Source organism: Asparagus officinalis, chromosome 2 (assembly GCF_001876935.1).
Source record: "Asparagus officinalis chromosome 2, Aspof.V1, whole genome shotgun sequence".
Taxonomy (NCBI): domain Eukaryota; kingdom Viridiplantae; phylum Streptophyta; class Magnoliopsida; order Asparagales; family Asparagaceae; genus Asparagus; species Asparagus officinalis.
In genome coordinates this window covers 38285178-38429356 of record NC_033795.1, presented here as the reverse complement: position 1 = coordinate 38429356, position 144179 = coordinate 38285178, and the positions used below count along the sequence as shown (strand labels likewise).

At 36.5% G+C, this 144179-nt stretch overlaps 3 protein-coding genes across 4 annotated transcripts; 1 reads left to right on the top strand and 2 right to left on the bottom strand.

Moving 5' to 3' along the window:
- LOC109830677 (putative inactive cysteine synthase 2) lies at positions 47550 to 82320 on the bottom strand. Of its 2 annotated transcripts, XM_020398021.1 has the most exons (10): positions 82032 to 82319; positions 78664 to 78773; positions 78522 to 78579; positions 78171 to 78434; positions 77908 to 78045; positions 72737 to 72788; positions 72570 to 72619; positions 69901 to 69960; positions 69678 to 69758; positions 47550 to 48141 (listed from the first exon to the last, which is right to left on the bottom strand). In XM_020398021.1, the coding sequence occupies exons 1-10, from the start codon at positions 82242 to 82244 to the stop codon at positions 48052 to 48054; spliced, it is 1116 nt and encodes a 371-aa protein (XP_020253610.1). In that variant the 5' UTR covers positions 82245 to 82319; the 3' UTR covers positions 47550 to 48051. The 2 variants fall into 2 exon arrangements, with proteins under 2 accessions (XP_020253610.1, XP_020253612.1); XM_020398023.1 differs by lacking the exons at positions 47550 to 48141; positions 69678 to 69758 and having other exon boundaries at positions 72552 to 72619; positions 82032 to 82320.
- LOC109831078 lies at positions 90665 to 91652 on the top strand. The gene is made up of 5 exons (XM_020398417.1): positions 90665 to 90733; positions 90818 to 90905; positions 90999 to 91091; positions 91237 to 91541; positions 91631 to 91652. The coding sequence occupies exons 1-5, from the start codon at positions 90726 to 90728 to the stop codon at positions 91650 to 91652; spliced, it is 516 nt and encodes a 171-aa protein (XP_020254006.1). The 5' UTR covers positions 90665 to 90725.
- LOC109831077 lies at positions 95398 to 101385 on the bottom strand. The gene is made up of 7 exons (XM_020398416.1): positions 100543 to 101385; positions 98760 to 100446; positions 98233 to 98457; positions 97524 to 97651; positions 95877 to 97418; positions 95557 to 95778; positions 95398 to 95433 (listed from the first exon to the last, which is right to left on the bottom strand). Exons 1-7 carry the CDS (start codon positions 100600 to 100602, stop codon positions 95398 to 95400), a joined length of 3900 nt encoding a protein of 1299 aa, XP_020254005.1. The 5' UTR covers positions 100603 to 101385.

Genomic DNA, 144179 nt, shown 5'->3' with positions numbered 1-144179 from the left:
CTTCATTCGATGGAGTCATTCTCCGTGGGGAGCACCGGTCCTCTTTTTGAAGAATAAGGACGGAAGTATGCGATTATGTATAGATTATCGCGAGTTGAACAAGGTCACTATCCGTAACAGGTACCCATTACGGTGGATCGATAACTTGTTCGACCAGTTGCAGGGAGCGTAGTGTTTCTCGAAGATAGATCTTTGTTCTGGTTATCATCAGTTGTGAGTTCGGGAGATGGATATTCCCAAGGCCGCTTTCTTGACTCGATATGGGTCTTTCGAGTTTCTTATCATGCCATTTGGGCAGACCAATGCACCCGCAGTATTCATGGATTTGATGAATCGGGTTTTTCATCCGTACTTGGACCAGTTTGTGATAGTCTTCATCGACGATATTCTTATCTACTCGAGGTCGGAGGCAGAGCACGAGCAGCATTTGAGGTTAGCATTACAGATATTAAGAGAGCACCAATTGTATGCTAAGTTTAGCAAGTGTAAATTCTGATTATCAGAGGTCAGATTTTTAGGCCATGTTATTAGCCGGAAGGGCATTATAGTGGATCCGGCTAAGGTAGAAGCTGTACTTGATTGAGAGCAACCAAAGACAGTTACCAAGATTCGTAGCTTCTTAGGCCTGGCAGACTATTACAAAAAATTCATTCAGGACTTCTCGAGAATTGCCACACCACTTACACGCCTTACTAAGAAGGGTGTACAGTTCATTTGGAGCACAGAGTGCCAGAAGGCATTTGAGACTTTGAAGACTATGTTGACTTCAGCACCAGTATTGGTTATTCCTAGTAGTGATAAGACTTTTAATGTCTACACTGATGCATCCTTATCGGGTCTTAGCGGTGTATTGATGCAGACCCAGAGAGTCGTAGCCTATATTTCGAGGCAGCTGAGGACTCATGAGCAGAATTATCCCACGCACAATTTGGAGCTAGCAACAATGGTCTTTGCACTGAAGGCGTGGAGATATTACTTGTACGGAGTACAATTTGAGCTATTCACAGATCACCAGAGTTTGAAGTACCTCTTCTCACAGAAAGAACTCAACCAGAGGCAACAACGATAGGTAGAGTTTATTAAGGATTATGAGTTTGCCATACAGTATCATCAGGGAAAGGCGAACGTGGTAGCAGACGCGTCGAGCAGGAAGCGTCGACGTGGACTAGCATCTTTGAGGTGTTCACTATATCGGGATCTTTATACCCTCAGCCATTTTGATTTTAGGCTAGAGATTGGCGGGAGCCGTGTGTTCTTAGGAGTGTTATCTGTACAACCATCTTGGAGAGATAGAGTAGTCGGAGCTCAGTTAGAGGATTTTTGGATTCAAACCCGAAGGGGGGAGATTTCCAAAGAACCCAAGGATGATTAGACTATTAGAGTAGATGGAGGCCTTAGGATGAAGGACAGGATCGTTATGCCGAACAATCTACAGCTGAAGAGGGAACTATTTGACGAAGCTTATCGCAGCAAATATACAATGCACCTAGGCACGATGAAAATGTACAAGGATCTGAAGAGGCATTTTTGGTGGAGTGGTATGCGCAGAGAGATTTCAGATTATGTGGCTAAGTGTTATACCTGCCAACAGGTTAAGGCAGAACATCAGAGACCTGTAGGAACCCTACAGCCTTTATCCATTCCCGAGTGGAAGTGGGCAGATATTTCCATGGATTTTAGAGTGGGGTTGCCCAAGTCAAAGAAAGGAAATGATTCTATCTGGGTTATAGTGGACAGATTGACCAAGTCTGCACATTTCTTACCTGTGAGGATGACTTATACGGAAGATATGTATGCGAGGATCTTTATTCGGGAGATTATTAGATTACATGGAGTTCCGGAGACGATTGTATCAGATCGGGGCTCAGTCTTCACATCTCATTTTTGGAGGAGTTTTCAGGATGCTTTTGGCAGTTAGTTATCATTTAGTAGTGTTTTCCACTCCCAGACAGATGGATAGACCGAGAGGGTGAATCAGATTTTAGAGGACATGCTGAGAGCGTGCATTATAGATTTTCAGGGTAGTTGGGATGATCACATCCCACTGATTGAATTTGCATATAATAATAGTTATCAAGCTACCATTGGAATGGCAACGTATGAAGATTTGTATGTGAGACCTTGCAAATCGCCTATATGTTGGGTTGAGCCAGAGGATAGTCTATTGATTGGTCCAGAGTTAGTTAGACAGACCACAGAGAAGGTGGCATTGATTCGAGAGCGCATTCTTACGGTGCAACATCGGCAGAAGAGCTATACAGATCAGCGAAGACGACCTTTAGAGTTTCAGGTCAGAGACTCAGTCATGTTGAAAGTATCACCGATGAAGGGCGTTCAGTGATTCGGTAGACGGGGGAAGCTTGCCCCGAGATATGTTGGTCCTTTCAGGATCATCGAGCGCATTGGAGCTGTTTCTTATAGATTAGATCTTCCAGCATCGATGTCGAGTGTACACGATGTCTTTCATGTCTCGATGCTTAAGAAGCATATGCGGGATGATGAGCAGCAGAGAGTGATGGACTCCCCAGAGATTGAGATTCAGGATGATTTGACTACTGTAGAAGTACCGGTATGCATACTTGCTAGAGAGAATAAAAAACTTAGAAATAAAGTCATTCCATTAGTGAAAGTTCAGTGGAACCGGCAAGGAACCGAAGAGATTTCTTGGGAACGCGAGGAGGATGTCCGTCACGACTACCCGCATCTGTTTGGACAGGTATGATGTTAATATGCTTATATGACTTGATAGTTGTCATTATCTATGACTATTTAGTCATATTTATATTTATCTTTAACACTAGAATGGGGATATTTTTACCTAATCCTTAATAAATTGAAGTATATGGTATATACATGAGGGTTTTCTTGTTTAGATTACTTCGCTCAACGTACCAATTTCATTTAGTTAAGGATTTAGGTAAGAATGTTTGCATTCTAGGTTGTTAGCTTTAAATATCATTGTGCTAATGCTATGTGATGTGTGCAGAAGGAATTCTTAATATGAATTACACCTTCTTAATATGTTTTTCCTAGCTTTTAAGCTTTGTGATGTGACTGCGGAATTTCGAGGACGAAATCCTCTTAAGTGGGGGTGAATGTAAAATCCCGATAATTTATGAATAATATAATTAATGTGTGATAAATTATGATATGTGGATATTTAGTATGATAAATATCATTTAATGGTATATGAGTATAATACCATGTGTTTTGAGTATGAACGAGTTCATGCATGAGAGAGAAAAGAGTTGAAACATGCACAAATGGCCAAACATATGGAAGCTGGAAATGTCCGGTCGCAGCCCAGTCGACCGTCGCGGTCGATCGCAGCCCGGTCAACCGCGATACCTACAGTTTGTTTTTCTCCTATTTTGAGTTGGTTTCGGATTTCTAAACCCATATCCGTTTTCCCCTAATATATATATGAGTTTTTCACGTTTTTCTTAGTTTTCCTAAGAACCCTAACAGCCATCAAAACCCCCCAAACCCTAGTTTGATTTCTTGGAGAAGATTGAAGGCTTTCAAGTGGATTTTCGGGTGATTTTTGGCTTTTGGAGTGAAGATCTCCTTCGACGTTACTTCTAACACGTTTTCCTACAACCCCAGGAGAGTATCATCTCTGCTAATCCCCCTCCTAGTTTTCAAAACTTTTTTTAAAGAGTTTAAAACATGTTTTGTAGAGCGTAAATGACTAGTTTATGAATAAAGTCAACTTCTTTTGTATTATATGTAAAGAGACTAGGTCTTTCTATGCTAAAAAGGTTGAGAACAATTTTAAAGAAGTATTTAAGACCTGAAGATGATTTTAAAACATGGTTAATCTAAAGAAAGGAGTTTGATTCGTTGTTTTGAGCTTTTATGCATGTTTTTAGGGTTTTGAATACAAATCTAATGCATAAAATCATGTTTATAGTTGTTGAGTTGTTTCTAGATGTTCATATCTGTTATGACATGTTTACATACAAGTTTTATGAAGATTTAATCATGTTTGAATCATAAAAACATGACGTGAACAAGACATACACAATAAATTAAGAATCTGGAATCAGGGTTCACGGTCGACCGCGTGCAGGACAGAGACTTGGGTAGTCTCTGGAGCCCGTCGCGGTCAACCGCCACGGTCAACCGCCAGTTTGTTTTTGGTTGTGCATGTTTATAAGGGTTGGAATTGGATATCGAATGTATTTCTCGACCTTATGATGATAGACTATGATATTAGTGATTGTTAAACACCTGGGATGATGGTGAACTTCAGATGTGGTCACGTACACCGAGATTTTGTGCATGTATGCTAGATTGTGTTAGATTGACACACTTTCGACATGAGTTAATTTGATAAACACATATGAATAATATTGTTCTATACGTATCCGGAAATAGGGAGATGAAACCTATTTATCGCAGAACGATTGAGTAAGAGTATTACAAAAGTATCGTTATTACACGTATCCGGAATAGGGAGATAATAAAACCTATTGCCGCAGAGCGATTAAGTAAGAGCATTACGAGACTATCGTTATACCACAAAATGATGCACACATAGATAATTGATTAGTTGTAAGCTTTCTTTCATGATAAATGGCCCGCGAGTAGGGTATTTCCTTTGAGATATTGATACACCCGTTATGAACGGCAGATATTTTTGTTTTAGCAATTTTTGATATCCTCTTATGTTAGAGCAGATCACTCGGATGTAGTTTGAGATGAGATGAATATTCTTTATGTTGGAGATTAGGGTAGTTATCATTGATTATTTATTTTTCATTCATAGATAGTTATATGAATGATTTGATATATGTATGTACTGACTCTATTTTCTATATACTCCTACCCTTTCTCCCGGGGAGAGGTAGTGATGATCTTGCTAGCGCTTTGACACTCGTTGTTTTCCCCCCTTTTTAGGCAACGAGTCCGGCGCACGGAGCGTCGCAGGTTGATGGGACATCTTAGTTGTCCGTTTAGCTATTTATTAAATTTTGTAGTTATTGTAGAACTCCACATATAGTTGATTATTTTCAGACTCTAGATTGGTATTTTATTTCATAGAGTTGAGACCTATTGTAAGACTTTGAGATTGGTATTTTATTTCATAGAGTTGAGACCTATTGTAAGACTTTGTTTATTTGACTCATTGTATTTGAAATTTAGTTCAAACTCAGAGATATATCTATCTTTGTTTATTTGACTCATTGTATTTGAAATTTAGTTCAAACTCAGAGATATATCTATTTCATTCCAGTTTAGCTCATTATTAATATTTTTTGTGCTTCTTCTGTGTATATTCGGTGTTGTTCTATTTCTAGTTTTGCTTGTCTGTACCTTCATCTATTTATTGTTTCTACTAGAGAGATAACGATTGTGATGGTGAAACATGTCGTAGCATGGTGTTTAGGTCTTGGCAGGTTTGACAATCCGGGTTTCACCTGGGACTACAGCCTTGTGTGAAGACTTTATTTATTTGACTCATTGTATTTGAAATTTAGTTCAGACTCAGAGATATATCTATTTCATTTTAGTTGGGCTCATTATTAATATTTCTTGTGCTTCTTCTGTGTATATTCGGTGTTGTTCTATTTCTAGTTTTGCTTGTTTGTACATTCATCTATTTATTGTTTCCACTAGAGAGATAACGATTGTGATGGTGAAACATGTCGTAGCATGGTGTTTGGTGCTTGGCATGTTTGACAATCCGGGTTTTACCTGAGACTGCAGCCTTGTGTGAACCCTGGGGCGTCACAATCCACCCCGGGGTACTTTAAAATCCTACTACTTTCTCTTACTCAAAGATTTCTAGAGTTTAGTAAGAGGTAGGTCTCTCTTCTTTTCTTTTATGGAAAGCAACTATGAATAAACCATTTATTTTATTTTTCCATTAACCATGAAACAAGAAAGAGAGCTCATATTTATAGAGGAAGAATATGTCATGACATGAATGACTCATCCTATGAGTCACACCATGAGTCATCAAAACAATGATTCTCTCATGAGTCATGCAATGACTCATCTCATGAGTCATGCAATGAATCATGAAGAATCAAAACTATATGCTAAAACCATGTTCCCAAACCATACCACCTTAATGACTCATCTCATGACTTATTAATCAAGGTATAATGAAGTACGTATTTCATAAATAAAAATACCACATCAATACAGTATTTCGTAATTTTCCAATCATTGATTAATAAGTCATCATATGACCAAAAAGTCAATGAGTTGACCAAAAGTCAACTGTTGACCAAAAAGTCAACTAGTTGACTAAAAGTTAACTTTATGGGAAAAATACTGGAATTTATTTCTTAAGCACATAGCATTCTAATTTTACCGATACATATAACTGTTTATGTATATTCGGTGAAAATCATATATGCGTATCAATCATACGCATTACTCTATAAATTTGTATTTCATATGATTTAAGTACGCGCTTGGTGTGACTCTAGGGCCCAACTTAAGAACTAGGCAGTGGATGATATCCACTAGTACAAAAGAGGTGCTATCTACACATAAAGACTACCTAAGTATAAGTTGTGATAAATATCTGCAAGATGCTTACATAATTTTATCAGGACCACTCAGTGATAATACCGTACAACCCGTTCTCTTTGTCAAACCATGTCAAACTATTAAGACTAGGGTATGAAAAACTGTCAAACCCTAATTGCTCAATTAGTGTTTGTTGATATTAAACTCATAACCTATAAGATTAAACTGACACTCAATTTATGTTTTTTACCTCGGCTAAGGATTTCCAGGTTATAGTTATATCAAACAATCTTATGACATCAACCCCCTATACTAGGAGAGAAGAATCCCATCTTGGTATCTTAATATCTTCTTATGCCTCGAGATGCACCCAACAAGAACCGTTATCCACAACTCGATGAGAAATATGGTTAGGTAAAAGTCTAAGTACACCTATACTGACATGTAAGATATTACACTCATGCCTCAGGTCATGAGACTACTTTGTACTATATCACTTGAAAACTTCTATTTGACAGTTAAGTATAATTACCAACTAGATGTTCTCGGTGAGTTATTCAGTCAACTCATTCACTAATGAGTCACCTGTATATTGTATCTTGATGTCTTACATCAATGATCTAAGAGATGGATCATCATCCTTCCAAAGGAGAAATAGAGTATACACTAGTCTTCCCAAAGTGATGATCTCTCATTTCAACACTTCATCGACTAGGAATATTTTAGAATATACGTTAGCGATAAATCAAATCACTTCATTACGATCAAATCTGAAATGTCTGATAGTCTAGTATCATTCTAAGGACTTAATCTATATTTAAAAATACCAAATAAATCTGACCAAAATAGCATACTATTATTTTGAACAATGATTTTATATTCATATAGGTCCTATTATAATATACAATTATTGCCTGTAGGGTACCTATATCTAACAAACTCCTACTTGCACTAAGGTCAATCATTGTAGTATCTAATACCTAATAGCTCAAAAAGTATTTCAAATTGTGTACAACCAATTGCCTTTGTGAATAGATCTGCTATATTATCTTTTGTGTCTACTCTTTCAATCTTTATCTCTAAGAGATCCACTATCTCCATGATCAAGTGATACTTCCTCAGAATGTGTCTGGACTAATTGTAAGACCGGGGTTCCTTTAGAGCTGTCGCAGCATTACAATCATAGTATACAAGTACCAGATCTATAATGGTGGGAAACAATTTCCAGCTCAAAAAGGAACTTACACTCCTAGACAGCTTCTTTGGCTATAGCATTTGTCGTAATGTATTTAGCTCACTATATCCTGCTTGGAACTTTTCCAGCTGACATTCCTCTTATGAGGATAAAAAAATATCCTGATATAGATTTACTATCAATACCGTTCTGAAAGCTTGAGTCGGAAAAAGCCTCCACTTTGGAGGTCACTTTTACCATATATCAAAAATAACTCTTTAGTCATACTAAAGCATATTCTTGACCGCTTTCCAGTGCTATTCTCCATAATTAGATTGATATATACTTACCAAACTGAGTGAATAAGCGATATCCGGTCTAGTACATAACATGGCATACATGATCGATCCTACTGCGGAGGCATAAGGAATCTGACTCATGAGTTTCCTCTCTTCATCAGTATAGGGAGACATCTTTTTAGAGAGGGATATTCAAGGAGATTCAGGTACCAAACCTTTCTTGGAATTTTCCATGCTAAACCGCTTTAGCACTTTGCCAATGTATCTAGATTGGGATAATCCTAATATCCTTCTAGATATATCTCTATAGATCTGAACACCCAGTATACAAGATGCTTCACCCAAAACTTTTATGGAAAATCTTTTTGATAGCCAAATATTAACCGCTTGTAATGACAATATGTCATTACTGATTAAGATTATATCATCTACATACAAAATGAGAAATGATATTATACTCTCAATTTTCCTTTTATATGCACATGGTTCATCTGGATTTTTGATAAAACCAAACTCTTTGATATCATCATTAAAACAGATGTTCCATCTCTGTGACGCTAGCTTCAGTCCATAAATGGTTTTAAGCAACCTACACGCTTTTCCACTGCTCCCACTGACTAAAAAATCCCTCTCATGGAGTCATATATGTGCACTCTTCTAAATCACCATTTAGAAATGCAGTTTTGACGTCCATATGCCAGATCTCATAGTCATAGTGAGCAACTATAGCAAGTATGATCTAAATAGACTTTAGCATAGTCACTGGAGAAAAGGTTTCATCGTAGTCCAAACCAGGTCTTTGACAAAAACCTTTAGCTACTAGTTTAGCCTATTTTAAAAAGTCTCTACTTTTCCATATATACCTAAGTTTATCTTTAAACAATCATTTGCAACCTCTGGGTATCACCCCTTTAGGAGTATCGTTTAAGATCCAAACTTTGTTGGTGTACATGGAGTCTATTTTGGATTTTTATTGCATTATGCCAAATAACAGAGTCCCTACTCTTAGAAGCTTGCAGATAACCCAAAGGTTTGTCATCATCTATGACGCGGTCTTATATACAACCTTCAATGAGAAAATCATATTGACTCTTAGGTGATTGAGATCACTTTGGATATCTTCATAGTGGTCAAGGTTCTTCTGGTATAACTGAATTTGGTAGTTCTACTAAAATACCGGTATTAATTTGTATTTTTGAAATTTCTTCTAGTTCTACCACACTCACACTAATTTCTTTTTTATGAAATTCCTTCTCTAAGAAATTGGCATGCCGATAAAAAATAATTTATTGTTCATCGATGTGGTAGAATAGATATCCTAGGATATCATACAAATTTACACAATACTGGATGTGGTAGAATAGATATCCTAGGATATCATACAAATTTACACAATACTGAGCGTGCCTTTAACCTTTTTGGGATCTTGCTTAGATATCCTAGGATATCATACAAATTTACACAATACTGAGCGTGCCTTTAACCTTTTTGGGATCTTGCTTTTTTTATTACATAAGCATGACATCCCAAATCTTAATATAATTAAGATGCAGTTTTATCCCACTCCATATCTCATATGGAGTTTTAGGCACTTAATAAGTAGTAACCATGTTCAGTAAGTATGTCGATGTTTCCAACGCATATGCCCAGAAGAGAAAAAATTGTATCTCTGTGTTACTCATCATGGAATAGACATATCTAATATGGTATAATTCCCAGAGTTACCTGAGAGAGAATCACATTCTCATTTAAAGAACCCTAAGAATTCCGAACTTAAGTTTTCATATCCTCGATCAAATCGAAGAATTTTAACTTTCTTGCTCTAGTCGCCTCTTGCCTTCGTAGACATAGGACCACATACATCACTATGTATCAATTCTACGAGTTTTGCAACCCTTGCTCCATTTCCCATAAATGAAGTCTTTGGTCATATTTCTTTTAAGGCAAGACTTGCAAGTAACATAAGTCTTAAAGTAAAAATGGATCTAAAACATCCATGTTTATGTAATTCGCCAAGTCTTTCTTAATTAATATGACCAAATCTACAATGTCATAAGGAAGCATTGTACATAACAGAGTGCTTTCTTTTATTAGTGTGATGAGTATTTAGAATTGTGTTTTGATTAAGAATATAAATGCCATTATACAATATTCCATAAGCAATCAACTTTTGATTAAATATGATATTCATAGCATTATTCTTCAACTTGAATATATATCCATCTTTATCTAATAAAGATATGGATATTATATTGCACATCATAGTTGGTACAAAGTAGCAGCAATTCACAATCAAAATATTTCTATAACTTCTCAACCTTTGCAACAAATTACAGATGTGAGATCCTAATCCGGTATCTAATACCTAAGATATAGGATTTATAGAAAAATATTTCTTAGTAACAAGCACACTTGAAGATGAAGCAACAACTTGCTTATTCTTGATGACTGATGCTTAGAATTCTGGGTAGTTCCCTTTTTTAGTGGCCTGACTTGTGACAATGAAAATATCCTTCTGTCATCATTTTCACCTTCCCTTTGTCCTTCTTGATAGCCTTCTTAACACCTTTCCTTGGTATAGAAGTTTTCGTCATTTCCTTTCTCTGGCAACCACTTTGCTAGATGAGGAAGAAGATTGTCCTATAGCCAAGGCTGGTGTTTGTCCCTTTAAGAACTTTCCTCACGACTTAACAAATTAAGCAGGGCAGGAAGAGTGGGCTCCAGATTCATCATCAAGAACTCTGTGATGAATTGGGAGTAGGCTGGTGTCAAGGACTATAGAATGATATATGTATATCTATCTGCATCTAGGCCTATGTTCGAAAGTTCAAGCTCAATAACATAAGCGATCATTTTTTAGGACATGGTCCCCAACAAAAGATCCCATAGTCATTTATGTCTAGAATAACTTCCAATACTTCGCATACAACATTTGTCGCGATTTGCTCACCATACAGTCCTACTGTATTACGAAATATGGATCTAACATCCATATTCTCACATTGTCTCTAATGGACTAGATCCATAGAGGTAATAATGAGGCAATATGAGCAAGTGAACAATCTCAATCTCATTATATGCGGATTTCAGTGTCCGTAACATAGGGTTCTGGGCCTAGAGTATTCCAGTGTTTGTGAGGACATATGCTACTTTGTCATAAGTTAGGTCAATGATTACATTCCTCAACCAGTCTATGTAATTAGGATTAGTTAACTTGTTCTGTTCTGATATGATTTTCAAGCCAGACATAATGGTCTGAAAGAGAGAGAAAAAATTATTTTAGCAGATGTTCAATACATAAAATAGATTTGATTTATTTTTATCTAAGTTATGTCTCCCACTATTTTTCGAGTCCCTCAAAACCTTATATGAGATGATCGGAAAACAACCACTTGTTTTCAAGTGGGATCAAGATCCAATTATCATTGAATGTATCAACCTTAACGAAAGCCAACAAATTAATACACTTAATAATTGGTAGACAACTATTGTCCTTTACACTCTTGTAATTCTTGATATGATTTTACCCCTCGTCTTTTATGAACTTGAAGATAGCCAACAATGTTGGACCCTAGGGGGTGATTAGGATCTTAAGGCAATAATTGTGCAATAAAAAATGAGACAAGCAATAGACCACAAAATGAACAACCAAAGTAAATGAGATAGAGTTAGAAATCATTATCCAAGTGACGCGCGATGTGTTAACGAGGTTTGGCCCAGTGTCCTACATCCCCGCTCCCTACTCTCGAGAAGAATTTACTACACAACCCGGTTTGGAAGCCGGAACTTCTTCTACACAACGATCTCCACAAGATCTCACAACTACACAGTTGATCACCACAAGATCTCACTCCCACACAGTTAATCTCCACAAGATCTCACAACTACACAGTTGATCACCACAAGATCTCACTCCCACACAGTTAATCTCCACAAGATCAAGCTCATAATAGTAGTAAATAGTGTAAAATCTCTCTCTTTACAGTGTCCCTATGGCAAGGAGAAAGATTACACTGAATCTTGGGATGTGAACTTGAAAACAGAGAAAACAGGATTAAAAGTTTGGCTCTAAGTAAAACAAAACTCTGGCTTTTCAAAATGCTTGGGACAAGCTGAAGAAGAAGGGTATGAGGGGCTTAAATAGAAAAAACACAGTTGTCAAAACCCATACCCAAATCTCCCCAAATCTCGTAAAAAAGATTTCTAAAACTGTACTAGAAAAACCCGTTGGGGTGAACAACGGTCGACCATGAGATTCTCGCGGTCAATCGCGAGGCATTTTCCAATCTGAGAAAATTTCCAGAAACTTTTACGGTCGACCGTGGCGGTCGACCGTGGGAATTTTCAGACTGACGGTCGACCGTCACGGTCGACCGCGAAAGTTTTTACTGGCTCCTGAGGAAAAACATAGGCACGGTCGACCGTGGCGATCAACCGCGAACTGACACAGACAGATACTATTTTAAAACAGTTTTTGACTCTTTTAAGAAATCTGTAAAAATACTCAATTGATTTCTAAAAATAGTATAATCTTTGTAAAATGTTTTCAACACTAAAAACAAACTGTTTAGAAAAGGAATTTTACGAATAGGTCCTCATACTTATGAAAAACAATATTTTGACAAAAACACTCAAAATTATAAGTATGAAAACGTGTGTGTGATATCCTAATAGCTTCAAATGAAATCTACAACTACTTGCCTACATTCTAGCACTAGAGAGAAAATAAAAACAGCAAATATCTCTCACATAGAAATATATTTCTTGAGTCTTGATTTTGCTTTAAGTTGATGAAGCTTTCTCTTGTATATGTTATTCTTGATTAACATTTGCTTCATCACATAGCCTCCTCCTACTTTAGATATCTTCGTTGTAGCTCATATTACATCCAATCCTCCATTAGTGGTACTAACAAGCTTGATATATATATAAACTATAATATCACTTAACAAGCAATTAGTACCGATAATGGTGGTTGTAAATCATCATCAAAACATAAGGGCTAACAATCTTCTCCTTTTTGATGATGACAACCAACCATATATATTGAAGCAAAATAAATATAAATTATAGATAGTAGCTCCCCTTATCTATGAGCTCCCCCTAACTATGTGCAACAAATGAGGAGATTTCTCTCCCCCTTTGTCACCATCAAAATAGGGTAAATGGAATGGTAAACAAAAAATGCATATGATGTGCAACAAACAAACAAAACAAAAGCTTTTACATAGTGCATAAACTTAAACCATTTCTTATACGATCAAAATCATCTTCACTAAGAGGCTTGGTAAAGATGTTCGCTAATTGAGATTTAGTGTCAATATAAACAAGGGATACATCTTGCTTCTCTACATAATCACGTAAGAAATGATGGTGCACATCAATATGCTTGGTTCTAGAGTGCAAAACAAAATTTTTAGAAATATTTATAGCACTAGTGTTATCACAAAATATTTTTATATTTTGAAAATTAAAATCATAGTCAACTAAACTTTATTTCATCCACAAAACTTGGGCACAACATAAGCGGTGGTAATATATTCCGCTTTCGTAGTGGACAAGGCAACATAATTTTTTTTCTTGGAAGCCCAAGAGATAAGAGAGTTACCCAAAAATTTACATGTACCACTCGTACTCTTACGATCTACCTTACATCCGGCAAAGTCGGCATCACAAAAACCATAAAGATCAAAAGAGGTGCTTTTAGGATAAAATAAACCAAGATCAATTGTTCCATTGACATATTTAATAATTCTTTTAACCGCAATTGAATGAGATGTTTTAGCAGAAGCTTGAAAACGTGCACATGCACACACACTAAACATAATATCGGGTCTACTAACGGTGAGATAAAGAAGACTACCTATCATACCTCGGTACAATTTTTGGTCTACATCCTCACCACTATCATCCGCATCAAGCTTGACACTTGTACTCATGGGACAATTTGAATTTCTCCAATTTGAATTTCTTCACCAATTCTCTAGCATACTTGCTTTGAGAAATGAATATCTCATCCTTAGTTTGCTTGACTTGGAGCCCGAGAAAAAATGTGAGCTCTCCCATCATGCTCATCTCAAAATGATCTTGCATAACCTTAGAAAAATCCTTGCATAGAGATTCATTAGTAGCACCAAAAATGATATCATCAACACATACTTGAATTAGAATGAAATCATTTTTCCTTTTTCTCACAATAAGAGTATTATCAATTTTTCCTTTTGAAAAACCATTTTCAAGAAGAAAACTAGAGAGGCGAGCATACCAAGCTCTAAGAGCTTTTTTCAACTCATATAAAGCTTTTTGAACCCGGTAAACATGATTAGGAAATGAATGATTCATAAAACTGGGGGGTTTCTCAACATATACTTCCTCTTCTATAAAACTATTTAAAAAGGTACTTTTAACATCCATTTAAAATAATTTGAAATTCTTAAAATTAACAAATGTCAAAAACATCCTAATAGATTCTAACATTGCAACCGGTGCAAAGGTTTCATCATAATCTATGTCCTCCTCTTGATTGTATCCTTGGGCAACCAAACGAGCTTCATTTCTTGTTATAATGCCATGTTCATCAAGTTTGTTTCTAAAAACCCATTTTGTTCCAATTACACTAGCATTGTTAGGTCTAGGAACTAGTTTCCAAACATTATTTCTTTTAAAATTGTTTAATTCATCATGCATAGTTAAAACCCAAAACTCATATCCTTTAAAGTATCGTTAATCTTTTTAGGTTCTATTTGAGATAAGAAGGCAACATTACCACACTCACTCAAAGACTTTGAGCGAGTTAGAACCCCTTGTGAAGGATTCCTTATTATTTGCTCCTTTGGATGATTTGGTACAAATTTCCATGCTTTGGAGAGTTCTTCTTGCTCTTGTTCTTGAATGTTATTGCTTTCCCCATCCTTCTAAGTATCTATTGAGAGTGTTTCATTTAGTTGCAAAAATTCCAATCCTCCCTCAACATCATCATCATCTTTCCTAGGCAAACCAACTTGTAAACTAATATTAGTCTCATCAAAAGTAACGTTTATAGATTCTTCAACAATAAGAGTTCATTTGTTGAAGACCCTATAAACCTTACTTCGAGGTGCATATCCTAGGAAAATGCCAACATCAATTTTAGAATCAAATTTATCATGGTGATCTTTTGTATTTAAAATAAAGCCTTTACAACCAAAGATACAAAAATATCCAATAAAAGGAGTTTTACCATAAAATAGTTCATAAGGGGTTTTCTTAAGCTTTGGTCTAATCAAAACACGATTCAAAACATGGCAAACCGTATTGACGGCTTCCGCACAAAAATACTTAGGCAAATCAAAAGAATTTAACATAGTTCATGCCATCTCTTGTATGGTATAATTTTTTTGTTCAACAACACCATTTTGTTATGGTGTTCTTGAAGCGGAAAACATATGAGTTATACCACGATGTGCACAAAAATTATAAAAAAATTATTTTCAAATTCACCACCATGATCACTTATAATTTTAATAACTTTCAACTTTTTTTCATTTTTAATTCTTTTGACATAATTTGAAAATTCTTCAAAATATTCATCTTTACTACCAAAAAAAATTGTCCATGTAACACGAGAGAAATCATCAATGATAATAAAAACATAATATTTGCCTCCTAGAGAGGTAACACGCATAGGACCAAATAAATCAAGATGAAGTAATTATAATGGTTTAGAAGTTGATAACTCATTGATGGATTTGAAGGTAGACTTAGTTTGTTTACCTTTAGCACAATCTTCACAAATGGTATCTTTGATGAAATGCAAGTTTGGTAACCCTTTTACAAGATTCCTCTTGGATAATTTAGATATCAACTCCATGTTGACGTGTCCAAGCCTCTTATGCCAAATCCAAGGGTTTTTATCAATCGTCGCAAGGCATTCAACATCTTGATCTACTAGCTCATTCATCTCAAAAATGTATACATTAGATTTTCTATTAGCAACAAAACTAGTTTTTCCATTTGAGCTAACAATGCACTTATCCGGTTTAAAAGAAATATCAAAACCTTTGTCACTCAATTAGCTAATGCTAAGAAGATTATGATTCAAACCACTAACCAAATAAACATCTTCTATTACGGAAGAAGGTGTCTTACCAATGCATCCAATACCTATGATTTTACCTTTCTCACCACCACCGAAGGAGACGCTACCTCCTTCAATCATTGATAGGGTTGTAAATAGCTCTTTACTGCTCGTAATATGATGTGAGCAACCACTATTAAGGTACCACATCTCTCTACGTCGTGTTCATGATGTTCCATACAAGAGAGGAAGGTATAGTAACTTTAGGTACCCAAGTCTTAGGTCCTTGGTGGTTAGTAAGCTTGGTACCTTTGGGTACACATGTCATTCCATAAAAATCATGATTATCTTTAATCCTACAATGAGTGGAGATATGACCATGTTTCATGCAATATGTGCACACAAAATTTCTCTTATGTGTAGAAGCATGAGATCTATGAAATCTATTTCTCTCATGGTGATGATGACTAGCATATGCATGAGTAGGTCTAATTCTACCACTTTTAATTTCAAGTCTTTTAATCTTAGATCTTAATTGTTTGTTTTCAAGATCCCCTAGCAATTTATCTTTTAAAGCAAGAGATGATTGTAGTTGTTCAAGTTTGGAATCACAAGAAGTATGTAATTTTTTAAAGGAATAATATTCTTTTGACATCCTTTTAAACTCAATGTTTAACTCTTCTAATGCGGTTGCTAGATCACATTGCATGTAAAAGGATTCACTTTCGGTATCGGAAACTACCTCCTTTTCATAAGCCATAAAACAAATGTTAGGATCATGAAGAGCAATCTTTGCTCCTTCTTCATTGCTATCCGAATAGCTTGGCTCGGATTCCTCCCCTCCGGCATACATTGCTTTCTTCTTCTTGTATTTTAAATATTTTTCCTTGAACTTAGAGCAATCTTTGGTAATATGACCCGGTTCGTTACATTCAAAGCAGTTGATCACCACAAGATCTTACTCCCACACAGTTGATCTCCACAAGATCAAGCTCACAACAGTAGTAAATGGTGTAAAATCTCTCTTTTTACAGTGTCCCTATGGCAAGGATAAAGATTACACTGAAGCTTGGGATGTGAACTTAAAAACAGAGAAAATAGGATTGAAAGTTTGGCTCTCAATAAAACAAAACTCTAGTTTTTCAAAATGCTTGGGATAAGCTGAAGAAGAAGGGTATGATGGGTTTAAATAGGAGAAAACACAGCTGCCAAAACCCATACCCAAATCTTCCCAAATCCCATAAAAACGATTTCTGAAATTGTACTGGAAAAACCCGTTGGGGTGATAGGCGGTCGACTGTGAGATTCTCACGGTCGACCACGATGCACTTTCCAATCTGAGAAAATTTTCATAAACTTTTACGGTCGACCATGGTGGTCAACTGTGGGAATTTTCAGACTGACGGTTGATCGTCACGATCAACCGCGAAAGTTTTTGCTGTCTCCTGAGGGAAAAAGATAGGCGCGGTCGACCGTGGCGGTCGACCGCGAACTGACACAGACAGATACTATTTTAAAACAGTTTTTGACTCTTTTAAGAAATCTATAAAAATACTCAATTGATTTCTAAAAATAGTATAATCTTTGTAAAATGTTTTCAACACTAAAAACAAACTGTTTAGAAAAGGAATTTTGCGAATAGGTCCTCATACTTGCGAAAAATAATATTTTAACAAAAACACTCAAAATTATAAGTATGAAAACGTGTGTGTGTGTGTGTGTGTGTGTGTGTGTAGGTGTAAATTTTGATCTTCTGAAATAGGGATGTTGTTTGTATTTATAAGAATAGCTTATTACAAACTAATGAATCGAAATTACAACAGAAGCGGAGGGAAGGCCCTCCTTATTTAATGTGGGGTCATTGGTAGCAATAGGATGCCTCCCTCCGTTCTCGTGTTGAGTTTGCTTCCCTTGGACGATCCGATCGAAGTTGCGGGCAAGCTTTAGTATGTAGTAGAAGCTTGTGCTGATCGAGTTCGACTATACCTGAGGCCAAACGGAGGCTTGTGCTTGACGGTTAACTGCTTGGAGAGATCTACCATGCAAGAACTTGCAAAGAGCCTAAGAGCCTCAAGTCTGAGAGTTCAGACGAGTCTCTAAAGAGCTATTATGCAAGAGTCTGCAAAGAGCTTGAGAGCCTCAAGTCCAAGAGTTCAGACGAGTCTCTCCAAATGAGGGAGCCTTTAGCAAATGAGCCAAGGTTCAACCTTTGGAAGATTAGCTAGCTTAAGCAAGCAACAGCCAATCAACCTCTTTCACGTTGGCTAAAAGTGGATTTAAATAGGCAATGGATGGCAAGGGTCACCCCTTAATTTGTGGGATTTGACCACTAGTAGGGGTGAGGGAGCCAGCCGCCCTAGCTGTGGGAAGTGACCACTTAGGGGGTCCTTTCAGCCGCCCTATTCTTGCTGGGTGAGGAGCACCATGCTTTCTCTCTTGATTCCTGGGATTTGACCACTGACGTGACTGTTACCATACTCCAAGTGGGCAGCTGACAATGCTGACGGGTTTCCAGTTGTTAGGCAAGCTTAGTCCGTTCAGACGAGGTGCAGGTTGTTAGGCGAGCTTCGCCTTCAGGCGAGCTCGAACCTTTGTGCTGGTAAGTCGGTCAAACATGCGAGCTTCGAGCTATCAGGTGAGCTAGGCCTTCAGGCAAGCCTGGGTCAAGCAGGCGAGTTTCAGTCTTCATGCGAGCTTTAGGCCTTCAGGAGAACTTGGTTCAATGTGTAGGCAAGGCTGTGCAGGCGAGCTGTGCAGGCGAATCTCATTCAGGTGAGCTTCAATGCTGTTAGGCGAGCTCTATCCTTGCAGACGGACTTCCTTGCAGGCGAGCTTTAGCCTTTAGGTGAGCTACTGAACATGCTTCGAAGAATAGGCCATAACTTTCAAACAGTAAGTCGGAATTTGACGAATTATATATGAAAATTGACTATCTCGACGAGACGGGGCCAACCAAACCTCCGAAAGGGGTTTGCCGCCTTCGTTTTTCCAAATTCCTTACGGTTTGAGAGATATCAGCGTTTTCCCCCTTTTTGCTCTTTCGGATGAGGTTTTAGAAGTCTTATTCTGAACTTCTCTGATAGGGATAAAGGCAATTTTTATTACCTACAAAACCCCCTCTAAAGTTTTCAGACCTGAATCAGGTCGCATGGGGTCTGGAACACTTTGGATATGAAGACCTGTAAAGTGATCACTGCTCAGATGGAGCGAAGCACCTTCCAATTGAACTCGGCGTGATTGAATTAGGATTTTTAGCAAACCCTCAGCTATCAACGGACTTAATTTGTCTTTACCAACTGCCATTTACGTTGAACTAGCCATGCTCTTGCCCTTAGCTTGGTAAGTTGTCGAGAAGCTTCTCTTAGGCTCAATGCTAATATTACTCCTCTATCCTTAGCCATTTAAGGCGTTTGGACGTAGGGAGCAGTTTAACCTCATGTACCAGTCGGAGAAAAGGAGCAGTTTAGTCTCGTGCACCGGTTGGAGGATAGGGGTAGTTTCACCTCGTGCACCGGTTGGAGGATAGGGAGCAGTTTAGCCTCATGCACCGGTTGGAGGATAGGGAGCAATTTAGCCTCACGCACCGATTAGAGGAAAGGAACAGTTTAGCCTCGTGCACCAGTTGGAGGATAAGGAGCAGTTTCACCTCGTGCACCGGTTGGAGGATAAGGACAGTTTCACCTCGTGCACCGGTTGGAGGATAGGAAGCAGTTTAGCCTCATGCACCAGTTGGAGAAAACGGAGCAGTTTAGCCTCATGCACCAGTTAGAGGAAAGAGAATAGTTTAGCCTCGTGCACCGGTTAGAGGTTTGGGAGCAGTTTCACCTCGTGCACCAGTTAGAGGATAGGGGCAGTTTCACCTCGTGCACCGGTTGGAGGATAGGGAGCAGTTTAGCCTCGTGCACCGGTTGGAGGTTAGGGAGCAGCTTCACCTCGTGCACCGGTTGGAGGATAGAGGCAGTTTCACCTCGTGTACCTGTTGGAGGATAGGGAGCAGTTTAGCCTCATGCACCGGTTGGAGGAAAGAAGTAGTTTAGCCTCGTGCACCGATTGGAGGATAGGGAGCAGTTTAGCCTCATGCACCGGTTGGAGGTTAGGGAGAAGTTTAGCCTCGTGCACCGGTTGGAGGTTTGTGAAACAGTTTATACTCGTATACCCATTGGAGTCAAGGGGAGAAGCTTGTCTTTTCTTAGGGTAAAGATGAACCCTGCTTTGTCTTCTCTTGGGGCAAAGACGAACCCTGATTTGTCTTCTCTTGGGGGCAAAGACGAACCCTGATTTGTCTTCTCTTGGGGCAAAGATGAACCCTGAAATAGCGGCACATCGTATTGTAGGCCACTATCAAATAACAACGCCTTTTACGGGAAAGACGGTGCTGGGGGAATCAAATCGTTCAGGGACGTATGAGTGTAAGGATTGATTGCTATAGGAGCCATCGCATGGTAGGCTACTACCCATCGATTGTTCTAAGGATATTAGAACGCTCGGAATGGATCAGGTCATTCAGGGATGTATGAGTGTGATGACTGATCGGACAATATCATTTGTAGGAATGACGACATCGGCTATCAGAGGTGATCGTTAACCTGATAGGAATTTCCGCAATTGGAGCGACTTTTTGGACCTACCGCTCCATTTAAGAGAGTCAGTAAGTAGATTCTGGTCAGAGGTGTGATGTTAACATGATAGAGATTGTCGTGATCAGAACGACTTTGAGGACCTACCATCCTATTGAAGAGGATTGGTGAGTTAATTTTATCAGAGGTGTAGTGTTAACATGATAGAGATTGTCGTGATCGGAACGACTTTGAGGACCTACCATCCTATTGAAGAGGATTGGTAAGTTAATTTTGTCAGAGGTGTAGTGTTAACATGATAGAGATTGTCATGATCAGAACGACTTTGAGGACCTACCATCCTATTGAAGAGGATTGGTAAGTTAATTTTGTCAGAGGTGTAGTGTTAACATGACAGTGGGAGTTTGTTGTGATTTGAGTAACTCTGTGGACTTACCATCCTATTAAAGAGGACTGGTAAGTTGATTTGTCAGAGGTGACTGTTAACATGACAGTGGGAGTGGTACCATCATCCTATTGGAGAAGATCGACGGGGAAATTTGGAGGAGACTATCAAAGGTAATGGTTAACTTGATAGTCTTAGCAGATCCATCGTCCAGTTGAACAAAACTAATGGAGAAATGGCTATCAGAGATGGTAGTTAACTTGATAGTTCTGAGGACCCGCCATCTTATTAGAAAGGATCGGCTAGGGAATTTAGCTTTGGTCCTAACTGTAGGAAGGTTTGACCAAGTGGAAGATTTAGGATGCACCGGACTGTGAGAAGGATTGATCGCCCAGAAAGCGGACCTCTTATTCTTGGAAGGCATCGAGAGGGGAAGTGGTTTCCAATACCAAAGTGAAATTGCTTTGGTCATCATCTCCTTCAAATCCACGTGGCTCTTCAGCATCTATACGCTTGAGCATGCTCTCGACTTGTTCTCCTTGGAGGATTAAGTCTTTCCATGAGCGAGCTATGACTGCGCCCATATTAGATAGGGTGTCGATGGAGAGATTGTTCCGGCACATCTCAATAAGGGTGGCCTTAGAAACCTGTTCACATGTATGCAGCGATTGGTTCCTGAACCTCTTGACAAAGTTGCTTACAGACTCTGACTTTTTGTGCTTTGCAGTTAGCAGGGTGGTCACAGATACTTCTTTATCATCGTCAAAGAATGTGGCCATGAAGAGCCTTTCCATGTCCTTCCAGCAGGTAATGGATTCAGGTTCCAATCTGTGGAACCATTCAAAAGCGATCCCCTTGAGGGTGGCGATGAACAGTCGAGTCATAATGCGATCATTCCCCACTATGTGTTCGGTTTGTGCCTGGAAGTAGTAGATGTGCTGGGTAGGAGAACCATTGCCATCGAACTGCAGGAGGTCCAGTGGCTAAAACTTCACCGGGTAGGAGACTGCATCCCATTCGATCGGATACAGTCTGATAACCCCCAGCTTGTTCATGTACTTCTAGAGCTTCAAGGTGTCAAGTTGACTTTGGAATTCATTGAGCCTTTTGTCCCTTGGGTTATGATCCGTAGATGACGCTCCTCTAGATGACTCAGATGAGGAGTAAGAAGGAGTAGGCATCCGCTCTTTGTGCTTCGAGGATTTATACGAAGCCTGTGAAGTCCTCTCTCTCTCTTCTTCTTCTTCTCGCTCAGAAGCTCCTCCAACATCTCCTTCAGGGAGTTGATGGTTGCTTGTTTCTCGTCGAGTCTCCTGGATATCTCATCAGGGATGTCGGTCATGTGCACATTTGCATGCTCACCCTAAACTGAGCTTGAGGTTTGCGATGTCGCCACTGCCGAGTAATCATCGTCATCGTCATCAGAGACGAGTGTTAGACGTGTGTAGTCAAATGGAATGGCTACCCTTATTTGGGCGCGAGTGCGTTGGCGGATACTTTCACGCTCAATGGCCTTGGATTTCCCCATCACATTGATAGTTGCGGCGGGGAGCTCCAGATCATCGGAAGCTCGTCTCCTCTGACGATTGCGTCTCTGGCGGAGAGGTCTCGACTTAGGAGACTGTTGAGAAAGCCTCCCGAACACTAATGACTTTAGCTCCTTGGAACATCGGCAATCCGCAAGTACTGCCTGGATGAGTCTCTCGCAATGGCACTAAGGGTTTGTCTCGTGAAGAGTGCGTGTACGAATCAGATGATCCCTGAGATCCCCTGTGGATTGGTGGTGGCAACCCTCAGCATCGAAAGGACCAAGTGCGCAATCGCATGGAGGAGACTCAAAGGAGTCAGAATGAGGGCACCTGAGAAATTCCCTAAGTGTCGGATCAAGCCGACCTTGCCGGGACAGGCAAGGTATGGAATATGGGCGAGCTCCAGCTGACTGTAGGTGAGCTCGAGCATTTGAGCGACCTTCAGTTGACTGCTGGTGAGATCTGGCCGACTGGTCGTTCAGGCGAGGTTCAAGGTAAGCCTAAGCCTCAGCCGACTTCGGGCGCTCAAATGAAGGAGACTCAAGGGAGACCAAATGGGAACACTTGGGAAATTTTCCAAGCGTCGAATTCAGGCGACCTTGCCTAGACAGGCGAGCTTGGGCTCATTGGTGAAGTTTGCCTATCTGTTCATTCAGGTGAGGTTCGTGTGGTCGGCGACCTTGAGCCTGTTGGTGAGGTTCAACCTCTAGTTCTTTCAGGCAAGGTTCGCCTATTTGGCGAGCTACCGCCACTTGCAAGTGGGGTCGAGCTGTTAGGTGAGCTTGGTGTGGTCCACCTGTTTGGCATACTTGAGCTCGTCGACAAGGATCAGTCTGGCAAGGTTCGCCTGTTAGGCGAGCAGCAGCTTTGCCTTTCTGGCGGAGGTCGGCTTTCAGGCGAAGTTGGGCCGTTAGGCAAGCTCGGGTCTGTTGGCAAAGTTCAGCCATCTGGCGAACTTGGGCCATCAAGCGAGCTTGGTGAAGTCCGCCTGTTTGAACTTGCGGGCGAGTTCGGGCTTTCAGGCGAGCTTGATGAAGTCCGCCTGTTTGAGCTTGCAGGCGAGTTTGGGCTGTCAAGTGAGCTTGATGAAGCCCGTCTGAACTGCAGAGTTCGCCAGATTTGCGAAGTTCACCACAATTGGGAACTAATTGACGTAGTTCACCAGAATTGGGAACTTGGCATTCATCCTTGGCATCAATCACATTGGGGGGAATGGAACCCCCAGTGATTACTTGGGTAAGGCTCTCGATTTGCTCGGGCTGACTTACATGCACAACCTTTCGGTGTTTGCGTGACATTTTGCCGCAAGAGGAAGTCGAAGACAAGTATTCTTCGTACTTCGTCTGATCGAACTCGATGAAGAGGGACTCGACGATAGTCCCTTCTGCAACTTCGTCGAACTGCGCCACCACCAATTCATCTGAATGAACGGTTTCTCCCACTATGGTCGCCATCTTCTGTAGGTGTAAATTTTAATCTTCTGAAACATGGATGTCATTTGTATTTATAAGAATAGATTATTACAAACTAATGAATCGAAATTACAACAGAAGCGGAGGGAAGGCCCTCCTTGTTTAACGTGGGGTCTTTGGTAGCGATAGGACGCCTCCCTCGGTTCTCGCGCCGAGTTTGCTTCCCTTGGACGATCCGATCGAAGTTGCGGGAAAGCTTCAGTACGTAGTAGAAGCTTGTGCTGATCGAGTTTGACTATATCTGAGGCCAAACGGATGCTTGTGCTTGACGGCTAACTGCTTGGAGAGATCTACCATACAAGAGCTTGCAAAGAGCCTAAGAGCCTCAAGTCTGAGAGTTCAGACGAGTCTCTAAAGAGCTATTATGCAAGAGTCTGCAAAGAGCTTGAGAGCCTCAAGTTCGAGAGTTCAGACGAGTCTCTTCAAATGAGGGAGCCTTTAGCAAATGAGCCAAGGTTCAGTATTTGGAAGATTAGCTAGCTTAAGCAAGCAACAGCCAATCAACCTCTTTCATGTTGGCTAAAAGTGGCTTTAAATAAACAAGGGATGGCATGGATCACCCCTTGATTTGTAGGATTTGACCACTAGTAGGGGTGAGGGAGCCAACCGCCCTAGCTGTGGGATGTGACCACTTAGAGGGTCCTATCAGCCGCTCTATTCTTGCTAGGTGAGGAGAGCCATGCTTTCTCCCTTGATTCGTGGGATTTGACCACTGATGTGACTGTTACCATACTCCAAGTGGACAGCTAACAATGCTGGCGGGTTTCTAGTTGTTAGGCGAGCTTAGTCCGCGCAGGCGAGGTGCAGGCTGTCAGGCGAGCTTGGCCTTCAGGCGAACTCGAACCTTAGTGCTGGCGAGTCGGCCAAACAGGCGAGCTTTGAGCTATCGGGCGAGCTAGGCCTTCAGGCAAGCCTGGGTCAAGCAGGCGAGTTTCAGTCTTCAAGCGAGCTTTAAGCCTTCAGGCGAGCTTGGTTCAATGTGTAGGGGAGGCTATGCAGGCGAAGCTGTGCAGGCGAGCTGTGCAGGCGAATCTCATTTAGGTGAGCTTCAATGCTGTTAAGCGAGCTTTATCCTTGCAGATGGACTTCCTTGCAGGCGAGCTACTGAACATGCTTCGAAGAATAGGGCATAACTTTCAAACCGTAAGTCAGAATTTGACGAATTATATATGAAAATCGACTATCTCGACGAGACGGGACCAACAAAACCTCCGAAAGGGGTTTGCTACCTCTGTTTTTCCAAATTCCTTGTGGTTTGAGAGATGTCAGCGTTTTCCCCCTTTTTGCTCTTTCGGATGAGGTTTTACCAGTCTTGTTCTAAACTTCTCTGATAGGGATAAAGGCAAATTTTATTGCCTACAGTGTGATATCCCAATAGCTTCAAATGAAATCTACAACTACTTGCCTACATTCTAGCACTAGAAAAAAAAAATAAAAACAGCAAATATCTCTCATATAGAAATACATTTCATGAGTCTTGATATTGCTTTAAGTTAATGAAGCTTTCACTTGTATATGTTGTTCTTGATTAACATTTGCTTCATCACATAGCCTCATCCTCCTTTAGATATCTTTGTTGTAGCTCATATTCCATCCAATCCTCCATTAGTGGTACTAACAAGCTTGATATATATATAAACTACAATATCACTCAACAAGCAATTAGTACCGATAATGGTGGTTGTAAATCATCATCAAAACATAAGGGCTAACAAACAAATCATAAAATGCTAGTCAAGTTTGAACCCATCATTTCTTAACTGGCTTAAATTTAACTTATGCAAACTCTTGACGAAAGCCAACAAAGTCGCATAACCAATTTAAGCTATCCTTATATCTTATATACAGATGAATACTACTTAGCCATAGAATAGTATTGCCTTGACGATAGCCAACAAACAAAGTATTTATATGCTTAGTAGTATTTAACTGAAATGATGGAGGGCTACGGACGATTTCATAAATCTTTTACCATAATCAAACTTGATATAGTTTAAAGATGCTCTATATTTATACTTATAACATTTAAACTAGCCAGGTAAGTACAAGATTGGTAGGAGGATTAGATCTTAATTAAGTAACCACCGCTCTTTAAGACTATAGCGCGAAAGATATCTAAAGGAGGATGAATATTCATCGGATGAGGCTATGTGAATATTCACCGTGAATATTCATCGGATCTTAATTTAGTAACCACCGCTCTTTAAGACTATAGCGCGAAAGATTGGGCATCACCCCCAATCTTAAGTTAGGCATCACCCCATGAGCTATATTTCATAATTACTTTCCTTGACACTAGTTAAAAGTTCGTTCTAAATATATTTCTTTTAACTGTTTTAGGTTTATTTATCTTTCACACTAACGCTATGTTAATGTCGGTCTCACCACTCTATGGTCAATAAACTCTTATTGCCATGTCTCGCAAAGATTAAAATGAGTTTTTATAATAAAAAACTATTTCTCTAGTGAGATAGAGATATTAACTTTGCAGAATATAGCACCCAATTGTATTGATATCTATATTTGGGGAACAACCAACATATCAACATATGTAATAGCAATATAGAATGGTAGTGGATAACTTAAAGGAATAAAATGCAACTATACTAATTACATTTTGGTAAGCAATTGCAACTCCTTGCAGTGCTAGCTCCCTTGCAAATCCTGTATTATTACAATCACATATACATAGGACATACAAGCCCCATTTATAATGGAAAAACCATCTCGTAGGATGGGAAATATTATTGCATTGAATGTAAAATAAAAGCCATAAATGAAATAACTAACTAAACAACCATACCCCCCCCCATACCCGAACAAGGGCCTATACCCATAGGCGTAGCCCATGATCGGTGAACAAGTGCCTTAACCCGTAGGCGTAGCCCATGCTCGAGGAGGGAAGAGGTCATAAATAATATTACATTTCTGGCTATATTACATCAATATAATAAATGCAAGAGAATCGTTGTCCACTATCATCCATAAACATAACATCCACGCAAGATATAATATAAAACATATAACTTAATCAACATTAAGAAATATGCATCTATCTAGTTATGCAACAAATTAGAAAACTAGATAACATAGAGATTATCCTAACTCAAATAGGACTATCATGCTTCTAACATACAACTACACTAGTGGTAAATAAGTGTTTTGCAATTTATACAAGTGTTTTTACTCTTAAAAACTTATGAACCAAAAATAACATTTTTGAATCAACAACTAGTATAACTAATTACAAAACAACTTGTATTTATTAACTAGTTTTATTAAAATATTTTTTAATTAAACTAGTAATTAGAAACAAGTACAAAGTCCTCTATGAGTTAGATATGCATGTAAAGATTCATTAGATGGAACCATGGCTCTGATACCATGAAGAAAATTCGTGCTAAATACATGTAAAATACGTAACGGAAGACTGTATATATAATAATACTAAGCATGTAGAGAGCATGAAAAATAAAATAGGACCATCCTAATTGAATCTAACATGATCCCTATATTAAAGAGAGCATACAAGAGTTAGAAAGTCGTACTTTCAAAGCGTGATTCGATGGAATATCGAACAACTCCTAGCTCTTGATCCTTGTAGTAGTAAATCTCTTCGTAGTGGATCTCCAAGTCTTCAAGTGAGCTTGATAAAATCAGAGTCTTCTTGAGACACAAAGCAAGATATCCACCTAGGGGTACTTTAAAATCCTACTACTTCCTCTTACTCAAAGATTACTAGAGTTTAGTAAGAGGTAGATCTCTCTTCTTTTCTTTTATGGAAAGAAAATATGAATAAACCATTTATTTCATTTTTTCCATTAACCATGAAAGAAGAAAGAGAGCTCATATTTATAGAGGAAGAATATGTCATGACATGAATGACTCATCCTATGAGTCACACCATGAGTCATCAAAACAATGATTCTCTCATGAGTCATGCAATGACTCATCTTATGAGTCATGCAATGAATCATGAAGAATCAAAACTATGTGCTAAAACCATGTTCCCAAACCATACGACCTTAATGACTCATCTCATGACTCATTAGTTAAGGTATAATGAAGTGCGTATTTCATAAATGAAAATACCACATCAATATGGTATTTTTTTAATTTTCCAATCATTAACTAATAAGTCATCATATGACCAAAATGTCAATGAGTTGACCAAAAGTCAACTATTGACCAAAAAGTTAATCAGTTGACTAAAAGTTAACTTTATGGGGAAAATACTGGAATTCATGTCTTAAGCACATAGCATTCTGATTTTACCGATACATATAACCGTTTATGTATATCCGGTGAAAATCATATATGCGTATCAATCATACGCATTACTCTATAAATTTGTATTTCATATGATTTAAGTACACGCTTGGTGTGTCTCTAGGGCCCAACTTAAGAACTCGGCAGTGGATGATATCCACAAGTATAAAAAAGGTGCTAGCTACACATAAAGACTACCCAAGTATAAGTTGTGATAAATGTCTGTAAGATGCTTACATAATTTTATCAGGACCACTCAGTGATAATACCGTACAGTCCAGTCTCTTCGTCAAACCATGTTAAACTATTGAGACTAGGGTATGGAAAACTGTCAAACCCTAATTTCTCAATTAGTGTTTGTTGATATTAAACTCATAACCTATAAGATCAAACTGACACATAGTTTGTCTTATTTACCTCGGCCAAGGATTTTCAGGTTATAGTTATATCAAACAATCTTATGACATTAACCCCCTATACTGGGAGAGAAGAATCTCATCTTGGTATCTCAATATCTACTTATGCCTCGGGATACACCCAACAAGAACCATTATGCACAACTCGATGAGAAATGTGGTTAGGTAAAAGTCTAAGTACACCTATACTGACATGTAAGATATTACACTCATGCCTCAGGTCATGAGACTACATTGTACTATATCACTTGAGAACTTCTGTTTGACAGTTAAGTATAATTACTAACTACATGTTCTCGGTGAGTCGTTCAGTCAACTCATTCACTAATTAGTCACCTGTATACTGTATCTTGATGTCTTACATCAATGATCTAAGAGATGGATCATCGTCCTTCCAAAGGATAAATAGAGTATACACTAGTCTTCCCAAAGTGATGATGTCCCATTTCAACACTTCATCGACTAGGAACATTTTACAATATACGTTAGCGACAAATCAGATCTCTTCATTACGATCAAATCTGAAATATCAGATAGTCTAGTATCATTCTAAGGACTTAATCTATATTTAAAAGTACCAGATAAATCTGACCAAAATAGCATACTATTATTTTGAACAATGATGTTATATTTATATAGGTCTTGTTACAATATATAATTATTGCCTGCAGGGAACCTATATCTAACAATACCAACTAGCGGAAAAGGTAACTCTTCACCGCTGAGTAGCCTTAAATCATTCTACCTATGAATTCTTCGGGTCTAACCATCTTTTTTGCATTCTCAAGGTGTTGCGAAGAAGGTGAACTCTCGTGGGATCCTCTCTTTCCCAGGTTTGCTCAGTTCGAAGGTTCGACTTCGTGCAGCAGATGTGTGACTTATGGGAATGTAGATGTTATTTTTTAAGATGAGGACAAGGTGTTGCTATTGTTGAGTTCCTTGCCTGACGAGGAATATGAGACGTTGGTCCTTACTCTTATTAATGGGAAGGTATCTCTTTCATATAGTGAGGTCACCGCTGCATTAGTGAATTACCAACTCAGGAAGAAGGACAAGGAGACTTCTATTAAGCCAGTAGCAGGGGCATTGGTTGCAAGAGCAAAGGGTCCAAACCGATGTAGAAGGTTATAGTCTAGAGGGGCACATCTTGGAATTCGTAGGAATCAGTGTGCTTTTTGTAAAGAAAATGGACATTGGAAAGCTGAATACCTAAAGTTGAATGATCAAGCCGGGAAGAATAAGGGGAAAGTTATTCATGCTTCAGAGGTGAATGTTGTCAAGGCTAGTGGCAACGATTCAGATTCGGATTCTTTGGGCTACTCATTATCTGCACTGCCGTCAGTTTGTGTTACCTACTCTACAGAGTGGATGTTGGACTCGGGTGCTACATACCATATTTGTCCTAGGAGGGATTGGTTTTCCAGCTTTTAGGAGTTGGGAAGAGGGGATTTCGTGCTCATGGGTAATGATCATAAGTACCCTATTGGTGGTATTAGTACCGTTCGGATCAGGATGAGTGACGGAGTGATTCGGGAGTTAGTTAGAGTGAGGTTCGTTCCTCAGTTAAAGAAGAACATTATTTTACTTGGAGCTGTAGAAGTAGCAGGGTATAGGGTGAACTTGGCGGATGCACGTTTGAAGGTTACATTTGAGTCCATGATTGTGATGAAGGGCGTCAGAAGGAGTAACTTATACTATTTGCTTGGGAGCACGATGATTGATAGAGCTCTGACGACTTCATTGGATTTGGCTAGATTGTGGCGTAGTTTGGTGCTGGGGTATTTGATTGGTGATGCCATGCATAGGTTGTTGATGAGTGCTTTGACCTGCAGATGGAAGTCCTTTGAGCACATTGGGATGAGTAAGACCGTGGTGGAGTTTGGCACTTCTATCCATCGAGCAAGGGGTCTTTTAGGAGGTGTTCAGTCAGGCATTTGGGGGCCTTCCAAGGAGGCATCATTGGGAGGTAATCATTTTGTAGTTTTCGCAGTTGGTGATTGTTCTAAGCATTATTGGGTCACGACCAGTTCCCGTTGGTGTAAAATCCTAGAAGTCAATAATAATTGGAAGAAGTGTATTGGCAGAAAGGTAACTCGTTATTCTAGCTTTGGTAGGGGTCCTTTCTTGCGTTTGTGCCGAGCTCATGGCAACTTGAAACACTTCATTGATGTGGAGACTTTGGGGCGACGAGATGAGATGATAGTTTCGATGGGTCGTTTCTTTCTGGAGGAGGATCGGCGTTAGTTGTCGAGCATTGGTTCTGGTTCTGGAGTTTCGACATTTTTTGGGTCATCTTAGTTATAGGTCGCCGACTGCTGTATTAGGAGTTATTGAATCTGGTGGAGCTGCTTCAGATTTTGGTTGGCATCGGATATTTGGTTACCCAGTATTTGGTCACATCGAGGATGTGAGATTTGATTCGATTGCGCGTTTGGGATTCAGAGGCTCATTTGATTATCGTTTGGGAGCTTCTGATTTTGTTCTGAGCAGGAATGTCACTTTTGACTCTCAGCAGGTGGAGAGTATTGATCAGGTCATTTGGATATCGCAGCAGGTAGAGGGTGATGCTACTTCACGTTGGGTAGAACTTATTCCACATACTCCAGATCATACTGCATCATTTGGGATTCCAGCTGAGGTGGCACAGGGTGGGGATCATTTGATTTAGGATGCTGATAATCATATTTTATTACAGTTTTATACCCTCATTATCTATTTTATATGAATAAATATACCACTAATAATTATTTTTATCTTTAATTACAGGTTAATGAAGAATAAATCTTAAAACTCTCATCTCTCAACAAAAAAACCCTTGATTTATTGAAGAAATGAAGCCCATGGAAGCAAACAATTTCTTTTAATATTCAATGAAGTGTTGAAGCCCAAATGAAAAAAATGCCAAAGCCCAAAAGAAGCCCATTGGAAAATTAATTTCCAAATTATCCAAAAGCTCAGAATCAAGCTGAGTAGCCTGTAGAAGCCGGAGAAAATCAAAAATCCAATATGAAAAGAAATCATATTCAAAATGGTTGGCCATAAAGAAACGACGATATCTCCTAATCCGGAAGGCAAAATTTAACATATAATATACGGAAATCGCCTATCTCGACGAGATGAAGCTATCCGTAAAATCAGAATTTGGATATAGTGGGTATTGATATCGGCATCGATGTGGGCATCGATGCTGGCATCGATACCAGCATCGATGCCTGCATCGATGCCAGTTTACTGTAGCGCGAGTCAATGGCTGATTTTGCTTTTATTGGGGCTCAAGTTTGATCCAATGGCTCTCATTCACCGATATTTACTATAAATAGGGGTAGAGAGTGAGGGGTTAGAGGTGTAAAAATTTTTGTAACTCCTTTTGGAGAGACTATAAATAGGGGTAGAGAGTGAGGGGTTAGAGGTGTAAAAATTTTTGTAACTCCTTTTGGAGAGGATGGCTACTCTTAATTGAGAAGGCCTTCTTTAGTTGCAATTAATAATAATAATTTTTTCACTACTTTAAATATTTCTTCTCTTTGTTGGATGATGAAGATGGAGATGAAGAATTATTTAGAGGTTTGCATTTCTTTTCTTTTTCTCTTTTATTTCTTTTTTATTGCTTATTAGTTTAGATTTATTTCTATGCTTATAGTTAGATTTTATTTTCTTGTTAAATAGCCAAGAGGCTAGAACCCTCTTACCTTAGATTTATTTCATGCTTATAGATTAAATTTATTTTATGCTTATAGAGTAGATTTATTTTCTTGTATTTAATTCTTGCAATTTATTTTGTAGCTTAGATTTTGCAATTTATTTTGTAGTTAGATTTTAATTTCTTGCACTATTCACCGTGAGGCTAGAACCCTCTTTGGTTTAGTTTTTCTTTTTGTTTATTTTCATTTTGTTTGATTCGCCTTTAGACTAGAACCCTTTAGGGAATCACCATTTTCTAAGAAGTGGGTTTAATTTTAGATTACCCATATCTATAATTGAATCCACCATCTTTAATTTCTTGTATTTTCTTTTATTCTTGAATTTTATTTTTCATTCTTGATTTTTTATTTGTTTCTCGATTTTTTTCATTCTTCCTTCTAGCCTTGTTGATCACATTTATTTTTTACTCACATCCACTCTCAAAAACATTGATTTACACACTATCACGTTCACTCTCATTATCTCTCCACAATCACATTCACTCATCACTCCTATTTATCACGCACACAACATAAGAACCGATTTTATATTTTCTCCTACAAAACACCTTCCTCGTGGATCGATATCTTTATACTATAACTTGACATGGTTGTGCACTTGCAATATTTTTGGTACATGTTTATACCGCATCAAGTTTTTGGCGCCGTTGCCGGGGATGGTGCTTAAGTAGGTTTTAATTATTTTGGTTCTTTAACTTGTGTGTTTATTGTGAAGGAAACACTTGGAGCTTGAAGATCGCGGATTGGAGAACTAGGATTTGAAGATTTGCTTGTAGGTAACTCTTCTTTCTAGAATTTTTAATTCCACCCTTTAGCTACTTCTTCACAATCAGAGACAATTAGGATTTAAAAAAAAGATTTTATTTTTGTTGACCATAATAAAATTCACCCTCCACTTTGACATTTACTAATAAGATAATAAATTCAAATAATTTCCCCTTCTCATTTGTTTGATTGTTAACCCTAATTAAAAAAAAGATTTTTTCTTTTCCATCCTTTTTAGTTGCTTTTAATTCATAGGGTTGCATTTCATATTGTTAGTAGGAATTCACCAAGTGATTTGAGCATCTTGATTTGGCACACACTTAAAAATATTTTTAAGGGCAAAACCCCATAATCAAGATAAGGTGAGGGATTTCATCACCCTTTCCTTTGCCCACAAATCACTAATTCCTCACTTCACAAACCCAAGCCTCCTAAAACTCATTAGACGTTGGCCCCTAAGGACTCGAGCTCAATAAGGAATAAGAAATCCTTAAGTGAACCGGTTTAAGTTTTCTCAGAATAGTTGGTGTCTAAGGTAAGGTTTATGGGTTACGTAAAGCGCTCCGTAAGGAACGAGGTACTTAATTGATCTCTGATCACCCTCTAGTACTATCCTTACCTGGCTAACTACCTGGGTAAAACTTAAATCTTTTCACTATAGGAGTTTTTGGTTAAGAGCTGGTCTAGTGAGTTAGGCTAAACCCTAGAATTAGAGTGATTGAAAAGTGATTTCTTTGATTTATTTAGTTAGGATTTTTCTTTATCCCTTTCTTCACATAAAAAAAAACTAATTTTCTTTCTTTCTTTCTTTAAAAAAAATATATAAAAAGAAATAGTTTTGGTGTATACAACAGTGGATTAGGGATAATACACATCGATTAATTCGCTTTGAACCAATCATAGAAATGGAGCCTCCTAATCCACTCGTTCTTCATGATATGTGCTATCCCATTAGGAATGCACTCCCCTCTTGCATTAGGCTCCCCGAAACAAATGGAATAAATTTTGAGCTTAGACCGCATTACATAAACATGCTTCCCAAATTCCTTGGAAATGAAACAGAAGATGCATATATTTTTATCTCGGAATTTAAGGAAGTGTGTATTATGATTAAAATGAGAGAATTAACAGAAGATGCGATCAAACTCAGATTTATTCCATTTGCTCTCAAATACAAAGCAAAAAAATGGTTGTATAGCTTACACGTAAATTCCATCACTACTTGGGAGGAATTTATCACCGTTTTTCTTAAGAAATTTTTTCCTATTCATAAAACGGTAAAGCTAAGAAACAACATCATGAATTTTAAAATTATCCCAGAAGAACCCTTTTAGAAGTATTTTGACCGATTTAAAGATCTTCTCATCCAATGTCCTCATCACGGTTTAGAAAAATGGCGATTGTGCCAAATAATTTATGAAGGATTAGATTATTCTGCAAAAACTTCCTTAGAATCAATGTGCCACGGGGATTTCATGAGGAAAAACGTTGATGAAGCTTGGGAGTTTTTAGAGAGTCTTTCTGAAAAAACCATGCAATGGGAACATTGTGATGACCGAGTGTCATCAGTTCCCCAACCTAAATCCAGTGGTATTTTCTTAGAGTCGAACATTACATCTGAAGCTAGAATGGCCACAATCATGCGTAGGTTAGAAGCTTTAGAGAAATCAAGGAAAGAGCCCCGGCTCAAATCAATCAAGTTTCAGCCTCAGGATGTCACAAATGTTTGTCACCATCTCATATTTCAGAAGAATGTCCTCTCTTAGGAAATAATCAGCCATGAGGACAGGTCAACGTTGCATTCTAGCGTTCTGCAAATGATCAATTCTCTCCAACCTACAATCCAGGTTGGAGAAATCATCCCAACGTTGCATGGAATCAAGGAAATTCTCCTGGAAATCAAAACTTTACAACCGTTTCGACCCAACATTTTCCTTGGGGAAACACAGTTCCTTTCAATTCTCATCCACAATATCAACAACCCAATCTGCCGTATCAAAATCAGTCTTCTCTTCATCAAGCTGTAATTCAGACTCTTCACAATCCAGATCAGGATAAACATCTCAATGTCATGGAAAGGGGTTTGGAAACCATAATTAAGGCCTCCACTCAAACCACGAATATGTTGACTCAAACGTCCAGCACTTTGAATTCCTTTATGCAATCAACCGGACAAATGCTCAACTCCAACACTCAAGCTATAGCTAGATTAGAATCCCAGCTTGGTCAACTAGCTAGTGCCGTGAGTAAAAGAGAGAAAGGAAAATTTTCGAGTCAACCCGTGGTCAACCCTAAGGACAGAGGACGCAGTTCATCGTATGAAGCTCAAGTGAATGCAATCCATTCACTTCGGTCAGGTAGACAGGTTGATAATCAAGTGAGAACTCCTCCAAGTCAAACTTTTGATCCAGTACAAATTCCTTCTCCTTCTCCTTCTGATGAATCTGTTCAACAATCACCCTCCTCAAATGACCAAGAACCTGAACCGGAACCTGAGCCTGCTTTTGATAGGTTTAGACTAGTTGCTCCTTTTCCAGATAGACTCAGGCTTAGGAAACACTCCCCTCAAGAGGAGAACATCCTAGAAACATTCAAGCAGGTTAAGGTCAATATTCCTCTCTTAGATGTAATTGAACAAATTCCATCTTATGCTAAATTTTTAAAAGAATTATGCACTAAGAAGAGGAGAATAAATGTTCCAAAGAAAGTCTTTTTAGCCGCCAATATCAGTGAAATGCTATCAAATCTCATACCTTTGAAACGTAAAGATCCAGGTTCCCCCATCATTTCATGTATCATTGGTAATACTCACATTGATAAAGCGCTTTTAGACTTAGGGGCCAGTGTTAATTTGCTTCCATATTCAGTATACCAGCAATTGGGTCTAGGTGTACTGAACCCAACCAAATGCACCTTACAGTTGGCTGATAAATCTGTTAAGGTCCCTATGGGTGAGTTAGAGGATGTTCTGATTAAGGTTAGAGATTTTATTTTTCCAGTAGATTTTGTAGTCTTGCAAACACAGCCTGTTTCCAATCCCAAAGGACAGATACCAGTCATCTTAGGACGACTTTTCTTAGCCACTTATAATGCTCTCATCAACTGTAGAACTGGTCAAATGAAGTTGTCCTTTGGAAATTTGACTGCTGATCTCAACATTTTTAATCTAGGGGACCAGCCAAATAATCAGCCTCTAGAAATAAATTACATTCAGGAAAGATCAGAAGAAGAAGAAGAAGAAGAGTCTGGTTTAAGTTTTGAGGAATTTTTTGATGAAGAGTTAGAGTTTTTAGAAGAAGCAGATCAGGTCCTTGAGAATAATGAAACTGTGTTAAACATTTGCTGCTTTGAATTAAATTTTGAAGAACTCTTTCTTGATGAACTAAGATTCTTAGAGAATAATCAACAACCAAATTTTCAGAACTCTACAGAAGAATGGGTTGTTAGAAAACAAAACTTCACAGTACAAGAGTCTGAGTTCATTAAGAAATACAAAACGCATGACACCAATAATACCTACCTTACTTTTTTGCAAGAATTATTGAACATCCCGAAATGCTTGGAATTTTACATTATTGATTATATCATTCTGAATTTATTTAAAATTTGGAGAAAAATTTTCAACAATAAGGTAGGATTCAATGTAGAATATGAGCTCTTCGTGTTGAACACTTCATTCTACATTATTTGTTTTGTTTATTTCAGAATAATAAAAAGAATTTATTCTTCTCTCATTCGAGAGTTTCTTATTCAGTTGAAAAAAAAGGAAAGAAAAGAAAAGAAAAGAAAAGAAAAAAAAAGAAGAATAAATTTTTGATTCCATCCTCCTCAGACCAAAGGTAACTGTAGATTTTTATCAGTCGACTAAATGTAAGTATTTCACTTCTTATCTGCTTTACTTTGTGCATCATAGAGTTTGTATTGAGGACAATGCATCATAGAGTTTGTATTGAGGACAATGCAAAATTTAGGTGTGGGGGTGGGAATTAGTTATTTTTTCTCTTTGTTTTACATTTTCAAAATTTAGGTGTGGGGGTGGGAATTAGTTATTTTTTCTCTTTGTTTTACATTTTTTTGTTGCATTTTTTTCCTTTTACAAAAAAAAAATATTATCACTTGCCAAATTGATAAAGTTATGTAATAATTAATTTATTTGATAAATTTTAAATTTTCTAATCTGTTATTTACTCAAGTTCACTCTTTATGATAACTCTAAATAAAGTTCTTAAGAAATGATTTTCAAAGTAGTATACTTCACTTAAGCCTTAAAAGAAATGATTTTCAAAGTAGTATACTTCACTTAAGCCTTAACTTAGATTTTTATTTAAAATAATGGAATACATGCTTAGCTTAGAGTTAAAAATAATTTTTCAAAGTGGCTTGACTTACATATTTTTTAGAATATATACACATATACATATAAAAAAATTTGCAAAAAGAAGAGTGCGAAAAATGGGCACCAGAAGAAAAAAAACTCTTAAATTCAAGGTGATTCTATCTTATAAAGCCTAAGCTGATCGAGTAATTAAGCCCAAGAAGTATTTCCATACTTAATGACCTAAGCCCAATTGGGTTGGGATCTATTGGCCCAAAACTCGTTAGATGATCGCTTAGAAAGCCCGTTAAAGTAGAAAAAAATCACCAAGGAAGAAAGAGTTAAAAATAATAATAATATAAAAAATAATAAAAATAAATGTTTTATACATAGTTATATTTGTATATATGGTCTTGGAAAATATGTTAGATCAAGCAACTTGAATATTATTTTAAACAAAGAGTTAGCATGTTCTTTTCAAAACTTTTAAATTAAATTTCTAAGTTTGGCTTGGTTTTGTATTGCTATAATGAGAAGATTTTCTAGGAAATATACCTTAGAGTTATATATAAAAATATTTTCTTGAGTAATAACTAGCTTCAATTATCAAGTAAATTTAGTTATTTATTAACTTCTTTAATTTGGCAAGATGACCGAATTTTGTGGGTATATTCACTACAAACCCTCACGAGACTACAACTCGTCCACTAAAGTAACCTAGGGGTTTAAAGGCTTGTTATATGCACTAAATACAACCGCGATTTCTGCAAAAGTGAGTTAGGTTTTCTTTCAGTTTTCTTTCTTTGCTAGAGGACTAGCAAAAGTTTAGGTATGGGGGTATTTGATAATCATATTTTATTACAGTTTTATACCCTTATTATCTATTTTATATGAATAAATATACCATTAATAATTGTTTTTATCTTTAATTGCAGTTTAATGAAGAATAAATCTCAAAACTCTCATCTCTCAACAAAAAAGCCCTTGATTTATTGAAGAAATGAAGCCCATGGAAGCAAACAATTTCTTTTAATATTCAATGAAGTGTTGAAGCCCAAATGAAAAAAAATGCCAAAGCCCAAAAGAAACCCATTGGAAAATCAATTTCCAAATTATCCAAAAGCTCAGAATCAAGCCGAGTAGCCTGTGGAAGCCGGAGAAAATTAAAAATCCAATATGAAAAGAAATCATATTCAAAATGGTTGGCCACCAAGAAACGACGATATCTCCTAATCCGGAAGGCGGAATTTAACATATAATATATAAAAATCGCCTATTTTGACGAGACGAAGCTATCCGTGAAATAAGAATTTGGATATAGTGGGTATCGATATCGGCATCGATGTGGGCATCGATGCTGGCATCGATACCAGCATCGATGCCATATTACTGTAGCGCGCGTCAATGGCTGATTTTGCTTGTCTTGGGGCTCAAGTTTGATCCAATGGCTCTCATTCACTGATGTTTACTATAAATAGGGGTAGAGAGTGAGGGGTTAGAGGTGTGAAAATTTTTGTAACTCCTTTTGGAGAGGAGGGCTACTCTTAATTGAGAAGGCCTTTCAAATTTGTAACTTTTGTTACAATTAATAATAATAATTTTTTCACTACTTTAAATATTTCTTCTCTTTGTTGGATGATGAAGATGGAGATGAAGAATTATTTAGAGGTTTGCATTTCTTTTCTTTTTCTCTTTTATTTTTTTTATTGCTTATTAGTTTAGATTTATTTCTATGCTTATAGTTAGATTTTATTTTCTTGTTAAATAGCCAAGAGGCTAGAACCCTCTTACCTTAGATTTATTTCATGCTTATAGATTAAATTTATTTCATGCTTATAGAGTAGATTTATTTTCTTGCATTTAATTCTTGCAATTTATTTTGTAGCTTAGATTTTGTAATTTATTTTGTAGTTAGATTTTAATTTCTTGTACTATTCACCTTGAGGTTAGAACCCTCTTGGGTTTAGTTTTTTTTTTGTTTATTTTTATTTTGTTTGATTCGCCTTTAGGCTAGAATCCTCTAGGGAATCACCATTTTCTAAAAAGTGGGTTCAATTTTAGATTACCCATATCTATAATTGAATCCACCATCTTTAATTTCTTACATTTTCTTTTATTCTTGAATTTTATTTTTCATTCGTGATTTTTTATTTGTTTCTCGATTTTTTTTCATTCTTCCTTCTTGCCTTGTTGATCACATTTATTTTTTACTCACATCCACTCTCAAAAACATTGATTTACACACTATCACGTTCACTCTCATTATCTCTCCACAATCACATTCACTCATCACTCCTATTTGTCATGCACACAACATAAGAACCGATTTTATATTTTCTCCTACAAAACACCTTCCTCGTGGATCGATATCTTTATACTATAACTTGACACGGTTGTGCACTTGCAATATTTTTGGTACATGTTTATACCGCATCAGATGCAGATGATTGATTGTTTTTTAGATTCGGTTGCAGCTGGTGGACATGATTTGGATACGGCCATTGGTTTACCTCAAATGGAGGTGTTTGATTTGTATCAGTTTGGGACCACTATCAGTTGCAGATTTGTTGGTGATATTAGGGAAGAGTTGCAGACTTTTCTATTTGTTTTAGAGCCTTTGGAGGCCGTTTGGTGAACTACGTGAAGGCTTGATTCCTTGGGCAAGAGGATACGTAGGCAGTCTTAATGATGCAGCCGATTTGGTGAGTAGATATCGACGTTTGGGTGAGTGTTCGCACTCCCGTTTGGGTCTCGACTTGTGTGGATGGAATCCGTTTTCACGAGTCTGTTGCCATGGCGTACTGGATGCAACAAGTGAGGCATTTGGTTTGGTCGGTGTCGGCTCAGTTTTGATAGAAACTTCACCGAGGTGGAGAATTAAAGAAACCGCGAAGAATTTCGAAGAAGAACAGGTTTTTGGGACACAGGGATCTATTTTGGAGTTACGCGGTCGACCGCGGGGCAAGGTCGGTCGACCGCGAACGTGCACAGGCTCATGTATGATTCTGGATTTGGCACGGTCGACCGCCGCGGTTGACCGCCAGACCCTGTAATGTATTTTTGGGCTCTGTCGTTTGTCGCGGTCGACCGTGGCTGTCGACCGCGTAGCGGGTCAGGCCCATGTTTGGTTTCCTGTTCTTATTGGGTTTTGGTGTTTGTTTAAATACCAATATACGTTTCTAGGGTTTCTAAGGAAAGAGTTTGGGATATTTGGAGCACAGAAAAGAGGTATTTTCTGAGCTATTTGTTAGGGTTTATTTGGAGAGATTAAGAGCTTTGTTGGTGAGATTAGTCTGTTCCTTCGAGTGATTTGTAATCTTAAGTTGTACTCTTCTTCTCTATTAGTGAAAACCTCATCCCCTTCTTGCCCCGTGGACGTAGGCAATTGCCGAACCACGTTACAATTAGTGTTTTGTTTGTGCATTGATATTGGTTGGTTTTGACCCTATTTGATCGGCGTTTGGTTTGATTCCTCGACACGGTTTTCAACAACGATTGGGGTGTGTTTTCCCCTAGCAATTGATATCAGAGCTCGGGCTACGCTTAGGCTATTTGGAGGAGTAAATCGATTTGGGAAGCTCGTCTAGGGTTTCAGTTGGTGAGAAAGGTAGGATCTTTTTGGTAAAGCTTCTTTCTTTTTTCAGTTTTGGATCTATTCTTCGTTTGTTTCCGCATTGGTTGTTGGTGTGTTGAGGATTATGGCCGAGAAAGAGGGAGTTGAGGGTGGTTCTTTAGGTGTGAAGACTGTCCAAAGTTTGAGTATCTACTCGATGAAGATTGACGTGGAGAAGTTCAATGGCACTAACAATTTTGGACTTTGGCGATGCGAAGTCTTGGATGCGCTCAATGCGCAGAATTTGAAAGATACGTTGGAACGACCCGAGAGAGATGATTCGTCGAACGGTTTTCAACAACGATTGGGTGTTTCCCTCAAACAATCAGTATTATAAGTACTATATATTATCTATATATATATATATTATAGTATATATATATTATATATATAGTATAATATATATAGTAGATTAATGGTATGCTTGTCAAGGAGGGGATTACTCATTGACGCCTCTAAAATCACATGATAGAGCGACATTGAGGAATGCATCCGCTCCGTTGAACTCTGCATTCTACATATTCTAAAACCATAAACACACAAGTTTGGTGTGAATCCCGTCATCGTTTTGAATCTCCATCGATGCATGTAGTGAAAGTATTATTCCATCAAAACCGTTAAAATTAGATAACGAGTGGATGAATGGGTCAAACGACGACGCGGATTACCCCAACTTGGTGTGTTGGGGTTTTAGAATATGTAGATCAAGTATTCAACGAGCCGCCGATCATCCATAATGTCGCTCAATATGTGATGATTTTAGAGGCGTCCAATGAGCAGGAAAATCCCCTCCTATGACAAGGCATATCCCATTAATCTATATATTTCATATATATATATTATATAATAATATATATATATAATATATATATATATATATCTATATATAAAAGCAACATTTACCCAAGCGAATTGAAACGCAAAACGCAACTTTTGGTGGGCGGGAATGAGGGAGCACGTTCGGAGGTCTGTGAGGGAATGTGAAATATATATGCATGTCAGCAACATAAAGGCGAAACTACCAAGCCAGCTGGCTCCTCCAACCACTTCCCCTACCGCGTGCAGAGTCTAGGGGTGGCAAACGGGTCGACCCGACCCGACCCATATAAAATTTAACCCGACCCGTATAAGTGTGACCCGACCCGACCCGTTTAATAAATGGGTCAATGTGATCCGACCCGTTTATTAAACGGGTTACCCAACTCGACCCATATAACCCAAATGACCTGTTTATCAAATACAAGACATATCCTAACACATATAACTAATAAAAAATTTTATACATGCACAAAAGAACACTTCTTGCAAGCCCTTTAGACAAAAACTATCACTACTTACAACATGGAGTTATTTCAAAGATATATTCAATATTTAAATGTACTTCAACGAATTGCAAATATCGACAAACAAAAATACATCGATGCAACTCTTTAGACACATAATAATCTAAACTAAGAACTAGCAACAAAGAATTTAACACAAGTAAATAAAGAGAATATACACAAGTTTCCAACAAAATAGTTAGGAACTTGATTGTCATTATCATAGTCCATCACTCTTCATTAGGGATGACATCAATCGTTCTCATCTAAACGCAGTTTGCTGCTGTAATATAAGCTCCTCATGCAAACCCAGAATACTGTAATCTTGCAGGCGCCTGAAGAAGACTGAACCAAGAGGCATTGCGAGATGCTGAAAAGGAAATTGACTATGTACACTTTCGCCTGCTTCCGCGTACAGAACCTTGTCCGAGTTCTCGTCATCCTTCAAGCTTCAAGTTTACAACAAAGCTTTAAGGCATTGCAAGCTCTTTAGATAGCCCGCATCCATTTAACTTTGACGCTTTTAGTCGATATCAAATCAAACAGAAGAACAGCGCGGGAAGCATAGGAAGCCTGCATAAAAGCATAGAAACCCTAGACAATAATGAAGTATTTATGAGCGGCGATATTGATGATCAGGCCGCTGCATAATCTATGATGATCAAGCCTGCATAACCAATTCAATCTGATGATCAGGCCGTCCCAATTCAATTTGAGTACCAGAACCGCCTGATGGTCTAGAACTTTGGTGTGGACCATCTGTTTCATAAAAGAAACCAGTAAGCCCAATACATGTCAAAAGGAAATTTAGTTCAATATAAAAAAATAGACGAGAAAGGTAATTTAAGCTTTTTTTTCCCTTCCTGATATTGATGCATAAGTTTAAAAAGTCAAGTTGCAACTGCAGGAAAATTGTAATCCAAAGCAAACACCTGCATTTGCTACAAGTCACAAGATCTTAAAACTGAACAAAACAGCTGCAAGAAGAAGTGCATGCACCTGACACTTGCATTGCGGTTGCAGTGAGTCAAACAACACTGTATACATCCTAACATGATTCCATACACTTTGACAAAATTTACAACCACATTATTATATATATATATATATATATATAATGAAGTATTTTCAGCAACCACTCAGAATTTATCAGAGCCAAATTATCCTTTCTTCATTGAAATAGGTAAGATTTAGCAGAACTATATGAACTTCAGGCAGAGATGATGATATCATAGAACTTCATTGCCAGTTTCAGAAACAGGTACAAATTGCGACCGCGAGGTCAACATGCTTATGTATTATTTGCTGATTTCAATAGCAGGTTCCTCTCTGAGAGTAGCGTATAGAGCCTTAATGATATTAAGGAGGAGCAGATAATTACCCTTTCTTGCAAAACAGAAAATTGACACCGGCAGGTTGTCATGCATTCCAAGAGGTACTGTTAATTGTAAATAAGAACATAATGCATATCTGGCATTGGTAAGCATAAAGGCGCCACTCCATTCAATGTCTAAAAGCCAAGTTAATTTCATAAAGGCGCCGGCATTGGTAAGCATAAAGGCGCCACTCCATTCAATGTCTAAAAGCCAAGTTAATTTCATAAAGGCGCCATAGATTATGTAGGGGGAAAATCACATATAAACTAAAGATTCAGAATGCATGTATACAAGGATAGCATAGCAGCGTAAGAATGAAGCATGACTAGTAAAAGTGTAGGACCGAAACCATTCAGATTGACCCTTTCACAATCCACTAAAACTTCTCTAATTTCCTTGAAATTGACAAGTAAAAGTGTCTAACAAATCCAGTTTAGACTGAAAACAGGCATGAAGGGGTTAGGAACTAAAATTAGGAGCTGCCTATGTTTATCATGTCCATATAACCTCTATGGGAGCCTGTCAAGTACAAGGTATATACATTTTTATGCAACCAAACTATAGGTATTATTAACACTTGGTTATGAACACTAAGAGCAGCCTACCCAACATAGCCTCTACCAATTATCACAAGTGTATAATATTGGTTATGAGAATGCTACCAATATCCCCTTGTTCCTCCAAACTATGTTCCAACTACATTAACTCTACAATCTAAAGAGCTATATTTACGCTACAATGTGGAAGTTGCAAGAAATTATACACATACAAGATATAAATAGAATCAGTAGAAAAGCCAGAAACGTAATTCGAATCTTTTGAGGCTTTGTACTAAGTTTTCTGAAAGTTTTATTAATTGATCATCTAGGTTGTACTTTGTTTCGAGATAAGTGTGAATAAGAGCGATGTAATTACTTAGACATTATGTGAATAACATTCAAAATGGATTGTTTCAATAGTAACAATTAGTTTTGATAATAACGCAAAGAGAGTGATGCAAAAACAAGGCAAAATCCAGTATACGTATTATTTCATTATGCTAAAATCCAGTATGCGGAACATTTGATTAAAAACATCCGGTTAATGGATACAATTTTTAAAAATATTATAGATTAAAAATTATCGGCACTATATAAATTAAATTAATTTTATATAATTTTAGTAATAAGTTGGGGTAGTCAAAATACATTCGTAACATTAATTGATAGATGTTTTAAATCCATAGAAATGATAAAACACTATAATATTATACCTTAGCATTAATTGATTTTAATTTAAAAACTTTAATCTTTGACGTTAATAATATATATAGGGTAAAAGAATACAAGGAATTACATATGGAGAAACTTTTAGAATATTTACTGATAACTTTAAAAGAATTGAGTTATTTCCTTTGCAAATGGGAAAGTGATAGAAATAAATCTAAAATTCAGAAAACGTCAATGAATCACTTGAATTGGCATTAACATAAGACATATCTATTAATGAAGCACTGAATGAGTTACATTAAAAAATAATTTAATAACTTTATCCTAATCAAAGAAAAAAATCTCCATGGAAGACATAAGAAAAATTAGTAAGTATTCATAAATTTCATACAGTGTTCTTCAAATTAAATATTAATATTATAATCTAAGAGAAATTGATAATGAATAATACAGGTATTTAGTTTAGATCTTTATGGAAAATGACAGGGATAGAGCAAAGATAATATTATTGAAATAACAGAAATTCTTATTGGATGCACATCAGAAGAATTCATTTTAGAGGAAAATAAAGAGATAGCTTCTAATTTATTTAAGTAATAAATTAGGAACACAAAGAATTTTATATATATGAAATTAATATTTATTCTCATTGAAATAGAAAAAAAATCAAAGTCTATATTTTGAGCAGTTTGTGTTGAACATCATAAGTACATTTGACTTCTTTGTAAAGTTAAATGAGATGATAAAAAATTAACGAGCCCAAGAAAGATAATAGCATAAAAAATACAAAATTGGCCTGATGTCATAATTGATGTAGATGATGAAGATAATACTCTAGAATTACCCGAGAAATGATAAATGATAAACCTGAAGAAGGATTGATCTTAACTCAATAAAAAATAAAATAGAAGAAATAAAAAACAATATTTTCTGAATATTTTATAGAATAGTTTAATTATTTTGAGTGAAATTAGGAATCTTTAGAAGGGAGTTTCATAAAAAATTTTCAGTACTTTTATATTCTTATGTGGATGTTTTTATCATATAAAAGTATATTAGAGTTAGAATTAATCTTTAATTTATATTTTTTTATGAAGTCTATCAATGATTAGGAATAAACTTCATATTCTCTTTTGCATCGTTTTAACATACTTTAAATCAATCATTTTGCCATATTGGTTTTAAACATTCACCTTCCTTGTATAACACTATTTTAATATTTTTTACTTTGCAATGCTATACTTTCTCAAATAAAGCTTAGTTTCATATCGGTCAAAAATAATATGAAAATTTAAATTATTTTTAAATTATATTTGTTTTTTGTCAATTCAAATATCAACATGAAAATTTAAATTGGGTGTATCTCATTTAAACAAACATAAAAAATAATTGGGATATAAGAGTTTAAAGAAAAAAATAAGCACAAACTGTCAAAAATACTTAATCATGGTATTAAATCACGTGCATATCTTCTCCTCTCTCTCTCTCTCTCTCTCTCTCTCTTCTCTCTTAATCTATTCCCCTATTTCTGTTCTCACATATATTCCCTTAGCTTCGTCAATGACAGGTCCCCGAACGCGGAGTGCTATTTTGATATTAGCCCTTCCAGTCTTTCATGGTTTCAAAGTAGTCCATCAAATCATTGGAAATTGATATTGCATCCACAAGTCATACAAATCTTCTGAAACTTGTCACCCAACTTAGCACCTGTTTGAATTTGGGTGAGTATTCCTCCACCTTCACTAGTCGGAGGGGTTACTTTTGATATCAGCTCTTCCGGTCTTTTTCATGTTTTCATATTAGTCCCCCCACATCATTGAAAATGATATTACATCCACAAATTATATAAATCTTCAGAAACTCATCCCACTAGTCAGCACCCATTTGAATTTGGGAAGATTGTTCCTCAACTTTAACTACTTGGGGCTGCGAAACTGAAGTTTTGCGCCCTTCTGAGACAAATCGAAACCATTCTAACTTACACTTTCTATACATCTTCACCTTAACCAGTTATAATAAAACTCAAATCCAAAGTAAGTTAAACATTTATCTTCCTCAATGATACTTTAATGGGGCATTTTGCTAATTAATCATTCATGATTAAGCACTAAGCTGACTATAGTTAACTAATGAGATGGATTCTTAGAAGAGGCACTAATTGCTAAAATAATTTACAAGTTGAGGGACCTAATATCAATGTCAATGGAGGGGACTAATCTCAAAATATGAAGGATGTGAGGGACTAATATTGAAATAAAACATTTTTTAGAAGTTTGGGGTATCAAAGTTTAATTTTGTTAAACGTTGGGGGTACTTTTATCCACACAAAAAAAAGTTGGACATCAAAGTTAAAAATGTAGTACACTTTGGGGTATTCAAGTGCAAATAACTGTTTAGGTTAGTTAACATTAAGGGGGGGCATTTTACTCCTTACATAATTATTTATGTTAAAAAATTAAAAGAAAAAAAAGAACACTCTAGGAGTATTTCATAACAGAGCTAAGGTATATAATGCGAAAAGCCCTTACTTTAATAATTATATATAACTACAATTTTGACAACTTGTTAGAACAAAAAGTCATGTTATAAGGCCTACTAATGTAAATACCAGGTCACATTGCTCCTGCTAAAAGCCCTTACTTCAATGAGGATGTCAGTTTCGTCCTCTATTTCACCAAAAATACCAGGTCACATTCAGAATAATGTAAATATATACAACAGTCACTATTTTCCTGCTAAAATTATGAAACATCTCCTCAAGATGAATCAAAATTTGGACATAAGCGATATTTAGATGCAATGAAAAGAGCTTCACTAATGAAACAAAATCTACACATTTCACACCCATTAGGCCGAACAAATCTGATCTTCGTTGCTCCTGCACCCACCAACTTGCCTATCTACTCAATAAAGCTAGCTTGTGTCAGAACTTAGGGTACTGGGTAACCCTTTTGGTCCAAGGTGCTAAAATTGTGAGAACGTAATATGCATTTCCTTAAGTTCAAGACGAGGGTTCAGCTGATGAACCATGTAACATCATATACTGCCCTCATGAGCTACAAAATTCCCTTTAGAAATTTTCAAGTCATCACCTCGTCCTCATTTTCTGGACTTCCTCGTGTATGGAATGGAAAAGAACTGTAGAGATGTATCTTTCACCAAAGCTTGGGAAAATAACCTGCAAACATATTTTCATATTAAGCCAAAAATTGCAAGAAGAATGGAAAAAACAAATTTTTTTTACCTGAAAAAGGAAGCCTTATGAAATATGAAGATCATGTCATATTAATGTCCCAAGGGGATTCCCAACCCAGATAGAGGAAGATTGCATAAGGTAGCTTACAGGAAACACAAATTTAGAATGGATACAGGTCTCAAATGAATCTTTACAGACTTGCAAATGAATCTCTATAAATAAGTCTTTATCGAGAACACATAGGATATCTTTGTTCCAAAGTAAACGGAGGAAGAGGAGAAAGTCCTCGTAAAAAGATTCACAAATAGATAATCAAACTATTGAATAAAGACTTTGCTTGGTAGATCATATTCTGCATGGACATTTCCTTTTAGCATATCCAAATTTTCTTTTTTTAGACACTAGGAAATACTACAGACGTAAGTTTTGCATCAAGCGTATTTATGCACCATTTACTTGCAACATCAATTTGTATAAAAGGCTCTAACTTGAGCATCCAAATTTACATCAACACTGGACATTGTTACATGTATCACAATGACAAAAATACAAGATAATTTTTTTTTTCCTTGTTTCAGTTATTTCTATGGTTTCTGCTACATACATTTGACATGGTATCAGCTGTGTGGTCTTTTCCCCAGCTTTATCTGGTCATGTTGGAGCATTATAAGAACATGGCTTTGAGAACCGCCTATCGCTAAAAAATTTACGAAATCCGTTCTCGGCTTCTTCCATCTTATATAAGTTTCTATAAATAGCAACTAAAAGCTCAGGAATCACTTGCATGCATTCCAATTTGCTACCTCACGCCTAACTGCATGAGTCTATTGAATTTTTTTTTAATTTCTAAGACTTGCGATTTTCAAAAGTTTCAGCCTGATCATTGCTGTCCCTTTCTTGCAACTTTTGGAGAATTTTTTTGGCTTTAAAAATATTTTACACTACTTACTGGTGGTTTAATTGAGTGTGCACTACATTTCTGTAATTTAAATTTGGTGTATTTTAATCCAGGATATATACTTTTTATCTTATAACTTTATTATTTGCTGTTTCAATCAGTTGACTATCATTATTTCCTCATGTCACTCATAACATTATACAGGTTCTTCAGCCTTTTGGTGTTTATTTTTAACCCCAGATAACCTACTTAAAATTTCCCAGAAAAGAAAAAACAAAGGAAAAACCATGCACTTTGGGGTGTCTCACATAAACCCTCTTAACTTTGAAGTTTTCTCGCGACATTACCCATTAATGGGGAAATGATGAAATTTTCCCTTTTGAAAAGGGTCACTTTTAATAAGTTGAGAGACATTTTCATGGGGCTTGTGTACAACACCCCCTTCCCCCTAGCCAAGCCCCACCCCACCCCCCCTGTTTCATGGGGCTTGTGTACAACACCCCCTTCCCCCTAGCCAAGCCCCACCCCCCCCCCCCTGTCCCAACCAAAAAAAAAAAACCTAACACAAAAAAAATAGGCTCAGAGGGGCCAAGTAAACATATTTATTTTTGCAGACTCTTTAGTTTTCTGTCTATTCTAGAGTCGTATTATGTGGGATTAGTGACTAAGCTACCTGATCTCTACTTTTCCAACAGATTTAATCATCCTGAAAATCAAGAGCAATATGCACGTGTACAAATTGGGATGTGATCCTAGTGCCACTTGAATTCATTTACACAATCAAGGATCTGGAGTATCAGCAAGCCTATGACAATAATAAGCTCAGAAACTCAACCAGAGGCAAACAAATTTTTGGAAATTGATATAGAAACATTCAACAGGTTCCTCAAGATCCATATTTAGTCATCAAGCATGTTGATGTTCAACATTTTGTGCAGGATTTCATATTAATTATTATACATGCTAATGTTGGACTTTTAGATAGTCCAACATAGCGCAAGGGAACTCAAGAGACATACAGATTATCACATCAAGATGGTAAGTTCCGCTCAACAATTAATACATATATTATATATTTATGTAAACGATCTCAACTTGGCTAGGAAAAGTGATAATACTATAGTTAATGGGGTAAAGAGATCTAGAGGTAGGCCTAAAAGGACTTAGTGAGAAGCAATTAAGGCATGTTTGCTTTTTATTCATGGATTAGGGGTATTCTAACCTTCAAACTATAATCCTGATTTTATAATCCTAGGACTATTTTAATCTAGTCTAATGTTTGTTTCTATATTGACTAACATTCAGACTAACTTAAAATATTCAAGACTATTGTTACTTTCAAAAAAAGTAGACCATTGGGACTAATATTATAAGTTTATAACCAACTTAACAATTTTGTCCTCCACTCAGCTAATATTGTTTTAATGTGTCTTTAAGTAAAAATAAAAATAAAAAAATAAAAATAAAAAAATAAAAATAAAAAATAAAAAATAAAATTAAACTATAGACATATGATCAAAACTAGAAAATAGACATACTTCTCTATGCCTGTCAAAGGCAATAAACAAACTTCTACATTTAGCAAAACACAACCATTGAAAACTAGAAAATTCCAGCTAAACATGGGATTCTCTCAATAAAATATTAAATAGTACATGAATATTAAAAAAAATTCATACATCAAGTGAAGGATAAAAAGATAGTATTAAAATGGTGATGAGCTTTTCGCCACCTAAATTGAGAAATGGCGGAGAGACATTTTTTAGCTACCATCATTTGATTTGATGGGTGTTTGAGGGTAGTCCTTATTATAAGTTACATTTTTCTATTCGTTGCATAAATTTGTGCTGACACTTATTAAAATGTTGAACGTCTACATGAATTGAGAGGTGAAAAATTCACTAATTTGGTAAGACTTTCCATGTCCAACATTATAACCCTTTCGACAAACTGCTATTGAGATGCTTCTTTTGGAATTGCCAAGTTCTCTGTTGCTCATCTCCAAAATTCACATAAAACAACATGTCAACGTATGCAATTTCATCATGAAGATTAAGCACGATGGGGATATTAGCATCAGCAATGTAGGTTGTCATGCCTAGTTCAAGTTAATCAAGCAAACTTTATTGTATTTAAGTATTCCTAAAGTTTAATCACTTGTTCATTTTTTGATGCTTGCGAGTAAAGCAAATTTTTTTTCAGAACAAAGAATGCATTAATCCATTTTTTCTGCTCGCCGAGAAGAAAGCCGCAGGAAAAAGATATACCGGAAACAAGAAGCTTGATGAAACTAAACGAGAATGTAAGGATAATTTTGTCTCAAAAATGTAGTCCCTCTTGTTAAATAATACCAGATTTTAAATGTAGGGGTCTGGTAAGTTCAACATAGTCCCGTTGCTAGGGATTATTCCGCTTGTTAGGGATTACTTAGTCCCTCTTTGAAAGTAGTCCAAACCAGATAACAAAACAAACAGGGGATAAAATGGTGGGTCCGGACTATATTAAAATAGTAGCTGAACTATAGTAGCCTTAAGCAAATAACTAGTTTTGTGCATCTCATAACAATATTATTTGCAAATAGAATTTGTGTTTGTGGGATTTCGGTAAATTTTATAAAATTCTTTTTTTTTGTCAATCTCTTAGCCAACTTGGGAGTTGGTGGCTTTCTCCCGTTGGAAACGAGTGTGAGCAAGAGGGTCGTGTCTCCTTCTTGTCTTCTAAAAGACATTTTCATACTTTAATCTCAAGATATCTCTCTTCCAATTTTACCTCCTTATCTCATTTGAATTTCTCTACAGGCTGAGAAAAAAAATTAAAATTAAATTAGTGAGATATAGCAAGAAAGAGAAGGGGAAGAAGAAGTATATAGTCAAAATCTCATGCATATCAAGGTATAACTTCTCTCTCAATATTTGGCTTAGTTTGAAATCTCAGTTGTTAGGAAAAGTTATATAGGATCTTTACATGGTTTGTGAATTGATTTTGGTATTATTAAATGTCTGTGATTAAAGGGAAAAAATCTTGGCAAGGATCTCGCCGCCGGATGCCCCTTGCCGGCGGTGGGTTACCACCACCATAAGATCACCTCTGATATGCGCGAAAGGGGCAAATGTCCGGTTTCTGGGAGATAATGGAAAAAAAAAAGGAAAGAAATGAATGTAAAAGAAAAAGAAAGAAGAAGAGGAGTCGGTACAGATAAAGAAAAAAGAGATGTTAAATAGAGGAAAATTTTTCCTTAAGGCCCTTGGATCACAAGAGTTTTATTAAGAACCCAATGTTACAGAAAGCGCTAGGCAAACTAAGCGTTTGAGCCAGCACCTAGTACCTAGAGCCTAAGCGTACACCTAGCTGGTGCCTAGGCGTTTAGCTTTTTAAATTATTTAATTATAGTAATTGATAAAAACATGTATTAAATTCATATAAATTTATAAAAAAGATATCAATCTTAGATCCATAATAAGTCATGCATACTTAAATACTAAATAGCTAAATAATAACTAACAAGGTTATAGAGAGCGTTAGGAGGCCTAGGCATTGGACCTGATACCTAGAGCATATGAGGTTTCCTTTTTTAATATTTTAATTATAATAATTGATAGTAGATATCAATGTTATAGAAAGGTTAGGCGTCGGACTAGTGTCTTGGCGGATTTCTTCCTTCATTTAAGTGGTGGTCGATAAGGTTTTGCTGAACGTCGAAAGAGGTAGTGAGGTGTTCATATTTGGAGGTTAAAGAAGTTTAAAGAAGGTTGGAGCACGTAGAGGCTGCAACATAAAAAATCACAATCAAAGCTTAAATGTTACAGTACACGTAAGCAGATAATGCTCCCCTAAACACTCACAAAACTTAGGTGGGCAGCCTAGGTACTACCCAGGTGCTAGTTAGATAGTCTAGGTACTGTCTAGGTTTAGACGCACGCCTAGGTAGACTGAACGAAGGCTTTTTAAAATAGTGGAAGAACCCAATATAAAATAGAAAGATGTTGATTTTTTGAATTGGATAGTCGTTTAACAACCTAAAGTTCATTGAATTATGAACATGACTTGGAAGTTAGGATCATAAATAGGTGGAGAAATTTTTTTTATAGACTCATGTTACTTACACTACTTACAACCAGATCCAACTCAGCAATGTAAGACAATGTTAGACTTGGAATATTATCTGTAGCCCCCTTTCATTGCCACAATTTGTTAATTGTGTTAAAATTTTTTGTAAAGTGCTATAAAAATTATGATAAAATTTCTAAAATTAGCAATATGCTAGGTGAACCCTTTTTATGGGTCTTAAATATTAATTAACCCTATTTGGACCTAGATTATGGAGTAAATAGTAGAATCTTATATTTATTAAGTTATTAAATGTTTGCGTTGAAAGTTGGTTTATTCATTGCTGAATCCATTACAATTATTTATCAATTACAGATTCAAGATAGTGTCTCTTTATAAGATCTCTCGTTACAACGAAAATAAAACGAAAATCACAACTCTCTTCAAACACACGCAGAGGACGTTTATTGCCCGTTGCTTGCGTAGGATCTTTGCCTATGTCGGGAACATGTTAGTCCGTGGACCGCCGCGTATTAGATCCGGTTGACAGAATAAAAAATTAATGCTCTTGCTTCACAAAGAAAACAATCGCACAATTGATAATCTCGACCAAGCGAGATTACAACTCTTCTCGATATCAAAACCAAGTTTGATTTGAAGGAAATGGGGATATGCCTTAGATCCCTCGAACTCTCCTTCTTTATGCTGAAGAACTTCGCCAAGATCTACTAGTCTCTCTGAAATTCGTACTCCACTCTTCAATTTGACAGCACATTGCCTCCGATTTTAGATCCTCTGCGTATAGGACCCTAGGCTTATATTTATAGGCTTCGGTTGTAGCGTTTTAGGATAGAAATTAATGATTTGATCTTATCATCAGTTAAAAACCGCTTAACCATGTTTAGGATTAGTATAAAAGTAGTTAGGAGGCTCTGAAACGAACAAAATCCTGAGAAAACCCACCAAAAAACGCGTTTTGGGCACTTTCAGGCGCGAGCCGGCTCGACCTTGGCCGAGCCACTGGCCTTGGCCGAGTCGTTTTCGACGCGACTCGGCCGCCAGGGGCTTTTTCGGTTTGTTCATGTTCCATTGTTACGCGTATTTCGTCGTTTCGCTGACTTGTATGCTTCACCGATTCACTTCATGTATTTCGTTAACTTGGAGGCGACTGACGAGTGTGCGGGCCACTTAGAGGTGGCTAATGAACACACGGGCCACTTGGAGTCGTTGTGATCTGAAATTCCGGCTTCCTTGGATGCTGGAGGAGCATTTCAAGGGGAAGCTTCAGCAACAATTAGGCAAGAGTCACCCCGAACCTTCTTTGATGTCAATATCTTCCTATACTGGCGGCACGAGAAAGATCTTGATGAGGAGAGGTATTCCTCAAACTTGGCCTGATCGAACTCGTACTCGACCTCTTCTTTAACCGGGATCTTGATCCTTGATTGCGATACGATAGCCTCAGCAGAGAGGCCGTTGGCTCCCACTATGGTCGCCAGCGTGTTTGTATCGAAAGTTGGTTTATTCATTGCTGAATCTATTACAATTATTTATCAATTACAGATTCAAGATAGTGTATCTCTTTATAAGATCTCTCGTTACAACGAAAATAAAACAAAAATCACAACTCTCTTCAAACACACTCATAGGACGCTTATTACCCGTTGCTTGCGTGGGATCTTTACCTGTACCAGGAACATGTTAGTCCGTGGACCGCCGCGTATTAGATCCGGTTGATAGAATAAAAAATTAATGCTCTTGCTTCACAAAGAAAACAATCGCAGAATTGATAATCTCTACCAAGCGAGATTACGACTCTTCTCGAGATCAAAACCAAGTTTAATCCGGAGGAAAGGGGGATATGCCTCAGATCTCTCGAACTCTCATTCTTTATGCTGAAAAACTTCGCCAAGATCTGCTAGCCTCTCTGAAATTTGTGCTCCACTCTTCAATTTGACAGCACCTCACCTCTGATTTTAGATCCTCTGCGTATAGGGCCTTAGGTTTATATTTATAGGTTTCGGTTGTAGCGTTTTAGGATAGAAATTGATGATTTGTCCTTATCCTAAGTTAACAACCGCTTAACCATGTTTAGGGTTAGTATAAAAGCAGTTATGAGGCTCTAAAACGAACAGATCCTGAGAAAACCCGCCAAAAAACGTGTTTTGGGCACTTCCGGGCACGAGCCGCCAAATGGTGGCTCAGCCTTGTGCAAGCCACCAAATGGTGGCTCGGCATTGGCCGAGCTACTGGCTTTGGCCTATTCGTTTTCGATGTGACTCGACCGTCAAGGGCTTTTCCGGTTTGTTCATGTTCCGCCGTTACGCGTATTTCATCGTTTCGCTGACTTGTACGTTTCACCAATTCTCTTAATGTGTTTCGTTAACTTAGAGGCGGCTGACGAGTGCGCGGGCCACTTAGAGGTGACTGATGAACGCGAAGGCAACTTGGAGGTGACCGGTGAGCGCGCGGGCCACTTGGAGCTGACCGGTGAACGCGCTGGTCACTTGCTTTGTTGTTCCAGTAGTTTGTTGCTATGTCACCAACGGTTCGCCGATTCGTTTCATGCGCTTGTCGACGTCAGATAATCCTCTTTGACTCGGATAATGACGTTCATCGTCTTCTCTCCATCTTGAACTGCGTACAGGAACCTATAAGTAATTTTTAACGCCTACATTAACCTTATAATTTTATACTATAGGATCTGGTTAATATCAAAGGGGATCAAATTTTGAGACATTCATATCCGCTAGAGGAGAGTTCATTTCTCACTAGTATTTTATAGTATAAATTGCATGAGTATTATATATCTGAATGATCTTATGCTCGAAAAAATAACTATTCTATCATTTATCATACATATTAATTTGAGCTTTTCTGTTGTGACCTAACCAATAGTATGATTTTGATACCAATGAAATATTAAAAGTAAATTTGATTTCATATAAAATATGATACATTATTTTGGTTCTCATGTGATCTCAAATAATTGTGAATATTGCTTTATTTGAAAGCTATTGAAGAAAAGAAGTATTTGAATGTGTTTCAATAGTTAACGAATTCAAGGATTTTTCGTGACTTGGTATCTAATACAAATAGATATAGTGAATTCCATAAACTGTTTTAACTGAGATGATGAGTTTTATGCTCGTCCACTTAATTCGAAAGTGTTTAACAATTCTTATAAGTGATATGTTTCTGATTTGACAAGTGATTCTCGATAATTTTAAAAAATTCTGAAAGTCTATTACATAGTGTTTTGTCTGTGCCTGCTATATGGTAAATACACCTTTATTTGGCCCTTATGTATTTGGTTTTCTGAAATCTATTTTGGCCCTTTTGGACAATTCTTATCTTGCCAACAACTTATGGCAGGGTTAGATGCATTCTATTCCTGGAAATTATCTATTCTATGATGCGTTTTACGCATTTTCATACTACTGGGCTTCAATATTCATAGCCTTAGTGTGACCTATGAGGTGATTATTACAATTACGTGAACAATTCATCGAGAACTTGAAGTGTTGACTTTTGATTGTGAATTTGACAAAATGGTAATCTTTGATTTTGCAAAAGCTTCATAGTTCATTTTCTTTCTCATTATTTATCTTGATTGCAAAAGTCTGATTCAAGAATCTATTACAGTGTATTCAGTTTGCATATAAGAAAGAGTTTTAAATTATTGCATTCTTTCCTAAAAATACCAATAATATATTTCGGAGAATTACTATCTTATTAGATATATAGGAAATCTAGTGGGAAATGTGAATTACAAATAATAAGTGCTAAAGTGTTATATGAAAGTAATATAGAGGAATCACTTCGAGAACTATCTAGAAGTCTTCAAGAGTTGAGATGTCTTAAGTCTCAATGAAGAAACTTTTTAATAGGAGAGGAGAGTGTACTAGCCCCTAAGCAAATAACTAGTTTTGTGTATCTCATAACAATATTATTTGCAAATAGAATTTATGTTTGGGGGTTTTTGGTAAATTTTACAAAACTCTCTTTAGTTGTTGTCAATCTCTCAGCCAACTTGTGAGTTGGTGGCTTTCTGCCTTTGAAAACGAGAAAGAACAAGAGGGATGTGTCTTCCTCTTGCCTCCGAATAAAAGAAATTTTCATGCTTTTCATCCTAAGATATCCCTCTTCCAATTTGACCTCCTCTCATTTGAATTTATCTACTAGCTAACAAATAAAAATTAAAATTAAATTAGTGAGATAGAGCAAGAAATAGAAGGGGAAGAAGAAATAGCTAGTCAAAATCTCATCACATACCAGGTGTTAGAATTAATATTTGGGTTATCGGGTCAGGGGCTATTAACTCATTAGCCTATTACCCATACGTAACCCTATATAAACTCATGTTGATGAATGGAATAGAAACTCTCTGATTTTTTCACTTCAACATGGTATCAAAGAAACCCTAACTTTCTTCAACCGGCACCTCTCCACAAAAAAAAAGTTTACTGCACCTACCATCGACGAAGCCGCACGCCCGCCGAAGCCGGACGAAGCCGCCCTACCTCCTAACGAGAAGCCCGGACCGAAGCACGCTGACGCCGACGTAATCGTCTCCGGGACGAAGACGTCAGATCTAGATCTCAGGCATCTCTCCACAACGAGCCTGACTAAGCCGCGCTACTCTGACAAAGCCCGACGAAGCCTCTGACACGGACGAAGTCGCTGACACGGACGAAGCCGCCTCCGCCGGATGAAGTCCAGATCCAGATCTCACTCGTTGCCGCCGTCGTCCTTCTCTGAGATCGTCGTTGCCGTCCTCCTCTGAGATCACCCTTGTCGTCGTCGTCGTTCCTGTGAAGTTTTGCTGCTGGTTGTATTTTTTTCTTTTTTCTTTTTCTTTTCTGTTTGAGTTAGGCACCTTTGTTAAGCCTGGTTGCTGGACATTGTAAGGAGAGGAGTGTTTGGTTCTTTTACTTAATGGGGGTGTAAGAGCTACAAAAAAATCTCTTGAATGAGATCTCTAACCTTCGGGTTTATGAATTCTAACCCTTCGGGTTCTTACATACTAACCTTCGGGTTTTCTCTTCTAACCTCCGGGTTCTAACCCGGGTTCTAACCATCGGGTTCTATTCTAATCTTTGGGTTTCTTTTTAAACCTTCGGGTTTTATACAAGGGGATTGTGATCCTTCTGCTTTTGTACTATCATGTTCTGTAACAGTGACAAGATCTGACATTTCTTCTGCTGCTATTACCACTACCCTTACTACTGCTAAGATCTCTGCCTCCAAAGTTGTATTGGGAACCACGGTGAAGTTAAATGGTACCGACTATCTACTTTGGGCACAAGCCTTCCGCATCTTCATTGGTGCTCAAAAACAATTTGGCTTATCTTTTGGTCCCACCTCCTTCATCTACAGATCATATGTATCCCGCATGGATCTCTGCTGACTGTTGTGTGATGACTTGGCTCCTTAACAACATGGAAGCCCAGATCAGTAGCAGTGTCATGTTCTTAAACACTGCTAAGGAGATGTAGGATAATTTAAAAATTATGTACGGGAATGAGAAAAATGCATCCCGTGTATTCGAGTTATATGAACGTATTTTTTCTCTTCAACAGGGCGATCACTCTGTACCCGAATACTTTGGTGCGTTGAAAAGTCTGATCGGTGAATTAGAAATGCATCAGCCTGTCGTTACGGATGTCGCAACACTGTTGGGATATCGTAGGGACCTTGTCGTCTCCAAGTTCTTGTCAGGTCTGAGTCTTAATTGCAGTCTCAAATACGGGGCCAAATACTCGGGGGAGATACTATCCCGTCCTTAACTACTATATTCTCCAGAGTTATGCAGGTAACTACTAGATTGACTATTGTGTCTTCCACACCGTCCGCTCCATCACTTGATCAATCTGCTATGTTCTCTGGACGTGGCAGAAGTCGTAGTCGTGGTTGTGGTCGAGGACGTGGCCGCGACACAAGGGGAGGACGTGGCACCTTTGGGAGACAGGTTGACTCAGATAAGACTCTGCGTCAGTACAGACATTGTGGAAGGACTAATCATATCTCTGAGAAGTATTAGGAGAAATTTGGTCGCCCTGCATGGGCCCAAACTGCTGATATTACACCTCCCTCTGTTGACTCCTATGATGCACGGATACGGATACGGGACACAGATACGACATGGACACGGATACGGGATACGGTAAAACCTAAAAAAATAGGATACGGGGATACGGCAAGGAATTTTTTTAAATTATTATTATATATAGAAAAATTTATAAAATTCAAACTTTCATACTAGTATATTGCATCACTAATAACTATATTACTAAATTAAATTTTCCTTCTTTACAGGTTAGGTAACAAATGGCGAATCAAGTTTCAACTTTCAAGTTAACTAGTAGCACTACACCTAGCTCAAATAGCAAGAATCAATACTCGCAGTCACAGTCTCGCACATGAAATCAAATAGTAGCACATTTTCAATAATTATGACTGATATGTATTAATAAGAAACAAGCAATTAGTCCTTAAATCTCTCTTTGTAAGTTAGTTAACATTTCAACAATCATATTATTAATTAAAAACCAGTCAAGCATTCAATTATTCAAACATATATATAAGTTGTCATTTCTCACTTCTAAACTCTAATAAAAAGTAACTGAATATTTTATAAGAAATTAAGGCACCAGTGTATTAACTATTAAGGATGGTTAAAAAGTAGTCTTCTAACAAGTTGGTATAAGAAATTAAGGCACCAGTGTATTAACTATTAAGGATGGTTAAAAAGTAGTCTTCTAACAAGTTGGACAGAGGCATGCACTAGTGAAGTTAGAAAAGATAGCTGGTAAAGTCATTATTGTCTTGCGGAATATGAGCCTACAGTATTGAAGTTTAAAATATAGCCGTAGAAATAAGTGATGTACCTAGGAAGATGAGTACTAGTCAAAATCTGCATTATTAAATTAGAGCAATAGCTGTAAGAATATTTAATAACCCTAAAAATGAATTAGTATCACAGTAAAGTATTAATAGCCTAAAAATATGGGCTACTAAGCCGTAAAAGTATTTAGTAACCCTAGAAAAACGAGTTAGTCAAGAGACTATTCAAAGAGAGAGAAATAAGACGAGCGACGGGTGGAGCACGAGATCTAATCTCGGCGAGGGCGAGGAAGGCGAGGACAAGCACGGGATCCGATAGAAGAGATCGATGGATGAAGACGAGTGAGAGAGCGGCGGGACTGAGGTAAGTGAACATTAGGGTTTAGTTTTGGCCTTTTGGGTTTGGGTTTCGGGTTGTCTTTGGCGTTTTTTTTTTGTTCCGCGAATCTAAGCCGTGTCCAGCCGTCCTTGATCGTGTCCCCCCTTGGTTTGACCGTTGACCCGTGTCGGACACGGATTGACCGTGTCCGACACGTGTCTTGCACGTGTCGTGCACGAATCCGTGTCTGATTCGTGTCAGACACGGATTCGTGGCCTCCGGGGGAGTATCCGTGCTTCATAGGTTGACTCTCCGACAACTACTTCTGCCCCCTCCACTATTCAGATTTCGCAAGCCGAGTATAACCGGTTGCGTCAACTTGAGTCCTCTCAGAATAGTCATTCTGCTACTCATGCATCCTCTTTAAGTATAGATGCCTACATTGTCTCTCCTCATAGGCCATAGGTATTAGATTTTGGTGCCTCTTCTCATATGATAGGTATAAATGATCATTTTGTTTCTTTAAAACTTTCTGACAAGTTTCCATCGGTTCGCATTGCTGATGGTACATACTCCCTAGTTCTTGCTGATGGAGTAGTCCATGCTACTTCATCACTGATCCTTACTGATGTCTTATATCTTCCAAAATTTCCTGTCAGTTTGTTGTCCATCAGTCAATTCACCAAACACAACTGTAAAGTAACATTATTTCCTTCTTATTGTGTTTTTCAGGACCTGACAACTGGGATGAAGATTGGTTCGGGGCATGAGAGAGGAGGCATGTACTATTTGGATGATAATATGCCCACTACTGGTCTTGTTGCAGAAAAATCTGATCATCCTTTACTATGGCATCAACGCTTTGGTCATCCCTCATTATCAAAGCTTAGATCTATCATTTCTATCCAATCGTCTGCTTCTTCTTTAGGTTGTGAGTCTTGTGAAATGGGTAAGCACCATCATGCTACCTATCCGAGTCGTGTTGATAAACGCAGTAGTTCTGCGTTTGAGTTAGTTCATTCTGATGTTTGGGGTTCTTGTCGTATACCTTCCGTTAAGGGTTACAGGTATTTTCTTGTCTTTATTGATGATTTCTCTCACATGACTTGGCTATATCTACTAAAAGAGAGATCTGAGGTTTCGACTTTTTTTGAAATCTTTTACAACAAAATCAAAATTCAATTTTCTACCTCTATTCGTATCCTTCGTACCGATAATGCGTTGGAATACATAAAAATGACATCTCTCGCTTTTGTGCGAATATTAGTATTATCCATCAAACTTCATGTTCTCACACTTCACAACAAAATAAAATTGTTGAGAAGAAGCATAAACACATTTTAGATGTTACTCGAACCCTGATGATACATATGAATGTTCCAAAATATTTGTGGTTTGATGTTGTTCTCAGTGCATGTTTCCTGATCAATAGGATGCCCTCTCCTATTCTTAATGGTAAAATACCATTCACCTGCATTTATCTTGACAAAAAACCTTTTCATGTGGTTCCTCGTGTTTTTGGCTGTACTTGTTTTGTTCAGGATTTGTCTCCAGGACTAGATAAATTGTCTCCACGGTCTATTAAGTGTGTCTTTGTGGGCTACTCGCGAACTCAAAAAGGTTATCGGTGTTATAACACATCCACTAGGAGATATTTTGTGTTTGCAGATGTAACCTTTTTTAAGTCGGTTCCATACTTCTCCTTGACTGGTTCACCCTCAACTGTCAATCCGTCTGTGCCTCTTCCGTCTATTGTTCCTACTACTGTTCCATTACCTACTTCCGTTACTTCTGCTGATGGGTCTTCTCCAGGACTACAAAATGCCTCCACTGTGCCATCTGCACTACTACCACTACTGACGTATTATCGTCATCCAAAAGTTCCTGACCCTCTCTCTGCTCCAGCCGAACAATCATCTCCCGTTACAGGCCCGTCTCCTAATATTTATATTTTCTCTGATCTGGATATTCCAATTGCTCATCGGAAAGGTAAACGATCTTGTACTAATTATCCTATATCTGATTTCGTTTCTCATTACTGTCTTACTCCCTCTTCTCGTCAGTTTGCTTTGTCCTTGTTCTTTATATCTCTACCCAGGTCATATGAGGAGGTCGTGTTAATTCCTGTTTAGAAACAGGCCATGGATGAGGAGATGGATGTCCTTGTTTCTAGAAGGACTTGGGATCTTGTATCTAATCCAACGAGCGCTACTGTCGTTGGTTGTCAGGGGTTTACACCTTAAAGTATCGCACGAATGGTTCGATTGATCGTTATAAAACTCGTCTTGTTGTGAAGGGATATACTTAAACATATGGGGTCGACTATCTTGAGACATTCTCTCCCGTAGCCCGTCTTAATTCCATTCGCCTGCTTTTTTCTATGACTGTTAATCTGGACTGGACAATGTTTCAGCTGGATGTTAAAAATATCTTTCTGTATGGTGACTTACAGGAGAATGTCTATATAGAGCAACCTCCAGGGTATGTTGCTCAGGGGGATAATACTGTCTGCAAGCTTAAAAAGGTGATTTATGATCTCAAACAGAGTCAACGGGTATGGTTTGAGAAATTTAGTACTGCTATATCTGGTGTTAGTTTCAAACGATGTCAATCTGATCACTCCATATTTATTCGGCGCACTACAACTGGTCTGGTGATTCTGACAGTATATGTTGATGACATCTTGCTAACTGGGAGTGACCTTGCTGTCTTAGCTGAGACTAAAGAGTACCTTTCACGTCACTTTGTGACTAAAGATATGGAAAAACTCAAATACTTTCTTGGGATTGAGATTGCATATCAAAAGGACTGTTTGCTTCTATCTCAAAGAAAATATGTATTGGACTTATTAGAAGAAATGGGCTTTTTAGGGTGTAAGCCAGCAAACACTCCCATGAAGGTGAATGTGGATTTGTGACGTAATAATAATCCTCTCCTAGATGATGCAGGCCGATATAGGAGATTGATTGGCAAGTTAATCTATCTTACTGTGACTAGACCTGAAATTACCTTTGAAGTAGGAGTATTGAGCAGGTTTATGCATAAACCTAGAGAGGTTCATTGGACTGCTGCTCTGAGGATTTTAGCTTATGTCAAAAGCTATCCTGAAAAAGGATTATTGTATAAGAAGCATGGACATTTACACATATCTGCCGTTTCTGATGCTGGGTATGCAGGAGACATAGGAGATAGGAAGTCTATTTCTGGATTTTGCACATTTATTGGAGAAAATCTTTTTATTTGGAGGAGCAAGAAACAAGATGTTTCTCGATCTAATGCAGAGGTAAAATACAGGTCTATAGCTCACACTACATGTGAGATGGTATGGTTGCAGAAGCTGTTGACCGAGCTTGATTTTACTCAGCCTGGTCCTATGCCTATGTATTGTGATAACCAGTCCGCTATCTATATTATAAAAAATCCAGTATTTCATGAGAGAACTAAGCACATTGAAGTTGATTTTAACTTTGTTAGAGATAATTCGGAAAAGAAAGTGATCTCTCTTTAGTTCACTCCATCTTCAAAACAGTTAGCTGACATTCTCATTAAAGCTATATCTCCTAAGGTGTTTTCTATTTTATGTAACAAGCTGGGCACGGTTGATATATATGCTCCAGCTTGAGGAGGAGTGTTAGAATTAGTATTTGGGTTATCGAGTCAGGGCTCATTAACCCATTAGCCTATTATCCATATGTAACCCTATATAAACTCATGTTGATGAATAGAATAGAAACTCTCTCTGATTTTCTCACTTCAACACCAAGGTATAACTTCTTTCTCAATATTTTGCTTAGTTTGAAATCTCATGTTGTTAGGAAAAGTTGTAGAGGATCTTTAAATGGTTTGTGAATTCATTTTTGGTATTATTGAATGTTTGTTATTAGAGAGAAAATCCGCAGAATGCCCCTGGCCGGCGATGGGTTACCGCCACCATAAGATCACCTCTAGTATCTGCAGAAGGGGAGGAGGTACGGTCTCTGGGAGATAACAGGAAAAAGAAAGAAAGAAAGAAAGAAACGAATGTAAAGTTAAAAGGAAGAAAAAGAAGATGAGTCAGTATAGAGAAAGAAGAAAGAAATGTCAATTAAGGGAAAATTTTCCCTAAGGCCCCTCGGTCACAAGTTTTATCAAGAACCAAAATGAAATAGAAATATGTTGATTCTTTGAATGGGAAAAGGTAGTTTAACACCCTATACTGAATTGTAAACAAGACCTGGAAGTTAGAACCATAAATAGGTTGGGAAAATTTATTATAGACATTTGTTATTTACACTGCTTGCAACCAGATCCAACTCAACGATGTAAGACAATGTTGGACATGGAATATTATCTATTAGCCCCCTTTGTTTGCCAAAATTTGTTAATAGTATCAAAAAATTGTACAGAAGTGTTATAAAAATTATGATAAAATTTCTAAAATTAGCAATAATCTAGGTGAACCCTTTCTATGGGTGAACGCTTTTTATGGGCCTTAAATATTATTTAACCTTATTTGGACCTAGATTATGGAGTGATTAGTATTAGCTTATATTAAGGTATTAACCTTATAATTTTATTTTATAGAATCTAGTTGATATCAAGGGGGATCAAATTTTGGGAAATTCGTATTTGCTAGAGGTGAGTTCGTTAATCACTAGTATTTTTGTAGTATAAATTGCATAAATATTATATATCTGAATGACCTTGCGCTCAAAAAATAATTATTCTATTATTTACGATGCATATTAATTCGAGCTTTTCTATTATGGCCTAACCAATACTATGATTTTGATTTGTATGAAATAATAAAAGTAATTTGATTTCATATAAAATATGATAAATGATTTTGGTTCTCATGCGATCTTAAATAAATGTGAATATTACTTTATTTGAAAGCTATTGAAGAAAAGAGTATTTTGAATGTGTTTTAATAGTTAACGGATTCAAGGATTTTTTTCATGACTTGGTATCTGATACAAATAGATAAAGTGAATTCCGTAAACTATTTTAACTAAGATGACAAGTTTTACTCTTGTCCAGTTGATTTAGAAGTGTTTAACAATTCGGATAAATGATGTGTTTCTGATTTAGCAAGTGATTTTTTATGTATCCAAAACCCTTAGAAAGTTCACTATGAAGTTTCTGTCTGTGGCTGGCATATAGTGAATACACCTTCATTTGGCCCTTCTATATTTAGCCCTTCTAAAATCTATTCTAGCCCTATTGGGCAATTCTAATTTGGCAAGCAACCTATGACAATTTTAGGTGCATTCTATTCCCGGTAATTATCTATATTGTGATGCGTTTTATATTCCCATGCTACTGGGCTATAATATTCGTGACCTTAGTGTGACCTATGAGGTGATTCTTGCAACTATGTGAATAATTCATCGAGAATTTGAGATGCAACTTTTGATAGTGAATTTGAGAAAATAGTAATCTTTGGTTTTGCAAAAGTTGCGTAGTCCGTTTTCTTTCTCATTATTTATCTTGATTGCAAAAAGTCTAATTTGGGAATGTATGATAGTGAATTCAGTTTACATATAAGAAAGAGTTTTAAATTATTGCATGAAAATACAAATAATATATTCTTTTATGCAATATTTTATCCTCTCAGAATTTCAGGTGCAAAACCTATAATTCAATATTTTTTAGAATTACTATTTTATTAGATACATAGGAACTCTAGTGGGAAATGTTCTCACTGAGCTTTAGTTCACCCTATTGTTTTAATTTTTTTCAAATATGGCGTAGCTTCGTATATAAGCTAGATTTTTTGTTGCGGCATGTTGCTAGGAGGCGTTAATATGGGAAAGTCTCTCTTTTGTGTTATGTATAGCCGAACAACGTACTTTGGTTTTGTGAAATGCTTATAACGGCGAGCTTTCAAGTTGTACGTACTAATTATATATAGTTTGCTATGAACTTCTACCGTCAACAGCAGGTTTATACACTTGGAGAAAAGCTATGTGATATGAAGCGTTAGGATTGACACGTGCATGATACTAGTCTTATGCACGGGTCAATGTTGTCGCGTGCCCCTATTTATAAAGTTCTGTTCTATGTTACCCGGGTACTTCTATAATAAAGCCGTACTCGTACCGAACACGTACCCGACACTTTCCCGTACCCAAACTTCATGGACACTTCTTGAATATATGCATGCATTTATTACAATATGTACTCTATTATACGATATATGTGTTAATTTAAAACACTTGTCAAAGACTTCCTGGACGTAGAGCTTACACTTCACATCCGTCTTTTGAAACTAATGAGATACGGGTCGGGTTCGTTTCAGTCCATACCCAAGTTCAAAACTATATAGTACGGGTCGGGTTCGTTTCAGTCCATACCCAAGTTCAAAACTATATAGTTAATGGGTCGTTTAGATGTCTAAGTAATTTACAACTCACAATAATCAATATGATAAAAGAAACTCAAAAATGTAATCGGGATTTTAATTCTAATGACACATGAAGCGGGAAAATTTTATTCCATGTACATTATTAATTCAATATATATATGTAGTCGTGTCCCCATACCCTACATTTTATAATTTTACCGTGTCCCCTATCCGTACCCGCACCCGTACCAGTACACGTGCCCATTTCCATGCAACTTAGGTTCTGTAGCTGTTTTGGGGCGTGACATGAACTATCAAAAAAACAAACATGCCCTAAGAAGGATATGATCGTGGTTAACTTAACTAAGGAACTAGCCAAAAATCGAAATGGAAGAATAGGATTCACGTAACCGACCCCAAATATTGGGAATAAAGGCTTTGTTATTGGTGTTGTTGTATGTAAAAGATCTAAGAATCATTTTATTTATGGGTCAATCAATTTTCTCAATAATGATTGATTGGCTATCTAGGTATCTTGAAGTCACAGTAACGTTTGCATATTTCGTACAATGTACAGCTGTTACTCCGTGTCAGACTTTTTGAAACTTCCCATGTCAGACACCACCATTAAACACATCCTTGAATTGATACCTAGTATCTCTAGAAATGCAATTCAAACACACTTCAGACACCTGCTATGTCCAGAAATGTGATTAATATTTCATTCCATAAAAGAGAACCAGGAAAGTGAGTACCATTCCTTAAAGCACGTTCCACATAAAAGAACCCACCGCAACTGTTTCTCTAGTAAGTAATTCTGACAGCAAATAGAGTTGCAATAACTAACCCAGTCATGACCAGACCAGGTCTCAAAACAACTGATAAGAGTTGTCTCTGCCATAGCTAACCAATTCAATAAGATGAAGCGCCAGAAGCACGAAGTAACCATGGGTGAGCTTAAATGCCTCCATATGCAATCTCTAAACCATGATTTATTACACAGCTATTTAATTTAATTCCAGAAAACAAATTTAAAATTCTTGTAATATAAACTGAGGTTCTAGTTCCTATGAAGTGTCCCTATAGTTGGCCCCCAAACAAAATCACATTTCAGACATCTATTGCATCAAGATATGTGATTAATTGTCCCTTCCAAACAAGATGACCAAGAGAGTAGGTTTCTTAGAAATGTCTTTGCCATAATTAACCAAGTCGACCATGTCTCGAAACATATGATAAGATGCCTACAAGCATTGGATTTAGTGTTATGTGGTCAAGTTAAACAACAATTTTGATATACAAGTCCACGGAAAGATCCCGCACTGTGGCTGTGGGACACCATTGTGCTTTTAGCAAATGGTTCGTCTAGAGATATCTATGTGGCCAGTAGTAATGGAGAATCACTGAAGTGGTCTTTAATGAAAGCTAAATAATCCCATGACAATGTAATTGGTGATTGCGAACAAAGATACCATGGTTGGGCGCATTTGTTTCATGAGACAGACTCACAAAGTCAAGAAAACAAAATCCTAATGACAATTTAAGCAGGCAAGAAAGAAGGAAACAGCCACTGCACTGCAAATATAAGGAGTATAAGGAAACTGGGTTGACTTCAGTTCACATTTACTATAATACATGGGTTGGCAGTATTATGTTTAGATGCGTAATCTCAAACCAGGTGATTCACATGTTTTCCCATGATAGCTGGCTATGTGTGCTAACCTGAAGCTGGGAAACTATAATATAACTAATAATAGCTACTAGTTTGCTTCTTCTGGTAAACGAAAGAGATTCATTTCCAATAAGGTTTTGCCATACATTCATACATTGGATACAGCTTTTAGTTGAAACATTTGGAAGGTTCTCAATGACATGTTTTTTCATGGTTTCTATTTTGGAGTTGAACTGCGTTCGGCTTTGTGCACATTTGCACATGTTCATATGTGACTTTGATAGTGTGCATGCATGTGTGTCTGAGTGCCTGCACCTGAATGGGCTTTCAGAAATCAATTTAATCTCTATTATTGTACAGTCATCAAAAAGACATTATTCTCCTGATAGCACATTAAAAAATAGTAAGAGTCCAAAACGACATTTTCTTTTTACCTGATAATTTAATCTACATAAATACACGGGACTTGCTAAAAAAACAGGTGGTTTCCATGTGTTATTTGCATTGTCAGAAGTTTAGTGCTCAATAAGCAGACCAACAATATCAAGATAAATCATCATCTTTCTGGTCTTATTATCTTGTAAATGAGGCTGTTTTTATGACTACATGACATGTCATACTGTTTGTATAACCCATGAAAAATTGAATTTCACTTAGTCTTCAGATCCCAGACTTATGCTTTAGATAATGATTTTATTTGTTTATTGGACACGGAAAGAGAATAAAACCACTTCATGATGCTTCTTGACAGTCGACCTTCGAGTAAGCCATCTTCATGATGAGGGAGAAAGGTTTCTTAAACATAAAATAATTGAAAATTCACCAATATGATACATGCATCATTTATGACAAAATAGTAAAAGTCCTATGCAGACAAGTCAATTGTAAGAGCAAAGTCAATCATATGTTAACAATGTATCTCAAGCAAAGTTAACACAGCCTTTTAACATAGACCTTTTAGCCACAAGAAAATCCTCCAGCATAAACTTTGATTTGATTTGAAAAACATTAAATGGAAATAATTTCCAGCTATCAATGATGAGATTGAATCTGAAACATCTTGAAGCTTGTTGCTATGTAAACAATTCAAAATAGCACTTTACCCAGAAGCTTAAGCTAATAGATTATCGACAAAAGTAATATATATCAAGCTTAACCTCTCTGGCTAGATAGAGTCTAAGGACACTTAAACAACCACCCTCCAAAACATCAGAAGTGAGTCTAGAATAATGGGAAGATGTTAGGAATTTATACATGGAATTAAATCATAATTGAGGTAGAATTACCAATGATAAGTCAGCCCCCAATGTGGAGAAGTAAATACTGATTATTATTTTTACGTAATTAAAGAATCTGTTAGATTTAGTGAAAGAAGCAACTTAAGATAAATTCAGAAGAAAATGCTGCTTACTGCTATCAACTTTCCAGCATTTTCAAGCCTTCTTGCCACATGGATTGCAGCAGCAGCAGCAGCTCCCGAAGAAATACCCACCTGGAAAACAACAATATCTTAGTTTAAAAAATTCAACAACACTTAAATGTTTATAATCAGAGATGGATAAGGGTAGTCTTTACCTGGCAGAGAAAGAACAATAATTATTTGTATCCTTGATTTAAGAAATAAATGTGCTTACCAGCAATCCTTCTTTAAGAGCCAATGCTCTTGCTACTTCAACAGCTTCAGCAGTGCTTATCTATGAGGTCAAGAATAGACAAATGTTGTCATTATATTTGTCTATTTTAATAGGAAGAAAAATCATACTTAAGGTGCAAAATAGTCAAGTGAAATTACATGCAACTTAAGGTGCAAAATAGTCAAGTGAAATTACATACAATGTTTCAAAAAGCCTCCACCTAGTCCGCCTAGACCTAGGCAATACCAAAGCCGCCCAATACCAAACCCGCCCGCCTAGCGCCTAGCACCTAGGGGTACCTAGGTTGTTCACCTAGGTTTTGGAAGCGCCTTGGGGAGTGTAAGTTGCTTACGTGGACTACGTCCTTTAGGCCTTGATTATAGTTTCCTATGTTGCAATCTATACATTCTCCAACCTCCAAACTACTCCAGCCTCTAACTATGAACACCTCCTCTACGTCCTCCAAACTTCAACAAACCACCTTTCCCCCCAAAGAAAAAAAATCCGCCTAGACACCAATCCAGCACCTAAGCTTTCTATAATATTGACATTCTATTATTTTAATTAAAAATTAAAAAAAGAAAAACCGCCTAGGCACCTAGGCTCTAGGCGTTGGGTCCGATGCCTAGGCTGCCTACCGCTTTCTGTAACATTGATTACATGTAAGAAAATAAAGCAAGAAAAACTGTGCAGTAACAAAATTCAACAAAGTGCATCTCCTCCCAATTGTAGGTTAAGATAATAAACAATTTTCTTGCTCTACTACTCTTATAATAAGAAAGCATAAGTTGTAATAGCTAATTTGCTACAATAAAAAAGGAAGAAGGAACTAGAGAAATGTAAATGGATTAACCTTTACAGGTTTTTTATCAGTAAAAGTAAATATTTATCAAGAAACAGACACTCAGCATCAATGCCCAGGTAACAAACCTAAGATGTCTGCTCAAGAAGTATAAACAGTGAAAAATGGAATTAGGAAAAGACACTAAATGGCTGAAATTCCATTTAGTTTCATTTTTAAATATGGAATAAATATGAGACACTAAATGGCTGAAATTCCTCTTACTTTCATTTTCAAATATGAAAAAGGGATCTGTGTGTCTCTAGAAAGTTGCCTGTTTTTACTTAAATCTTCAAAAAAAGTTGATTGAAAACAATTATCTTCTCATTTGATAACCTGAATGATGAACGTCACCAAAGAAAAATCCCACAACTTTGCGCTCCCTGAAAATTGCCATAAGGGCTACTGCTTACATCTTTTCTCTCATATCAAAATGGAGTATTGCGCAACTATGCTCTAGAGTCCTGTCATGATCTTTGCAGAAATATGACGAGGGTCTCCTTAAGCTTTTCTAGCTGGACAAAAATTGAACTATTGGATAATAATAGTGTACCAAGTTAAAAAAAGAACACTAAAGGTCCAATAACTCTCTCTCAAACTTCAACGCCTTGTGCATCCCCTTAATTCTGGATGCAGATCCAATGATTTCCATTTTAAAGCTGGAGTTTTGGTGAGTTTCAGGTGCCGCGTGGAGATGCCTAGACTTCCCACTCTCGACAAAAGTTCATAATACTTGCAAAGTTAGCCCTCCCTGTAGTCCAGTCTCCAAGTTAACCTCAGTAAAGGGCAGACTTGTACTACAATTTTTTAAGTCTGTTCTTAAGGTTTCTACAATAACCAACTATACACCCTATCTTTGTGTTCATCATTCATCTTATGCAAAGTAGAACAGCCAAACATTAGCAATATCTTCTGTGTAGGTATCTAGCAATGAGAGTATCCCTTGGCAACAAGAATCAAGGTATCATACAATTTCTCACTCCCTAAGCTGTTCACAAAGGAAGTTGTTAACACAAGCAGGCAGTAAGAATCAACGAGTTTGAAGGTTGATCCATACACATACATACATAAATATTGTACTTAATAATTTACATGTGATCAATGTTGTTTTTTCATTCCCATGTTGCGAGAAAATCACTTGAATTTGAACTAGATACCTAAACAACCCTTTAAAAACACACTTCTGAAACCGGGTATGGGTTGAAATGAGTCTGTCCTATGTCAAGCAAGTTGCAGAAAGTGGATATGAAGTGTAAGCTAGACGTCCAAGATGTTTGGCAAGTGTTTTAACTAAAACATGTATTATATAACTGTGTGCATATATTCAAGGAGTGTCTGAGAAGTGTTGGTGTCGGACAGACGAACACGCATATGAGAGGTTTCACACACGGGGATGGGAGTCAAGATGAGCTGACATGATCGCGGTCTGTTTGGCACTAGTGTACAATCAAATCTAAAAGGGAAGTATGAACCATTATAATAATTTTTATGCTTCCCCTTCACTGGTGAGGATCCAAAGAACAGCCACACACCATCGCTTTATACTAGGTTCCCTATTTAGACCACCCATGTAAGCAGTCAAAGACTAGTATGGTACAGGAGATTCAGCTAGTCACCAACAATCTTAACAGCATCAAACAGAGATGGTAACCTTTCTAGTTAATGTTGTACTAAAAAATGAACATATTAAAAGAAACTAAGTACATCAAAGTATATCAATAACAGGAAACCATCTAAAGCAGTTCAAGAAATATTTGAAGGAAAGACAAAAAATGAAATGGAACTAGGAAAATACAACACAGAAATATACTTGAATTAGAGGTTAGACCTTCATGACCTCATCAAGCAACTTAACATCAAGAATGCTTGGCACATAACCTACAAAAGCACAGAAAACAATAGATACTTAAACAATAAGATGTAACAGTACAAAAAATTTAAGAAAAGTAAGTACTAATCTTCTTGGCAAATATGTCGTAAACCACTACTGTTTACCTGGACTTCCTCCAGAAATTATGCTTGTTTCTGCAGGTTCTACTCCAATAACCTGACAACAAAAGAGAGAGCAGAGTTATGCATGGCAGCTCAGCTATAGAGTTTTAAACAAAGGTCCCAGAATGATAACAAGGTTAAACTTAGTATAATAGATTATCATAATGGAACCAAACTAAAAATGGAATGTTAAATTATACTGAAATATAAAAGAAGGAAGAGACCAATAAAATCTGACATCAAGTTTAGTAATTAGTAATTGTTTCAAATGGAAGTTCAAAATATATTGAAGTTCCAGCCTAGAGTAGGTCGCACAATGGTGGATACTAAAAGGATCAGAACAACAGTTTTGCATCGGCAACGCGAGACTTTCAGCATTTATCTTATGATACATGCTAAGCTTTGTTTGCGCATGCTTATTACTTCCTTTTCCTAATCTTATAATAGAAAAACAAGAAAAAAGAGCCTTTATCCCGGATTTTGGGATCATCCACATATATCCATCTCTTCCACTGAGCCCTATTAAAATCCATACCCCTGATGAAATTAACAGCTACCATGTCCGTCTAATTCTCTATTCATGTTTTTAATGTCTACTCCTCTATCTCAACAGTCCATTAACTAGGATCCTATCACTCATTCCAGAAACGTGCAATTATTAACCTTTGTTGCACATAGACAAACAAGCTAAATGTTGTTCTCTTTATTTCTTCTGGAAACGCTAATCCCTTACCTGTCATTTAGTCTGTCATCACTCTCGATCTTAGCATTCATCTTTCACCAACATTCACCTTATGAACATGTTATTTCATGAATGCTGCAATTCTAACTCATAACACATTGCTCGTTCTACCATCTTCCATATAGAAAGTTTCTTTTAATTTCATGCATATTCCATGATCACACAGTCTGATAGAAAATTTTCTCCACTTTCACCATCCTGCTTCGCTCTTTAAGCATATCATTTTTCAATCTCTTGACCATGATGAATGATGCATTCTAAGCATGGAAAATGGTATTACCAAGCAACACAGATCCTACCTTCCGTTTCCCAGTCAGTTTATGCTATAATAAAATTTACAAAGTTTTAAGAACTTGCTTATACATGTAAAGTGATTTTGAAGGCTTACTGAGAACAAAATAAGTTACAGAATCAAAAAGAAGATAGGCACGTTAAATGAAATGGCTCAAGGGACCTATGTGACACTGAAGCAATAAAAATTTGCTACGTGGTTACTGGGACGAGTGATGTCTATAATCTAATTAATAAGCTCCACAGACCAGAGCTAACCCACTATTATCCCTTAATCATTATGCACAATTGGAATTTAAAATTTTACTTAACCAATTTGACAAACCTGCGAAAGACGTTTATCAAGTTTTTTTTTGCAACCCTCAAACAGGAAAGTAATTTTCAAGTAAAAAAATAATAATGTGAGGCACTAACAACTGGTTAAAAGCATTGTTTTAAATATCCTTGACATGGCCCGATATATCTCTTGATATATCCTTTTACAGGGCTTGCCGCAACCGATATGGTCTCTAAATATCCTTTATTGCTTTTTGGCTATTTTGGATGATATGTCCCCTGATATGGCCGATATATCAACCAATATGTGGACCGACATATCTTTTTATATGGCTTGTCACAAAATATTATATAGTGTTTGACAATTTTTGGGCAAGATATCATGATTTCCTCATTATATCAAATGACATTTTACCCTAAAAAAATCAGATCAAATGTTGCAAAGTTGATTTGTACTTTTGTTTATTTTACAAGGTTAATTAGTGATCCTAAACATATATTATTCACATTTTATATGTTTAGATTTCATTACATATGTCGAGATTACATTTTAGTACATTATACTATATATACAAACATCAGTTATGGCATTCCGATATTTACCACATATCCCCGATATTTCTCTGATATCCGCAATCTGATATGAATTTTGGTCATCCGATATTTTCCCGATATCCGATATTTAAAACATTAGTTAAAAGTCAATTGGTTTTCAAACTAACTAAAATGCTCACCCCGCCTTTGTTTCTGATTGTTAGTGCTTGACAACTATCCATCTTGCACTAGATAATAAGTAATAGCTATGTTGCAAAGATATGGACATCAGCACATATGCAGGACAAAATAGCACTTGGAAAGTATAGAAAATAGACACGATACGCATGAGAACCTGTGTCAAACATAACATGACTTCACAATAGAACTGTGTGCAATATGTTGGCTAATAGAGTTATTTTAGTCCAAAACGTGTCATGGGAAACTGGAAAAATAACTACATATTCCCTTATGAAAACCTGTGACAGCTACATAAAGCGTTCCAGATCTAAAACAACACAACTGATTTCACTTAAGCCAGCATAATTATTGCCCATTCTCATGAAGACTATTAGCTCTAGCATGAAATGCAATTATCCAAAACAGATCCCTAGTAGATTCAGTCAAATAAACAACACAACTGATTTCACCTGAGCCAGCATTAATATTGGCCATTCTCATGAAGACTATTAGCTCTAGCATGAAATCAATGTTGAAAATAACGAGAATGAGTTATGTAATACTTGGCCTCCTGTTAAGAGTTAAGGAATAAAACGCAAAAAAATGTAACACATAAAATAGATTATATTATTTATTAATTGTATAGATATTTTATAAATACTAACAATTCATAATGACTTTAATACTTAGAATCATCTAAGTTTTCAAACATAACATAACAATTATCAAATAGAAAAATAGAGTATCACAATTTCTTAACAAAAATTAGTCATACATGACAAACAATCATTCCAAAAAGCGTCATCAAATGCTTAAATACGTTAACATCATCAATATTAAGGCAATAAAAACAAGTCTAAACATTTTCAACTCTCGAGTTCTCAACTTCACAAAAATATTCTAATTCCTATCAAGTTCACTACATCAACCAAGCTAAACATAACTATGTAATAACAGTAAGAAATTTTGCATATACAGAGATTGCGTGCAAACTTAATTTCATAAACTCTAGTATTAACTAAAAGCTAGAAACTGAGACCTAATCAAAATCAAGTAGTAACTAAAAGTAATTATCTATCCAACACAATTAACCCAGTAATTAATCTCGGTACTCTAATTTTGTGACATATCTTAAAAATTTATGTTGGAGGGTAATAAAGCAACAAGTCTGATATGATTTATGGTAAATTAGCAATAAAAAAATTAGAATTTGGAAGGTAAATTTAGAATCACTATTTATTAAAAAGATATAAACTGAGATGCCCAATACATAACTATAAAATAAAAAATTTACCTCACTGGAATCACAGAAGCTGCCAATAGCTGGAGAAGTTTCAAAGGAGGCAAAGAGCTAGGGTTTGAATTGGAGGAGGTGAAGAGATCGCATATTTGCAAAAAGAAAATAGGGTGATCGGTACTAAAAGGGGAACGGTTTAAATGATTTGGACGGTGGAGATGCATCAAAGCATCCTAATCAGAGATGCAATTTAACTTAAAAATCTCATGTTAACTGATTTTATAACGTGTCGCACATTTAACGCAATTTAACACGTTTTTTTGGGTAAAATAGTTTCAGGATTAAATGGGTGTTACCTAACAAGAGGGCACTGTTAAGTCACAAAATGGGTTATAACGGGTTATATAACGGGTTTTTTTAACACTACATGAAATGTAATTCTCATGAAGATACAATTATGTTTTAATTGAGGATCTATGCTTTCAGTTGCTGGTAATGTATCCAAAAAAGGGGAATAACATTAAAGGGATTTCTCAATATTAGTCCCTATAATCTTTAATATTTTTTAAATTAGGCCATCAAATAATTGAAATTGTTATTAGGTACCTCATTTCCTATAAGTTGTTTCAAAATTACTCGCTCAAATCATTGAAATTGCTATGAGGCTCCCCAATTCTGGTAACTTGGAATGAACCAAGTGCAGCAATACAACATATAAGAATTGGGGACCTGACAGCAATTTCAATGATTTTAGGAACTAATTTCAAAATATTTAAGATTTAAGGGACTAATATTGAAAAAAACCAAAATTAAAATGAAAGAAAAAGTCAAAGGCATATTGTAGTGATAATTTCTGTAATATGAAATAAAATGAGATGAACTATCATAAGATATCATAAACAGACTAGATAATATAGCAGAGGATACACTAACATCAACAGATCCTAAATAGAATACATGAAACTGCCAAGACTCTCGCAACAAACTACAGTAATTACAACGATATCAAGAACTTGAGAAATACAGTATTGACAGATAAAAGTAAGCACAGAAGTTAAGAAACCACCACTAACAATTTTCTAGTCCAAAAACTTTAAGGGTTGACTTTTGCATGACAATCCCTAACCTGCTTACATTATCCAATAGTATAGGAAGAAATTTCATTGCATACAGCCTTCCTTTTTACTTCCTTTTGATCATCAGAAATGATAATAAAGTTATACCTACTATTTGTCCATTGATTGTAATTATTTGTACCATTCAAGGATCAGAATAGGTTACCGCCCCACAGAAAAGAATTCAGAAATCAAGCTACTTTTCTGCTCTCCTGTCCATCGCGTCTAAGAAAATACTTTCTCCTCTACGTTCCAACAATTGCCTGAATATTCATTTCAATACCCTCAATTGCCTTTCCCTGAGATTCCCTGGTCAGAATTTTGATTCAACCCGTGAAGGGGGGATTTTTATCTTGATTGAATAAATTTTCTGAAGATCAATTTCAACACAAAATCATGTTATGCAGCCGCTAATTTCCCCCATTCTGATGCCATGAAATTACTTTATCCACACCTTATGATGACATCAAATCACCTTCAGTTGGATCCAAGAACTAACACTTGGGAAACAATTTCAAGGTGCGCAGAGTAAATGTTTTATAAAATATTATGTTATCATCATTTTGATTATCATCATTTTCAAGAAACTAGTCAGATACCGGATCACTGCTGATATAAGTTGTTTTTTTCAATATAGCATATTTGAAAATGATCAAGGATGCAAAAGACAGGACTTCAAACTCAGTGCTGAGAGGATAGAGCTCACCAGGTAAACAATTCAGGGAGAAATTTGAAGAAAAATAATAAACAAGAACTGAACAACAAGATCAAGAAAGTCAATAGAGAGAGATGTCCATACCTTGATATCTCTGTTCATCATTTTCAGATAACGCCCTGTACCTGTGATAGTACCACCTGTCCCAATGCTAGCGATAAATATATCAACGCCGCCCAATGTATCCTCCCATATTTCTGGACCTGTGGTTTCAAAGTGAATCTGTAATCTATTTAGATGCAATCTTAACATAATTTATACATTTAAAAGATGTACTTTAAAACAATGTATAATGCTATTTCAACAAAAAAGGAAAAGAAGGAACACAGTAAAAATGGGGCATCAACCTCAGAGTTCGCCAGATTATCAAACTGCTGAAACATGTAGGCATTTGGCGTCCGCTCAACTATTTCATTAGCCTTGTCCACTGCTCCTTTTAAACCTTTTGCTGGATCTGTTAAAATTATCTCTGCTCCAAGTGCGCGAAGAAGAATACGTCTCTCTAGATTTATTGATGCAGGCATGGTCACAATGAGCCTATATCCCCTGGCAGCAGCAACAAAGGCAATACCAACTCCTGTATTTCCACTAGTTGGTTCAACTAAAGTGGTCTGTGATCAAATGGAACTTGCTTATGATGGACGTGGTGTATAGCTGATATAGCTGATAATGGCTCTTTTTAATGCAAAAAAGCTTACCGTTCCTCGTGAAATAAGTCCTTTGTCTTCGGCATTGTTTATCATGCTACATCCAATCCTGTATAGTATCACAATCCATGTTAACAAACTTTTGCGCAGCGTTAAATGGCTCAAATAATAAAGCTATTTTGATTGTAATTACCTATCTTTGACACTTCTACAGGGTTCCATAGACTCGAGTTTTGCAGCAATATTAGCCACACAATCGTCAACGACATTGTTGAGATATATCATTGGCGTTCTCCCAATTAACTGATCAAGAAGTCAGAAATTAAGAATGAAAAAGATATTTCTTCATCATACTGAAGTAACATAAAAGAGACATACTTAATTTCTTGAAAACGTCAATCCGTAATTTCAAGAAAACTACTCCCAAAATTTCAAAGAATTTCACTTAAAATGAGCAACAGTTTACTGGATTTTCATCGATATACTACCGGCAAAAGTCGATAGTACCACCAATGGACTAAAGAATCTGGAAGAACTTGATCGATTAAAATTTAGAGTGCTATAATTTGATATGGTACAAAATATTATGCAGATCATCCTCTCTTTATTCAAAATAAGGGGAGAAGAGAGTTTATTGATAGTGCATGTGAATGATATGGTCATTATCAGAGACTGGTAGTTTGTGATTGAACATGTGAAAAGCTAACCTTCCGTGGAAACTGAGATTAAGGATTTGGAAATAGAGGTTGGGAGATCAAAAACAAAGAATCTTTTTTTTCACAGATAAAGTATTTTCTTGATCTCTTGCATAAAACTAGAAAATATGGGTGCATACAAGCTACGATTGAACTGAAAGTTACCTTCAATTAAGTATATCCCGTGGTGAAAGTCTCAAGGATCATGGACAGAATCAGTGACTTGTAGGTAAAACTTCTAAATTTCTATTTCACCTGTCCCGAAATTGCTTGTGTTTCTGTGAAATTGGTGCTCTAGGCCAAATTGATGGATCACTCTTACCGCAAGGTTTCTCATTTGTACACCTAATTCTCATGTTTAGGCTGTATTATTTTTGGGCTTTGATGGAGAATGACCCATTGATTATCACCGGTCCACTATAAGTTATTGACTGACCGTGAAAGAAAACCCAGTTACATGAAAGAATTAATTAAAAATCAGATCCTGTTTCAATCTAGTTCTGACAGTCAATATAGATCTATGGACATGGTATAGCTTAAGTACTTTGGTTCAGATCCTCCTTCAAACATTGGTCAAATAACCTTAATTTTCTATGCCTCCACTATAGAACAAGCTAAGTTGCATGGGTACGGGTATAGGTGATGGCAAATTTGCAAAATGTAGGGTACAAGGACACGACTATATATATGTATGTTATGTATATTTATATGTATTAAAATTTACATAAGACCAATATTGCTTTTAAATTTAGTAGGGTCCAGGGACATGACTATTAGATAAGATCAATAATGTTTTTTTCTCATTTACATAAGATCATTATATAAGAAATAAATGTGAAGTGTAGAATATATGTCAAAGAGGTGTATGAGAAGTGTTTTAAATTAAAACATGTATATGCTTGAACGAATGAAATATATTCAAGAAGTTACAGTATGGGTACGGGTACGGCTTCCAATAGAAGTACCCAGGTGACATAAAGAACAAGGTAACATCAATATAGCAAGCAATCTTGATCAAGATGACAAGTACAAAGAAATTCATTCTCTGCCATTGCTTCCATCCCAATTCATTTATCCTCAATAGCAAAGGAAGCAGAGCTTCCATCACGTTTGGTCTCCTCTTCATTCTTGCTCGTTAATATCCTAACCTCGACCTCCAGTAGTTCTCAAAAGCTAGTTCAATTTAGTCTCCATCTGTGTTATAACATCGTCAGCCTGATGCAAGTTGGACTTAAACAAAAAGAAAATTAAGAGGGAGTAATTTAGAATTATTTAAGAAAATTGATGGACTGATTTCAAAGTATGATATTTCATAGACCCATCTCAAAATATAGATAATTGGGGGATGAAATAAAAAGCTCATTCTTAAATTTAAAGCCTTCACTTTTGAGGAAATAAAAATAATAACCTGTAAGTGCATTTCTCATTAATATTTCATTTAAGGAAAGGAACACAATCAAAAAGTTGGTGCTGCTTAGTTGCTTAGTGATGCTTAGTTGCTTCAAAAGCCTTTTAAAAAATTCAAACAGTAATAGAAAATTAATGGATTTCATGGAAGTCTAAATCAAATTCATGATATTGCTCGTAATTTCAAGCTAATGATTTCAGAAAATGACTCTACACAGAGTATATTGCAAATTATAAATTATACTTTTATATAAGTGGCATCAACAGATAATTCTCCTATTCGGAAGTATTCTCTAGATAATATATAAAAGACGTCAAGAAATCTCTATCCTATAGCTAATTGTCTTCTCAAGCTAGGTATGTCCTTAACTAATCACCTTTCCTAAACAAAAGTCCAAAGACAAGGCAGCATAGACAATGGCAATAGTGAAGGTGATATTGATAGCTACAAGAATAGGGGCAAGGCTTTAAAATATTGGGGAAATATCGGACGGTCAAACTCTATATCGGATTACGGATATTGGGGAAAAATTGGAGATACGTAGTAAATAGCCATGTCGAATGATTCGTATATAAAATATAATCTTAAAATGTAATCTAAACACACTTAATGAAATATGAGAATACATAAACATAAGTGTAAATAATATATATTTAGGATCATAAACCAACAAAAACACCTTTCTGCCAAATTTTTGGGGTTGACTACTTGAATCTTATTCTTCCACTCAATTCTATTAAGGGCTATCTACTTCATTATGTTCGATACTATCATATCCTTCATACTTGTTTCCGACCAAGTTCTCTTTAACCTACATTCTAAACTTCCTTGTGCCATTAATTAGAATACTACTACTCCTCTGAATTGTTGTAATATAATGGCCTTCATTACTGTGACTACAGCATTTCAATTCTTTCTGAACAACCTCTCACTTCCTATGGTTGAACTCAATTTTCCTATCATGTCTCTTAGTGTATACATGCATACTAATTGCATCGTTCTTATTTTTCCCAAACTAATTTTTTGCACATATTTCTTAATTTTCCAACATTCTGATCTACATAGGATCGTTGGTCTTATAGTTGTCACATAGACTATTCCAGTCAGTTTCTTTCTAAGTTACTATTATGGAGTAGAATAGTATAAAACCTGGAAAAGATAAAAGCATTATCAAACTGTACGCGAACACACCCCACACAGACAAAAAGCAAGGAAGAAGGAAAGAAAAATTTTATTAGGAATATTATTTTTAAAAACAAAACCCATTAAAAACTAAGCCCTCACTAGCAATAATCTTATCCCGATTGAAACCATTATAAGCTTCCTCGCTAAATAAGGCCAAACAGTTTCACATTTTACACAAGAAATCAACCCAGATCAAAAAAAAGGTACAGTGAGCCCACCTGAAGATCAACCAAAATTACAACGAAGAAAGTAGAAGAAACAGAATATTAGAACCTGGGTGACGTCCTCAGCGATGTTGACAGTGTCGAGCTCCTCCCTGCTGTGAAAAGAGACAGCTTTTGCAAAGATAGCAGCAGACATGGGTTTTCTAATTTTAGCAGAGTGGAGTTTGTTGCCATGGGTTATTTTGATGGGAAAATAACGTGAAATTATTGGGAGTCGGAGAGAGGATAAGGGAAGAAGGGGAGGAGCAGTGGATAAAGCCATTGGTGGATTTTTGTGCTGAGGTTTTAGAGGGGTTTTGCGTTGGAGAAGTGAGGGGAAATTGGAGAATAGGGGAGGATAACGCTGGACCGGGTTACGTTCGGGTCGGGTTACGCTCTTTAACGGGTTAGGTTTTATTTTTCTTGCGTGTCTGTCCGGCACTTGGTCAAGCCCGATTCCGCCTTCATAGTCCGGGTTACGCTCCTTAACGGGTTAGGTTTGGATAGAGATCGAAACACCCAAAAAAAATTCCCATAGGGCAGGTGTGGTTAGGCGGGCTTGAAAACTCGCTTCAGCTATTCGAAATTATAAAGGAACTGAAACTGTGTGGGTGGGCTGGAGATTGAGAATTGTTCCCCTTTTGCGGCTAGGGGGGTTATTGGTTCGGATATTTTGGGGATAATGGGATAATTTTGGGGATTCTATTTTATAGTGTTATTCATTAGGACAATGGAATAAGGATAATACCTTTTTGTGTTAGGGCATCTCCAACAGTTTCTCTAAAATTTTCTTCAAAATGGGGAAGCAAAAGTCATATTCTCCAACTAATTTTTACACCAATTCGAACAGCTTCCCTATTTTGAAGAATCTCTTTTTTCCTCCAAATATTTGGAGAATGCTGCAGATTTGGGGAAGCTTCCCAATTTTTTCTCCCCATCCCTATTTTGGGGAATGAGATGTGGAATCCGTTGGACCAAAAAACTAACTAAATTCTCCAAAAGTGAGAAATGGAAAAGCTGTTAGAGATGCTCTTATTGGTTTTTTGGAATACTAGTGAGACAATTACACCACTTGGGATAAAATTACTCCACTCATATACAAAAATTTTATCCCAATAGTAAAATTTTACCCCATCCTCCATATTAGAATAATGTTGTTCCACTTTGAAGGCAATTGGGATAATTTTAAAATATTTTTATATTACTTAACTAATACATGCAATTATATTATAAATATATGACATGATATATAAAATATAACATATATTAATATTTTAATGACATAATTTAATAACATATATTAATAATATTATATAATAGTAATTATAGTATATCATATTTATTATAATATTATATAATATTGTAATAACATATATTAATAATATTATGTAATATATTATTATATAATATTAATTAGTAATTATAGTATAACGTATTTATTATAATATTATATAATATTTTAGTAACATATATTAATATTTGGGGTAATATTTGGGGATAACTGTGACCCATCAGAACAACTTGAGAGGGATAAAGTGGGATAACATGAGATAATGGGGTAATTTAAAATTGTGATTGAGACGATTTAGGTGGGACAATTGACGATGCGGCGTCGTCTTACGTCGTCTTACGAAAGTATCATATTTATTGAACTTACCATGATTTATCGTAATATTAATATTATAATATCATATAGTAAAATAAATTATTTTAATTTAATATAGTAATACTATATAATATATTGGAGTCACCATGATTTATAATAAATATGTGTAATACTACGATCAATATAATATAGTATTAAATTATAATTAATATCATATAGCAAAAATATAAGTAATAAAATACTTATAACATATTATAATATACAATATTTTCAAAATATATTTTAAAAATGTTTAATACTATTAATATAATAAAATATAATATATATTAAAATATGTTATGTTATACTTGTAACATAAATAATATGTATGATAAAATATATTATATTGTAATATATAACATCATAATAAATATATAATTTATCATATTATGACATATTATAATATTATATATTACTTTTACTTAATATGTCATATTATATTAATCATATGATAATATTATATATAAAAAATAATATATTGTAACATAAATAATATGTATGATAAAATATATTATATTGTAATATATAACATCATAATAAATATATAATTTATCATATTATGACATATTATAATATTATATATTACTTTTACTTAATATGTCATATTATATTAATCATATGATAATATTATATATAAAAAATAATATATTGTAACATAATTTATGTTACTTTTGCTACTTTATTAATCATAAATATATTATATTATAAACTATCATATTATAATAAATATAATATAATATGAAAAATTAATATATTACATTATAATTAATATAATATATCAACAATATGTTTAATGATATTAATTATATAATCATTTTATCTTTTAGCTAATGCAATTAGCACATATACTAGTAGTAAATATTTATATATTCAAAAATTATCCCACTTATCTCAAATTATTCCGTTATGAGAGTTAGGGTAAATTTTGGCTTAGGAACAATTATTTTTACATTGAGTGTGATAATTATATCTCATGTGGGTTAATTATCTCACTATTGCTCCACAAAGACATTAACACCAAAATTTGTTATCTCAATCCTATTATCCCAACCAATAACACCAAAAAAATATTGTCCAAAAAATTATCCTATTTATGCACATATTACACAAACCAATAACCCCCGAGTTACTTCAAAGAGAAATGGTGTGCACCAGCTGGGAGAGAGGGAGGCAAAATTATGGATGTCATCCCACATTTGATCACAAGTTCAGATAATGAAGATATGTGTAAGAAGGCATCTCGAGAAGAAAATGTAAGTATAGTTAAGTCATTGCCTAGTGGTAAATCTCCGAGACTGGATGGGATGACATTTGAATTCTATGAGCATTACTAGGGAGTACTAGGACCTGACATATGAAGAGTTTGAAGATTTTTTCAGAACATACATGCCTCCCCAATGGTAGAGTTGTTTTATACTATTGGTTCCAAGCGTTTCTTGTCCTTAAACACCAAGGCCCCATTTGGTACGCGGGAATGGGGTGGAATGGAATGTCATTCTCACTTCTCATTCCCTCATACCAGGTACGCGGGAATGGGGTGGAATGGAATGTCATTCTCACTTCTCATTCCCTCATACCAAACAAAACTTGTTTTTAGATGAATGGAATGTCATTCTCACTTCTCATTCCCTCATACCAAACAAAACTTGTTTTTAGATGTTGGAATGACTATTCCCATGGAATGGTCATTCCCACTTTTTGTGGGAATGGGCATTCCAAGTGAGAAGATAGGGAATGATCATTCCCATTCAATGGGAGAATCAAATTAGTTAGGTTTTTTTTTAATTATACCACTATTAATAATAAGAATCAATTTAAAAACCATGGCTTTGACTACCTATTCTCATCTTCTCTCAGCTACTAATTATATTTGAACAATAGGAATTTTTTGCGGGGTAGGGGTTAAAACTAGTGGTACATATTTTAGTAGCATATTAAAACTAGCAGTACATATTTCATTAGCCTATTATATCACAATTGCTCAACATAGGAGCAACACAATTTAATATAAAAACAGATACAACTGAAACTATATATTATTTGCCATTTGAAATTCTTTCATGTCAATATTTTTTTTTTGGTTAATCAAATTTTTTTATTTATTCACCAATGTTTAAAGTCTGTTATTTTCGCTAACATATTATATTCTTTTTAAACTTTTGCTATTGTTTTCCCACCATAGAGAACTATATGTACTCATTGCATACATGTTTGATTGTGGTTCATGCACAACAATAAATCTAACTTTTGCTTGAAAAATATTTGACCCAATATTTATGAAAAGAGTAAACTCTCGCTGAGAAATTGGCCAAAATATTAAAATTATCAAAATCATATCATGTCTAGACTATATATAGAGATATAAGGGCATTATTATAACACATACCTGGATTAATATAACATATGCAGAAATAGTGAGAATTGTTTAAAAAATATAAACGAAACATATACCTGATCGATAACATGCACATTAGTATAACACATACCTAGATTAATATAACATATACATAAATAAATTTTTTTAGTTATTATCATTAATGTTTATTTTTATTTTATTAAAAATCTATGTTGTTATAAGGGCATTATTAGAAAATAAGATTTCATTCTCACTTGTCAACTAGTGATACCAAACATGGGAATGAGAATTAGATTTTCATTCTAGCTTTATTCTACAAACACACCCAAATAAGAAAATGGGAATGACCATTCCATCTCATTCATTCATTCTTCCATTCCATTCTCACTTGGCTTCATTCCCACGTACCAAACGAGGAGGATTGAAGACCTATAAGCCTATGTAATGTGATCTACAAGATGGTTTCAAAATTTCTCGTTAATTGTATAAATGCAGTGACTACATAGATCATATCAGAAGAGCAGAGTGCATTTGTGTAGGGGAGACTAATATATGAAAATATTCTCATTGCCCAAGAGGTATTACACTCTAAGGGAATACTTGGTTGGGGAGGGGGTTTGATGGCGGTGAATGCGGATATGGAGAGAGCATGTAACTAGATGGAGTGGGAATTTATTATTGATGTTCTAACTCATTTTGATTTTGCACATAAGTTTGTGGGTCGGATCCAAGCTTGTATTACTAAATCGGCATTCTCAGAACTAATTGCTCGCAATATTGGTGGATCCACCCAAAGAAATGGACAGATCCAAGAGGACCCAAAACTGGTCTCTTAGTGGACCAATTACTAATTTTATATACACACACATGCATATACACACACATACATATACACATATACACATATACATACATATATGTATATATACATATATAAACATACATACATGTATATATATACATGTATGTATGTATACACAAACTTATACATTTACTGTAGCGTGTATACTATATATATATATATATATATATATATATATACGTATATATAATATATATATATAATATATATACTAATATATATTATATCTATCATATACTATATTATATAACAACACCAACACATGATATTAATATGATAATGAGTATACATACATATATATTTTAATATATAATATATATATATATATATACACACACAACATGTAATATGTACTGTATATATAGTATATAATATCTATATATAAAATATATAGTTATTAAATAATATTATAAAATATATACTATATATATTCATATATAATATACACACACACCCTTATATATGTATATATATAATATGATATATATATATATATATTATATATAATAGTATATATAAATATATATATATACTATATCAATAAACGGGAAATGTGAATGCTAGAGGTGACTCCCTAGGTGTAGCCTAAGGATGCGCAATCTCAGCCATTGATCTCAAAAACCCCAAAATAATCTAAGCCATTGATCCAATAACAATTCCTAAAAATAAAAAAACAAATTTCCAAAAAAGAAAAACCCTATTCCCACGTTCTCCCCTTCAAAATCGTGTTCCAGCTTTGAAAAAAATCGCGCATCCTGTCCGTCTCCTATTCGCGATCGTAGACTTCGCCGCCGTCCATCATCACCGCCGTCTCCTATTCGTCGCCGGCCCTCACCACCGCCGTCCCTCGCCGTCCATCATCACCGCCGTCTCCTATCCGCTTTTCAGACCTCGCCATTGACCTCCTGTTCGGTTCCCTCTCCCAGACCTCGCCGTCGACCTCCGGAGATCGTCGACGCCGTCCCTCACCAGTGCCGTCCCTCACCAGTGCCGTCCCTCGCCATCGATCTCTGAAGCTCACCTGAGCCCCTCCACATCCGCCCCCCAACACCTCCTCTTAATTCAGGTTTTGTTTTTTTTATGTAATTTTTTTTTATTAAGAAATTATAGGGAAAGGAAACCTTCTGCAGAAACTTCAATGCCTCATCGATCTTGATTAGCTCTCTTCCTCTCACTGAGAGATATTGCATGATTTGTACTTAATATCACGTACCTAAGTTTGAAAATTTATCAAGTAACCTCCATGACTTTAAAAAAAATCAGAAAACCCCTTCTTTTAAGAGTTACCGGAACACCCGTAAACATCGTAACTGTAATTTTAAATGGATGGCTGTCTGTGGATGATCTTGGTGATTTATGCTCTTGAAAGAATCATCTAATAGGTTTTTATAGATAAAGATTATTCGAAGTGAAATAATTTCTTCACAGTTACGATGTTTAAGGGAAAATTAAACAACATTTTTTTACTCTGTGTTTATGCTCTTGATTATCTTGGTGATTTGCATTTAGAATTAGATTTTCACCACCTTCTTATAATCTCACTTTCAAAATGATTGATGGGTTAATAATCTTATGTTTTTAACCCGTAGTTATATTCGATACATCGACACGTTTGTTTTTTCTCTTTTCAGTATACGCACGCTCAACGTCGCCGTTGAAGCTCGCACTCGCCCTTGACATCCCCTCGCTTGGAGATTGGTTCGACATCTTCATCAGCCCTCATGACTTCGAACAAATTGAAAGCGTCAACGCCTTCGATTTCTTCAAAATTAAAGCCTTCATCTTCTAAATGCAAAAATCCTCTAACGTCGTAAGTAAATTTTTTTTTTGAGATATAATGTTTGTTTTAATATGCGTCAAAAGTTGAAATTGATGCCTCCGCCTACTGATGTCTGTGTCAACAAGTCATTGCTTAATGAGATATATCCTCTTGCATGAGATAATGTTTGTGTTAATAAACTTGTAAAAATTATTGTGATTATTGTCATATCGAGTATCTATTTTTAGGTAATTTTTACCTATTTCTGATTTATAATTTTCTTGTAGGGCTATGATAACACAATTGAGACTTCCGTCCAATTTGTGTTATTTTCGAGATTTAATTGATAAGCGAATTATATTGGATGAAAGGCACATAAAAGCGTTATTTTCGAGATTTAATTGATAAGCGAATTATATTGGATGAAAGGCACATAAAAGCCCTAGAGACGACACCTTTTCACAACTTCCTCAAGTTACCCACATCCTTGAGCAATGAGCAAATAGTAATTGATTGCTTGATTCCAAAATTTAATTCTGATACATGCTCATTCATGATTGGGAATAAAAATTATGTGTTTGGTATAGATGATATTCACCGAATTATCGGTTTGCCAAAGGAAGGAATTTTGATAAAAATGAATGGGACAGCGTCTAATACAATCTACACCAGTTTTGTAAAGAATTATAAGACACTCAAAGAGAAGAAGAGTAATAGCTCTAAAGGCAAGAAGAAAGCTGATGCTAAAAAAAAGGCGGTGATTTGGGGAAAGCGCGATAGAATGGCCGAGATGATTATAGATATGAATAATGAAGACCCTATAATATGTGTGAAACTTATTGTGGCTTTTATTATCGGCTTCATATTATGCCCGCGAACATGTAAGACATGTCCCTTATGGGCATTTAGATATGCAGAGCAGTTTTTAACTTTGAAGAAATACAATTGGTGTCATGCGGTGTTTACTTTTCTTTGTAAAGAGATGAATAAAGCAAAGAAGTCTCTTAGTACGAGGGGATTATGTCAGCGCTTAAATGCTGGGTACATGGGTGGTTTTTCCTCCGTTTTACTAGTGAGTTACATGAACATTATTTTGTATATATTTTCAATTTGTTAATGATTAGTGTTTATGCACATGCTAATGTATAGTTTCTATATTGTAGGTTTGGTTTTATGAAAAAGTAGGGGAAATAGAGTACACTTCAGATATTGAAAGGTTACCGCCGCTCTTTTGTGTGAAGAATACCGGAAAGTGGAGGAGGACTAGTATGAACAAATTATATAGAAATCCGAAGTTTCTTACTGATAATGGCGAAGTGAATACTCCTCTTATTCGTAAGGCATCGCCAAGAATATTTGTACATATATTTGCTCTCGTAGTTCATTATTTTATCTCTCATTTTTATGTTCTATGTCTGCAACTATAGTATAAGTACTAATACTTGTATTTTTTTGTTTTATAGGAATCAAGGAAAGCTGAATTAATTGCCTTAATTGCGGAGAAGACGTACGAGTTGAACGAGCTCACTACAGAATTACGAGAATTAGAAGAGCAAAGTGCTTTATGCAAAAAACAAAACAAGGAGAAAGAGGATGACAGAAATGTACATTTTGAAACTAAAAGCGAAGAGGATATGGAAGCTAATGAATATGAGAATTTGGAAGAAACTGAGGAAGCCGATATTTGCAATGACATTTTGATGAGCCCAAGAGACATGAAAATTTTAGAAGAAGCTGTGTGAGTTTATTGTTTTTTAATTCTCTTGTAATTTTTCTTTTTATACTTTTCGTATAATTCTTGTGTTACTCTTTGTTAATTATATGCATTTCAACTCCATAGCGATGTTTCTCAAAAAGATGACGGTGGTAATGAGAATAAAAAAGAAACCACATCTATCAAACGGGTTGTCAGAAAGAGGACGAGGAAGGATGGACCCTCTGTTACTTCACCTTATATACGTCTAGATCAAGCAAAGGAAGGCACAAAGAAGAAACGTGTCATCCAGATATTGGATAGTCCTGAGGGGAAAAAAAAATTAAAAAAATGATGAAGGCTTCATACCTACATCTCTCGACTATCCAGGTAAGGTACTGGTCGATGATTATGAGGACAAATTAATTGAAGACTTTCTACAATCGAAAATGACCAGGTATTTGTTACTGGCTTATTCTAATAATAATCTTTGAATTTACTTAATTTGTGTTGCAATTTTCTCACCATGTTTTGGATATAGTGATACATACATTTGGAAGTGTGCCGAAGCAAGCGTATCTCACTTAGATGCTTATAAACTATTGACAGGAGGTGAACTCAGTGATGATGTAGGTCCTAAACATTTGTGTTATGGTTTGTTTGATGTTGTCTATAAAATCACTTATATTAACTACTTTATTCGTTCATGGTAAATTTTTTAGGTGATAGATGCATTTGTTATTCGGCTTTGGAAAAAGATTGAAACAACTAATAGTTATGATCGAAAGATACATGTCACAAGGCCTTGGCTTGCAGTAAGTATATCCATGTTGTTTCATTAGTTTGTGGTTTTTATTAATATATAACACTACATTGTTGACATTGATGCTTCTTTTAGCAAGCATTTCTAGATGGAAATCGTGAAATGGTGGCAAAACTTGACATTGATGCTTCTTTTAGCAAGCATTTCTAGATGGAAATCGTGAAATGGTGGCAAAACGAATGAAGGAAAATATTTCTCAGCAGAAGTTCTTGGAGTGTGAAAGATTTCTGATCCCGATTGTCAGCTCTGGACATTGGCACATGGTAGAGTTAGTAAGAGAGGAGAAAAAATTCTATCACTACTCCTCAATCAAATCCCCCATTTATACCGCCGATGCTGCGAAATTTAGAAATAAGTTTATGAGTTTCATACAAAGTAATTGGAGATTGGGGAAATTAGAGCATCATGTTCTGGAGTCAGTTGACACGCCACAACAAGGACCGTAAGTATTTCATGCGTTTTAATGTAAATGTTCATTTTTCTCAAAGTCATTATCAATATTGTATTTTTTCCTTAAATGCATAACTTTAGATTGCGGGATCTTTATGATTGAATTCATTACGAGCATTGTCGAAAAGCGGCCGATAACAATTTCAAAAGAAGATTGTGCAAAGTATAGAGCAAAGTTTTGTGCAGCTCTTTTGTATGCACGCGATTCACCTTTTTTGTAAATATGATTTTATTCTTCACCATGGTTTTTGTTTTGTATGCAATATGTGGATGATATTATGTGGATGATGATTTATGGATAAGTGGAAGTGAAAAAATTTTCATTGAAAATGTTATTTATTGGGCTATCTACGAACAGATCATGTTATTTATTGTGAAACGCTATGCAATGGTTGAAAAGTAAGCTACTAAGCATCTTTAATTTGTTTGTTGTATTCGTTTTAATCACATCAAGTATCATCTTTAATTTGATTGTACGCTATGCAATGGTTGAAAATTTGTACCTACTTATTACACTTTTGTACCTACTTATGCTTGTTTTGTACCTACTTATGCACGTTTTGTACCTCGTAGTTCTTGAAAAAAAATTGTACCCAGTTATTACACTTTTGTACCTACTTATGCCTGTTTTCTACCTACTTAGCCACGTTTTGTACCTCGTAGTTCTTGAAAAAAAATTTGTAACCAGTTATTACACTTTTGTACCTACTTATGCCTGTTTTCTACCTACTTAGCCATGTTTTGTACCTCGTAGTTCTTGAAAAAAAATTTGTACCCACTTAATCAAATTTTGTACCTACTTATGCTTGTTTTCTACCTACTTAGCCACGTTTTGTACCTCATTAATCTGGAAATTTTTTGTACTTATTACACTTTTGTACCCACTTATGCACGTTTTGGAGCTCGTAGTTCTTGAAAAAAAAAATTGTACCTAGTTATTACACTTTTGTACCTACTTATGCCTGTTTACTACCCACTTATGCACAAAAAAAAATTGTACCTAGTTATTACACTTTTGTACCTACTTATGCCTGTTTACTACCCACTTATGCACGTTTTGTACCTCGTAGTTCTTGAAAAAAAATTTGTACCCACTTAATCAAGTTTTGTACCTACTTATGCATGTTTTCTACCTACTTAGCCACGTTTTGTACCTCATTGATCTGGAAATTTTTTTGTACTTATTACTCTTTTCTACCCACTTATGCACGTTTTGAACCTCGTAGTTCTTGAAAAAAAAATTGTACCTAGTTATTACACTTTTGTACCTACTTATGCCTGTTTTCTACCTACTTAGCCACGTTTTGTACCTCATTGATCTGGAAATTTTTTTGTACTTATTACTCTTTTCTACCCACTTATGCACGTTTTGGACCTCGTAGTTCTTGAAAAAAAAATTGTACCTAGTTATTACACTTTTGTACCTACTTATGCCTGTTTACTACCCACTTATGCACGTTTTGTACCTCGTAGTTCTTGAAAAAAAAATTCGTACCTAGTTATTACACTTTTGTACCTACTTATGCCTGTTTTCTACCTACTGAACCACGTTTTGTACCTCGTAGTTCTTGAAAAAAAATTTGTACCCAGTTATTACACTTTTGTACCTACTTATGCCTGTTTTCTACCTACTTAGCCACGTTTTGTACCTCATTGATCTGGAAATTTTTTTGTACTTATTACTCTTTTCTACCCACTTATGCACGTTTTGGACCTCGTAGTTCTTGAAAAAAAATTTGTACCCAGTTATTACACTTTTGTACCTACTTATGCCTGTTTTCTACCTACTTAGCCACGTTTTGTACCTCGTAGTTCTTGAAAAAAAAATTCGTACCTAGTTATTACACTTTTGTACCTACTTATGCCTGTTTTCTACCTACTTAGCCACGTTTTGTACCTCGTAGTTCTTAAAAAAAAATTTGTACTCACTTAATCAAATTTTGTACCTACTTATGCATGTTTTCTACCTACTTAGCCACGTTTTGTACCTCATTGATCTGGAAATTTTTTTGTACTTATTACTCTTTTCTACCCACTTATGCACGTTTTGAACCTCGTAGTTCTTGAAAAAAAAATTGTACCTAGTTATTACACATTTGTACCTACTTATGCATGTTTACTACCCACTTATGCACGTTTTGTACCTCGTAGTTCTTGAAAAAAAATTTGTACCCCGTTATTACACTTTTGTACCTACTTATGCCTGTTTTCTACCTACTTAGCAACGTTTTGTACCTCGTAGTTCTTGAAAAAAAATTTGTAACCAGTTATTACACTTTTGTACCTACTTATGCATGTTTTCTACCTACTTAGCCACGTTTTGTACATCATTGATCTGGAATTTTTTTTGTACTTATTACTCTTTTCTACCCACTTATGCACGTTTTGGACCTCGTAGTTCTTGAAAAAAAAATTGTACCTAGTATTACACTTTTGTACCTACTTATGCCTGTTTACTACCCACTTATGCACGTTTTGTACCTCGTAGTTCTTGAAAAAAAATTTGTACCCAGTTATTACACTTTTGTACCTACTTATGCCTGTTTTCTACCTACTTAGCCACGTTTTGTACCTCGTAGTTCTTGAAAAAAAATTTATAACCAGTTATTACACTTTTGTACCTACTTATGCCTGTTTTCTACCTACTTAGCCACGTTTTGTACCTCATTGATCTGGAAATTTTTTTGTACTTATTACTCTTTTCTACCCACTTATGCACGTTTTGAACCTCGTAGTTCTTGAAAAAAAAATTGTACCTAGTTATTACACTTTTGTACCTACTTATGCCTGTTTACTACCCACTTATGCACGTTTTGTACCTCGTAGTTCTTGAAAAAAAATTTGTACCCAGTTATTACACTTTTGTACCTACTTATGCCTGTTTTCTACCTACTTAGCCACGTTTTGTACCTCGTAGTTCTTGGAAAAAAATTTGTACCCAGTTATTACACTTTTGTACCTACTTATGCCTGTTTTCTACCTACTTAGCCACGTTTTGTACCTCGTAGTTCTTGGAAAAAAATTTGTACCCAGTTATTACACTTTTGTACCTACTTATGCCTATTTTCTACCTACTTAGCCACGTTTTGTACCTCGTAGTTCTTAAAAAAAAATTTGTAACCAGTTATTACACTTTTGTACCTACTTATGCATGTTTTCTACCTACTTAGCCACGTTTTGTACCTCATTGATCTGGAAATTTTTTTGTACTTATTACTCTTTTCTACCCACTTATGCACGTTTTGGACCTCGTAGTTCTTGAAAAAAAATTGTACCTAGTTATTACACTTTTGTACCTACTTATGCCTGTTTACTACCCACTTATGCACGTTTTGTACCTCGTAGTTCTTGAAAAAAAATTTGTACCTAGTTATTACACTTTTGTACCTACTTATGCCTGTTTTCTACCCACTTATGCACGTTTTGTACCTCGTAGTTCTTGAAAAATAATTTGTACCCAGTTATTACACTATTGTACCTACTTATGCCTGCTTACTACCTCGTAGTTCTTAAAAAAAATTTTGTACCCATTTAATTAAGTTATGTACCTACTTATGCATGTTTTCTACATACTTAGCCACATTTTGTACCTCATTTTTCACCCATACATGGTTAATCCATACAACCACATTATCATCAATACAACCAACTAATCCATACGTACATAAACTTTAATTTAAATTATCATCCATACTTGATTAATCCATACGACCACATTATCAACCATACATGATTAATCCATACAACCAAATCATCCATACATACATAAACTTTAATTCAAATTATCAAAATTCTTCATAAACACATGCTTTGTTCTGGTCCACCTTTAACTTTGTTTTGGCCCTCCATTACCTTTCTCGATCACCACCTGTAACATTTTTCATCTACAAAAAAAATTACAACTTTATCATTACAAATGCATCGACATGAAAAAAAATATTAAATCAAGAATAAATATAATACCTTAGCTAAAGGACAACTCGTTATATAATGTCCTTTTCCCTTACAAAATCCACAAAATCTTTGTTTTTTTTACTCTTTTCTTGTGCTATCTCAATTCCGGACTTAATTCTGGTAGCTTGTGTTGGTCGTCCCTTCGTGGCAATAGGCTTATCTGGATCACGAATAGTGATTTGAGTTGCTTCCTCTACAGAGATGAGTATGGATGAAGTAGGCATCTTATTGCTAGTAATGCTCTCATTTCCATTGTCGTTATGTTCATTTTCTTTCTTGTAAGTACCAACTTCTTCAAAAAATGAGTCTAAAAAAGCACTAAACTTATCATGAAGTGTACTTGAAGTCAATGTATCTTCTAATGCCTTGTTACATCTACTCCTTCATGAAGCATGGAGTAACTATCCTTGAGTTCTTTCTGAAAGATAGTAAACAGATTCTTCGTATAATTCTCCCGAGCTTGTTTTTCAATGGGATGTTCAATTATCAATGTAGGAACTGAGTTTGTGGACTTAAAATCTTGCTCAAGTTCAGCGGCTCGGCGAGCTCTGACAGCATTATCATACTGCTTAACAAAATCATGTAACTCGGTATTTACATTCACAAAATGATCAAAAAAAGCATTAATTCCCTCACTCCGCTGAGTAGATGTCATTCCTGCAGTAAAAGTGTCTTTAAGATACACTGGAGCCCAATGATCTCGATGATTGTATAAATTTACTAACCAACTCCTTTTATCTGCACCATATTTGTCCCTCATTTCTTCCCAACGCTTTTCAAATTTTTCTTCCGATTTACTCCAATACCATTTGTTATACTTTACACCAACATCCTCACCATAATCATTATGCATTGATTGAAGATTTTGTAAGGCATTCCTACGAAGGTGCCAAGAACAAAAGCGATGGCGAGTTTTAGGAAAAACTTTGTGAATAGCACCACACATAGCTTTATCTTGATCAGTGATGATTGTTACTGGTGCTATACCCGACATACATTTTAACCATTGGCTAAATAACCATATAAACGTCTCCTCCGTTTCATCGGCCAGTAACGCACACCCAAATAGAGTAGACTGTCGATGATGGTTAACGCCCGTAAATGGTGCAAACGGCAATTTTAAATTGTTCGTTCTATATGTAACATCAAAGCAAACAACATCTCCAAATTGCAAGTAAGAAGTCCTCGACCTACCATCCATCCAAAAAACACTTCTCATCGTCCCATCATTTTCTAAATCAAGTGCGAAGTAAAATTGAGGATCAGATACCTTTTTCTCTTGAAATTGACGAACTATGTTCACGCACTCATGGCCGACGTTGTTTCTTCGTTTAAGTCTAAGTTGTGCTTGGCATTCTTGTTGAGTGAGAGAGCCTTGTTCATTTCCATGAGCAACGTCTAAAACCTTACAAATGGTAGAAGGTCGTAAACCTTGATTGTCAATAGTATCTATCAACCTTTTTGTCGATTGAGCTCGATGAAGTGTCCGATGTGAGTAGTGCTTCTTTACCCGATTTGGGGTGGTTAATGGATGACCATTATGATTAATGTTTAAATTTCGGACCACCCATTTTTCAGTGCTTCTATCAAGTCCAATAACCATCCTTGCGTTGCATCCACATCTTGTATCGAACTTTCGAATTACATTCCGCCCTTCTTCTCTTTTATCTTTTAAAAATTTAAATCCTTCCTTGTCACATACATATATTCTAGATATGATTGCATCTTTCTTTCTCGACCAAGTTGTGTGACCCTTGCGAATACCAAATCCCTTTAGTCTGGCGTATGCATTGTAGAAATTATAAGCTTCCTCATGAGTAGAGAACTCCATTCCAATATATGGATCAACAACAAAATTACCTTCACCATTTTCAACGCCAATAGGCTCATCAACATTCTGCTCATGCTCGGATGCCTATAAAAATAGAGAAACGAAAATTATAAAACTCATTATAAAAGACAACTATTTTGGTATATGTCATTAGATAGTAGTACACTATAAAGAATAAGATATTATCACCTGAGAGAAAAAACTTGTCGTAGATAGTAAACCATGGTCCTCGCCTTCAAGGTCAAGGGCTGTATATTTGTTTTCATCTTTAACTATTGTTGTATCACGTGAGAGAATTGTTGGCGTGTCCATACAAGCTATCAAATTATCACATATAAGAATGTTAAAAATCTAGAAAATTTCAATCCTCAAGTTCATCTTTCAATTTCACTAAACAATTTCATTACGATAATTTAAACAAATTTTAAAGCTCATATCCAATTTAACAATAAACCTATCCTAAAATCTAAACTAAAAAATGATAATATTCATAATTCATATTCCAAAATCAACCAGAATTACAAGTTAAAACCTCCAACAAACTAGTTAATTCATAACCTAAACGTTGCTGAAGACACATAATTCGAGTTCGAATTCGAAACTACATATATGAATATTAGAGTCCGCATTTGATTTCAATAATTTTAAACAAATACAAATGTGTAACAACTTAGTATTCGATTCGATCGTTTACCACCCCTCAATCATTTTGAATATAACTACGGGTTAAAAACATAAGATTATTAACCCATCAATCATTTTGAAAGTGAGATTATAAGAAGGTGGTGAAAATCTAATTCTAAACGCAAATCACCAAGATAATCAAGAGCATAAACACAGAGTAAAAAAAATGTCCTTTTCCATCTACAAAATCCACAAAATCTTTGTTTTTTTATACTCTTTTCTTGTGCTATCTCAATTCCGGACTTAATTCTGGTAGCTTGTGTTGGTCGTCCCTTCGTGGCAATAGGCTTATCTGGATCACGAATAGTGATTTGAGTTGCTTCCTCTATAGAGATGGGTATGGATGAAGTAGGCATCTTATTGCTGGCATTGCTCTCATTTCCATTGTCGTTATGTTCCTTCTCAATCTTGGAATTCTCAACTTCTTCAAAAAATGAGTCTAATAAAGCACTAAACTTATCATGAAGTTTACTTGAAGTCAATGTGTCTTCTAATGCCTTGTTACATCTACTCCTCAGGGTCCAATGTTTAATGATAGAGACTTGGTTTTCGCAATTTGAAATGTAATTTCTAACAACTCCGCAACCAACATGTCTTGCTTTAATTGTCCATCGTTGCATAATATATCTTAATGGAATTTCTAATACTTGCTAATTGTCCATCGTTGCATAATATATCTTGATGGAATTTCTAATACTTGCTTCTTTACTAAAATGTGCAAGCTATGTTTGCATAATATACCTTCCATCTCAAATTTCGCACAAGAGCACTTAATTCTTTTATCTTTGGATGCATCGAAAACAACATGATGCTTTACCGTCTTTTTCCTCTCAGCCTCGCGATCTATATTCCAAACGGCATAAGTAGCACTTGCGCCATCCTTCGACAACCTCTCATGAAGCATGGAGTAACTATCCTTAAGTTCTTTCTGAAAGATATTAAACATATTCTTTGTATAATTCTCCCTAGCTTGTTTTTCAATGGGATGTTCAATTATCAATGTAGGAACAGAGTTTGTGGACTTAAAATCTTGCTCAAGTTCAGCGGCTCGGCGAGCTCTGACAGCATTATCATACTGCTTAACAAAATCATGTAACTCGGTATTTACATTCACAAAATGATCAAAAAAAGCATTAATTCCCTCACTCCGCTGAGTAGATGTCATTCCTGCAGTAAAAGTGTCTTTAAGATACACTGGAGCCCAATGATCTCGATGATTGTATAAATTTACTAACCAACTCCTTTTATCTGCACCATATTTGTCCCTCATTTCTTCCCAACGCTTTTCAAATTTTTCTTCCGATTTACTCCAATACCATTTGTTATACTTTACACCAACATCCTCACCATAATCATTATGCATTGATTGAAGATTTTGTAAGGCATTCCTACGAAGGTGCCAAGAACAAAAGCGATGGCGAGTTTTAGGAAAAACTTTGTGAATAGCACCACACATAGCTTTATCTTGATCAGTGATGATTGTTACTGGTGCTATACCCGACATACATTTTAACCATTGGCTAAATAACCATATAAACGTCTCCTCCGTTTCATCGGCCAGTAACGCACACCCAAATAGAGTAGACTGTCGATGATGGTTAACGCCCGTAAATGGTGCAAACGGCAATTTTAAATTGTTCGTTCTATATGTAACATCAAAGCAAACAACATCTCCAAATTGCAAGTAAGAAGTCCTCGACCTACCATCCATCCAAAAAACACTTCTCATCGTCCCATCATTTTCTAAATCAAGTGCGAAGTAAAATTGAGGATCAGATACCTTTTTCTCTTGAAATTGACGAACTATGTTCACGCACTCATGGCCGACGTTGTTTCTTCGTTTAAGTCTAAGTTGTGCTTGGCATTCTTGTTGAGTGAGAGAGCCTTGTTCATTGCCATGAGCAACGTCTACAACCTTACAAATGGCAGAAGGCCGTAAACCTTGATTGTCAAGAGTATCTATCAACCTTTTTGTCGATTGAGCTCGATGAAGTGTCCGATGTGAGTAGTGCTTCTTTACCCGAGTTGGGGTGGTTAATGGATGACCATTATGCTTACTGTTTAACTTTCGGACCACCCATTTTTCAGTGCTTCTATCAAGTCCAATAACCATCCTTGCGTTGCATCCACATCTTGTATCGAACTTTCGAATTACATTCCGACCATCTTCTCTTTTATCTTTTAAAGATTTAAAGCCTTCTTTGTCACATACAAATATTCTAGATAGGATTGCATCTTTCTTTCTCGACCAAGCTGTGTGACCCTTGCGAACACCAAATCCCTTAAGTCTGGCGTATGCATTGTAGAAATTATAAGCTTCCTCATGAGTAGAGAACTCCATTCCGATATATGGATCAACGCTGTTTAAATTATCTTCACCATTTTCAACGCCCATAAGCTCATCACCATTCTCCTCATGCTCGGATGCCTATAAAAATAGAGAAACAAAACTCATGCTAAAAGACAACTATTTTGGTATATGTCATTAGTTAGTAGTACACTATAAACAATAAGATATTATCACCTGAGGGGGAAGCCATGTTGTAGATAGTAGATCATGGTCCTGGCTTTTATCTTCTTCCATTGTTGCCTCACGTGAGAGAATTGGTGGAGTGTCTATACAAGCTATCAAATTATCACATATAAGAAGTTCAAAATCGCTCAAAAAACGTCATCAAGTTGATCTTTCAATTTCACTAAACAATTTCTAAACGATAGTTTAAACCAAATTTAAAGTTTATATCCAATTTAACAATACATGGCAAAAATAGCTCTAAATTATCCGGCTCGTAGCCATAGAGTGAGTGCTGCAAACCAAGTAATGTATGAGCTGAAATTAAAAGGAAGAAGATAGATCCAAGGAATATGCATGAGGGAAGATAGAACCATCATGAAATCCACTAGATCTAACAGGAACGCCAACTAGAACTAACATGCCTCGTAATAGAACTAACATCATCTCCATTAGAGCTAACATGCATCCCGGTAGCATTAACATGCATTTCAGTTAAAACTAACACGTTAATTTAGAGCTAGCTAACATGCATTTCAGTTAGAACTAACACGTTAATTTAGACCTGATGCCTTACCTCGGTGGAGGCGAGCTCGACAGCGGCGAAGTGCGATGAGCCGGCGGCAACACTGAGCGGGGACGGCAAGCGCAGGCTGCGGCGATTTCGTGAGGTGGAGAGGAGGGGGGAGGTGATGGCGAGGATGACGTCGAGGGCTTGATCGATCTCCGGAGGCGGCGATGAACCTGAGGGCTGAGCTCGAATGCCGTCGGAGGCGTGGCTGATGACGAGGGGTGAGCTCGATGGCGAGGACGAGTAGACGGCGATGACCCGGCGGCGACGCTCAGCTGCGGTGATCTCGGGCGCTGGAGAGGAGGAAAGGGAAAGAGGGATTTATGAAAGGATGAAACTTCAATAGGGGAGGTCCCTCACAGAAAAGAAAGGTATGAATTCGGAGTATTGAGGTATTTGAATCCGACTCTGGGCGTGAAAGGCTATCCCTACTAAGCAAAGATAGAGAATCGTGGATCTCTACGGAAGAAGAAAAAATCAAGTAAAGTCAGCTAGAGAGAAAAATGGGTCCACAGGGTCGAGACAAGAAAGAGAGTCTAACTGAAAAAACTTATAGGCAGGCAGAAAGGAAAGAATCAGTCCCGTAACTGAAGAGGGAGGCCCGGTCGAGTGGTTCCTCAAAGCCATGAGACTATATTGAAGCGATCCGCGGAAGCCAAAGAAAGCTATGCCTTGGATGATAAATATTCGTAGAAGGGGAAGACTGACCTTTGTCAAGAGACACGGCTCTTGCTCTTGGTAGGGCATAATCCCTAACCGACGACTTCTACTCCCTAGTAGACACAGGAATCCTTTTTTATTTCCTCCTGTGGAACCGAAGCTATGACTGCCGCCTAGATCGGGAGCTTTGCTTTCTCTCATTCGGCTTTTTCCAGAGATGGATTGCGCTTGGGAGCTTGCTTGATAGTGAAAAGCGTTTCCCCGCCATAATCTATCGATTTTGCTTTTGTTTTTCGGATGTCCTATCTGTTCTGTCTGTATGCCCTATCGGATGACTTTCTTGCCAGCATGCAACATTCTCCGGCAATGGGCCAGGGGAATTCTCTGAAAAACTACAGACAGGGCGCTAACGGGAGCGAAGAAAACGTTAGGATCGACGGGCTGGTCGAGCTCTTTTGCTTTAAATAAAAGCGATACCGTACTCGAATAGAGGCTCCTGCGCTATACGGCTTCACTTTACTACGAAGATCATTAACTGAGAGTTAACTCATCAAGCTAGGCATGGTATTCTCCATTCCTCAGTTTAGGAAGTCCTTGACTCGGCCAACCATTAGTGGGTGAAAAACATGGTATTCCGCTAGTCAGGCTGGGAAGAGGTAGTTATTAGCGGTAATTCTTAGTGGAGGTATTCTCCTTGACTAGGTTTAGGAAATCTAATCTACTCTAATCGGCCCTCATCAACCAGTCCTCTATCTATAGGCTCAAATGAGCTCAAAACATGCCATCAAAATAGTTCCGTTCTAATCCTCCTCCCTTCCGTCAGCCACATAGCAGCCCACTCGTGATATGCAACGCTCATGCCGGTCGAGCCGTGATCTCCCGAGTGTCCGACCAGCACTTAAGACTTGTGTTCTAGCAAGGGGGTTAGGTGATGAAAGTCTCTGTCCTCAATACCAATGACGAATTGAGGTAAGAGTTTTAAATAATTGCATTTCTAATAATGATTGGTTGTCGAAAACATAGAATGGCTAACTGCTAGCCACACTTGAGAACTCTACGCTACTAAGACATTGCATTGAAGAAGTTGGATCTCTTTCAGGACAGTGGCTAAACCACCCACTCGCGGTAAGATTTACTAAAGTGAGACGTCGGTACATTAGTACATAATACACCACCTCCTGCAGCTAGAAAGTGAAGGAAGGAGAGGCGAGCGGCTCATTTCCAACCGGAAAGGCAGCTCTCGTATCCATCCATTGCTTCCTTCCCTATTTTCTTTTTGTAGCATCTAGCTTTCTGCTTTTGTAGGCTTAGGTTTGGATTGCAGCTAGCTAGGACACATAGCGAAGACAAGGAAGCTAGATAGAGTGCGAGTGTGGGTAAGTAAGAAGTAAGCAAGGGAGTGCTTTCATGGTGTGCTAGTATCGCTATTTCTCTTTTAGTGTTAAGCTAGTGGTAAGGCAGCAGTAGGTGATAATCATATTTTTATTACAATTTTATACCCTCATTATCTATTTTATATAAATAAATATATCACTAATAATTGTTTTTATCTTTTAATTACAGAATAATGAAGAATAAACCTCAACTTCCCATCTCTCAACAAAAACCCATTGATTAAATGAAGAAATGATTCAAGAAGCCTAAGTGCAATTTTTAACTTTTTGAAGGCCCAAAGCAAAAAGATTACACCAAGGGAAATGGACTTTGGCTGTTGGAAATTAATTCACATGAAGACCGGACCTGCTATTGAATTTTAATCACAAGATTCATTGGACTTGGACACTTGCTATGGGCTGGACATGATTTTTAATTTTCTTCAAAATCAAATGTGATTGATGGACCTGTGGCTTGGTGTTCTCTCAAGTGGGCCGGCTTGCTTGGATTTTTATTTGAAAATCAAATGATAGTGGGCCGGACCTATGTGCTTCAAAGTTGATTGCTTTTCTTTGAGAGAACAAAATGAAGACCGTGGGCTTGAATTTGATTTCTCAAGTGAAAATCACATGGGCCGGTTCAATTTTGTTTTGAAAATGAAATTGGAATAGCTGCAGAGTTGTCTAACACACAAAAGGCCGGTTACTTGGGTTTCTTGGATTTTTGACATTTGAAAATCAAATGGAGAATGAAATGGGCCGAACTTCATGGACCTGTGGCTTGGTGTGCATAGGAGGCCGGATTTGCTTATGGATTTTGTGCTACAAATGTTCAAAATCAAAAGAAATATCATTGGGCCAAACTTTCTTACATAAATCAAATGGTTGCTGCAGCTTTGGATTTTTCTTTATGGGCCGGATTTTGATAATCACATGGGCTAGAGAAGAACAAAAACCAAATTCAAAGGTGGAGATTGTTGCTTGGGGCTCAAGACAAATCCAATGGCTCATATTCATTGAAGATTACTATAAATAGGGGTAGAGAGTGAGGGGTTAAGAGTGTGAAAATTTTGTAAACTCCTTTTGGAGAGGAGGGCTACTCTTAATTAAGAAGGCCTTCCAAAAATTTAACTTTTTGTTGCAATTAATAATAATAATTTTTTCACCACTTTAAATTTTTCTCTTCTTCTCTTTGTTGGATGATGAAGATGAAGATGAAGATGGAGAATTATTTGAAGGTTTGCATTTCTTTCCTTTTTCTCTTTTATTGCTTATTAGTTTAGATTTATTTCTATGTTTGTAATTAGATTTTATTTTCTTGTTAAATAGCCAAGAGGCTAGAACCCTCTTGCCTTAGATTTATTTCATGCTCATAGATTAGATTTATTTCATGCTTATAGAGTAGATTTATTTTCTTGTATTTTTGCAATTTATTTTGTAGTTTAGATTTACATTCACTTATCATTCCTATTTGTCACGCACACAACATAAGAACCGATTTTATATTTTCTCCTACAAAACACCTTCCTCGTGGGATCGATATCTTAAATACTATAACTTGACACGGTTGTGCACTTGCAACCTTTTTGGTACATGTTTATGCCGCATCAAGTTTTTGGCGCCGTTGCCGGGGAAGGTGCTTAAGTAGGTTTTAATTATTTTGGTTCTTTAACTTGTGTGTTTATTGTGAAAGAACTACTTGGAGATTAAAGATCAAGAATTGGAGATTGAGGAATTGGATATTCGCTTGTGGTAAGTCTTCTTCCTTATATTTTCAATTCCACACCTTTAGTTAGTTTCTCACAATTAGTGACAAATAGGATCTTAAAAAAAAGATTTTATTTCCGTTGACCATAATAAAATTCACCCTTCACTTTGACATTTACTAACAAGATAATAAATTCAAACAAATCCCCCCTTCTCATTTGTTTGATTGTTAACCCTAATTAAAAAAAAGAAAAAGATTTTTTTTCTTCCATCCTTTTTAGTTGCTTTTAATTCATAGGGTTGCATTTCATATAGTTAGTAGGAATTCACCAAGTGATTTGAGCATCTTGATTTGGCACACACTTCAAAATATTTTTAAGGGCAAAACCCCATAATCAAGATAAGGTGAGGGATTTCATCACCCTTTCCTTAGCCCAAAAATCACTAATTCCTCACTACACCACCCAAGCCTAATAAAACTCATTAGACGTTGGCCCCTAAGGATTCGAGCTCAATAAGGAACAAGAAATCCTTAAGTGAACCGGTTTAAGTTTTCTCAGATTAGTTGGTGTCTAAGGCAAGGTTTAGGGGTTGCGTAAAGCGCTCCGCAAGGAAAGAGGTACTTAATTGATCTTTGATCACCCTCTAGTACTATCCTTACCTGGCTAACTACCCGGGTAAAACTTTTATCTTTTCACTTAAGGAATTTTTGGTTAGGAGCTAGTCTAGTTGAGTTAGGCTTAACCCTAGAGTTAGAGTGATTGAAAAGTGATTGATTTTGATTTGTTTTAGTTAGGATTTTCCTTTTTCTTCTTAAAAAAAAACTAACTTTTATTTTTCCAAAACAAAAAAAAATTATATAAAAAGTAATTGTTTTTGGTGCATGCAAAACGTGGATTAGGGACAATACACATCAACAAATTCATTTTGAACAAATGGCTAATCCACAAGTTTTTCAAAATTTATGTTATCCCAATAGGATTGAAATTTCCAATGAAGTTCGGGAGTTTGAAGAGAGTCCATATCAGTATTCGGTAAATGATCCATTTTTTCCAACCTACAACCCAGGTTGGGCAAGTTACACAAACATTGCATGGAATCAGGGAAACCACTCCGAAACTTAAAACTTCACTCCCTCTTCGACCCAACATTTTCCTAGGGAAAATACAGTTCCTTTTAATTCTCATCCACAATTTCAACAACCCAATCTGTCACATCAAAATCAGTCTCCTCATCATCAAGTTGTAACTCACACTCCTCTTGATACAGATCATGATGAACGTCTCAATTTTTTGGAAAAATGTTTTGAAATCATTATTAAGGCCTCCACACTAGCCACGGATATGTTAACTCAAACATCCTACACGATGAACTCCTTTATGCAATCAACCGAACTCATACTTAACTCTAACACTCAAGCCCTAGCTAGATTAGAAACCCATATTGATCAACTAGCTAGTGCCATAAGTGAAGGAGAGGAAGGAGAAATTCTGAGTCAACCAGTGGACAATCCTAAGGACACTCAAATGATTACACTACAGTCAGGAAAACAGGTCGATAATCAGGAAAGAACACCTTCAAGTCAAACTTTTATTCCAGAACCAATTCCTTCTCCTTCTGATAACTCAATTCAGGAAAGACCAGAGGAAGAAGAAGAAGAGTCAGATCTAAGTTTTGAGGAAATTTTCGGTGAGGAGCTAAAAATAATAGAAGACCGAGGGAAGAAGAAGAAGAGTCAGATCTAAGTTTTGAGGAAATTTTTGGTGAGGATCTGAAAATATTAGGAGAAGCAGATCAGGTTTGTCAAAATAAAGAAACTGTGTTGAACAATTGCTGCTTTGAACTGAATTTTGAAAAACTCTTTCTTGATGAACTAAGATTTTTGGAAAATAAACAACAACCAAATTTTTACACATCAACCATGAATCTTGGGGTTGAGAAAATTGTTAAAGAAAAATTGGTTGTTAGAGAACACACATTCACAAATCACGAATCTAAGTCCAATATGCATGACACCAATAATACCTACCTTCCATTGCCACAAAAATCATTGAACACCCCGGAATGCTTAGAATTTCAGCACATTGTTGATTATATCATGTTGAATTTATTTAAAATCCGTGGGAGAATTTTCAGCAATAAGGTAGGATTCAATGTAGAACATAAACTCTTCATGTTGAATATTTTATTCTACATTGTTTATTTTGTTTACTTCAGAATAATAAAAAGAATTTATTCTTCTCTCATTTGAGAGTTTCTTGTTCAGTTGTTAAAAAAAAGAAAAAAAAAGAAGAAGAAAAAAAAGAAAAAAAAGAAAAAAAAAAAGAAAAAAAAGAAAAAAAAGTTTGATTTCCTCCTTCTCAGACCAAAGGTAATTGCAGATTTTTATCAGCAAACCAAATGTAAGTGCTTCACTTCTTATCTGCTTTACTTTATGCATCATAGAGTTTACATTGAGGACAATGCAAAATTTAGGTGTGGGGGTGAGAATTAGTTTTTTTATCTTTATTTTACAATTTTAGTGCATTTTTGTTAATTTTTTTTCTTTTCCTTAAAAAAAAATTTATAAAAATATCGTCACTTGCCAAATTGATAGAGTTATGTAATAATTAATGTATTTGATAAATTTGAAATTTTCTAATTCCTAGTCGGTTATTTATTTAAGATCACTTTTTATGATAACTCTAAATAAATTTTTTAAGATATGATTTTCAAAGTAGTATACTTTACTTAAGCGTTAACTTGGACTTTTATTTAAAATAATGAAATTTTTGCATGCCTAACTTAGAGTTGAAAATAATTTTTCAAAATGTCTTGATTTACATATTTTTCAAAATATATATACATATACAAAAAATATATATAAATTTGCAAAAGAAGAGTGCGAAAAATGGGCACCAAAAAGAAAAAACCTCTTTAATTCAAGGTGATTCTATCTTATTAAGCCTAAGCTGACCGAGTAATTAAGCCCAAGGAGTATTTCCATACTTAATGACCTAAGCCCATTTGGGTTGGGATCCATTGGCCCAAAACTCGTTAAATGGTCACTTAGAAAGCCCGTTAAAGTAGAAAAAATCACCAAGGAAGAAAGAGTTTAAAAAAAAAATAAAAAAAACTAATAATTGTTTTATAGTTGTATATATGGTCTTGGAAAATATTTTAAATCAAGCAGCTTGAAAATTATTTAAAACAAAGAGTTAGCATGTTCTTTTCAAAACTTTTAAATTAAATTTCTAAGTTTGGCTTGGTTTTGTATTGCTACAATGAGAAGATTTTCTTAAAAATATACCTTAGAGTTATATATAAAAATGTTTTCTTGAGTGATAACTGGCTCCAATTAGATTATCTAAAAGTTATCAAGTGAATTTAGTTATTTACTGACTTCTTTAATTTGGCAAGTTGACCGAATTTTGTGGGTATATTCACTGCAAACCCTCACGAGACTACAACTCGTCCACTAGGGTAACCTAGGGGTTTAAAGGCTTGTTGTATGCGCTAAATACAACCGCGATTCCTGCGAAAGTGAGTTAGGATTTTCTTTTTATTTTCTTTGCTAGAGGACTAGCAAAAGTTTAGGTGTGGGGGTATTTGATAATCATATTTTTATTACAATTTTATACCCTCATTATCTATTTTATATGAATAAATATATCACTAATAATTGTTTTTATCTTTTAATTACAGAATAATGAAGAATAAACCTCAACTTCCCATCTCTCAATAAAAACCCATTGATTAAATGAAGAAATGATTCAAGAAGCCTAAGTGCAATTTTTAACTTTTTGAAGGCCCAAAGCAAAAAGATTACACCAAGGGAAATGGACTTTGGCTGTTGGAAATTAATTCACATGAAGACCGGACCTGCTATTGAATTTTAATCACAAGATTCATTGGACTTGGACACTTGCTATGGGCTGGACATGATTTTTAATTTTCTTCAAAATCAAATGTGATTGATGGACCTGTGGCTTAGTGTTCTCTCAAGTGGGCCGGCTTGCTTGGATTTTTATTTGAAAATCAAATGATAGTGGGCCGGACCTATGTGCTTCAAAGTTGATTGCTTTTCTTTGAGAGAACAAAATGAAGACCGTGGGCTTGAATTTGATTTCCCAAGTGAAAATCACATGGGCCGGTTCAATTTTGTTTTGAAAATGAAATTGGAATAGCTGCAGAGTTGTCTAACACACAAAAGGCCGGTTACTTGGGTTTTCTTGGACTTTTGACATTTGAAAATCAAATGGAGAATGAAATGGGCCGAACTTCATGGACCTGTGGCTTGGTGTGCATAGGAGGCCGGATTTGCTTATGGACTTTGTGCTACAAATGTTCAAAATCAAAAGAAATGTCATTGGGCCAAACTTTCTTACATAAATCAAATGGTTGCTGCAGCTTTGGATTTTTCTTTATGGGCCGGATTTTGATAATCACATGGGCTAGAGAAGAGCAAAAACCAAATTCAAAGGTGGAGATTGTTGCTTGGGGCTCAAGACAAATCCAATGGCTCATATTCATTGAAGATTACTATAAATAGGGGTAGAGAGTGAGGGGTTAAGGGTGTGAAAATTTTTGTAACTCCTTTTGGAGAGGAGGGCTACTCTTAATTGAGAAGGCCTTCCAAAAATTGTAACTTTAGTTGCAATTAATAAAAATAATTTTTTCCTCTTTAAATTTGTTCTTTCTCCTCTTGTTGAATGATGAGGATGGAGATGTTTTATTTCTCTTTTATTGCTTATTAGTTTAGATTTATGCTTGTAGTTAGATTTTATTTTCTTGTTAAATAGCCAAGAGGCTAGAACCCTCTTGCCTTAGATTTATTTCATGCTCATAGATTAGATTTATTTCATGCTTATAGAGTAGATTTATTTTCTTGTATTTTTGCAATTTATTTTGTAGTTTAGATTTTACAATTTATTTTGTAGTTAGATTTTAATTTCTTGCACTATTCACCTTGAGGCTAGAACCCTCTAGGGTTTAGTTTTTCTTTTTGTTTATTTTTATTTTGTTTGATTCGCCTTTAGGCTAGAACCCTCTAGGGAATCGCCCTTTTCTAAGAAGTGGGTTCAATTTTAGATTACCCATATCTATAATTGAATCCATCATCTTTAATTTCTTGCATTTTCTTTTATTCTAGAATTTTGTTCTTTATTGTTGATTTTTTTATTTGTTTCTTGATTTTATTCATTTTTCCTTCTCACCTTATTGATCATACTCATTCTCTTTCACATCCACTCTCACTTACACTTTGCACCTACTTGCACACCATTTTCACTCTCTAAATCTCTTCACAATCACATTCATTTATCACTCCTATTTGTCACGCACACAATATAAGAACCGATTTTATATTTTCTCCTACAAAACACCTTCCTCGTGGGATCGATATCTTAAATACTATAACTTGACATGGTTGTGCACTTGCAACTTTTTTTTGTACATGTTTATACCGCATCAGTAGGCCAGAAATCCTTCTTTCTAAGAGTATGCCTTGCCTAAAGGGAAATATCTTCCTTAATTGTTGTAGGTATTGGGCTCCAATCTGCTCCCTTTTGAAGATTGGATGTCTTGTCTGTGAAGGTCGGTAGGTGCCCTAAGACAAAATCTTTTCATGTTTAAAAGTTAAGAACGAACTTACAGAAGTAATTTAAGATCTGAGAGTAATTAATAGCGTGGTTTAACTGAATTTTAATGATTTTTCTTCGTAATGATGTTCCGTTCATGTTTAAGACTTTATTTATGATTCATTATGCAATTAATTATGTTTCACATGTTTGATAATTCTCAGAGAAGTTGATTTGATGTTTACTATGTTCTACACATGTTTCAGTATAAAGTAAACCAGTTTAGATCACAAACACACGTCACAAACACAACATAGTGCAAAACCTATATAGAACTCTAGAATCGCATCCGGTCAACCGCGCCTAAGCGGCGGTTGACCGCGTGCCAGGCAGAGGCCTGGGCAACTCCTGAAACACGTCGTAGTCGACCGCCGCATATATGCAGTCGACCGCCCATCACACATTTGGCCTATGCATGTTTTTCTTCACTGCTTTTGTTTTCAGTAGATGTTTCTCAATGTTGTTATGTTGTATTACGAACCTTATGAGTTGTTTAACACCTGGGATGTTGGTGAACACTAGATATTAACACGTACACCGAGATATGTGCACGTACACTTAGTTTATGATGTATTGACATGCATTGTCGAGATACTTGAAACATATTGAGTTGATGAAAGTGAATTAACATAGGATAAAGTATTGCTCATTAGTTATTGATGCTCAGTGTGGTTATTTATCCCGTAATGAGACCTCAGTTATACCACACTAGGAGTATTTGGTTATTTTTCTCCTAATGTGACCTTGGTTGTACCAAATACTTGAAGGTGATCGGTGTATTTTTCCGAGTTGGGCTAATGTACCTATTCACCATTGTACGATCATCTGGAAGCATATCCGGAATAGGAAGATAAAATATGTTGTCGTAGAACAATTGAGTAAGGAGTTGAACCCACATGTTATTGTGCGAACCTTACAAGAGTATCGTTATTTCATGTAGCTGAAATAGGGAGATAAAACCTATTACCATAGAGCGATTGAGTAAGAACCCTACAAGAGTATCACTATTGCAAAAAGAGAGGCATACATATATATAGTTGTAGTATAATTCCATGTAGTTTACCCATGAGTAGGGTACACATTGAATATATGATATACATGACATGGTATTTTATAATGTTTGAGCTAGATAATATTTTCTTATGATGGTGCCAGCTACCTGAGGGTAGTCTGAGATTATGACAAATTGTTTCATTATGATTTAGGGTAGAAGTTGTAATATTTCTATTTGTGATGATTGTTCATATATAGGTTTGAAGTTAGTAGTTAGTGATTCATGGCTCAAGATATATGGTATATACATGAGGGTTTCCTTGTTTGGGTTATTTCGTTCGACGTACTAGTCTCAAGTTGTGGATTTCTAGTTACTAATTTCACTTGCATTTTTATTCTTAGCTGAGATTGATATTTAGTGATTCATAATTTAGGATACAAGGTATATACATGAGGGTTTCCTTGTTTGGGTTCTTTCGTTTGACATACCTGTTTTCATCAAAAGTTGTCTTTTTTATTGTTGTTAAACCTGTTACAATCGTTTATCGATTACAAGTTCGAGTTGATCTTTTTATAAGATCTTCTTACAATGAGAAAAGTAAATATTACAACTTTATAAAACAAAATACAGCAGTAGTTTATCTCCTATTGCTTTATGTGGGATCTTTGCCTGTGTCGGGGACGTGTTAGTCCGTGGACCGCCGCGGATCAGATCCGGTTGACAAGTGTAATTATGCTCTTGCTTCACGAAGAAAACAATCACAACAGCGATAATCACGACCAAGCGAGATTGTGGCTCTTCTCGAGATCAAAACAAAGTTTAATCCGCAGGAAGGAGGGGGAGCGAATCTCAAATCTTTTGAAGGCTTTTTCTTTATGAAAAAGTTCGCCAGATCTGCCAATTCTCCTCTAAAATTTATGGTCACTGTTCAATTGGACAGCACCTCACCCTCAGATTTTAGATCCTTTTAAATAAGGGCTCTGTGCTTCTATTTATAGGTTTTTGTCACCGTGTTTTCTGATAAGATAAAGTGTTTTAACATCATCTGTAGTTGATAACCGCCCAGGTGCACTTAATGATAACTTTAGAACAATTGGGGAGGTCCTGGGACATAAGAATTCTAATAAAATATCAAAATCCATATTTTGGGAGGTTTGGGAGGCCCAGATAGTCATGGTGACTCGGAGCAGTGCGAGTCACCATTTGGTGACTCGGAGCTATGCGAGTCACCATTTGGTGACTCGGAGCAGTGCGAGTCACCATTTGGTGACTCGACCTGTGCGAGTCACCATTTGGTGACTCGGACCAGTACGAGTCACCTGGCCAAGTGTTATGTCTTTTTGACTCTTTTGGTTGTTTGTAATTCCTTCGGTTCGCTTGCTCTCCCCTTCACGCGTGTTTCGTCAATTTGTTGAGTTGTGCGCTTTTACTGATTCGCTTCATGCATTTCATCGATCAGATAAACTTCTTTGACTCAGATGATGTGGTTCATCATCTTCTCTTTGTCTTGAGCTACATGGAGGAACCCATCAGCAATTTTGGACGTCTACAATACCCATCCCATGTTATGAATATCTAAATACCAATTTTTGTTTAGTGTAGTATTGATGATTTTATATTTATATATACTAACTAGTATTTTCTTATATACTGCTACCACTTCCCCTTGGGGGCAGTAGAGATGATCTTGCTAGCGCTTTGATGCTCGTTGTTTCTCCTCTTTTCATGCGGTGAGTTCAGCGCTCTTCAAATGCTCCACAGTAGCTAGATATTTCAGACTCTAAACTTGTATTTTTATTTTGTAGGGGCTAAATGCCTTAGTGAGATTTATTTGACTCTTCATTCTGAGACATAATACATTATTACAGTTTAGAGATATTGTTATTCTATTTTAGTTAGGCTCATTTGTTGATTATTTCTCATATACTTCTTCTATGCATATTCTATTCTTGTACTATTTCTATTATTTGTCTGTTTTGTACCTTCACCTATTTATTGATTCTACTAGAGAGATAGTAACTGTGATGGTAAAACATGTTGTAGTATGGTGTTGGTGCTTGGCAGGTTTGACAATCTGGGTTTTACCTTGGACTATAGCCTTGTGTGAACCTTGGGGCATCACAATTGGTATCAAAGCTCTAGTTCTAATATTCCTAGGATCATCCATGTGTCATATTGTGGAGCTAGGATAGAGTTTCCTAGGAATCATGTATAGAGTCCGCTAAGAATTCCTAGTATGAGTGAGGATGTATTATATATATGCGCGAATATTACAATTTTTTTTATGATGAACTATTTGCTTGAATTATAAAGCATGTTACGGGTGATAAGTGATACAATTTTCGTACTGGTATATGTTATGATATTTATGCTTGAGATCCTATTAATAAGCTCTACTTCTAAACTTATAGATGTCGAGAAGAGCGCGTGGATGTAGAGGTACTCATGCTCAAGGAGCTGAACAAGATGATAGAGAGCCTAAGCCGTAGCAAGCTACACAGTACTTAGTGGATCTCATAGCACCTTTGGCAGCTCGACTAGCAGCGATTGTGGAGCAGTTAGCAAATCAGGCTCAGTAGGAAGTACCCATTCGGGAGGAGACGCCTAATCAGGAGGTAACACCAAAGGAGACACCGATAGATACACCAACACTACCGGTAGACGATGGAGCTGTTGAGCAGGAGGCTTGGCTTCGTTTGGTAGAGAGATACCAAAAGTTGAAGGCTCCAGAGTTTCATGGTTCGTCGGATTCTATTGCTGCACACAAATGGAAGGAAGATGTGAGAAAGATTTTGGATATGCTTAATGTGAATACTGTGCAGAAGCAGAGGCTAGCAGCTTTCAGCCTCAAGGGCCATACAGGAGGATGGTATCGACTTTGTTTCACTCCAGAGCAGAGGATGATAGTTTCATGGGAGATTTTTGTATACTTCTTCGATGAGCAGTATGTGTTGGCTGCAGCAAAAGTCGGGAAGAAGCGAAAGCCGGGAAGGAGTTCGAGCTAGCCTGGTTGGAGCAGGGGGATATGTTTGTGACGGATTTTTAAAGTAAATTTATGATACTGCTTAGATTCACGGGTATGTGGCACACCGAGGAGCGGCAGGCTCAGATGTTTATGATGTGGGCTTCGCCCAAGTTTATGTCGATATCTGGTATCACGGAGATTTCGATCAGTGCTAATGCCTCCATGGCTCAGGAGACAGAGATGACTATGTTTCTTAAGGCCAAAGAAGGTAATTTTAAATCAAGACAACCCAGGAATAAAGGTAAAGATAAAGGTAAGAGACCTTTTGCAGGCTCAGGAGGACCCTAACAGTGGGGCAAGGGTCCACATCAACAAGGTCCTAATAAGAAGGGATCTCAACATGATAAAAAGGCGCATCAATGCAGGTTTCAGGGGACTTGTTACATTTGCAACAAATTTGGACACCGAGCATCTGAGTGTCGCAACGCATCATCATCAGGCCAGCAGGACAAGAATAAGAACCAGGATAAGCAAAATCGTGCACATGGCCGAGGATAGGACCAGTCGTTGAGGATTGAGGGACCTCCAGTAGTCCTAAGGATTGAGGGATAGGTGCGAGCTATTCAAGAGGTCCAACAGGGACAGATGGTCCCAACGTTCCATGTGATGCAGCGCAATAGCCTTCGACTACTGGTAGAGTGTATGCAGTTATTCTTCGCGACCATGGCATGAGCGGGGCCTTAGTGGAAGGTACGTTCCTTGTGAACTCCTTTTCAGCACATATTCTTTTTGATTCTGACACTTCGCATTCCTTCATCTCCTATGATTTTATGGTTAAATTTCATCTTGTAGCGCAGCCTTTAGATATTCTATTATCTGTATCTACTCCTTTGGGAGAGGTGTCTCTTTTAGAGAGTGTTTGTAGGAGATGTGTCATTAGCTTAGACGATTCCGAGTTTGTGATTGATTTGATCGTGTTGCATATGTCTGAGTTCGAGGTTATCCTTGGTATGGATTGGCTATCTTCCTACCATGTGAGTATCTACTGTTTTGCGAAGACAATCAGCTTGCGAGCTTGTGATGGATCTGAGTTGGTGGTAGAAACCTCACGAGAAACCAGATTGCTGAGTCATTTCTGGCATATGTTGAGGAGGTAATGTTGCGGGATTAGGGTGTAGATTTGAATGAGACGCGAATGGTCTCAGAGTATCAGGATGTCTTTCAGGATATATTATGTTTACTTCCAGTGAGAGAGGTCGAGTTTTGCATAGAATTGCAGCCAGGCACCGCCCCAATTTCCTGAGCACCTCATCGTAAGACGTCTGCTGAGATGAGGGAGTTCCGGATCCAGTTAGATGAGTTGTTGTTGTTGTTGGCCCTATGGTTTTGATGATGATTTGTCAAACAATTTATAGCTAATCTATTTTCTAGTTTTGTTGTTTGGTTTTTCTCTTTACAGTAAATTCAACACATGGCAATCATGAGTTAAAGATTCAAGTTCATGTGTGTACATTCACCTAGGTATAAGTTTAGTTTTCTTACATATATCGTATGATTATATTTAAGCTCAATATGTAAACACAACACTGACTTTTTATATCATACAAATGATTTTTTATCAAACATTATTACAATAGTGTTCGCGGTGAAAGTTGCTTTCATTGAAGTCATTGTTTTTCTCAAGTAATTGCTTTTTGATTACAAAAGATCCGGTCTTTTTATAAGATCCGGTTACAACGAAATCAAAGAAAAAAAAATAAAAAAAGATTACAACATTCCTTTCGAACGAATCACGAGCTCCTGTTTTGCGGTCACTCGTTTTTGTGGGTTCTTTGCCAACGCCTGGGTTAATCCGTGGACCACCGCGCGATCTAGATCCGGTCAGATCTACACGATTTGACGGTTGTTATCTCACTAAGGAAATAACAGCCGGGGGGTACTATTTCACCAAGGAAATAATAGTCTTTAGTTCTCGGGATCAAAGGCCAAGCTTTGATCCGGAGTATTACTTCGTGTAGATCTCAGATCTGATTTCTCTCTCTCGAACTCCTGCCTTTTGTGACGTGGATGCTCGCCAAGAACCAGATCTGAATGTCCAAGTCTTCAAGTCTTCAAAACTCCAAGCTCAGTTCTCAATTCGGCAGAGTTTCAGCTCTAGAAGTTCCAACCTTTAAAAATGAGCCAAGGGGGGTTTATTTATAGGCTCTCAGATCTGTGCCTTGGCACAGATCTAGGCCGGATGGCCGAGCCACCCCTTGGTGGCTCGGCTTTGGCCGAGCCACTTGGGTGGTTCGGCTTTGGCCGAGTCACCCGGGTGTGGCGCCGTTGTGTCCGTTGTCCGGTTCTGCGGTTTATCTGAGCTTTGTCGCTGATCTGAACTCTGGTTTGGCAGTCCGAATCCTAATATGGCAGTAAATCTGCCTCGGTGTTTGAGTTCAAATCCGTTCTATGGTTGGATGACTCGTTGATTCACCGAACTGTTAGTTTGATTCTGCACGCGAGTGGATGTATTCTGTTGCTTGCGTGAGGTTCGTTAGCCTCGCATCCTTGTTAATCTGCTTCGTCATATCTCACTTAGCTTCGATGTTGCGGTCTAACGATTACGCTTAGATACATCGCCCGATGGTTCGTTAACCTTATCGCCTCGTTAATCCGCTTCGTTGCGTGTCACTTGGCTTCGGTGTTGTGGACTGACGTTCGTGTTTAGATACGTCACCCGATGGCTCGTTGGTTTATCGAATCACCGTGCCGAGCTGTATTCAGGGACCTATAGGCAGTTTTATACGCCTACAGATACCCCCTCCAAAGTATTTCAGCCTCGTTCTTTAATAGAAGAGTCTGGAATACTTTGGATATGATTGTCCCAACCTTCAGTCGGTATAGCGGGATTTTGGAATGGCTTCTGTTCTTGATTCCTTCAATCCTTCAGGCTATTCGGTGCTTTGTCGAATATCTGTAATTTATTGTCTGACCGTTGTCGGAATTTTAAACTTGAAGTCGATTCCTGACTTTCTGATCTTTAGCTCGTGTTTGCTGGTTCAACATAGAACTGACCATCGATTGTTGGCGTTGAGTTTTTTATTTTATGACGCGTTGTCCGGCGTAGTGTTGTTGAGTTATCCTTAAGAATATTTTTAGAAAAATATTCTCCAAAAAATTCTCAACCAAAAATAGGAAATAGTTTATACTCATATACCTTATTGGAGTATTAAGAAGCAGTTTGAATTGGTTTTTATCTTTATCTTTATTATGATTCCTCATCACGTTTGACATGATTGACCATAATACTCATAGGATTTTTGGCAAACCCCCAGCCTTCAACGGGTTTGATTAGCCTTTACCGACTACCGTTTGAGTCGGGCTAGCATGCGGATTGTCTAAATCCGTTCCGCATGTAACGTTGTGCTAAGAGAGTGAATTCTCTGAGACTTTGTGCTATGATGTTGAATACATAGGCTTCGCCATTGTTACGGGAATAGGCTACCCGGCGACACGTGTTAGGTGTTGACTTTAGGATTTTTGGCTAACCCCCAGCCTTCAACGGGTTTGATTAGCCTTTACCGACTACCGTTTGAGTCGGGCTAGCATGTGGATTGTCTAAATCCGTTCCGCATGTAACGTTGTGCTAAGAGAGTGAATTCTCTGAGACTTTGTGCTATGATGTCGAATACATAGGCTTTACCATTTGTTACGGGAATAGGCTACCCGGCAACGCGTGTTAGGTGTTGACTTTAGGATTTTTGGCTAACCCCCAGCCTTCAACGGGTTTGATTAGCCTTTACCGACTACCGTTTGAGTCGGGCTAGCATGCGGATTGTCTAAATCCGTTCCGCATGTGACGTTGTGCTAAGAGAGTTAACGCTCTTAGTGCTACGATATTGAATACGTAGACTTCGTCTTTCTCACGGGAATAGACTACCCGGCGACGCGTGTTAGGCGTTGACTTTAGGATTTTTGGCTAACCCCCAGTCTTTAACGGATTTGATTAGCTTTTACCGACTACCGTTTGAATCGGGCTAGCATGCGGATTGTCTAAATCCGTTCTGCATGTAACGTTGTGCTAAGAGAGTGAATTCTCCGAGACTTTGTGCTATGATGTCGAATACATAGGCTTCGCTATTGTTACGTGAATAGGCTACCCAGCAACGTGTATTAGTAAAATACCCCAGAATCGAACTCTGATATCTTTTTCTATGGAGAAAGACTAAACCGGCGACGCGTGTTAGGCGTCGGCATATCCTTTCTTAGGATTCAGGATGAAATTCTCCATGCGTGTAAGGCATGGATTTTGGTGTTATTAATAACAACCTGTCACAGTGTCGAATATGTGAACGGGTGTTCTTTTTAACGGTTAAGAACTAACCGGCAACGTGGGTTAAGCGCAGACTTATCCTTGCTTAGGTTTCAGGATAGAAGACCCCAAAATCGAACTCTGGTGTCTTTTTCTACGGAAAAAGACTAAACCGGCAACGCGTGTTAGGCACAGACTTATCCCTGCTTAGGATTCGGGATAAACTTCCTAGGATGAATCCTAGATTGACAAATTTTGGAAAAGATCAGTGCGGGAAAGAAAGAATTTTATATTCTATTTCCCGGTCTTCTTTTAGGGTGAAGGCGAACCCGAATACAAGGAAGGGAGAATTTTATATTCTATTCCTTGATTCTGGAAAGGAAGAATTTTATATTCTATTTCCAGCGCAAAAGAAACTAGAAGTGGGATCTCCACTCCGAGAATCTGGAAAATTTAGATAAACTTACCTTTTATAGGCTTGGTTATCTAATCTGAAGATGAGTTTTTCGTTTATCGAAATTGAAATTTTAACTTCGGTTATAACCATGAGAATGCTTAACCAAAGAGAAAAAGAAGGGAGTTCTTTCGTTTATCGAAAGGGGACTCTGAACTGAAAGTGGACCTCTTGTTCATGGAAAGAGTCAATAGGGCCAGAAAGACATTTTTGGTGGACTCACTGTCATTTGAAATTGATCAGTGAGGGATTTTGGTGGTGAATATGATTTTGGGTTATCCTTTAGAATATTAAGTGTAATATTCTTCAAGGAACTTCCCGATAAATGAGTTATCCTGAATGTACTAGGGATAGTACTTTTTCAGGAACTTCCCATTTATTGGCATTAATTGCCTAAAACCCTCTTGAGTAATCAGGCGATATGCACCGTTTGAGTAGACTGTGTCTATCACAAACGGTCCTTCCCATTTGGGTTCAAATTTACCTTTCTTCTTGGAGTTGAGGATTATCAGTCGGCGAGCAGCGAGGACCAGATCTCCTTCCTTGAAGCTTCTATGTCGGACTCTTTTGTTAAAAGCCCTAGATATCCTGGCTTGATAAAACTCAATGTGTTGTTGAGCTTCCAAGCGTTTTTCATCCAGCCTTTCGAGTTCTTCGAGACGTTTCTGGTGTTGCTCTTCTGTCGTCATCTCGGTTGCGAGGGCGATCCGAAGGGATGGGATTTGAATCTCCAATGGTAGCACAGCTTCACATCCGTATACCAACGAATATGGGGTGGCCCCTGTAGGTGTGCGTATGGTGGTGCGATAAGCCCAGAGTGCTTCACCGAGTTTATCGTCCCAGTCTCGTTTATTTGTCTTTACGAGCTTTGACAAAATCTTAATGATCGTCTTGTTAAACGCCTCAGCTAATCCATTCGCGGCGGGATAATAAGCTGTTGACGAAACATCTTGAATTTTGAACTTGTCACAAAACCTGACGAAGGCGTTGCTTATGAACTGTGGACCGTTGTCATGAATGATCCGTCTTGGCACGCCGTGTCGGTATATGACATGATGCTTAATGAAATTGATGACATTGTTCGTCTTCACTTCTCTAAGCGGAATCGCTTCAGCCCATTTTGAAAAGTAATCCGTGATTGCGAGAATGAACCGATCACCTTTGACTGAAGGAGGAAAAATAGGACCGACAATGTCCATACCCCATGTCTCGAACGGCCAAGACGTGGTTGACGTGTGCAACTGCTCTGGTGGTTGGTGTATGTAATTCGCATGTATTTGACATGCATGACACTCTCGGGCGTATTCGATCGTGTCACGAACCATTGTTGGCCAAAAATATCCCATTCTCCTGATGCGATCATACAGTTTGGGACCGGGCTGATGTGCACCGTATTCTCCTTCATGTGCTTCCTTAAGAACTTCTTCTGCTTCTTTGTTCGAAAGACATCGGAGTAACAAACCATCGTACCCTCTACGGTATAACATATGGGTCTCGGTATTATAGAAGAATCTTGGTGCTCTTCGGCGGATTGATTCCCTTTCTTTTACATCCTCTGGTAAAATACCATATTGGACGTAGTCAATGATAGGAAAACGCCAATCTCGGGACTCAGACCCAATTTGAGTTGAATTCACCTCCTTGGCGTTTATGTTTCCGTCATCTTCCTCCTCAATATCCATATCGTATATGGGTATGCAGAGCTGATGCGTCCTTACTGTGACTAACAGCTCAGTTTCGGGAGGCTGCGCAAGTGATACCGCTAGTGCTGCCAGTGCATCCGCATAAGCGTTCTGGAGACGATGGATGTATTCAATAAAGAATTCTTCAAAAGAATCTGCCATTTTGATGGCCTCCTGGTGGTACGGGATCAGGTCTTGGTTCCTGACTTCATACTCTCTACGTACTTGGTTGACTATCAATTGAGAATCCCCAAAAGCTTCGAGATATTCGACCCCCAGCTCCTTGGCGAAACTGAGTCCAATGAGAAGCACGTTGTATTCGGCTACGTTATTGGAACACGGGCTAGTCAGTGAATAAGCCCGAGGCATCACATGCTTTCCCGGGGAAATTAAGACAACTCTAACTCCAGAGGATACTGTAGAACCTCCGGGGGTTATTACCCTATTAACTGCTCTCGAAGCACCATCGAAGTATAACTGCCATACTTGTTGGTGCGACGTAGTGTTAACCTCGTGGGTTTCATCCGGCAAGTCATCATATACTTCTGCCGTATCTGTGGTCGGGTTTGCCGCCAGAAGATCACAAATCGCTTGTCCTTTGATCGACTTCTGTTGTTTGAAGTGCAAATCATATTGGACTTCTGCCGTATCTGTGGTCGGGTTTGCCGCCAAAAGGTCACAAATCGCCTGTCCTTTTATCGACTTCTGCTGCTTGAAGTGCAAATCGTATTGGGACAAGAGAAGGGCCCACTTCGCTAGCCGCCAATTCATAGAGGCCGGTTGCGTCATAAACACCCGTACTGGATTAACGTTGGAGATAACATAGATCGTCTGTCCAACTAAGTAATGCCGCATCTTTTGCATTGCGAACACCAATGCGAGGCATTCTTTCTCTATCATCGGATATCGAGACTCTGCGCCTACCAAGGTCCGGCTTAGGTAATAAACTGCCTGTTCGTGACCGTTATCATCGTCTTGCGCTAGTAAGGCACTTATCGAGTGGTTCATCGCCTTGAGATAAATCAAGAACGGTTTACCAGATTTCGGTGCAACGAGAACAGGAGGGTTCGCCAGATATGTTTTGATATCTTCGAACGCTTTTTGGCAGGCATCATCCCAGATGAATGATACTCCTTTCTTGTTCAGCTTAGAGAACGGTTGGCACTTCCCAGAAAGATTTGAGATGAACCGCCGGATGTAAGCTAACCGCCCTTGCAGTCTCTGAGCTCTCTCAGATTTCTAGGGGGTTGCAGCTCATGTATCGCCTTCACCTTGTCAGGATCGATATGTATTCCTTTAGTGGTGACGACGAATCCAAGAAATTTTCTGCTGGACATTCCAAGGAAGGATTTAGTAGGGTTCATCTTCAACTGATGGCTCCGCATGAGCTCGAACATCGTTTTCAAGTCCTTGATGTGATCCTCTTTGTTGCGGCTTTTTACAACCAAATCATCAACGTAGCATTCGACTGTTTTCCTGAGATGTTCTTGGAAAATCTTAGTCATTGCTCGCTGGTACGTGGCGCCTGCATTCTTTAGACCGAAAGGCATCACGGTGTAGCAAAAGACACCGAGGGGCGTTCTGAACGCTGTATGCTTCTCATCATCTGGGTGCATCTTGATTTGGTTATATACTGAAAAACCATCCATGAAAGACATTCTCTCAAATCCACATGTATTGTCGATAATGACATCTGTGATTGGGAGAGGGAAGTCGTCTTTTAGATATGGTGTGTTCAGGTCTCTGAAGTCGATACAGATCCTGATTTTACCGTTCTTCTTCATGACGGGAACAATATTGGCCAGCCAGTCTGGATGTTGTTCCTCTCGGATAAATCCTGAGTCGATCAACTTCTTAACCTCTGCCTCAATGGCTTCCATTATCTGCGGACGAAACCGTCTTTGCTGTTGTTTGTCAGGTTTGACATCCGGCTTGATATCGAGGCGGTGCATTGCTACATTGGGGTCGAGCCCTGGCATATCTTCATAGTTCCAAGCGAAGACGTCAATGTATTCCCTGATGAGAGCGATTAGTTCCTCCTTCTCATTTGAGGGGAGACTATCGCTGATGAATATCGGCTTTGGGTTGTTTCGCTGGAGGTTGAACTTTGGTTAGAGGCTGCTTCGGCCTCCACACTTGGCGGGTTGATGGCGGCTTTTTGGCCACTCTTTCTTCCTCCAATTTCTTGGCCTCCTGCACAAGAATTTTTGCTTGTGCGAGTAACGCGCGGCGTTTGTGAATCCGTTCTTCAAGTGTCGAATGGTTCCGTTTGACCCGGATCCATTCGTTCGTTGGCGGCTTGGAGGAACCGCCATTCTTCAGTTGTTGAGGTTGTTTGCCTTCTTCAGATCCGCGTTGTAGCGGACTCCGTCTGTAGACTCCATCGCCTTAGCGAGTTGCCGCGCAAGGCGTTGACGTCGCCTCTGGCAGGCTCTCTTTGAGAGAGTCACAACGCCCTCAACAGTAGAGGCGTCGGCAAGAACAGGTTTGACCTCGTTGGAGGTCGGTGGAACTTCACCCGATGCGACTTTGGCATCAGTTGGGGTGAGATGCGACGTGACGATCTCGGCAGCGAGATCGGTGGCTCCCACTGTGGTCGCCAGATTGTTCGCGGTGAAAGTTGCTTTCATTAAAGTCATTGTTTTTCTCAAGTAATTGCTTTTTGATTACAAAAGATCCGGTCTTTTTATAAGATCCGGTTACAATGAAATCAAAGAAAAAAAAATAAAAAAGATTACAACTTTCCTTTCGAACGAATCACGAGCTCCTGTTTTGCGGTCACTCGCTTTTGTGGGTTCTTTGCCAACACCGGGGTTAATCCGTGGACCACCGCGCGATCTAGATCCGGTCGGATCTACACGATTTGACGGGTGTTATCTTACTAAGGAAATAACAGTCGGGGGGTACTATTTCACCAAGGAAATAATAGCCTTTAGTTCTCGGGATGAAAGGCCAAGCTTTGATCCGGAGTATTACTTCGTGTAGATCTCAGATCTTATTTCTCTCTCTCGAACTCCTGCCTTTTGTGACGTGGATGCTCTCCAAGAACCAGATCTGAATGTCCAAGTCTTCAAGTCTTCAAAACTCCAAGCTCAGTTCTCAATTCGGCAGAGTTTCGGCTCTAGAAGTTCCAACCCTCAAAAATGGGCCGAGCCACCTGGGTGGTTCGGCTTTGGCCGAGTCGCCCGGGTGTGGTGCCGTTGTGTCCGTTGTCCGGTTCTGTGGTTTATCTGAGCTTTGTCACTGATCTGAACTCTGGTTTGGCAGTCCGAATCCCAATATGGCAGTAAATCCGCCTCGGTGTTTGAGTTCAAATCCGTTCTATGGTTGGATGACTCTTTGATTCACCGAACTGTTAGTTTGATTCCGCACGCGAGTGGATGTATTCCGTTGCTTGCGTGTGGTTCGTTAGCCTCGCATCCTTGTTAATCTGCTTCGTCACATCTCACTTAGCTTCGATGTCGCGGTCTAACGATTACGCTTAGATACATCGCCCGATGGTTCGTTAACCTTGTCGCCTCGTTAATCCGCTTCGTTGCGTGTCACTTGGCTTCGGTGTTGTGGACTGACGTTCGTGTTTAGATACGTCACCCGATGGCTCGTTGGTTTATCGAATCACCATGCTGAGCTGTATTCAGGGACCTATAGGGAGTTTTATACGCCTACAAATAGCTTTTATTTCATGTTTACAACTCGTTCATAGTTTATAATATATATAATGTATGCATGGTATATATATACACGAGTTTACAAGTCATATTTTAATTTTCATGTTCGCGAAAAACAGGTTTTATGAACAGTTTTAAAAAATAGTGAGTTTTCACAAACAAAAATTGTATTTCCAAAAATTCCTTTTCAAACATGTTTTTCTATCATTTAGAAACTTTCCCCAAAGTTTTACTATTTTTGAAATTGATTTGATATTTTTAACGTATTTTTGAAATCAGCCCAAAACCTATAATTTGACATGTATCAGTTTGAAGTCGACCGTCACGGTCGACCGCTAATAGTTAATTTTCATAATATGTCTTTTATTGGATCACGGTCGACCGTGACGACCGACCGTGGCTCAATTTAGAGACTTTCTCGGTCGACCGCCGCGGTCGACCACCAGCTTTTCAAAACAGTTCTTTTGGATTTTGTGCTTCGCGGTCGACCGCCAGTTTCTCACGGTCGATCACCGAACTCATAATTGCTTTATAACGGCTATTTTCTGATTTGATTCTCTGGGGCTATTTTGGTCTTTTCAAGGTTGTTTTGGCTGATGTTTTGAGTGGGTATAAATACCCCATTGCCTTCCTCTTTCAACAACTAAGGAGTTTGTTTTACAATAAGTTTTTAACAAAAAATTAAGAGTTGTTTAAGAGCTGTTTAAGCTGATTTCGTCAGTCTGTTTTAAAAGAAATTTTCTACAACAAGAAGAGGCTTTCAATTCCATCATCTACTATTCTTCTTGTCTATTGAGAATTTTTCTTAACTCATTTTACATATAGCTTATTATTTCATTTTCATATCTTAGCTATATTTATTGAGTTGCATATTTTCTATTCACTGATATCACACACACTGTATTGAGCTTTAATATTTCCATGCTATATATTGTTGGGTAACGCTGTGTGATTTAGTGAGTGTGAGCTTTATTGCCTTCTTATTTGTTATTGAGAACAAATCATTGTATTCAACCATTGTTGTGAGTATAACTTATAATACACTTGTACACTGAGAGAAGTGTGAGGCGTGTGACGGGGTCGAATCCAATAGGAGTGGCGTCAGTTAATGAACCTAGGGTGAGGTTGTATCCGAGCACTTGAGGAGGAGGACACGGGCTAGGTTCCTACACTTAGTGTGTAAAGTGTGATTGCATAGTGTTTGTTGTGTGAGAGTTTTCGGTAAACTTGTAAACCGAGTGTGTAGAAGTTCTGGCTTCCAAACCGGATTGTGATAGTGGAGATCTCCTTGAGGTGAGGAGCGGGGACGTAGGTCGTGGTGACCGAACCTCGTAAACATATCATGTGTTTGTGTTTTACTTAACGTATATTTTATTTGTGCTTATTCATATTATTCTTGTTCATATCCATCTCATATATTTCGTGCAAGAACAAATTAATCAATATAATTTTAATTAGAATTTAATCGGGATTAGATTAGCATAAGACCCTAATCACCCCTAGGGTCTAACAATTAGTATCAGAGCTTGGTGCTCTTTGATTTAAGAACTAATCGCCTTGAGTTAAAGATCCAAGTTATCGTTTTTGAGCTAATCTAGTGTTGATCGCATTTTGCTTCTTGCACATAATCATTATAGATATGTTTGGTGCATCTAGTTTAGGTTATGCTATTAATATTGCTCCTCATTTGGATATTTTCCCCTATGCTCAATGGCGTGTTAGATTCAAAATTTTCGTTCAATCTAAACAATTCGATTTATGGATAATTATTGAGGATGCTAATATTATTCCCACTTCGGAAAAATCCAAGTGGAATAAAGATGATAAAAGAATGTTTAATATGAACAAGCTTTTGTTAGAATATTTGCTTAGTGCCTTTCACTCATCGTTTTCTAACAAATTTGCTCATTTTGATAGTGCTTACACCCTATGAAAATTCATTGAAGCACATCAAGGGGACTTGGAGGCCATTCAACAAGCATTGGAAAATCCCGCTTTGAGTTCTAAAGAAGCCTCATCTACATGTACACTACCACTAGGTGATAACCCTAGTGAGGTATGCGAGCTTGACAACGATGATGTTATTACTTTTGATGAGCTTACTCTTGAGTTTGAAAAATTACACAATTGCTATATTGATGTAAAAAGTAAGTATGTAAATATAAAATCCATTCATGAAACACTAGCCACTAAGTTTGATTTCATTGCAAATAAAAATATAATTCTTAAAGAATGCAATGAAAATTTAAGATTAGAAAATGCTAGTTTGCTTCATGAAAAATGTGATGCCATGTTAGAAGCATATAAGTTAAAATCTATGATGAATAATCATGTTTATCCTACTTCTAGTAGCAATGTTTGTATGCACAATGAAGAGTTGAATCAAATGAGAAAACGAATATCTACCTTAGATTCAACACTAAACACTTGTATTACTAATAACAAAAAGCTTATGGACTTGTGTGCAAAGTTCAATGTTAATTCTTCTAAGAAACCTATTCACTATGCACACATGTATGACAAAATTCATAAATGTTCTATATGCGGTCTTAAAGGCCATTTAGCCCAATTTTGTCATAATGCACAAAAGATTGATAAGCCTATTCATGATTGTGCATCCCATCAAGCTTCACATACACATGTACACACACATAGTATAAATCATAAACATGCTCATGTGTACAAATGTGATTATTGTGGTCGTTTTGGTCATTTGCCCATGTTTTATTTTTATTTGAAAAGAAATTCTCGTTTGCAAAATAATTACAAAGAAAAATCTATTTTTGCAAATGAACCACGTGCATATCATTTCGGTCAACGCAAACCATTCAAACTCCTTTATTGCACAAATTGCAATCGCATGGGTCATGTTTACGATTTTTGTTTTGACCGTATCGGTGCACAAAATACGCCCATGCGGGTTCATGACCCTAGGGCCTTAGATTTACATGATAGGGGTCATGTCTCAAAATTTAGTGGTACCAAAATGATTTGGGTACCAAAATGAGTTTTATTTCATAACTACCGTTTTGTTTTTTTTTTGTTATATAGTTGTTTTTGAGTTTTGATGTTGATTTTGTTATTATTAAGTTAATATAAAATATTTCTTTGTTTTACTAGCTAATAGGTTTTATATATGTATAATATCTCATAAAACAAATTTTCATTAAGGTCCAAAATGAAATTTTCACAAAAATTCAGATTTTACAAAGCAAGCCTATAACATATTGCATAAAAATTTTATTGATTTGCAAAGCAAGCATGAAGATTTAAAATCCGATCATGAGAAGTTAGCTTCCAAATTTGATATCATTTCTCAAGAAAATGTTGCTATTAAAGAAAACAATGATATGCTAAATTTGGAAAATAATAATTTAAAATTGAATATTGCTAACTTGACTCATGACAAAAATAATGTCATGTTAGAAGTAGAGAACATACAAAATGATACTGCTTCTTTTATAAATAACTATTTATGTTCTACTTCTAATAAAAATGTATATGTGCCTAAAAATGAAGATTTGAATCTTATGAATAAATGCATTTCATCTTTAGATTCAACTTTGCAAACATGCATTAATAATCATAAGAGGCTTATGGATATGTGTGCTAAGTCTAAGTCATCATCCACTCACTATGCACACATATATAGTAAAGTTTACAAATGCTCTAATTGCGGCCGAAAAAATCATTTATCAAAATTTTGCTATGATGCACACAAACATAAGAATGCTAATGCTCCTTGTGCATCTCATGTACCTTCTTCATCACATACACATGCACATACTCATCATGTTCATCATAAGCATGCTCATGTGTTTAAATGTGATATTTGTGGTCATTTTGGTCATTTGGCCAAATATTGTTTTGATTTGAAAAATAAGTCTCATTTGCCAAATGTTTCTAGTAGTTTGATTTGAAAAATAAGTCTCATTTGCCAAATGTTTCTAGTAGACCACATGTTTATAAATGTAATATTTGTGGTAGATTTGGTCACTTAGGAAAGTTTTATTTTGATAATGTTTCACATTTGTAAAAAGCTTCAAATAATTTACCTTTGTTTGCAAATGCTCTACGTGCACCTTTTAATGGTCAACATAAGCAAATGCTTCCTTTCCATTGTACATATTGTAATCGGAAGGGTTTTAATGGTCAACATAAGCAAATGCTTCCTTTCCATTGTACATATTGTAATCGGAAGGGTCATTTGAGTGATTATTGCTATGACCGATCCCGTGCACCACATATGCCCAAGAGGGTTTATAACCCTAGGGCTTTGAGCTTAAATGATAAGGGTTATGGCCCTAAACTTTTTGGTACCAAGAATTCTTGGGTATCAAAACAAATTTAATTTTTAAACCAGATATTTTAGCGTTTTTCTTTTTTCCTTTTCTTGGTTTTGAAAATTATGTTTTAAAATCTTTTTGTTATGAAAATAATTTTTCCTTTATCAAATTCTTTTGTTTTCATGATTATTGGTTTTGTTTTGATGAGAGATTTGTACTTATATAACCCTCCAGATTTATTGGGTGTTTATTCTCAAATCTTGTTTACCGGGTGCTAAAATGTTTATATGGGTTGATACCAGCACAAGAGCTAGATATAGTTGCCTCTCTTGATTTTTGAATCAAGATGATTTGATTTTACGTTTTTGGATTTAAACTTTGATTTATGATTTCTTTTGGCTGATTTGTTTTTATTTGAAAACTTTTTGCGTGATTCTCATGTTCCTCTTCTTTTGTTTTCATAAATCTATTCTTTTATATGGCTTTTATATTAGTGTAATGAGACACTATCTTCATAATGATATATTTATATGTGTCTTCATTGTCTTTTTGTATATGAGGAGTGTTTAGCATACTTTCCATCTATGCTTGCTCACATTTGTATGCCTTAGTATTCATTGCATATATTCATTAAGGCATTTTGACAGGGGGAGCAATCCCTATACTTGTTTTATACTCACCCATGCTTATTTGTAGGGGGAGCTTTTGCTCTCTTAATTCTTTTGTCCCCTTTTTGATGCTGTCAAAGGAGGAGAAATATTGTGAGTATACAATTCCTTATTTATATGCATGTGTATTATCTTGTATATGTTCATTTCCTTCATGCATATATTCCTTTTTGTAAATTGTTTGTCATCATCAAAAAGGGGGAGATTGTTGGCCTTCTTGTTTTGATGGTGATTTAGCAAACAATTTACATCTAATATTGTTTGTCTAGTGTTTGTGTTTTCGTATTTATTCTAGGCAAACAACGTGTTGGAGGATGGATGGAATAGAGCTTCAACGATCAAATCCAATGGAGGTTGGCGAAATTGTGGATTGAAGCCTACGCAATTCAAAGTTAAAGATTCAAGTTCAAGCTTCATCCGCAAGTGTACCAAGTCAAGCTCAATGAAGATCAAGATTGCTTGGGTAATGTAGTTTAGATTTATATTATGTGTGTTAGTACTTTAAGCTCAATCATATACACACATACACATTTTGGTTTTGTATATATATATATAGTTATATATATACATATATGTTTTGGTTTGATAGGTATCAAGTTTACTATGAAACAATTGAATACAATTGAAAAACATATTTTTGCTTCATACTTATATGCATTTATATGATTTTATCAATATCAATTTTATTTAGTTCAATGAAATCGTGTTTTAGTGCATTATATGTGTATTTTGATAAAATATTATATTTATTGTTTATAGACTTCATAACAATAGTTTACATCTTTCTTCAAGTCTATAAAACCATTTTGTATTGTTTTAAAACATGGTTAAGCTAAAATATCAAATCTCATATGTTCACATTTTCATGTTTTGGACTATTTTTGCAAAATGATGATATTTTTTATTTGGGAACTCCTTTCTAATAACCAGTTATTGTAGCATGTTTATTATCATATCTACAATCATTTCCCAAAGTTTTACATTTTTTTGAATTTATTTGATATTTTTAAACAGTGTTTTAAAATCAGAAAAACAGGTTTTCCATTTGTAAGTTTGCGGTCGACCGCCACGGTCGACCGCCCTTGAGTTCAAAACTCAGTTTGTTCTTTTGTGGCTCGCGGTCGACCGTGGCAGTCGACCGTATGAAGTCCAGAGAGTTTCACGGTCGACCGTCGCGGTCGACCGTCGCGGTCGACCGCCTGTTGTCTTTTGCCAAAACCCTGTTTCTGAGCTGCTCGTGGTCGACCGTGAGATTTCCACGGTCGACCGCCGCTCTGTCTTTTCACTCCCAACGGCTATTTTCTATAGTCGTTGTTTGGGGCTTTTTGGTCTTTTGTTTGGGGTTTTGGCTGAGGTTTTGGGAGGCTATAAATAACCCCTTGATCTCAGTTCTCAAACCAATCAAGAAGTTTTTAAAACAAGAGTTTAATTAGGGTTTAAGCTTGGTTAGTTTGTTTTAAGTTTGGGATTTTACAAAGAGGAGCTTACATCAGTTGTTGAAGAGTTCATCTTCAATATTTCATCATTCTCTCTTTGTGTTTATAGAGAAGTTTTCTTAACTCTATTTCCTAGCATTTTTACTATTGTATTTCATATCAATCTTATTGCTAGTTCTTCTTGAGTTAAGTTTTATTTATTCTCATTATTACGCACACCCACATGAGCTTATCGTATTTTCATACATAGTATATTTGGGTTGGTGAGAGTTGTAATAATTGAGTGCGAGCTTTCATTGTGTTCTCATTCATAGTAGAGAACAAACATTTATTGTATTGAGCCTAATTGTGAGGATACACTTTGTAATACACTTGTACACCGAGAGAAGTGTGTGGCGAGAGTCGAGGATCGTCCCAAGAGGAGTGGCGTCGGTTGACGAACCTAGGGAGAGGTTGTATCCGAGCACTTGAGGGAGACACGTCTAGTTCAACACTTGAAAAGGGTGTAGAGTAGGATTACAAGAGTGTGTTAGTTGTAGAGTTTTTGGTAAACTAGAAAACCATATTGTGTGGTGTAAACATTATTCGGGTGAACGTAGAAAACCCGGTTGTGATAGTAGATTTCTCCCCGGGAGTGGGGAGCGGAGACGTAGGACGGAAGGTCCGAACTCCGTGATTATTTGATTGTGTTTGAGTGTTCTTTAGCGTTCATTTATATTTGTGCTCATTGCTCATATCGCCTTTGTCTCATTATCTAGCTTGTCCACTACATTGTTTACGTTTGTTTATGTTACCCTTGTGTTTATATATCCCTGCATATATTTCATCATATACCTCTTTGCTAGGATATATCTCTTTGAACATATTGCATATTCTTGCTCATATCATATTGTATATCTATCTTGTAAGAATAACTTGTTAATTAATTTTAATTGGCATATAATCGGATTAGATTAGCATAAGACCCTAATCACCCCCCTCTAGGGTCTAACAGTTTATTCACATGTAACTACATAATCTATTTGGTTTATTCATATGAAATTTCATATCATTAAATAAATTGTTTGCCATCATCAAAAAGGAGGAGATTGTTGGCCCTATGGTTTTGATGATAATTTGTCAAACAATTTATAACTAATCTATTTTCTAGTTTTGTTGTTTGGTTTTTCTCTTTACAGGAAATTCAACATACGATAATCAAAAGTTAAAAATTCAAGTTCATGTGTGTGCATTCACCTAGGTATAAGTTTAGTTTGCTTACATATATCGTATGATTATGTTTAAGCTCAATATGTAAACACAACACTGAATTTTTATATCATACAAATGATTTTTTATCAAACATTGTAACAATAGCTTTTATTTAATGTTTACAGCTCGTTCATATTTCATAATATATATATATATATATATATATAATGTATGCATGGTATATATATACACGACTTTACAAGTCATATTTCAATTTTCATGTTCATGAAAAATAGGTTTTATGAACACTTTTAAAAAACAGTGAGTTTTCACAAACGAAATTTGTATTTCCAATAATTTCTTTTCAAACATGTTTATTCTATCATTTAGAAACTTTCCCCAAAGTTTTACTATTTTTGGAATTGATTTAATATTTTTAACGTATTTTTGAAATCAACCCAAAACCTGTAATTTGACATGTATCAGTTTGCGGTCGACCGCCACGGTCAACTGCCAGTAGTTAATTTTCATAGTATACCTTTTATTGGATGGATGTGACGGTCGACCGTGACGGTCGACCGTCTCAATCCAAAAACTTTCTCGGTCGAACATCGCGGTCGACCGCCAGCTTTTCAAAACAGTTCATTTTGATTTTGTGCTTCGCGGTTGACCGCCAGTTTCTCACGGTCGACCGCTGAACTCATAATTGCTTTCCAACGGCTATTTTTTGATTTGATTCTCTGGGGCAATTTTGGTCTTTTCAGGTTGTTTTGGCTAATGTTTTGAGTGGGTATAAATACCCCATTGCCTTCCTCTTTCAACAACTAAGGAGTTTGTTTTACAATAAGTTTTTAACAAAAGATTAAGAGTTGTTTAAGCTGATTTCATCAGTCTGTTTCAAAAGAAGTTTCCTACAACAAGAAGAGACTTTCAATTCAATCATCTACTATTCTTCTTGTCTATTGAGAAGTTTTCTTAACTCATTTTACATATAGCTTAGTATTTTATTTTCATATCTTAGCTATATTTATTGAGTTGCATATTTTCTATTCACTGATATCACACACACTGTATTGAGCTATATTTATTGTTGGGTAACGGTGTGTGATTTAGTGAGTGTGAGCTTCATTGCGTTCTCATTTGTTATCAATAACAAATCATTGTATTCAACCATTGTTGTGAGTATCACTTGTAATACACTTGTACACCGAGAGAAGTGTGAGGCATGAGACGGGATCGAATCCAATATGAGTGGCGTTAGTTGACGAACCTAGGGTGAGGTTGTATCCGAGCACTTGAGGAGGAGGACACGGGCTAGGTTCCTACACTTAGTGTATAAAATGTGATTGCATAGTATTTGTTGCGTGAGAGTTTTCGGTAAACTTGTAAACCAAGTGTGTAGAAGTTCCGGCTTCCAAAACGGATTGTGATAGTGGAGATCTCCTCGAGGTGAGGAGAGAGGACGTAGGTCGTGGTGACCGAACCTCGTAAACATATCGTGTGTTTGTGTTTTGCTTAGCGTATATTTTATTTGTGCTTATTCATTTTATTCTTGTTCATATCCATCTCATATATTTCGTGCAAGAATAAATTAATTAATATAATTTTAATTGGAATTTAATCGGGATTAGATTAGCATAAGATCCTAATCACCCCCCTAGGGTCTAACAATTGGTATCAGAGATTGGTGCTATTTGATTTAAGGACTAATCGCCTTGAGTTAAAGATTCAAGTTATCGTTTTTGAGCTAATCTAGTGTTGATCGCATTTTGCTTCTTGCACATAATCATTATGGATATGTTTGGTGCATCTAGTTTAGGTTATGCTATTAATATTGCTCCTCATTTGGATATTTTTCCCAATACTTAATGGCGTGTTAGATTCAAACTTTTCGTTCAATCTAAACAATTCGATTTATGAGAAATTATTGAGGATGCTTATATTATTCCCACTTCGAAAAAATCCAAGTGGAATAAAGATGATAAAAGAATGTTTAATATGAATAAGCTTTTGTTAGAATATTTGCTTAGTGCCTTTCAATCATTCTTTTCTAACAAATTTGCTTATTTTGATAGTACTTACACCTTATGGAAATTCATTGAAGCACATCAAGGGGACTTGGAGGCCATTCAACAAGCGTTGGAAAATCCCGCTTTGAGTTCTAAAGAAGCCTCATCTCCATGTACACTACCACTAGGTGATAACCCTAGTGTGGTATGCGAGCTTGACAACGATGATGTTATTACTTTTGACGAGCTTGCTCTTGAGTTTGAAAAATTACACAATTGCTATATTGATGTAAAAAGTAAGTATGTTAATATAAAATCCATTCATGAAACACTAGCCACTAAGTTTGATTTCATTGCAAATGAAAATATAATTCTTAAAGAATGCAATGAAAATTTGAGATTAAAAAAATGCTAGTTTGCTTCATGAAAAATGTGATGCCAAATTAGAAGTAGATAAGTTAAAATCTATAATGAATAATCACGTTTATCCTACTTCTAGTAGCAATACTTGTAGCACAATGATGAGTTGAATCAAATGAGAAAATGAATATCTACCTTAGATTCAACACTAAACACTTGTATTACTAATAACAAAAAACTTATGGACTTGTGTGCAAAGTTCAATGTTAATTCTTCTAAGAAACCTATTCACTATGCACACATGTATGACAAAATTCACAAATGTTCTTTATGCGGTCTTAAATGCCATTTAGCCCAATTTTGTCATAATGCACAAAAGATTGATAAGCCTATTGATGATTGTGCATCCCATCAAGCTTCACATACACATGTACACACACATAGTGTAAATCATAAACATGCTCAATTGTACAAATGTGATTATTATGGTCGTTTTGGTCATTTGTCCATGTTTTGTTTTGATTAGAAAAGAAATTCTCGTTTGCAAAATAATTATAAAGAAAAATCTATTTTTGCAAATGAACCACATGCACATCATTTTGGTCAACGCAAACCATTCAAACCCCTACATTGCACAAATTACAATCGTATGGGTCATGTTTACAATTTTTATTTTGATCGTATCGGTGCACAAAATACGCCCAAGCGGGTTCATGACCCTAGGGCCTTGGATTTACATGATAGGGGTCATGTCTCAAATTTTAGTAGTACCAAATTGATTTGGGTACCAAAATGAGTTTTATTTCATAACTATCGTTTTTTTTGTTCTATAGTGGTTTTTGAGTTTTGATGTTGATTTTGTTATTATTAAGTTAATATAAAATATTTCTTTGTTTTACTAGCTAATAGGTTTTATATATGTATAATATCTCATAAAACAAATTTTCATTAAGGTCCAAAATGAAATTTTCATAAAAATTCAGATTTTACAAACTTTTGCTGCTATTTTTCTCGCGGTCGACCGCAACGGTCGACCGTAAAAGTTTCTGAGATTGTCACGTCGACCGCCACGGTCGACTGTAAGAGATTTTTTTTGTTTCCTACTCATTTTCTTATCGGGTTTCGATTTTTATTTGGATACTTTTCTTAACCCGAATCAATCATCACATTTGATCTTAATTTTGAACTGATCTTAGCCACTCCTTCTTCATCTCAATTGACCCGACCCTTTGTTTTTCCCCATTTCGAATTCCCCCCCCCAAATTCTCAGTTCTTCCCCACGGTCGCCCGTCGCTCTCTCATCATTCGACCACGGCTCTCTCCTTCATCGATTCCTCCAGAATTTGTTGGGTAATCCTCTTCACCAATCTTGTTCTTGTTTCTGTTCTTGGATTTCATTATCTAGGGTTTTATTCTCAATTTCTGTCTAAACCTTATCTGCCAAACCCTAGTTGATTTTATTCTGATACAATGCCTCCTAGGAAGAGATCTAAGCCAGATATTGGTTCCTCATCATCATCTATTGCCTCTAACTATCAGGATTTTCTACTGTTCATACCCCTAGTTAAGAAATATAGGGAACTTTTTAAGTTGAAAATCGTGCCTAGTAGGTATATCAAATACGTGGAATTAGCTATTTATAATATTCATGAAATTCTATCTGCTGTTGGTTTGCATGATTTATTAGATGTGGAACGTAAGGTTCCGTATTATCCATTTCTTGTTTATCTATTTTATGCAAACCTATCTGTTACATCTACAGCTGATGGTCTCCAAACCATCAATACATATGTTAAGAATATTCAAATATCTTTTTCTGCTGACGAGCTTGCGGAAATCATTAAGTTTCCGTCAAGTGACGCTGAGCTTATGTCTATTGATCACACCGATCAGGATGTGAACGATATCATGTTTAAGCCCGGTTGCACCTACCCTATTAACAACAAATTAATTAATATAATTTTAATTAGAATTTAATCGGGATTAGATTAGCATAAGATCCTAATCACCCCCCTAGGGTCTAACAATTGGTATCAGAGATTGGTGCTATTTGATTTAAGGACTAATCGCCTTGAGTTAAAGATTCAAGTTATCGTTTTTGAGCTAATCTAGTGTTGATCGCATTTTGCTTCTTGCACATAATCATTATGGATATGTTTGGTGCATCTAGTTTAGGTTATGCTATTAATATTGCTCCTCATTTGGATATTTTTCCCTATGCTTAATGGCGTGTTAGATTCAAACTTTTCGTTCAATCTAAACAATTTGATTTATGAGAAATTATTGAGGATGTTTATATTATTCCCACTTCGGAAAAATCCAAGTGGAATAAAGATGATAAAAGAATGTTTAATATGAATAAGCTTTTGTTAGAATATTTGCTTAGTGTCTTTCACTCATTCTTTTCTAACAAATTTGCTCATTTTGATAGTACTTACACCTTATGGAAATTCATTGAAGCACATCAAGGGGACTTGGAGGCCATTCAACAAGCGTTGGAAAATCCCGCTTTGAGTTCTAAAGAAGCCTCATCTCCATGTACACAACCACTAGGTGATAACCCTAGTGAGGTATGCGAGCTTGACAACGATAATGTTATTACTTTTGACGAGCTTGATCTTGAGTTTGAAAAATTACACAATTGCTATATTGATGTAAAAAGTAAGTATGTTAATATAAAATCCATTCATGAAACACTAGCCACTAAGTTTGATTTCATTGCAAATGAAAATATAATTCTTAAAGAATGCAATAAAAATTTGAGATTAAAAAAATGCTAGTTTGCTTCATGAAAAATGTGATGCCATGTTAGAAGTAGATAAGTTAAAATCTATGATGAATAATCACGTTTATCCTACTTCTAGTAGCAATACTTGTAGCACAATGATGAGTTGAATCAAATGAGAAAGTGAACATCTATCTTAGATTCAACACTAAACACTTGTATTACTAATAACAAAAAACTTATGGACTTGTGTGCAAAGTTCAATGTTAATTCTTCTAAGAAACCTATTCACTATGCACACATGTATGACAAAATTCACAAATGTTCTTTATGCGGTCTTAAATGCCATTTAGCCCAATTTTGTGATAATGCACAAAAGATTGATAAGCCTATTGATGATTGTGAATCCCATCAAGCTTCACATACACATGTACACACACATAGCGTAAATCATAAACATGCTCAATTGTACAAATGTGATTATTATGGTCATTCTGGTCATTTGGCCATGTTTTGTTTTGATTAGAAAAGAAATTCTCGTTTGCAAAATAATTACAAAGAAAAATCTATTTTTGCAAATGAACCACGTGCACATCATTTTGGTCAACGAAAACTATTCAAACCCCTACATTGCACAAATTACAATCGTATAGGTTATGTTTACGATTTTTATTTTGATCGTATCGGTGCACAAAATATGCCCAAGCGGGTTCATGACCCTAGGGCCTTGGATTTACATGATAGGGGTCATGTCTCAAATTTTAGTAGTACCAAATTTATTTGGGTACCAAAATGAGTTTTATTTCATAACTATCGTTTTTTTTGTTCTATAGTGGTTTTTGAGTTTTGATGTTGATTTTTGTTATTATTAAGTTAATATAAAATATTTCTTTGTTTTACTAGCTAATAGGTTTTATATATGTATAATATCTCATAAAACAAATTTTCATTAAGGTCCAAAATGAAATTTTCATAAAAATTCAGATTTTACAAACTTTTGCTGCTATTTTTCTCTCCAAAATGAAATTTTCATAAAAATTCAGATTTTACAAACTTTTGCTGCTATTTTTCTCGCGGTCGACCACGGTCGACCGTAAAAGTTTCTGAGATTGTCACGGTCGATCGCCACGGTCGACCGTAAGAGATTTTTTTTGTTTCCTACTCATTTTCTTATCGGGTTTCGATTTTTATTTGGATATTTTTCTTAACCCGAATCAATCATCACATTTGATCTTAATTTCGAACTGATCTTAGCCACTCCTTCTTCATCTCAATTGACCCGACCCTTTGTTTTTCCCCATTTCGAATTTCCCCCCATCTTAGCCACTCCTTCTTCATCTCAATTGACCCGACCCTTTGTTTTTCCCCATTTCGAATTTCCCCCCTAAATTCTCAGTTCTTCCCCACGGTCGCCCATCACTCTCTCATCGTTCGACCACGGCTCTCTCCTTCATCGATTCCTCCAGAATTTGTTGGGTAATCCTCTTCACCAATCTTGTTCTTGTTTCTGTTCTTGGATTTCATTATCTAGGGTTTTATTCTCAATTTCTGTCTAAACCTTATCTGCCAAACCCTAGTTGATTTTATTCCGATACAATGCCTCCTAGGAAGAGATCTAAGCCAGATATTGGTTCCTCATCATCATCTATTGCCTCTAACTATCAGGATTTTCTACTATTCATACCCCTAGTTAAGAAATATAGGGAACTTTGTAAGTTGAAAATCGTGCCTAGTAGCTATATCAAATACGTGGAATTAGCTATTTATAATATTCATGAAATTCTATCTGCTGTTGGTTTGCATGATTTATTAGATGTGGAACGTAAGGTTCTGTATTATCCATTTCTTGTTTATCTATTTTATACAAACCTATCTGTTACATCTACAGCTGATGGTCTCCAAACCATCAATACATATGTTAAGAATATTCAAATATCTTTTTTTACTGATGAGCTTGCGGGAATCCTTAAGTTTCCATCAAGTGACGCTAAGCTTATGTCTATTGATCACACCGACCAGGATGTGAACGATATCATGTTTAAGCCCGGTTGCACCTACCCTATGAACAACAAATTAATTAATATAACTTTAATTGGAATTTAATCGGGATTAGATTGGCATAAGATCCTAATCACCCCCCTAGGATCAAACAATTGGTATCAGGGCTTGGTGCTATTTGATTTAAGGACTAATCGCCTTGAGTTAAAGATTCAAGTTATCGTTTTTGAGCTAATCTAGTGTTGATCGCATTTTGCTTCTTGCACATAATCATTATGGATATGTTTGGTGCATCTAGTTTAGGTTATGCTATTAATATTGCTCCTCATTTAGATATTTTTCCCTATGCTTAATGGCGTGTTAGATTCAAACTTTTCGTTCAATCTAAACAATTCGATTTATGAGAAATTATTGAGGATGCTTATATTATTCCCACTTTGGAAAAATCCAAGTGGAATAAAGATGATAAAAGAATGTTTAATATGAACAAGCTTTTGTTAGAATATTTGCTTAGTACCTTTCACTCATTCTTTTCTAACAAATTTGCTCATTTTAATAGTACTTACACCTTATGGAAATTTATTGAAGCACATCAAGGGGACTAGAAGGCCATTCAACAAGCGTTGGAAAATCCCGCTTTGAGTTCTAAAGAAGCCTCATCTCCATGTACACTACCACTAGGTGATAACCCTAGTGAGGTATGCGAGCTTGACAACGATGATGTTATTACTTTTGACGAGCTTGCTCTTGAGTTTGAAAAATTACACAATTGCTATATTGATGTAAAAAGTAAGTATGTTAATATAAAATCCATTCATGAAACACTAGCCACTAAGTTTGATTTCATTGCAAATAAAAATATAATTCTTAAAGAATGCAATAAAAATTTGAGATTAAAAAATGCTAGTTTGCTTCATGAAAAATGTGATGCCATGTTAGAAGTAGATAAGTTAAAATCTATGACGAATAATCACGTTTATCCTACTTCTAGTAGCAATACTTGTAGCACAATGATGAGTTGATTCAAATGAGAAAATGAATATCTACCTTAGATTCAACACTAAACACTTGTATTACTAATAACAAAAAAACTTATGGACTTGTGCGCAAAGTTCAATGTTAATTCTTATAAGAAACCTATTCACTATGCACACATGTATGACAAAATTCACAAATGATCTTTATGTGGTCTTAAATGCCAATTAGCCCAATTTTTTCATAATGCACAAAAGATTGATAAGCCTATTGATGATTGTGCATCCCATCAAGCTTCATATACACATGCACACACACATAGTGTAAATCATAAACATGCTCAATTGTACAAATGTGATTATTGTGGTCGTTTTGGTCATTTGGCCATGTTTTGTTTTGATTAGAAAAGAAATTCTCGTTTGCAAAATAATTACAAAGAAAAATCTATTTTTGCAAATGAACCACGTGCACATCATTTTGGTCAACGCAAACCATTCAAACCCCTACATTGCACAAATTACAATCGTATGGGTCATGTTTAAGATTTTTATTTTGATCGTATCGGTGCACAAAATATGCCCAAGCGGGTTCATAACCCTAGGGCCTTGGATTTACATGATAGGGGTCATGTCTCAAATTTTAGTAGTACCAAATTGATTCGGGGTACCAAAATGAGTTTTATTTCATAACTATCGTTTTTTTGTTCTATAGTGGTTTTTGAGTTTTGATGTTGATTTTGTTGTTATTAAGTTAATATAAAATATTTCTTTGATTTACTAGCTAATAGGTTTTATATATGTATAATATCTCATAAAACAAATTTTCATTAAGGTCCAAAATGAAATTTTCATAAAAATTCAGATTTTACAAACTTTTGCTGCTATTTTTCTCACGGTCGACCGTAAAAGTTTCTGAGATTGTCACGGTCGACCTCCACGGTCGACCGTAAGAGATTTTTTATGTTTCCTACTCATTTTCTTATCGGGTTTCGATTTTTATTTGGATACTTTTCTTAACCCGAATCAATCATCACATTTGATCTTAATTTCGAACTGATCTTAGCCACTCCTTCTTCATCTCAATTGACCCGACCCTTTGTTTTTCCCCATTTCGAATTTCCCCCCCAAATTCTCAGTTCTTCCCCACGGTCGCCCGTCGCTCTCTCATCGTTCGACCACGGCTCTCTCCTTCATCGATTCCTCCAGAATTTGTTGGGTAATCCTCTTCACCAATCTTGTTCTTGTTTCTGTTCTTGGATTTCATTATTTAGGGTTTTATTCTCAATTTCTGTCTAAACCTTATCTGCCAAACCCTAGTTGATTTTATTCTGAGACAATGCCTCCTAGGAAGAGATCTAAGCCAGATATTGGTTCCTCATCATCATCTATTGCCTCTAACTATCAGGATTTTCTACTGTTCATACCCCTAGTTAAGAAATATAGGGAACTTTTTAAGTTGAAAATCGTGCCTAGTAGGTATATCAAATACGTGGAATTAGCTATTTATAATATTCATGAAATTCTATCTGCTGTTGGTTTGCATGATTTATTAGATGTGGGACGTAAGGTTCCGTATTATCCATTTCTTGTTTATCTATTTTATGCAAACCTATCTGTTACATCTACCGCTGATGGTCTCCAAACCATCAATACATATGTTAAGAATATTCAAATATCTTTTTCTGCTGACGAGCTTGCGGGAATCCTTAAGTTTCCGTCAAGTGACGCTGAGCTTATGTCTATTGATCACACCGATCAGGATGTGAACAATATCATGTTTAAGCCCGGTTGCACCTACCCTATGAACAACAAATTAATTAATATAATTTTAATTGGAATTTAATCGGGATTGGATTATCATAAGATCTTAATCACCCCCTAGGGTCTAACAATTGGTATTAGAGCTTGGTGCTATTTGATTTAAGGACTAATCGCCTTGAGTTAAAGATTCAAGTTATCGTTTTTGAGCTAATCTAGTGTTGATCGCATTTTGCTTCTTGCACATAATAATTATGGATATGTTTGGTGCATCTAGTTTAGGTTATGCTATTAATATTGCTCCTCATTTGGATATTTTCCCTATGCTTAATGGCGTGTTAGATTCAAACTTTTCGTTCAATCTAAACAATTCGATTTATGAGAAATTATTGAGGATGCTTATATAATTCCCACTTCGGAAAAATCCAAGTGGAATAAAGATGATAAAAGAATGTTTAATATGAATAAGCTTTTGTTAGAATATTTGCTTAGTGCCTTTCACTCATTCTTTTCTAACAAATTTGCTCATTTTGATAGTACTTACACCTTATGGAAATTCATTGAAGCACATCAAGGGGACTTGGAGGCCATTCAACAAGCGTTGGAAAATCCCGCTTTGAGTTCTAAAGAAGCCTCATCTCCATGTACACTACCACTTGGTAATAACCCTAGTGAGGTATGCGATCTTGACTACGATGATGTTATTACTTTTGACGAGCTTGATCTTGAGTTTGAAAAATTACACAATTGCACACATGTATGACAAAATTCACTATGCACACATGTATGACAAAATTCACAAATGTTCTTTATGCGGTCTTAAATGCCATTTAGCCCAATTTTATCATAATGCACAAAAGATTGATAAGCCTATTGATGATTGTGCATCCTATCAAGCTTCACATACACATGTGCACACACATAGTGTAAATCATAAACATGCTCAATTGTACAAATGTGATTATTGTGGTCCTTTTGGTCATTTGGCCATGTTTTGTTTTGATTAGAAAAGAAATTCTCGTTTGCAAAATAATTACAAAGAAAAATCTATTTTTGCAAATGAACCACGTGCACATCATTTTGGTCAACGCAAATCATTCAAACCCCTACATTGCACAAATTACAATCATATAGGTTATGTTTACGATTTTTATTTTGATTGTATCGGTGCACAAAATATGCCCAAGCGGGTTCATGACCCTAGGGTCTTGGATTTACATGATAGGGATCATGTCTCAAATTTTAGTAGTACCAAATTGATTTGGGTACCAAAATGAGTTTTATTTCATAACTATCGTTTTTTTTGTTCTATAGTGGTTTTTGAGTTTTGATGTTGATTTTTGTTATTATTAAGTTAATATAAAATATTTCTTTGTTTTACTAGCTAATAGGTTTTATATATGTATAATATCTCATAAAACAAATTTTCATTAAGGTCCAAAATGAAATTTTCATAAAAATTCAGATTTTACAAACTTTTGCTGCAATTTTTCCCGCGGTCGACCGCCACTGTCATCCGTAAAAGTTTCTGAGATTGTCACGGTCGACCGCCACGGTCGACCGTAAGAGATTTTTTTTGTTTCCTACTCATTTTCTTATCGGGTTTCGATTTTTATTTGGATACTTTTCTTAACCCGAATCAATCATCACATTTGATCTTAATTTCGAACTGATCTTAACCACTCCTTCATCTCAATTGACCCGACCCTTTGTTTTTCCCCATTTCGAATCCCCCCCCCCCAAATTCTCAGTTCTTCCCCACGGTCGCCTGTTGCTCTCTCATCGTTCGACCACTGCTCTCTCCTTCATCGATTCCTGCAGAATTTGTTGGGTAATCCTCTTCACCAATCTTGTTCTTATTTCTGTTCTTCGATTTCATTATCTAGGGTTTTATTCTCATATTCTGTCTAAACCTTATCTGCCAAACCCTAGTTGATTTTATTCTGATACAATGCCTCCTAGGAAGAGATTTTCTGTCTAAACCTTATCTGCCAAACCCTAGTTGATTTTATTCTGATACAATGCCTCCTAGGAAGAGATCTAAGCCAGATATTGGTTCCTCATCATCATTCCTAGGAAGAGATCTAAGCCAGATATTGGTTCCTCATCATCATCTATTGCCTCTAACTATCAGGATTTTTACTGTTCATACCCCTAGTTAAGAAATATAGGGAACTTTGTAAGTTGAAAATCGTGATTAGTAGCTATATCAAATACGTGGAATTAGCTATTTATAATATTCATGAAATTCTATCTGCTAT

Excerpts from the sequence above, each read along its gene's own strand:
- LOC109830677 (XM_020398021.1), bottom strand. The coding sequence starts at position 82,244 with ATGGCTTTATCCACTGCTCCTCCCCTTCTTCCCTTATCCTCTCTCCGA. Across the intron at positions 78,580-78,663 it reads TGTAGAAGTGTCAAAGATAG|GATTGGATGTAGCATGATAA; the intron begins GTAATTACAATC and ends GATACTATACAG. Across the intron at positions 69,961-72,569 it reads TGCTTGATGAGGTCATGAAG|ATAAGCACTGCTGAAGCTGT; the intron begins GTCTAACCTCTA and ends TTGACCTCATAG.
- LOC109831078 (XM_020398417.1), top strand. Across the intron at positions 90,906-90,998 it reads GAGGTGAACTCAGTGATGAT|GTGATAGATGCATTTGTTAT; the intron begins GTAGGTCCTAAA and ends TAAATTTTTTAG. Across the intron at positions 91,092-91,236 it reads TCACAAGGCCTTGGCTTGCA|CAAGCATTTCTAGATGGAAA; the intron begins GTAAGTATATCC and ends TGCTTCTTTTAG.
- LOC109831077 (XM_020398416.1), bottom strand. The coding sequence starts at position 100,602 with ATGGAAGAAGATAAAAGCCAGGACCATGATCTACTATCTACAACATGG. Across the intron at positions 98,458-98,759 it reads TGCGAAATTTGAGATGGAAG|ACTCATTTTTTGAAGAAGTT; the intron begins GTATATTATGCA and ends GTGCTTTATTAG. Across the intron at positions 95,434-95,556 it reads ACAAAGATTTTGTGGATTTT|ATGAAAAATGTTACAGGTGG; the intron begins GTAAGGGAAAAG and ends TTTTTTTTGTAG.